Raw genomic sequence first — 144,179 nt, forward strand, 5'->3', positions numbered from 1 at the left:
TAGGCTGGTGGATGGTGTCTCATGGTGCTGCTGATTCAGCAGATTATCTTCTTTGGAAGAGGAACTGTGTGGGAAGTCCACAGTGGGATAGTGTCCGAGGAAAGCTCCCAACTACTCAGTTCAGAGGAGGTTACAAACTGCAGGATAATGACAGAAATCTTGTTGAAACAAGGTTTTTATCCCTTCAAAATGCAACTCCCATGGTTTGGTAATGCACATGTGCATATCTGATCAGAAATATCACATTTGGAAAGATAATAAAACTGCAAATAGAACCGAAACACTTCTGTAGGGCATGTTTTTTGGGCCATTTTTTGTGTGGTAGTGTGGCAGCTGTAGTTGTAGTTAATTGTTAACTAAGAACATATGTGTTTTTTTTTTTTTTTTTCTTTTTTTGTGGGCTCGTTGAAAATCTTATGCTTGTTTTTCCTGCTTTCTGCTATCCCCCAATCCTGTACCCACGAAGAGTAAACTCAGAAAGGCAGACTAATATTTTCCTGAAAGCTAACTTCACTTAAACCTTAGCTTCTGAAACCTATTGCAAGATGATATCAAGAATGCTGCAGCCTTGGAGTACTTAAAATGTCCTGTATAGCTGTGGCTGCAGGGTTTGACTGAGAGGCTTCTGAATGAAAGTAAGAACTACTAATGCCTAAACCTGTTGGAGGTACCTTGGGTAGAGAGCTGGACAGTTGCTGTTAGACACAAGCAAAAACCCATGGTACCAGGAAGGAAGTATGTGACCAAAATATGACCAAAAATAATCATTATGAAAGTTGTGTGGGTTCTTGCTGCTGTTTTGCTCTTCTAATGAGAACTTCTATATTTAAAAAAACATATATATCTAATTTGGGATAAACTGGGCTGAGTAACTGTTGCTTAGAGCTTACTTTAAGAAGATAGTAAACTGCTAGGTTGGAGAGAGAAGTTTTATTTTTTTTTTTCACCCCTTCCTCTCTGGTATGGCTATTGTATTTAAGAATAAGCAGTGAAATTTCAAAAAAATATTTCTTTTTTCCCCCGCTTTGTCCAGATCTCTATCACTTCTAGTTCCCTGGACAACTAAACAATGTGGTTGAAGGTTCCTGTCTAGTCTGTATATGAACCAAGGATTTTCAGATCACTTAATACCAAGGCTCCAAGATACCTGCTCAAAGGAAAATTCTCATTTAAAAAGTTGTCCATGGTGATGTACCTGACTGTTTTGTTTTGTCCCTTTTCTTTCCAGATACTTTGTAAGAGAGGGGAATTTATAATGTCTTCAGAGCATGGCACTAACAAACGACATCATAACCCAGTGGACAGTATATGCAGAAAGATCAAATCTATCCAAATGATGGACCAAGTCTCTAATCCCACTTTACAGATACCAAAATTTCAGTCACGGAACTTTGACAGTCCACAATGCAATATCAGAAAAAATCTAGAAGAAATACTTAAGAAAAGAACATTTAGAAGTCGTGATAGTACTAGTCCACGCTTCATCAGTCCCAGCAGTGAAAGTGTTTTCTCTGCAGACTTGCAGTTGCTGTCTCCTTGTTTTGGGGAGATCTCTGACAGCTGCTCTGCAAATACTACATACTCAGTCATTAAAAGTGAAGAGAGGACCAGCAACCCATGGATGCCAGTATGCTCCATGGAGAACAGTTCTCCATCCTACTTCACACCCAGAGAAGATGATGCCCAGAACCAATGGTGTGCTTTAGCAAGTACTGAGTCTAAAGATGCACATCATGAAAAGAAATACCTTACGTCAAGTCCACACTTACAGTTCTTCACATCTGATAAAAAGTCAGAAAGTGCTGTGATCCAGTCTCCTGCACCACAGAGATTATCTCTGAATGAAGGAGGTAAAAATTCTTGAAACAAATACCTTTTAATCCAAAAGCCTAAACGTATGAATATTAAGCCTATGTAGATGAATTTCTTTACCCCTTAACCTAGTAAAAATGTGTTAGAATCACTCCAACATAATAAGATTACAAATAGAACTAAGCAGAATCGCAGAATCTTAATTTTCCTCTAAAGAATATTAATCTAAATGTAAGAAGTGAGGAAGTAAGAAGGCTTTTTTTTTTTTTTTTTTTTTTGAACAACAACAAAAAACTTCAAATTTACTGATTCTCTTCTTGGGGACAGGTGTGTTTGGGTATCAGTGTAGTCTGCTTTTAATGTAAAAAGATATTATTTCAGATTATTTTTTTTGGTGTGTTTTAATGTAATTTGGCTATGATAATTTTTCCACAAAAAATCTTATTCTGGATGTGGAGGAGAAGAAAACACATTATGTAGCTTTTACCTCATGCAGAAGAAAAGCCAGAGCTCCCGAATGTGTGCATCATGATGTTATGTGTATGTTCATGCTATCACAAAAGTAACACTGCAGTTAGAAGCTATGGTGCATGACAATAACTATGAGCACATATAGATGGATGATAACAAACTTATCTTTCATAGGATGGAAGCAGTCACTGGGCTGCAAAACCGACAACATGTATGATGTGAGCTTGATCTGTGAAGAAGACTTGCTTACCACTATTTTCTGTGCATGCGACGTAGAGCATACAGGTTTGTCAGTGGCTATTGCTCTTCTGTAGTCTTCCCTAAAAAAAACCTTCAAAGCTGCTATGTTACATGTTGAGACGTGGTAACCTCTAGTATGTTTAGACTGCCTAGCTACCTTAGCTAGGTGGCTGTATGCATGGCAGATGCAAAACAAATCCCTGTGCCTCTTTCACATGTTACCTCTCTCTTGCCTTCCCACCCACAAGTTAATCTTTGCAGTACTTTAGTGCAGAAGAAGTAGAGCGGCAACATATTTCTACCAGTCAAATGAATTAGAAATGACTGCTAATTTCTTTTAGTTTGTTTCCTATTAGAAAAAGAAATTTAGGAAACTTCAGACTGAAAGGCTATTCTTCCAAGTTCTATTTCAAATATTCCAGAAGTGGTAAATAAAGGAGTCCAGCAGGGTAAAATAATGTCAGTCACTGGGTCTACTCAATTTGATGAGATATCTGAATGTAGTAACAGCAAATGAGGTGAGTCTGTTCTTTCTAAACCGAAGTCCACAGAACTAGTAACTCAGCTTTCACGCTTCTATATTAGGAGATGAAGGGGAAAAAAAAAAGCGTGAACTACTTCTTACAGCATCACGCTAGAACTGCAATGATCAGTTGCTTGCCTACAACAACTGAATGTGCACCAGTGCAGATCAGTAGGAGGCCCTTTGACAGCTCTTTACAGTGTCCTAATAGACTTTGGAATCTGGTACATGGTCACCTATATTTATTTTAGGAAAAGTAGCAGTTTCCAAGATAGTTGACTATCTGAGGCACACAACAAGTCGTGGATCAGAAGACAGTGGTCTTGAAGAGCTGTGTAACATGCTTGATCCAGAGCAGAAGGACATATCCATGGACCTTGAAACATATCATGCCATCATGAAGGAGTGGATTGAAGACTGCAAGAGGAAATGGTAATCGTTTTTTATCAATTTATCTCATAAAAGCTTCTGTGGAAACAGGAAAGTAGAAAGTTTTCCCATGGCTTATGTGTTTTGTACCTTGGAATTAGGGCATTGTGATCACAGGGTGGTTTTAGGATGAAAAGTTTCAAGTATTACAAAGTTGGTAAGTGATTATTTTTTTTTATACTCTTGTATGTGATTTTTAATGCTTTCTCTTTCAGGGAAGATGGTACAACTGAGGAACCAACAGCAAGCATAGAAGACCTGGAATTTAAAGTACATAAAAACACATTTGAAGGTGCAGACCATTTTATTCGGATTTTTATTCAGGAAACATTGCTTTCTTACTCCATAACCAAAACCAAATCTCTTTCAGTAAAAAGGACACCTGTTCGGATGAATGTTACATCAGGAAGCTTGGAAGCCTTTGGGGGTGATGTGTCTAAAGGAGACATGTAAGTTCATTTAAGCAATTCTTTCTGATAATTTAGTAGTCCTGCCTTTGGATTACCCAAGAAATTCCAGGAGCCACTAAAACTGATGGAAGCTCTGCCAAGACAGTTTTCTGAAGCTAATGCTGACCTCAGTCTGTGCAGAGTTTTGATGCTTTCACATTCTTCCATACAGATTGTGCTCAAACTGAAAAACGTTCTAGTAATTTTCCCTACTGGTTTCTTAGTCCTTTTGTGTTCATTTACCATGTGAATTCTCTGTGGTTGGAGTTTTACTGGGAGAGGAAGTTATGTTTTTTCTTTTTTAAGCTGTACCTCCTAAGTTAGCGTAACACTTCTAAGTTCTTAGATGTTTGACAATAGAAGGTATTTTCTCTTGAAAAATCTGATCCTTAGTTTTGCTTAGGTTATTTTTTAGTAATCATGACTCAGATTTGAATTTTGTTATTAAATGCTTTGCTATTAAGCACTAAGTTTCAAATACATATATATATATTTTCATTTTATGCATAGTCAAAATATTCAGATATACCTTCTGACGCTTTCCTCTCATTCCTCAGAACCTCAAAATGTGATCCCTGTTAAAGTTTCAGTTGAAAGTGTAGGTGCATGGTAGCTTAGGAGAAGTGAAAGGATCCAGAACTTAAGGAGTAAGTTAGAAGTATTAGCGATCACCTAAGAGGTGATTAGAAAAGGCTTAATTAAGATGCTGTCCTGCAGGCATGCAGAGGTGGCACTTGTCTGGTGGCATACTTCCATTGCAGGGAGGGGAAAAAAACAAAACAATGATTAAAGACAAAACATTTCCTGGTGTCCATAGAATTGCAGAACTTATATTTTCGTTTACAGCAAATGACTGTACAATGCAAAACTCCTGTGTGAGCTCTCCTCTTGCTTCTCTTATTGCTGTAGCACAATGTCCGGATTTAAAAAAAAAGTCTAAGTTAGAGACAGTGACTTATCTTGATCTTCCCTGGTTTGTTACTGAAACAGGGAGACTTCGGACTTGATAACCTGTGTCGCAGACCTGCAGTACAACAACCAGAAGCTTCAGGAAGAGAACAACAAACTGAGGCTTACACTGGAAGCTGTGGATGAGACCAACAATAAGTTATTGGCAGATAATGAGAATTTACGTCAACAAATAAAAAGGTAGGAGACCTGGGCTACTGTGTAATGGCTGTGGGTGGACATATCTTCTACCAAGTGGTCTAGCCTTGCTTTATGTTTGTGGCCTCATTCATGCTTCATGCTAGCAACTTTCTTGACTTAATGCTGTGTCTATAATATTTAACCCTCTTCCTCAATTGTCCTGCTCTATACCTCCTGGTTCTTATAAAAACAATCATTCATCTCATAGCCTGGTTCTTGCTTTGCATGTGTTATAGGCAAACTTTTAGGGTGAAGCAAAATCGTTGTGGGGTGGGTGGATGAAAAAGGGCTAATATTACCAAGGGAACAGCCCAGCACTGTAAGGTTTCCAGTCTTAGACCACTTTGCCAAGCAGAGAGGAAATGAGTGTGTAAGAGCTATTTTGATAGTCCCTTGAGGAGCCAGAGTGAGTTGTCTCACTAGATCAGTATTGCTGCATCTGGGGGAACCATCAATGCTGTGAGCATAAGCCTATTTATACAGTGAGTTCATAATGCTCATCTCACCCAGCTAATTCAAATGTGGCATAGTTATGTCAACTGCCAAACCGTTCCCAGAGTCTTTGGGGAGATTACGACAACAGTCCTGCAGCATAGCTGGTGTGGGACATGCACCCTTATACCAGACCACATGCTCCATGGTGTGCTGTACAGCCCATGGCTAGCCAGAAACAGGGCCTTGCCACACAGGTTAAATATACATAGATTGCGGTATCTGATCAGGAAAACAATGATGCAGAGCTTATGCTTGAAAACTGAACTGAAATGGCTTCCCTAACTGCTAACAATGAGGTACTGTAAAGATGATTTATGTGCTCAAGTTAATCAGATATATGACTGTAGCAAGCTAGGTGGTTAGGTGGATACAAACAAAAACCATGTTATCTTTGGTGCTATGCTTGCCTGGGTTTTCATCCCTTAATCTGAGTGTGGAAGGGGACTGATGAAATAGACAGTGAATCTGTAAGCCTTTAATTAACAGCACAGCCCATCATTTTTAAGTATCTGTGCCAAAGAGTAAGTCCCTGATGGCTTCTAAAAATGCTGTGTTCTTGGTGTTTCAAGCCTGACCAACAGCAACATGCTGTAGTTTAATTGGGTTTATTTCTGTACATGCAGCATCCAGCATTCTGTGCTGAAAGCCAAATCACTGGAAGAAGAACTAGAAGAAGCAAAAAACAACCTGAACCTGTTGGAAGAGAAGAGACAACAGATTTTCTGCCAGAATAAACAGCTAGTAGGTGTTCTTACTTCTTAGCTTATGTTGAATAAGTTCTCATGCTTTGCTGTAGCAGAGGCATGACCACTCAGACCATAAAAAATCAGCAGTATGACCACCTCTGTACTCATAGGTATTGGGGCTTGAAATATGATTTATTAGTGTTAGGAAAGTATCGTGAAGTTTTCGTATGGAACTATCATCTATTACAATGAAGAAAACAGCTAAAAGGGCCAGTCTACCATGGAAACTGATCTTGCTTTTTCGTTATGACAACAGCTCTCACACCACCATCATTGAGCTCTGTCTGATTTGAAGTTGGTAGTGTTCTGTCAGAAATTCAAGTGCTGCACATGACTGCTTTTTTAGAACCAGCAGGACAGAAAGCTTGGTTTAGATACCTGCACAAAGAAATTGTTTTCCAAAACCTCCCTAGGCTTACCGGAGTTATCCACATGGGCTGGCAGAAGTGACAAGGCTGTTCTAGGCTGACAGCCAGAAGTATGCTTGGCATCTCTCCTTTGAGGCATGAGGTGCCTACACAAGGGTATCTGAATTGCACCTCAGGTGTAGTAAAGGAGTAGTAAAGCCAATGTGACTGTAAGATTCATAAAGCAGCATGGTAACAATGCTGCTGCTGCTGCAGCTGTAGCAGGTGCTGTCAGATGTGAGAGCATATGCTGTCTGGAAAACATATGTTTGTGTTGCTGCCATGTGTGCTGTTCATGCTACAGTGGTATCTCTGTGTCTTGCTGTGTGGGCATAGGCTGTAAATGGGTGTTCCATTACTTGGTGTGCTGCTGATGTGGAGTACTTAGAAACCAGGAAAGCCTTTCATGCAGAGCAAGAACATAAGATTTATTTGATGCTACTTTTGATCCATTGTGTATACGTTTTTGATTGTTTTGATTTAATTTTGGGTTATACACCTAATTCCCCTTTTGTGAAGGAGATGGGAGGGAGAAATATTATGAGGAGTCTTGTAGTTCCGCTTACAAGTAACGTAGTAACTGTTCCCTGAGCTGTGGAGGCACTGAGTGGGATACTACTACTGTTCTTCCTTTGCAGTGGTGGTGGGCAGTACAAAGTACAGCGTGGCACGTAAGCTTTTCAGACTTATCTGAACTTACACATAATTAGCCTTGCTCACTCTGAGTCCGAATACATCCTTCCTATTGTCTAGTGGTCTGAGTTTTATTATAATATGAAATATTGGGGTCAAGCCCTGAATTTTGGAAGTGTGGGATCAGTGAGAGCTCATGAACTGCACCGGTTTCAACACGCCCCATTCAGCTTCACTCTCTGAAGCAAAGGAATGCAGCACAACAGCTTTGTACTGGGCCTTGTGTGTGTTTGTGCTCTGCTTTTTGTCTCAGTTTGGCTTTGAATGTTGAATCTGATGTGCTAAAAATGACTCTCTCTTTTTGTCTGTTTGTTTTCTATTAATAAACCTCATTAGGAAAAAGAAAATCAGTCTCTCATCATCAAAATGGCTTCTCTTCAGGAAGAGGTAAAATAAATTGTGGCTTTGCAAGTACATCTTCTTGTTCAGCTAAAAGCTTACCACTAAGAAATGAAGTGTTTCTCTGACTTTGAAGCCCGATATGCTTGTTAGGTTATCAAAATATCTGATGTTCAACAAGAATGGCTTACCATAATACACTCTATCTTGAAGTTGCACTGTGCTTTAGACTTTCCATTTGCTGGGCAAGCAAGGATATGAGGCTGAGGAAGTGTAGGGGACAGGATTAAAGCAGCTTTTAGTTTTCTCTCTTTCAAAGCTAGATAGATTAAACTCTTAACTATTTTTAGTTAACACAACTATGAATACAATAACTCTATAATGTTTCAATCTCTAGCTAACCCTTTCTCACTTGATACTCACTTCTGTTTCCCTCCGGTAAGATCCAAAGGAGAAGTTCTGCATTTCTAAAGAAATGCAGTGGCCAGGGGGCTCCACTCAGAGAGAGACCCATTATTGGCCAAGGACCTACAGCAGGCTAACAGAACTCTCTAAGCTTTCTGTTTGTTTGTGGCCCTTTTCGGGGGGAGCTGTTTGTTTTTACTTTCTCTTATTTATTTCAGTGAAGTAAGTATTCAATAAAAGTTATCATCAGATGATAAAATGTTTTAATACTAGCTTACAGCCTGCACTTTTACAGTATTTAAGATGAGAGTAGAGAAACAGATTAAATCACAAGAAGTAATGAAAAGAATCTTCTCGCGGATTCAGGAATCTATTGTCATATAACAATGTAGGAGCCATTGTTTGTTGCATGCTTACCATGTTCAGAATATTAGTCTTTCCCAAATACAACTATCTCAATAGCTATTGATTGACAGCCTAGTTCCAAAAACTAATATTCAAGTGGTGGGCCTGAAAGCTTTTCTTTTGCTTTGCAGTTCTAGTAGTGCTTTAAATCAAGTTCTGAGATTCTTCACTTTTAGTTCAAACAGTGCTCTGGAGAAATGGAAAGAAATGGAGGAGAAACTGTTTAGGTGGGGCAAACTTAGGTCACCTGGATGAGAAAAGGAATCCTTAGAAATGTATTGGAGATGCTGGTGTTACCAAATTAACCTCATCCTTACAATTTCACCTTTCAACCAAAAGCTTGTCTACAGTGCAGGCATGCTTTAAGATAGAGCTCATGTTATTCTTAAAAAAAAAAAAAAAAAAAAAGTTCCTTTGACTTGAAGGACTTGAGCTTTAATTCTTGTTCTTCTATGATGTGCGTTTTCATAATCCAAGTAAATCCTATTGTCCAACATGTTTGCAGCATGAAACCTTTATTTTGAAAGGTATAGAAACATGAGGGAAAGTAGGACAAGAAGGCTTTTATGTGAGTAAATGTCATCGCTGCTTTAGAGTAGGCAGTATCTTGGGGGTGGAGATGTCATTATTCCTAGTTTCATCAAGGAGAAGCTGTCAATCGATTCAGCTGTGCCTAAACATTCTGTATCTTGTTCAGAATATTAGGAGTAACATGGACACTGATGGACTTCAAAAGAAGATTTTGGAGCTGTCTAAAAACGCAGCAGAGCTTCAAGTAAGCACTCTAACTCCAGGAGACGTGCACAGGCTATAGCTTACTCAGGTTTAGTGGGGGAAATTTCTTCCACTGGAAGGTAGGCAATGCTGAACCAATCTGTGCTAAAGAACTGTAGTGCAGTCATAGCTGGGCCAGTATGACAACTTTGATAGAGAAAGTTTCAACCTGGAGATTAAAAACTGGGCCAATATAGGCAATCCACATTTTTCATTCTTCCCTTAAAGTTAAGCGTTTAGGAAACCCTTTCCCCACTGAGGAGATGTATTAGGAAACTGCGCTTTGGCTCATGTTGCTGTAACTATTAGCCTGGGCAGATGAGGGGAAAAGATGTGACTGATAGCTTAGGATGTTTTCACTTTTAACTGGGTGCAAGGTTTGAACTCTGAAACACTCCATGCAAAGTGTTCAAAAGAAGAATCTGATTTTTCTACACAGAGAATATTAATGTCATTTTTTTTATTTCCAAGTAGGAGATAGCAATAAAATTGTATTATACTGCATGCTGATAGCTACTTGTTGTTCTCTTCGTTCTTCAGATTCAAGCACATATCTATGAGAGCACTGTGGTGAATAAAGAGGCTAGCTTAATACAGGTTAGTTGCTTTTATTTCGTTGCTGTCATTACTTTCATGACTGAAAAATGTGGAGTATGTGGTGCTTTTATTTCTAATGTTCTCACATAACAGAACCTGATCCTATAAATGTTTTCAAAGTAGGCGAGATCTGCTTTAGGACCTGGTTATGAGTCAGCATAATTAACGGCTTCTAGAACTTGCTTTTGTTTTGAAAAAATAAAATAAAAATTTAGAACCCTTTAAAACAGAACAAACTTTAAAACCTCAGAAAAATGTACAAAAACTTCTGAAGACTACTTCCTTCACCAAATGGTAAAAGAATCTACCTGCAGATGATCCTTTCCCCCTCATGTATTTCACTTAAATTACTACATTTTTGTGTCAAAGTAAAAAATGGTGATCCTGAACCCAATGGAAAAGCAAATCTGTTCTCAGTATTGACATGTGTACTCTTCAGACCTAGATAACTACACTTCTGATGCTTTTTAAACTTGCATTTTGTACTAAAATACAAGAACACAAGACCACGTAAGGGTTTTGGCAGTTCTTGGACTCATGAACTGTGCAAACAGCCTTCTAGATTAATGAAGCTTCCATTTAGTAGAAGATGGCCTAAGTCAGCTGACAAAATATTTGACTGTCAGGCTTTCTGCAAAAATGAGTGCAGTTTGAAATTTAAATAGTGACAAAACAGAAAAATTTGCATGTGATCCAGACGATAATTTTATAGCTGATAAATTGGTCTTTTTTTTGTCCTTCCAGAATCAGATTTATAGCTTTTACTTCCTCCTCCTTGAATGATTCTGACATTTTGTGGCCCCTGTAGAATGCTGTTTTCCAATGCTTATTTAGTCTATTGACTGGAAGGGAATTTTTAATGTAGTCTACTGAAGTGCGTGTTCTTGTAGGTCAAGGTGACTGGCTTGCATAATCTTGAAGAAACTAGTGTGGAAAACTTCATTTTGATTGTTTGCATTAGGATCAGTGGGACTAGTGTTCACTTGTAAGCTTTAAATAAATACATTCTCATCGCTCTTCATCCAAAGAGACTAGATAGGATTGATGGCCACTAAAAACTAATGCAGTGACGTTTCTGGTTTTGGCCCAGGACTGCAGAAGGTATGTAAAGACAGAAAAAGCTTAATAAAGACAAAGGAAAAAATGAAGTTTGTGTTAAACTTCAGTACCACAGGTCAAGCATCTTTGCTAGGACTGGAAACTTGACTCTAACTTCATTTTTTCCCCTCTATATCCACTTAGTTTTCTGTCTGTTTCATCTCTTTCAAAAGTCTCAAATCTTTTTAAAGAGGAAGATTAGAAGGGGTGAGAAGATAGAGCTCGGTGGTCTTGTGAGGATCCAGGAGTTGGACTTGATGATCCTTGTGGGTCCCTTCCAACTCGGCCTCTTCTGTGATTCTGTTAAGTTGGTATTTTCTCTAAGAAATGCTCTGCTTGTCTGTTTAACAAATTCTATTGTAATAGAATAACATGACTGAAGCCCATTGCTAGTTCATAAAGCTAAGAAAGCTACTATTACCAATTCGTCTTGCCATGAGGTTGATATGTTCTCTATCAGCCCTTTCACTAGGTATAGTTTAATCTGATGTGCTACTCTATAAGCCTTTAATCATACAAGCTAACGAGAGTAAATTTGGAGAATACTGCAACTAGTTTTAGGATTAAAACTCATGCCAGGCATTTTACAGTTCAGGTTTTCAACTAAAAGTAGAATTTCTGTCTAGCCTGCTACAGCCAGTACAGAAACAAGATGGGGGGCTGGGGGGGAGAACAACAACAACAACAAAAAAAAGTAAATAAACTGAAAAGTAAATAAACTGAAATAAAAATAAATAAACTGAAACGCAGCACCTAGGAGTTTTCCTCCTTTCCCTTAAATTCTGTAAAAAAAAAAAAAAAAAAGAAAAAAAGAAAAAAAAGGTCTTCTGAGTGCTTTCTGCTAGACAGCATGTGAAGCAAATTTTTTCAGCCTGCTGCAGTCGTATAGGATTGAGTATAGTATTATGGCAGTTGCAAAGCATCTCAGTCACAAATATTACAAATGCAGTTCAATGTGTTAGTCTTCAGGTTGTATGCTTACAGTTTCTTTTCTCCACAATCTTTGCAGAAGGAGCAGGACATCAAAGAACTGAAATTAACCATTGTGGAGTGTTCCTCAATAATAGAGGTATGGGAACGGTCTTATTTTTTGACTGCCCGGGCAGTGGGTATATGCATATTCTGTACTTATTCTGCAGAACTGACTAACTCTCCAACTGGTTGTGATATATTTTAGACTCTGAGGGCAGAAAAAAATAACTTACTGGAGAATATGCGACACATGCAGCAAGAATTGATCTCGTGAGTATTGTGAGCATGTTCCAGGAAACATAGTTCATTAAAAAGTAAAAAGGACTGATTTTATTTTTTCCTGCTTTCTTTAGAAATGGTTTAAGCTTCCCAGTGATGTATAAATTTAATGGCAGTATTCCTGAAGGAATGAATTCGCTTCACTGTGAACTGGAACTTGCTCAGTCTTCTGAGGTACGAATCAAAAATCCTTTTGATTGTTATTCTAGTTGTCTTGCATCTGTAAATGAAAAACAAAGATTTTTCCCTGCAAATTGTTAGATAATCCCAGTGTTACGATTCATTAGTCCTAGCATGCAAGCACGTAACATGAGGCTTACGGTGTTGTTCCATGTGTATTGGAGAAAGTCCAGATAAAAACAAAGCAAGAACTTGCAGATCTAAATCTGAAAGAGCTAGGGTCAATTATTTAGATGAACAGAAGATGGCAGAAGAACAGAGAGGGGATAAATCTACAAATATGCAAGAGGCTATTATTACACTGAAAAAGATAATGGTCTGTTTCTTGTACTGCATACACTGGACACAAAAAATGGCTTTCAATTGCAGAAGGAGAGACTTTTTTCCTTGAAATCTATTGCGGCAAAAAAGAAAATAAGCACTGAGTAAACATCTGAGAAAGTTGTAGAGCCTTCATCTTATTTATTATTTAGAAACTCTGACAAACATCTATTTACAGGTACCATTCCCTTGTCCCCCAACAAGAACAATGGGCCTTAATCTCTGTCCGTGCTTTTTTTTTTTTTTTTTTTTTTTTTTTTTTTTTTTTGAGGTCTTTTGGTAGTTACTTAAAAGAGAGCAGGAGAGGCATTCTTCATAGAAGCCTGGCACAGGCTGACAGAATCTTAATGCTGCAGTTAAGCCTGTTGGTTTGGAGTTGTAGCGTCCCGTGTCCTCTGCAGTTCCTAGCTAGTAACTATACATTTGGTCAGAAACAATTCACGTGATGCTGGAAGTTTGGTCTCCCCTGCAGATACAAATTGTTCAGCAGAACCGATCAAAAATAAAATCACTGCAACAGCACACTTTTTTTTCTTCTTCTTAGATTTCCTCATACTGCTATATACTTTTGTGTTTGGTGCATTTGCAAAGAGGTAGCATCTGAAGAAGAAAATCCTTGGTGGGACCGAAAATGCAGGCCCAGAAATGAAAGGTCTATTTTGTGAGGCAGATTCTGTTTCAAAATTAATGTATTGTCACCTATTACAGATGCAGTGAGTCACTGTGTTTACCTCTCAAATACTGTAGGGAGACACAATTCCACTAAATCACCTGTAAAGCCAAGTTAGTGCTCTGTTTATTCTTCCCTTAGTAAAGCCTACTCCAAATAAGGATACCTAATTTTTGACTTCCTCTTGCCTGCTTTTGACATGAAAATTTGCATTGGATCACTCAGGAGCTTGGCTTGCCTTTAAAAAAATATATATATCTACATGACAAGATGGTTTTGAAAAGCTCTTACAAGCTAAAAGTTTCAGTAGCTCTGACCTTCTGGTAAATACAATGCAGGGATATTTTGGAAAAGTCTAAATGTCACTGATACCAGTCTGTAATAAGATGTCAAAATAAGCTAGCTGTCTCTTCTCTCTCTTGAAAGATTACCAAGGCTGAATGGATGTCCCTGGATGAAACACTGGACCGTGAAGTACTGTTCTTACTTCAGGGACCTGAATATGCGGGAGAAAAATTTAAGCTTGTTATGCAAAACCTGGTCAGTGGCATAGCTTACGTGAATAATGATGTAGTCTGTTGTCAGCCTGTTAATTAGGGCCTCCCCAAACACTAATAATTGGCTCGTGTTTACTCTTTTTAGGGGGGGGGAAAAAAAAAAAAAAAAAAAAAAACAGCTTCTTAGGTGGTGGAGGTGGGGCATATTTACCCTAACAGTATCAGTTGGCATCCCATCTACCACTGTGTATCAGATAGGTAATTCTGGGCAGCACTATTTCAGATTAGTGTTAGAAATGCCAGGGTTTGATTTTTAATTTTAATTTAATTTTATCTTATTTTGCAGCAAGAAGAAGCCTCTGAAGTGGAGGAACTTGTCATGACATCTTTACAATGGATAGACGATCCTGATGTGAACATGCAGCAGGCCTGGGAAAGAAAACTTGTAGTAAGTAACTCTTTCTCTGAAGCTATTTTCTGACGTACCTGCCTAAAATTTTTGCACAGTCCCAGTATCTTACTGTTGCGTGCTATGTATGTTACTTGAGGTCATAACAGTCCATCTGTGGGTTAGATATGGCTGTATAGAGAAGTATCTCTTGTTATAATTTATTTTTTTTTGGGGGGGGGAGGGGGGAGATAATAGCTCTTCGTTTAAGTGCTGTGCTTTTCCTGACTTATCTAGTGCAACTTAGCACTTTGATTAACTTATCGCTTTGATAAAGCTATGCTTGAAGGAAAGGGTAGATGAAGCAAGTAGATTTGAAAAAGAAAATGAGGTCAGATGACAATTAAGCTTTTCTGCCCACTGTATGAAACTTGTTTCTCAAGCACTAGTTTTTTTTCCCATGTTCTGTTTGACTACTGCAATGGATGGTTCCTCCAATAGGAGGAGCAGGAAGGAAGGGTTTTTAACCAGTTTCTCAAATCAGTCCTATCACTAGGTTTGCCTTTTTGAAAGACAAAATGTTTAGCTCTTGTTGGATATGCCTCAAGAAAGGTTATTACAAAAATATTTTATACTTCATCTTGCATAATGTATGCTTGTGCTCAAAGTAACTGTGGCAAGAATAACTTCCTCATGTAAGCAGCAGTCTGTGGATACTGCTTAACCGTCTTGCTCTTGTTTGCTCGCTGCACCTCACTCACACTCCCACCATTTTCCGTGTAATAGCAGTTTCTCAAATGGTCATCTTACTCATAGCTTTGTCTCTCTATTTTTTTCCTTTTTTTCTGGCTTTAAATCCTGAAAGCTTCCCCTGGGAGAAGGTGCCAGAGTCTCATTTTATTCACCCCAGCATGTCTCTAAGTCAAATCAAGGAAACTGCTGTCTTGTGCATTGTTATAACTTTTTTATATTTAATTAAAGACTTCCTCCTTCAAAACTTCACATCTGAAAGATACTGGTTACCTTATCATTCATGCCAAAGCTGTATTCCCATTAAACAAGTAAAGTTGAATTTTTTTGGTATAAATGTTGGCTGTGGGAAATCCCATTCTCTCGCCTAAAGTGATACAATTGGAAACTAAGCTAGCAAAGGTTCAAGAAAGAGAAAGATGCTTTAAAAATAAAAGGTCCTGTGATTCTTGAACATTGGGGTTGGGAATTGTCTTCATGTTAAGCATATTGTCTTCATCTACCTGGAAAAAGATGGATGTGGGGGAAATATGTTATAGGGAGTTAAACAACAAGGTAGCTTCTTGTAGTCTTACGGAAATTTTTTTTGTAGAAATATAAATGAAATCTTGGACTATGCAGTGGAACTTGAAGCCTAACACTTTTTTTCCCTCACCCTCTATATTCTGTAAAATATATTATGGGCATGTTTTGCTGGTTCATTTTAAATTATACCCAAAGTAAATTTTAATTGAGCCTGTGTTTTTCTATGTATATACATAAGCATATATGTAGATGGTAGCAGTAAAAACTCTTTGCCCCTTTCCTGCTGGAAGATAACTGTGCTACACTGTACATGTGCCCTGATAAGCCTGTGCCACTTGTGCGTCAAAACTATGGTATTTCTAACAGCAGCTGCTGACTGCCTTGGCTGAGAAACTTATCTTCAGGATGTGGGCATTTGCACGTGGTCACATCCCATGTCATTCCAGTAAACCTATCTAGTGAAGCAGTTCAGGCTCTTTTCTATGGTGTGATACTTGATGTGCTACACTTTTTTTTTTTTTTTTTGAAGCTCATGAACAATATTAAACTCTAATTTACAAAGAAATAACATGTCCTACATCTGTAGGATCATTTCTCCCCTTCGAATTAATATAACATCACAGAAATGGGATCTGTAGTTAAGCATTCTTTATAAGCTGAGGCCTCCATTTTGCACATTCAGTTGAATTACGTCAGAAAAAGGACTATTTTTATTTCACAATACTTTATATTGCAAATCACTGTTCAGAGAAATACAGACAATGCAACATCACTTAAAGTTTCATTTTTTATTTTTTTTTTGTAAATCATCTTCTCCTTCTTCCAATTTCACCTCTGATTTGGAAAAGGAAATCTTTGTCACAGGAGTCATTCCTTGGATAGACTTAACCTACTAGAGACGTATGACAAAATGAAATGGGAACTTTATTGTGGTGGGTTGTTCCCACACACACACACTTCAGCAGTAATATGCATTCAAATCAGTTCCAATGGACTTAACTGGATGTTGAAGAAGAGGTCATAGAAATTTAGATTTCTGCAAGATGGTCATTATTAAAACTTTTCCTTTACCAAGTACGTTTTTGTTGTTGGGCATCTTTCTAAAGGAAATTTTTACAACTTCCTTGTGAACCATGTAATTCTCTGCCACTCTTAGTGTCTGCTTACTATAAGTGCTAGTTAACCATATATTAATTTTGCTATCTGTACACCCTAGATTGGAAAAAAAGGCTGAGTGTGGTTTCTGTCTTAGAAGTAACTTTTTTTTTTTTTTTTTTTTTTGGAAAAAAAAAGTAGAAGCTGTTTGCCAAGTTGAACTGGGATACAGAATGCTTCAGATTTCTTGTTTAAAAAAAAATAATAATAAAAAAAATATTACTGCTCTGAAAGTACTAATGCTTGACAGGAGCCTAGCCTGTCTGTCCCCACATCCCATCAGTTCTAGAAGTGATAAAGCACAGGTCTGAAGGTTAGGTTTTGTCAATTCTCCTCTGCATTATTGCTGGCAGTGTTGGGTGATGATACGGTGAAGCAGGGAAATCAGTTCAGTGTGTAATTCAGGGCTCTGGTTTACCCTCTGTCTCTGCTCCTCATCTAACCAGGTGGCAACTCGATTTCAAAATTCCACAGGTTCTCAGGCAAGAGCTAGGGGAAAAAAGACATCTTTGGATCCAGAAACTTCACCTCTTGCAAAAATACAAAGAATCTGTAGATAAGGATTTTATTCGAATGGCAAGCAACCTGAGGCGAAACAGGACAGAGCAACTTCACCTAAGGAAAGAGCTCTCTGCCAGGTATCCCTTTAAAGCAGATGTGTTTCATTTGTTTGTTTAAATTGTGTTGTGGAACAAAATTTACTGAATTCTGAAGGCCACCCCCCCCTTTTTTTTTGCCATGGAGGAAATCTGCTGTTTTAGTGTAATGTTATGCTAAACCCAGATCCGTTCTCCATGTGGGAGTTAAGGCTTGTGTATGAATTAACATATGAGCTTGGAGATGTCTCTGAAAACACCAGGGAAGACCACAAACTGAACAGTTAAAAGTGGGTAAAAGGGGTAGGAATGCTGCCTACCTAGCAGATGCAACCATTAAATAAACTGCTGGTTGTGTGTGAAGCTGAAGATCTGTAAAATACGTACATCTGGGTATTGGTGTTTCTAGCATTACTGCAGCTATACCGTTGAGAAACTGAGGCAGTGAGTTACCTCATTACATATGAAAATATAACTGTAAATCTGAGTTTATTAGCCCATAGTTCCTGCTGGGAGCTTTGATGTTGCTGTCTTTTGCTGCCATATTTGTAGATGTAAACCCTTGTACTTCTTCCCTCCCACCTCTCCTAGACATTCAGGAAAGTAGCTAGTCAAGTTAAGGTTTTTGTTTGTTTTTCCAGAACAATTGATCTGGATTCATTGTCTTGTTTCAACATAGACTTACTCATAGTGTCAGCTTTCCACCATCCTACACTAAATTGTAAATTTTTGCATGCTTGCCCTTACTTGGGTTCAGGGTGCAAGTAGATTACTAGGGCTTTGCATCCCTGAGAGCTAACACAGAGCAGTCATACTGCTCTTTTACATTACTTATATTCAACTCACATTGTTAATGTAGACCTCCCACCTGCTTTTACTTCAGTCAGAAAAGAGCTGATAAAAATACTGACAGCTTGGTTTCTTGATTCTCACTGCATTACCACTCTTTGTGGTGATAGCAACAAGGAAAAATAAAAACATATAAAAGTTAGAGAATAAGAGGGCAAGGGTTGTTTTGCAGTGAAAAAGAAGAGGTTTCTCAAAAGCAATTGTGTTTAGCACTGGTCCTGTGGTATGGCATCTGCTCACTGTCAGGTGAAATACCATCTGAATCACTTGGAAACTAATTAGCTGTGTACCTGTAGTCATAACTCCATTTTTTATTTTGCCAGGACAATTGACTCAATATTCAGTTATTTTGACCAAACTGGAAAATTTTTTCACAACTTGGTCAACTAAGCTTTTTATCTAGTGTCTCTAGGTAATCTCCAAGCTTCCACTATGGTACCCAGCTGTCTGGGGATGGCACAGACCTTTCACTGCTTAGCTAGAAAGAAACCAGGGAAAACCTCCATTCCCTTCCTACTTTCAGGGCTGCTAGAGGGAGAAAACTTGTCTGACTACCAAGTTAAATTGTTCTTGCTTAGTGCAAACTCCCTGGTGCTGGATCGTGGGGAGCCATGATGTGTGATGGCTGAATATGGTCTTTAATGCACATCTCAACAGCTAGTGTGTGTCATCTCCCAGGCATGCCTGCTCTAAAATGTCAGTAACGGATTGTGGTTTGTGCTCTTGCAACCTGCAGACAACGTGAGATAGAAACTGTCAAACAGTTGCAAGAAGAAGCTGCTGGCCAGGCAGAAGCCCTTGGTTTAGAGCTGCAGAAAGCTACAAAGCAGCTTGAGGATGCTAGCAAACAGGTAAGAGAGGACCTAGTTTATTCTACACAGAAAACAAGCAAGCAAATGCAGAATGCTACATACAATGCATTGCTGCTCTTGAGAAAGGAAATCGTGTGTTCGGAATGGAGTGCCTCATTGCAAAAGTGGAACCAGCAGAGGAAGTAAAATTTGAGGGGGTGGTGACAACAGTTTGCTGATGAAAGAGGCAGCATTGCATATTTGTGGTGGCTTAAAAAAAAGAAAAGAGAAAAAAGCCAAAAATAGCTTCCATACACAGTCCACCCCAACTGTAAAAATGCAGAAGTTCAGAGGGAGCTTTATCACTTCCTGAGAGAGAACAGATGCAGTTCAGTTTCATTTACATGAAATGTAGTCTCCTTGTATTAACCAGGCTGATCTTTTTTATTTATTTTTCCTCCTTTTTTTTTTTTTCCCTAAATATTGTTTCTTGCTTAGGCAAAGGATCAAGTTGAAGCCTTTCACTCTGCTTGTGAGGAAGCCGCATCCTTAAAATGCAAGTTAGAGGAAGCCATTTCTGAGCAGCAAAATCTCAAGGATGTGAATGCAGCTTTAAAAAGCACTTGCCAGTTGCTTCAAGAAAAGGTGGAAGAGCAGAAAAGTGAGTAACTCTTGGCAATGTACCAGCATTCGCTCTTGCATGGGCAAATCCTTAGCTGATTATTTGTGATGAAGGGGAATAAGGCTGACCTGTGGGTCACCCGGTGGTAAAATGGTCTGTGAAAGTGTGTCAGGTGGGATTCCCATGAGTGGCTGTTGGGCTGTGCTGCAGCTGCAAACTCCTAAAACAATCTCCTGCCATATGAAGAAGGCTTAGTAACTCCATGGATAGCACTTCTTTACTGAAGGTGCTGTTCGCATACCTGAGTAGCCCACCTTACTCCTAACGGTCTAAGCTTTCTGTACCGAGGAGACTTGATTTTTATGCTCTACATTCCTCTTACTGTTTGGATTTGCTCTGTGTACCTAAATAACTGTGTGGTATGCAAAAGCTGCTTTCTTTGGTGGAAAGCAATAGTGTTATTGCATTGTGCATGTGCAACTTCTGCTGTGGAACCATGAAAACTTCATACTACATCTTCCTTGCTTGCACAAAAGGCTGGACACTTACATAAGGTAATGGCTTAATTCCATCACGTGGATTTTTTCTTCCAAATGCTGAAGAACCTATTGCTGCTGGGGAGAACAGCTGACTGCTTTTAAGCTCACTGAACATTTGGCATCAGGCATGCATTTCCAAATGCAATGCAAAATATAATTTATGATAGGCAAAAAGCTTAAGGGATGTGTGTGTTTTAAACACATTTCAGTGAAACTACAATTTGTCTTGTAGAAAAACTACACTGATTCCTATGCCTTAGCTCTATGGTACTGATGTGGCAACCAGAGCCCCAAGCTGTGCTTGCTGACTTGTGACCAATGTTTTGGCATTGTCTGCACGTGTATGTTCATGTTCCTTTCATGTCTACTGTTTTCTTCAAACTGTGGGGTGTTTTTTTAGCAAGAGTCATGGCAATGGAAATGTATTTTCTTCAGCTCTGAATTGATAAAGCACTTCTGCAAAGCAAGTTAGCATCAATAAAAAGAGAGAACCTCAGACACTGTGGAAGAGAGAGATTGGTGCCACTGACCCACAAAACCCAAACCAAAACAGCAAAGAAACAAAATCAAAAGCCCTACCAACTTTACAGCCAAAGTCTCATCCTTTCTTAAATGATTCTAGGTAGTTTGCAGAAGTGTTTTTGTAGATAGATAGAAGTAAACAGGTAGATCTGTAGAGAAGTTGGAAGATCTTATAAAGAACAGGACAGAAACAAGGATGGGGGGTAGGGGAAGGACAATGCTCTACACTGGTTCCTGCAGAAAGCCAGGTCTAGTGCCCCTTCTGACTAAAGAACTGTTTTTTTTGTTTGTTTGTTTGTTTTTGTTTTTTGTTTTTTTTTTTTTTTTCTCCCCCTTCCTCCCCATTCTGTTTCCCTACTTTCCCTACCTGCATGATAAGAGATAAGAAATTGGGTAATATGTTGGCTGAAGAAGCTTCTACTCAACCCATGTTGGCCAGGCCCACGTAACCATGACTTGCAGCTAATGGCTACAGCCACTATACAGTGAAAAAAGCCTGAAAGAGCCACTGAGAGTAGTGTTCAAATTTTGCTTGGGCACTGAGGTGACAGTGCTAATGAAGTATTTTCTTCCTCCTCTCCAGTCCCTCAATATTAGATGTGATATAAAAGCTACAGTAGACTTGTATCAAGGTGTAAAAAACAAAAAATAACAACAACAAAAAAACACACCAGGGGCTGCCTCTGTTTATTAAACTTGGAGAAAGAATGTTTCTAAGTATGAAATAAAGCCCATCTACTCTACTTTAAGGCCTTTTCTAGAAGTGTTCAGGATGCCCAAAGCCCCCATCCAACCCAACCTGGTCTTGGCCTAGTGGGAGGTGTCCCTGCCCATGGCAGTGGGGTTAGAACTGGATGGTCTTTAAGGTCCCTTCCGACCTAAACTACTCCATGATTGTCTGAAAACTTTTGTACAAATGCTTCTTCTGTAGAGCTGTAATGGAGTCATCCATTTCCACAGGGAACTGTAGCACATTAACACTGATGGCACTGGGAATTAACCCCTCGCTTTAGAGTAGAACAAGGGAAACATAAGCACGTGGAAAAAAGTGTCCAGGTCTTCTGTATGGTGGAACTTGCAAAACAAAAGGTAAAAACTCTTTCTGTGAAAACTGATGTAGATATGACTGGGCCAAAGTGAAATATAATGGGTTTGTGACAGGCAGCGGTTGGGTTACAGGCACTTTAATGCTGTACTGTTCCTTCTCAAATTATAAGGGACCCTCTAAGACTTGTAAATGTCTCTTCATAGCTACTGTTAATGCACTGAGAGGGGAACTGCTTAAAGGACGACTCTGTGAATGGCAGTGCCAGGTATGAAGCTTGTCTGGTAGGAGAAGAAAAGGTAGGTTTGCACACTACATGTGCTGGTGGAAGGACATCTATAGCTGAGGTGAACTGCAAGTAATTTGGCAGCAGCTTTCTTCTTTTTGGCTGTGGAGACAAAGTGAACTCTCTGTACTGATCTACAATACACATCATTTACCTTCAACCTTTTTGAAAAGATGGGCTCAAACTTACAGCAGTGGTGTGGTGTTGTAAACAGCTGTGTTGGCTGTAAACAGTTGTTCACAATCATGCTTAATGTAGGTGAGGGAAACCTTCCTTGATGGGATGGTGTGAGTTGTCCCCCACAATCAGCCCTCTCTTCTGCAGGCAGTCTTCCAAATAACTGCTTAAAATTTTGTTATAAAACACTTCCAATATCCAGGCATTGGAATATCCAGTAAAATAGTTATTACCTTCATGCCCCTCTGTGGAAATATGCTGGAAGTTATATAACTCTGGAATACTCTGCTTTGAATAAATATACTTTCTTCAACTTTAGGAGGGGGTGGAGGGGGAGTTATAGTGGGAAGATTTTTTTCCCAACTGGCTCTAGTAAAGAACGCTGTAGCTCAGCATCTGAGCAGTCTAGATTTAACACAGAATAACAAGGTATTTATGAAGACAAGCAGAAGATCCTAAAATGTATCTTAAGCGGTAACAGGGACATCAGAGGAGCAGAATCAGAACTGTGGACCAGCTGCACGAGAATAAAACATGTATTTGTGCATAATGGTCTGAAGAAATAAAGGCTGAAACTAGCATGGGGAAACAACTGCATATTTTTCCCGATAACTGAAAATAGTTCAGCTGGAAAGATAAAATTCCATTTTTGTTCACAATCAGTTGTAGTATTCCCTTTTTTTCCCCAAATCTCCTATGCCTACTTTCCTTACACTGTTTCTCTATTGCAACAGCACTGTGTAGATGAAGAATCTGATTACAGTCTACTGCCTACAACAGCTGAGCCAGTGAAGAGGAAGGTAAGTGTTTGTTCTGATCACTGCCAAGCCTGCTAAAATGTGGTACTTGCTTTGTTTGTATTTTCTTTCATGACCTGGAGGAAATAGGTCTCCTTGTGAGAGACTTTGCCAGGTCAAACAAACTACTTTTTTTTAATGTGTATATATAAAATGTGTAGATGCACACGCATGCACATATACAAAAGTATATTCAAAACTTTATTGCAAAGTTAGTTTCCTATTGATTTTGAGCAGTCTCTGTGACAAAATATAGGCACTTGTTAAATTGCCTTTTGAGAAGGATCAGAAGCTGAAAATGGAGATGCACTCTTTAATTTCTCTTCCATTACTTGTTGTTTATGCAACACTTAGTAAATTGCAGCTGTGTTAATGTTATTTCAGAAGTTTCTTCCAACAAATTTCACATGATACCTCTTCAGCACTAACCAGCAAATAGGTGGTGTATGTTTGTGAGGCAGGCAGGCAGCATCTTCTCTGCATGCACCAGGGCTCAAGTTGGAGTTGTCCTCATGCCTCTGCTAAAGGAAACACATTCTGCTTAGTAGGTGCCAGACATTGGGGAAGTGTTCTCTGTCTTGGCCTGCATGGTTGATTTGGCTTGTGAAGAGGTAGAGAAGGAAAGATTGGCTTTGGTTTGGTTTGGTTTCTTCCCTCTTCCACCCTGCTTGTCTTGCTTTTATCCCATCCGTTCATATTTCTTTTTACCTCTCCCAAACCTAGCTGAAACCAACACAGATGTCAAAAGTGTAAAGTTTCAACTTTTAATTATTCTGCCTTTTCTTGTATTCATTCTGTTCATAAAGGATATAAGCTTTTCTAGAAGAAGAAATATACACATATATATGTATAAATTAGAATTCTATTACACAGATGCATTTCTGTGTGTGTGGTGGCTGGGAGCTGTTGGCAGTTGTGTATTCAACATGACTGAAGATCAGCTCTTTCCACTTTTTCATTAGCAGCTCCATTGCCCTAAAAGACTGTGGAGTGAAGGACTCACCTTGCACGCTGAACTTCACAGGACCCTGCCCTCAGATATTTCAGACTGGTGTCTTACACCTCTGCTAGGTAAGACCTAGTGGTGTTGGCCAATCTTCTGTCTCTCTCCTGAAACACAAAAATAGTTAATAGGAGGAATGGAACAATCTCACTGGTGCTAAACATGCTAATAAGCTGTGGAAAGCCTACTGTTGGCTTTAGCTTATTTTGCATGTGATTGGATGCTGAATCATGCCTTTAATGCTTTCCATTAGAGGTTTGAAAAGATGACTGCCTGTGAGTCTACCAGGAGTCCTAAAAAGCCTAAGGAGGTATTGTAATAAATCATGTAGTCAGGTATACTCCTGACAAAGTACTTGCAAGTGTGAATTGACAGGGCTTGAGTTGTTTTCCCCATTCATCCTCTTGGCTGGAATACAATGTGGTGTAGTAACTGATGCCCTGCTACTGAGCTAGGGCCAATCCTGGTTTAAAAACCTGGGTGAGTAACAGCTTTTAAGAATTGTGTAATAGTATACACTTCTCCTGTGTATATTAGGCTATTTGTACTTCCCCACAATTCCACTGTGCTGCAGAGTTCATTTGGTATTTTATAAACAACGTGTTTCTTCCGCTGTGTACAACACAATGACTCTTCTTGTACAAGCTATAAAATACTCAGATGTAATCCTGTGCCATACTGGGGAGAAATGGAAGAAGAATTTGTTTGACTGCATGTGCTATCTCAGTGTAGTTACAGCTTGCAGTAATATTGTGATCCAGCCACAAATAAGGCAGGTATTTGCATCTTGCACCAATCAAATATTAATACAGAAAAGATCACAGTAAACAATCTATTTCCTGCTGTCCTCTGTCAGACAATGCTTCACTAGACCAGTACTGTCCTATGAAGAAGTTTCTATAACTTTTTTCTCCATGTACAAAAATATGTGAAGCCCACCTAGCCTCTTTCATAGCAAGATGAAAGGTGTCTTATTTTAAATCATTATTAAGTTGGTCTGCTAAATGACTATCTTAGTCATTTAAGGCAATATTTGACTCTTAGGTCTATGTCCAGCTTTTCCTATGACCACTGCTCTTCACACTTTTCTCTTTCAACAGATGCTCTGACCTTGGAGACCTCGGTACCAGATAACTCTCCTGTGCCCAGCTGGAATCCCCCGTGCAGACAGTGCTCTAGCAGCTGCACATTTGAAAGCTGTGATCTGGGTCACACGTCTGCTTCGGATGTGACATCAGTAGAGTGCAAGTAAGATGGCAAAAAACATCTCTTCATGGTGAAGGGTGGAAGAATCCATGGGATTTAGCAGGTCCTGGGGGATGATGTATCCCCAGAACATACTGAGTTCAATAGTAGGGCATCTCTTAAGAAACAGTGGACACTCAGTGCTCAGCTAATGGCATTTTGGGTGTAACACTTTGGACCTTTTCACAAGAGTAATATTAGAACTCTTCACTGAAACGCTGCTATGACCACCAGCTAAGCACAGTGATGGTGTTCCTGTTTGATATTTGGAAAACTGAGGTATGAGGTAGGTGTTCTTGTGTCTATTTTCAGTATTTAACTTATGATTGACACTCTCACTTAAGAGCCAAAATGCTGTTGGTTTTGAGGAGTCAATTTTTTGGCAGAGTTTAGAGCAGGAATTCTGAGATCTTGCCTATCAAGCTGCCTCCTTAGATGTTTCAAACAGATTGAACAGTGTAAGGCTATGAAAGTTAGCTAACTATTGTCAGTGAATATTTAAGAAGAAAGATAAGGATATTCCTGAAGATGCAGAGGCAGGCAGCCTGCAGCAAAAGGCTTAGTAGTTCTTGAAGCTTTTTGCCACTTTTTTTTTCCCCCTTTTTTCTAGAGAAGTGCAGTGTGGAGGAGGCTAGGAGAAGGACAGGTGGTGGTTCTTGCTGTCTGGGGGAGGAGGGGTTGATGTTTGTGATGAATCTCTCTCTGAGAGACCGGCTGTCTGTCTCTACAGATAGTGGTGGCTTTGGTTGTTATGTGCTTAAGGAAAACAGGCTATATATCTCACTGTTGTTTGGGCAATATGCAAATAAAATGTGTATTGCCAGGTGGAAAATATACTCTGCTGATAACTATACTGATGCAGACCTTCCTGTTTCCATTACAATGATGGACTCTTCACTTACTGAGGTGAGTGCTGTCTCTGACACCCCAGACATGGTTTTGAATGGGTTCAAGTAATTATGCCTTATAAATACCCTTAAGATCCAGACTGGGCAGCTGTAAACCAGTGTTGTAATCAAGCTGGCATCAGTCAGCAGGGTGCTGTGACAGCTTGTTTTCTGTGGGGCACTCCCTTCTACTTGGGCCCAACCCTGGAATATTGTAGGGATGGACCTAAATGTCTTGATGTTCATGTGCAGCTGGGTCATGCTTTTAGCTGGGGAGTATTTTTTTTATTTATTTTTTAATGGTTTCAAGGCTTAAGCAAGTGTTATTTCTGCAGTAATACTCAGTTTTGCTAGGGAAGTCTGAGTGACTTCACTTACCCACCTGTAATTAATCACGGGATGTTTTAGTTGTGAATGCTGCCTTTCTTTGCACTTTCTCCCACAGCTACCATGTAACAGCTGAAAAATAGCATCTTTGCAGTGCATGAGACCTTCCCTCAGCTGCGTGCTCAGATATGCCTTCATGGTTGTATTGAATCCAGCATCTATCAGAGCACTCCCTCCCACAGCTCAAGCTGTCAATCAGCTTTTTCATGGCAGCAGCCTGATGAGCCCCAGCTCAGTGCACTCAGCTGTGCTTTGTGCACGGCACTGTAATACTCGCTGCCGAAATCCAAACCTCAGCCCCACAGGCATGGTTTTATAACGAGCTTTACAAATGCCAGCGTTGGTGGTGGTGATGGAAGGATATTGGTCTGCTATTTTGATGAACCTGGGAACAAACCACGCAACACCAGTGAGCAACCCTACCCTGGGTGCTGTGCATCCCAGTGATGACTTGAGGCAGAAAGTGCAGTCAAGGTAGAAAGTTATGAGGGGTGGGGAATGCCCATGGTTTCAGCCTGCTTTTTGGCTGCAGTAGAGGAGGTGAGGAATTCCCTCACTTGTGCTGCTGCTACTTAAATTACCTTAAAGAGGATAATCCCAAGGGAGGCTCTTGCTTTATCCAGCCCTTCTTGGAAATGACAGCCTCTCAAAGTTGTTTGAAACATCTGTGCTTAATGAAGCACTAATGAAGCTCTGGAGCTTCCTGTGAATCCAGCTGGATTCACAAGTGTCACTTTCTTTGTTTTTATACACACACACACACACACACAAATATAAAAACTGAATATTCTAGAGGGGAAAAATGAAAACATTAAAGCTTTTCCCCAAAGAAAAAGGTAAAGGAATTGTATCCAGTATCTGTTCCTAAAAACTGTGACGTGCAGCAAAATTTGAATATCCTCGTTTAATAGGAAAAGTATCCCTAGGGTTTTTTATTTGCACAGTGGTTGCAGGTGTGTTTGATCAGAGTGAGCCCTTCAGCATGTAAGTAACTTGAGTTTTTCTGTTAGAGTTGTCATTGTAGGTGTTCAGGGGCTATTAAATAAAGGAGTTCTTGTGATGCCAGATGAATATTGGGCTTCTTATGCTTGTTTTGATTTTATGAAAGTCTTGTAGTTCAAAAACTAGAAGAAAGGTCTCCAAAATATTAATGCTTTTTCATGGAGTTTATATAAGATTGTGGTCAGAACTTACCTGCTGTGGTAGAGGATCTTTAGATTGTTTTGCTAATTCAAGGGATGGAGGTGGAAAGTGATCATGATTCTAATGCAGGATCTTCACCATTATAATCTTTTTATTAGGAAGAAGAACCATTCTCTAATGCTCTGCAAAATCCTATTTTATTAGGAAATGTAGCAAGTGTTTTATAGTTTTTCCTCTTTAAGTTTACCTGTGCAATCCTAATGTGAACAGCTAGTATGGATTTTTTTTAAATGGAATTGAGGATTTTGCTTCATTGCAAACAGGAAATCATTGGCCATGCGTCACCTGGGGAGGGAGGAGGCATGTAGAACAACGCATTGCTTTGGTCGCTTCCAGATGGCATATGTTTTCTGGGTAGGGTGGTGTGTGCATGTGTTTTAACTGTCCTCCAGGTTTCTTTTAGCTTCATTCCAACATACTACTCACCTTTCACCTTCTCATTCCCTGTTACTCCTGTAGACCTAATGTCCTGGACAAGACAAATACTATGTTTTACTTCCTTAAGCTTAAAAGAGAATTCAAATATGAATAAAAATAGCCTGGATTTGCTTTGGAGGAAACATTGGCTGGCTTGGGGCATAGACTCTGCAATGGCAGTCAAGCTCTGTGGAGGAAAAAGATCAAGTCCTTACTGATGCTGGGAGCAGCCAATGCTGTACAGAGCCCCCAGGGGCTTGGCCATCTGCTGTTCAGCAACAGCTTGTTCTCTACTGTGCAAGCACCCCTTTCTGGGGTCCTCCAAGGATGTTTAAGGGAAACAGGAAGATAACAGATACCTCTAGGTGATCACTTGCTGATGGGGTTTTTCTGTTCCCAACACCACTTGTGTAGTGCTCTTGGGATTTGTAGGGAGCTATCCAAAGCTGGATGGTTCCACACCTCCTCTGCCTGAAGAAAAGGTTATTTCTCATTCCTCTGTGCTACTTTCATGAAAAGGAGGCCTGAAGCCTTCTGAAAAGCCTAGGTAGTTGTTATATATCATCATGAAAACAAGCGTCACTCCAAAATGAGCTCTAGAATGCACAACAGAACAGGCAGGCTTCCACAGGCAGGTTTTCTGCATTCCAAATCATCTGCTCAGTAAAGTTGTTAAAAGTAATGCTTTTATCTACCTAAATGAGTCGGATGTCTATAGCTGAGTGAAGTTCTGTGCACTTTATGACCTCAGAAAATGGATGTAACCTGATGCACGGCATTAGGACAGCAAGGTGGTACAGTAATACCATCTTCAGTACTATACTTCAGTCATTTGAAAACAGGTTGGAAGCAAAACATGAAGTCAGGAACCAAAATATATCTCTAAATGTGATACTCCTGAGGTAAGACTTCTGCAGAAAGTTATCACTCTTAATGATGATATGGCAAGCTGCGTGTTATATGTACAGGTGGCTATAGACTAGCAGATGAATCTGCAGCCACTTATCATCCAGTTCTCTGCTAATTCAGGTACAGCTGCAGTAATTATTAAAAACTTTGACATAATTTTTTTTCTATGTGTGGGGCAACCCTTTTGTCTAACACTAACCTTTCTCTCTTTCTGTTAAGATGGACCGTGCAGAGCCATCAATACCAGTCAGCTCGATCCCGTCCAGGTCAGGTTTTGGGGGGAAAGGAGGATGATGTCTTTAATGTAGTTATATAATATGGATCAATATTTGAAAAATAATTTTCTGTTGACAGTGATCACTTAACTTCACCCCAAGAAGTTCCTACATCCTCTTCAGAAAGCACTGTGCCAGTAACAGGTAAGCCCTTAAACTGGAGTACAGACAGGTAAACTTCTTGTGCTGAAAGTCTCAAAACAGATGCGCTGAAGTCTGCATTTAATGAACAGTAAGTGCCCTGTCTTCTGTTGTCTGATGTTCTAGGCTGTCTTGTTATGGAGGAAAAGCCACCCAAGCACTCATGTGCAAAAGAGGAAGTTGTGCCAACTTCCGCAGCAATGGAGAAAAACAATAAGGATCCTGCTGGTTCTGTATCAGGTACGGTAACTGCTGCAGCCACGCTGGCATTCACGCAGTGAGGAAACAGCTTGCTTCCAGTGCATCTTTGATGTGAGGAAGCTGAGTAAGAAAAATAACTTGATGTTTGCAACAACAGACATTCACAACTTGCTTTCACCTGCAAGCGCTCTAAACTTTCCCCAGAACTAAGCAGGAATAAGGTCTATCTGGTTGTAGAAGGCAGGTGGCCTTATAGTGCTGCAAGAAGTAAACATGAAACAACTTAGTGACATCATGATGCTTGCTCAGCTGGCAGAACACTGTGTGGGTACTAAACCCCATGCAATTTTTAGGAGGAGAAAGATGATCTCTTTCATGGTTCTAAAAAGTTTGACACATAACTGGATTAAACAATGTTTTTCTCTTTCAAAACTGAAGCTCAGAGCACGAGAAGATGGGGTGGGTCAGGAGGAGAGATGGGGACAGGGCCTTTGTGTACAATCCTGCCTTAACTCTATAGTCACAAACATCCAGAAAAATTATTCTTACCAGATCTGATGGTGCTTATTTCACTTATAAACTAAAAGCAAAACAAAACTAAACTGTGTGTGTACAGTGTATTTAAGCTATTTTTTAAAAAGTTGATCTGAATAAGCAGCACAGAATACATGAGTGTGCTTGCTTGTAGTTATTTTTTAACCTTTACCTAAATACGATATCTCTTTTTGCTGTTGTCTTTTGGTTTTCTTTATTTAGTAGTCTTCCTGAAATCTAATTTAGTCCCCTCACTTAAATATATTTTCTTTCAACTGATTTGCCTCTGCAGTTAATTTTCATATCTGGTGTAGGTGCCTTTGACAAGGAGGAAACAGATATGCAAAACAGATCAAAAAGAGTCCAAATAGCTTTAGCTTTAAAGTCTGAGATCCTGCTGCTTGTTGTACATCACCTCCAAATAGAAAGCCTTTCTAGCATTAGAATGGAGACACTGATGAATCTCACCTGTGGTTTTTAATAATACCACACCATGTCTTCTGAAGGTGCTTGGGAGCCAAGTCAGATACTTAGGGCTGCTGCAAAAAGTCAGCAGGGACAAAAGGCAGACTAAGCAGAGGATGTTGTCAATGTGAAGGTTGAAAAGAGAAAGCACTTCAGATGTGAAACTTTTTTTTTTTACTTGTGCCGTTTCTTTGGCTTGCATCTGTGTGTATGTGTGCATGACTATGTAAATGGAAAGGAAAAAAACCTAGATATTTTAAAAGGTATAAATAGCTACCAGAGTTACTGCTGCACATAAAATTAATGTAATTCTGAGATTTTCATCAGTTTCTTAAAAAAAATAAAATAAAATAAAATTAATCCCTTTTTAATAGCTGTCATTCTGTAGTTTACTTTTTGAATGTTTTAAACTTCTGGATTGTGGTTGTTACAAGTTTGTGTTGTATTTGAGCTGGCATCATCAACTCTCAAACTTACCAATTCTGGCAAAGAGTTCGTTTGTTGGCTCTATCATCAGTCCGCTAGTTCATTTTTAGGTACGAAGGACAGTCCAAGTGTCAGGATGTTTGAAGTTTATGGGCTCCTGAAATACCACAACTGTGTGCATTTCATGATCTGGTTATGCTCAGGATACAGTAATAGTAGCTGATGTAGCATGTTGTGAAACATCAGATCAAGTCTGATCTTTTGCAAAGAGGAGAATTATAAACGATCATCCCATCTGCTATTAATTTGTGCATGTGATTTTTTTTTTTGCTACCTACCTTTTTGCTACCTTGCCAATAGACATCAAAATATTCATTATAATTGGTCTCTCTAAATAACAAATTCCTGCTGGTAGCAAATTGAGATTCACTTAGCTGAGAGAATATTACTGTTACTTTTGTGGCTTCACTTAGAACAACTACTATCAGAAGAATGTCTCACAAATGTGTAGCACTTCTTACTGTGACTTACTATTTTCAAGCCAAAGATAATGTACTATCACGTTCCTTCCTTAATACCTTTACAGCATGCTTTACCTGCCTCTCCTTAATGTCCTCTACTGGCATTTGCTACAGTTTTTCATTTGTTTTTGGTTTTTGACCTGTTGGTCAATGGCTAGTACTCTGAGTGTGTTGGAGGCTTGTTTTGCTTTTATTACACTTGTTTTCTGGAATGTTTCCTCCCAGGGCCTGATCTAATCAAGAAAGAATTCAGCCCTGTGGTAGAAGAACACAAAACCTCACTGCAAAATCTTTTAAAGAAAGACCCGGTAAGAATTCTAGTGACACTGAAATGTCAAACTGCTTTGACTGAGCAGTGACTACCAGAGGAGGGCGCGGGCCCCACTGCTGTTTTTGTGGCTGTTGCTTTACTGCAACTACTCTCTGACTTCCTTTTAGGAGATGGGCCTGGAAAAGGAAACTAATAAAGAGCAGAGTGAGGTAACACCAGCCATAGTTCCCAGCAGGAAAGGTAAGAGTTTGCTGTTGAATTAATCTGCATAACTTACTGGAGTGCAGACCTTGGTCACTTGTGCCAACAGCTGTGTAAACAGCTGTAGAGAGCTGCCTGGACTACACCAATTATTATGTGGGGTTTTTGTTTTAAGGGGTAGTAGCTGCGGTTAAAAAATCAGAATGGGCTAGCGGTGGACAAAAGGAAGATGTTATCAAGCAAAAACCTGCTTCTGATTTCTGCAGATACTGATCTAACTCAGTCTTCCTCTAGACAGAATTTCTTAGAAGTTGCAAAGCAGCTAGGCTATTTGAAACTGGCATGCATGTCCTCCCCAAAGATTTATAAAGCAGCACCCCTTACACTAACTGGAGTTTTGGGTAAAATGGTATAGATAAGCTGGACAATGTTTCTGCTAATCTGTGCTTAGACACCTCCACTTTTGTGGTCACCTGACCTTTTGCTTTTGGAGTTGAGTAAAAGCTAGTGATGTAAGTCATGTAACATCCTGGGGGATGAACCTATGGGCTGAGGACTTGCACCAAAGCCTAGAATTAACCATTCCCATACTAATAAGATACTAGTTGAAGCTGACTAAACAGCTAACTTCTGTGGCTCTGTGCAAGAGTGCTTTCCAGTCTCAGCTGGCATTCTAACCCCAATGTACTGAGGTACACAGTGCTTTTATCAGCAAGAGCTGGAAACCTTAGCCATGGCTGCTGTTAGAGCTTTAAATGCTTTCAGAAACCATTTTTGGTCTGAGAACTTTTTTTTTTCTTCTTCTCAGGGAGCTCACCCATTGCAGGTGGCATTAAAGGGGATAAAACAAAGCAAAATGAGCTGTAAGTGTTTTGTCTTTCAGTGATCACCTGCAGGTATGAATTTAGAGCTACAATCTGTTACATGGTTGTTTCTTCTTATCCTACAGTGATTCGCCTAATGAGAAAGAGGTGGAAGTAAGTCTCAACTGCTTGTATCCTTAGATATCATGGACAACAGCAAGATCTTGTAGATAGCCATCACTAATATTTTGTTCTATCTAAAAAGAATGCCAATGAGTAGCTCAAATTGGATGTATTTCTGTAAATTGGCTTTTGAAATCTTTCTAAACCCTCTTGGCATAAACAATATGTTTCCATATTCAACAAACTATTGAAGGGACAAGATAAGGTAGAAATCTGTAAAGCTGAACAAAACATTCGCTGCAAATTAAATGTTTGTAAGTGTTGAGGAACATAGCTGTGACCTCCTCCCAGGCAGAGTGTGCAGGTTTAAGACTTTTTTTTCTCTCCCAAAGGACACAGATAACATACTGCATGCTGCCAGGATATTACTTGTTCTGGTTGCAGGTTATTTCCCCCCACCACTACAGATGGGAGGACTGTCTTTAGGGAAAGGACTGTCTTTGGGGAAGCAAGCTATGTTTGCTTCTCTTCTGTATCTCTCCTGTAGCTTTGTTCATGGGGCATATTCCCAAATGTCACTTCAATATACAGATCTACTTAAAAAAAAAAAGTCTGCATCACTTGGATTATTCTGAAATCTGTTCTTCTCCACAACAGGCTGAATTTCTGAGACTGTCTCTAGGTTTTAAATGTGACTTGTTTACCTTGGACAAGAGGGTGAGGCTTGAAGAAAGATCCCGCGACTTGGCTGAAGAGAACTTGAAAAAGGAGATAACAAATGCTCTAAAGATGTTAGAGGTTAGTGTAAGCTGAGACTGTTGGATGCTAATCTTGAGACTGTGTGAGCCTGAACACAGCCCCTCAGTGCCATCACTTGAGTTTGCCCTTCTTACTAATAGATCATATTTGTTTTTCTTACCAATGTGCCTCTTTAGGCTTTAGTTCCTTTGTGTGAAGAAGATAACCAAGCACAAGAAATTATTAAGAAGCTGCAGAAAAGCTTGCAGTTCCTTAGCCAGTATGCAGCCCGAGTTGCCAGCAGAGCAGAGATGTTGGGAGCTATTAATCAGGTAACACTATGTACATGTGTCTTATACAAAAGCTTCTAGATGTTAAGGAATAGCACTACCTGTTTGCTAGGCTTCTGATTCCAGATCTAAATGTGTGAATGTCATGCATGTGAAGCAAACTGATACAGTTTAGTCCTAGCTCTCTCTTCTCACGTCTCTGCTTGCATTATCATTATGACAAATCCCAGGCATTGTAAGAGCAGCTACATTGCACTAGCACTGTGCAAAAACACAACCAAAAATGTGGTGCTGATTTAAAAAAAAAAAAAAAAAAAAAAGGCAGCGTAGGGCTGTATACAGTAGAGTGTACAAGAATAGGATGTGGTAATGATTGTCTTTATACTGTAATGGTAAATCCCTGCCTTATGGAAAGGATTTTAACAGGGCTTTGGACAAGGCTTATATGCTAAACCTATGCAAGTTGACAAATATCTACTCAAATGCTATGTGTAGTAGTATAATGCTGAAGAATAGTATGAATCTTTCTTGACAATAAGTACTAGTAAATGTGGGTGCCTGTTGAGGCTGTAGATCAGAGAAAGTTAATGAGGAGTTGTAACGATTCAGAAAATGTTCTGAACTATGTTAGGGTGAGGGGGATCACTGAAGAAATGAGACCTGCATAACTTGGGCATGGGATCATTGAATGGTTTGGGTTGGAAGGGACCTTACAGATCACCTAGTTCCAACCCCCCTGCCATGGGCATGGACACCTCCCACCAGACCAGGTTGCCCAAAGCCCTATCCAGCCTGGCCTTGAACACCTCCAGGGATGGGGCATCCACAGCTTCTCTGGGCAGCCCATGCCAATGCCTCACCACTCTCTCAGTGAATTGTTTTTCCTTATGTCTGACGTAAAACTACCCTTTTAGGGTAGATTTAAAACAATTTCCCCTTGTCCTAAGAGAGTTTAAACTATCACTACACCCCCTGACAAAGAGTCCCTCCCCAGCTTTCCTGTAGGCCCCCTTTAGGCACTGGAAGGCTGCTGTAAGGTCTCTCTGGAGCCTTCTCTTCTCCAGGCTGAACAATCCAAACTCCCTCAGCCTGTCTTCAGAGAAGAGGTGCTCCAGCCCCTTGATCATCTTTGTGGTCCTCCTCCGGACTTGTTCGAACAGGTCCATGCCCTTCTTGTGCTGGGGGCCCCAGAGCTGAACACAGGGCTCCAGCTGGGGTCTCAAAAGAGCAGAGCAGAGGGGAGGATCACCTCCCTTGCCCTGCTGGCCACACTGTTTTTGATGAGATGAGAGATGGTGAAACTTAGCAAGTATGATGCAAAATCCTTTCACTTTAATCCACAATGATGTAAGATGACAGTAGATGGTCAAGGGGAAAAAAACTGCATCATGTTTAGATTAAGATGTTCCTCAGACACTTTTTTTTTCCTACTGCTGCTCTCTTCCTTTTAGGAGAGCCGTGTCAGCAAGGCTGTGGAAGTAATGATTCAACATGTGGAAAACCTGAAGCGCATGTACACAAAAGAGCACGCAGAACTTGAGGAGCTGAAACAGGTCCTGCTCCAGAATGAGAGATCATTTAGCTCTCTTGGAGATCGAGGTAACCTAAGCAAAGCTGCTTAGCCTTTCCATGGCTGGCCAGGGGCCAGACAGACCCTTAGCTAATTAAAGGTCAACACTTTAGGTGGAGAGGTTATACAGCTGATGCACCTCCTTTCCTAAAATCAAAGGAAGAAATGGCAATATGCTAACAATATGGAAACAATTGTAAACTCTGTGTAAACTGCCAGGAATCTTGGGACAGGGTGAAAACATTACAAGTATGCAGCTTTCAGAAAAAGTGCGTTGCATTTGGTGGTGATGATCTTACTTCTTTCAAGTAGAATATTTGGGTGTTCACTCACACTGGAGCATTCCCAGTAGCTATTTCTAAGTAGCTGAATTTTGACTGTTCTTTACAGATGCTTTCTGCTCTTTTTCTGAGTATGAATCACAGACTCCGTAAGTGCAGGTGCTCTGAATTTCCCCCTTTACACAGATGGTACGGTGGTCAGGTTTTCAGACAGTGTTGTGCACTTACGGCTTTTCCAGGACAAGTATTAAAATCTAAAAAAAATAATAAAAAAAAAAATAAATAAAAAAATGGAGCATGTATTTTATAAGTGGAAAGGGCAGTCTTACTTGTGCACTAGTAAAATTTTCTCAGGAGCCTTCTAAATTACAGGCTGCTCTTTCCTTTTTGGCTACAAGCTGTTGACTGTAAGAGATTAACCTAAAACAGGACGTTTGACTTTGATCTTTGATAATGGTTGAATTTGATCCCTGTAGAGGATGTATGATGTGTGAATGTTAACAACTTATCTAATGAAATAGAGAGCTTTTATCCCCTTAAGTCTCATTTCTGCTTTCTGGGAGCAATTTGAGCTCTCTGCTGAACTAACGCAAAAAGTCAGACCTCTAGTTCCAACTAAAGCTCATTACATTCTTGTAAACCTTTCTGATGTTCAATCTCTTCACAGACGAATCTACAAATAAAAAGCTATCCAATTCCTTTAACTTCAAGGTATGGCCCTTAAAGGTTAATGTGAAATTTCAAATGTGTTAAGCGTCTGTGTGTGGTTTCCTTTGCCTTGTCATGTGCTGGTGCTCTGATGCATGCATGACTTAGTGGTTTTCTGTCTCAGATATTGGCTGATGTCATCAGACACGAGGATATATGTTCAATTGACCCTCCTCCCAGCCTGAGGGAACTGCATGTGGTCCCATTTATGGTAGATGAGGTGTTCACAGAAGCTGAAATGGCTCTGCGTTCTTGTAGTGGTTAAAAACTGTTGTTCACATGTGGTTCTTTCATTGGGCTTACAGAAGAAGGGTTTAGCAGAGAGATGAAAAAATAGATGGGAGAAATTCATATTGACTGTAGGAACTCCTGTGAGGGTCATTAGGAGAATTTAGACATATTCAGTTCTGGTATTTTGCTGGAAGCTGTGTATCCAGCTTCACTTTAGATGCCTGGGGAAGTAGGAGGACCAATTACTGTGGAAAGATGCTGCTTTTAAAAGTGTATGGTTTGGGCTGTGCTTATGATTCAACTCTTCTCTCTGTGTCACTTCAAGCTAAGCAACAACTTCTAGTTTCTATACAGTTCATACAACAACAGATGGTGTTTGTGTGCTCAGTGAGTAATCCAGTCATTCCCTGATAGAGCCAGTAATGCCTTTTATTTGTGTAGCCACCATCATCCCTACGAAGAGTTAGCATTGCAACAGTGCCTAGGAGTGCTGGAAATGCAGGTGTTGGGTTACCGCTGGTAAGTAAGGGTTCCCAGACATTGAGGTGCTTCACCCTTCTCATAACTGGCTGGGTTTTGGTGGGAAAAGGCAAATGCAGTAAAGTGGCTTAAACTTCTTCTCTAGGCCCAACTACAAGAAACTGATGGAGATGAATGGAGTGATAAACTCAACAGGAGATCAAGCAGCTGGTAAAGTTACTTGGCTTTTCTTTGAATAGGGTTAAACATTTTTCAGCTCAAACTGTGCCTGTATTGAGCATCTTGAGGCATAATATTATTAGGCTACATCTTTCATGTTAGTTCCCCGTGCTTCAATACAGAAACAAGCCTTTGTGACTAAACGTTACAGCTTCCCTTTTAATTAAGGGTTGAGAAACTAGAAGAAAAATTACCTTGACTGTCTTGCATTAGAAATCAAATCTAAAAACTAGGCAGCTGACACTGATGGATGTAGTTTAAAATAATAATAAAAAAAAAAATCAGGCGACTAATTTTGAAGCTTATTTATCTGTGTCCCAACCAAATGAGTAAGCTGTTGCAGAATTTCTAATTTCATGCTGGGTATCTGGGGGAAAAGTAAACCAAATGTGTTTCAAATATGACAGGGGCCGACTAGGAGCAAAGCAAAATGAGAAGCGTCCTTCACTACAGCGATTCATTAGCACGTATTCCTGGGCAGAGTATGAGAATGAACATTCGGAAACAAAGTAAGTTGAAGAGAAACATCCTCCAAGGTATGCGTGCAGGGTTTGTTTATTTTCAATGAACTCTTCACCTGTCACTAACCTGATCAGGGCTATAAAGTGAAGGCAGGGCGAGCTCTGTGAAATCAAATGCTTGATAGAAAAGCTTTCAAACTGTTGATGCTTGCTTACAGAAACGAGCAGTCAGAATTGCCTGCTGAAGTGCAAGAAGAAACATCAAGAAAGGAAAGCGTCTCTGAAACAGGAAACTGTCCATCAAAATGGAACCTGGAGACAGCGTAAGTATTCCCCAAAATGGTCATGAGGTAAAGTAGTGGTTGGACATGGGAAGAGGAACCAAAGCTGTAGCTTATGGCTTGGTTGTTAATCCTGACTTTTGAAACAAACCAGCCAGGAATGAGTAATATAAAGTGCCAGAGGCTCACCCCACCAGGGAGTCATAACTAACCTTAAGTAGTGAGTCCTGTGCAATGCTTAACAGCAGCTTTGACACAAACTGAGGGACAAGTAGTTATCAAGATTAACAGGGTCATTGCAGCTAACTTCTCTGGATCTCACAGGTCAAAAGAGTGCTGTCCTAAAGAAGCATCCCCTGCAAGCCCCTAAACTGCCCTACAGAAAAGGGGTTATACAATTTATCTGCAGAGAATGCATGTTCTGCATTGATACCCTATGCTAAACCTACACTTTAAGTATTCCCAATCAAAGGGGAGATGAGACAGTTACACGCTAGTATGTAAAACTGAAAAGATGGCAAGAAAAATATACTTTCTTCCTACTGTTTGACAAAGGATAGAGGTACCAATTTTGTGAGAGGTTTAAAGTTTGGCTATTAGGCAGAAGCCTTTCCTCACCTAACTTCACAGAAGGCACCAAAGCCCTAGAAAACAAAGCTTTAAGCCAGTACTTTTAGTGTTTTTCTATAAGCACGATGAATTCTTCACAATCTGCAAGGTAGTATTTGTGAATCCTCTTCAGACATATGGTGCGATATAGGGAGCGTGGCTGCTTGAACAGGGCTTATGGGTCAAGTCCATCACCTAAACAGCTTATCAAAAACTAGTTAACTGAAGTCTGTGAAATGCAAGCTATCACTGTACATAGCTCCCAATGCGTCAGCTACCTTGTCACTTCTGATCGTTGTTTGTTATAAGCTTTGGTTTGTTTTGTTTTTGGGGTAAGGGTGGGGAGAGGGGTTCCTATTTTTGAAGAAAGATGGAACTACTACATGACTTACTCTTTTCTACAGGTGCAACTTAGTGTCATCATGGGCATCCCATTTCAAGACTTCCTTTTCCAACGCTAACAAAACTCTCTGGGTTTCTGTTTCCATCCTGGTACTGCTTGCTGCTTTTACAAGCTTCCTCACTGGGTTGTCTCTTCAAAGACCAGCAGATGCAGCACCTGTCGGCACTGGGGACTCCTGGACTTCACTACAGCAACTGTTGTGGCCGTATACAGGACTTCAACACAATGGACCACCCCCAGTATAACAAAGGTTCTGAATTTTGTAAAGTTATCCTTCTGAGTTCTGGTTGACAGTATGAGAAGCTGAGATACTGTATTTAAGGTTACATGTTTAAGTTGGTTTGTTTGGGTTGTGGGTGTTAGCGGGGGATTTTTTTTAAGTGTGACTTGAAATTGAGAAAATATTTTTTCCTTATTCTGACAGAAGTTCTTTTCAAGTACCTAAGAGTGTCTTAATTCCATTCAGATATAGAATAAAACAGTTAGTGATTTTGAACATAGCTAACAGTAGGCATGACTAAATGGTCCAGCCACAAGAGAATAAATAACTTATTTTAACAGAAATAAGATGGTTACACTTTAGTCATTAAACCTGTTCCAATAATTTGAATAGAAAACGATTAAAGACTTAAAATGTAACTTTATTGAAAGCTTTTGATAATAAAGTTTTAAAGGAAAGCATGCAGTATTTATGAGTATGTTAAAACTCTTGTAGCAAGGAGCAGCTGAAATACAACATCAATAAACAGGAAGTTAGCTGTACTCACTCTATCAATTGCTTCTTTGCTGGCAAAGTCTTTAAGCATATGGTAGAGTGTGGAGTGAAATTCAGAATCTTCTTCTAGCTCTTTTGAAAACGCTTCACTGGTTTCTGTGATCTTGAGTTTCAGGGCTCTCTGACCATTAAACATGTAAAGAGACCAGTCTTTGACAAAATCATCTTTAAGATGCTCACCTACCTAGTGCAGAAAAAAAATGGGCTGTAAGATGAAGTCCATGACACTGACAAAGAACAAATTCTAGTATAAAATTCTAAGTTCTAGTGTACTTACGAGTGTAATACAGGGAAAAAAAAAAAAAAAAAAAAAAAAAAACAACAAAGCATTGCTTTGAACTGTTAAAATAGTATTACATTTTTAAGTAAATGTGTGTGTACCATGTATCAAAATCTTCATCTTGTTTGCCTCTATAAAATGCAAGGTTGGTCACTCTAGCTTTCTTGCTGTTCCTGACTCATATGAAAAGAATAGCTAGGTGCAACAGGCATCATACACTTTACTTCTTCCTGCTGGGATTAAGAACTGGGCTAAACATTTGCATTTGTGTTAAAGTCTTAGTCTAACTCAAGATCTCTCAAGATTTCAGCAGTATGGTATGTTCTATATCCACAGTCATAACTGGGAGTATTACAGTGTCTGGGAGAAGTTTTAACCACATTTTTAAGTTTACAGAGGGAAACTTATCAACTCAAGTTGCTTATTCCCTTCTTTACAGTACAGAACAACTGAAAACACACACAAAGCCAAGAAGAAACTTCTAGATGGTAATTGAGGTGGCTTTTGAGAGCCCCGTAGTAAGCTACTTGCTGAAAAATCAGCATCCACCTGTGTCATCCCAGCTTCAGCTAGAGCCTCAATATCTGACCTGTCAGCTATACATCTTAGCACATTAGCAAGTATCTTTGTTACTGAAACTTACATTTGTGAGGAATGGGCTTGAGGTGTGAAGCAGTGGAGAAGTAGGCACTGAAGTTTTGCTAAACAAAATACTATTATGTGAAACAGTCACCCCGAATCTTAACTGCTGCACTAAGCATTAGGTCAGAGCCTGAAGATTGTTTGAAATGAGCATAAATGAGGAAAGTTATTTGTCTTTTCTGTGATATCCTTCTGTACTGGTTGGTCTCTAGACATTTGGTCTAAAGCTACAAACCTTGAACACTACTTGATCTTGACCCGCTTCTAGATTCCATTTGCTCCAGCCAAAAGCAAAAGCGGATGCAACCAGGGCCATCTGTTGGTATGCCCTAACTTCTGTTAGGGGAGCCTGTAATGCAAAAGTACAGTTAGAAGATATGCATCCACTAAATCTCTGCTTTATATGAAGGTAAGAAAAAGCTTGTTTTAAGCAGAATCCACTGGCTAAGCTGCAAGGACACTCATCCTCATTCTGTACAATAGGTCCTCATACAAGAAAATGTTGCCTCCCTGAGAAAGTTTGGGGGGGGGGGAAGCCCACTCACCTTCTTGTTCACAGAGACGTATTTATATGAATACTCTCCTGGGAAAATATTCACACCAGCCTCCTTCAAAACTTTTCTTAAGGTGATGGGACATATCCATTTTCCTGTCAGGTGAGAAAGCACATCCTTCTCTTCCACTGTGACTGCAGCCACCATACACTGATTACCCTGTTGTATAAACCAATCAAAGCATCTTACTGATGACTAAAGCTATTTTTGGCTTCAGGTATCAATGACGTATTTGCTCCTTTTCTATTCTGGATATTACCTATATTAGCTATCATCCTCGTCTTTAAACATTCACAGATCTTGTAGGAAGCCATTTTACTGTTGTATTTCAGAACTGACACTGGTTTACTGGTCCACAATTATGATCACACTGTCGTTTTAGTAACAGATATTGATTTATATGACAAGGAAGATATGCACAATCACGCATAACTTGGTATTGGTTCTTTCTAACGGTTCAAAAAAGCAGGTTGCTTGAAATGCTCAGTTCTTTTTGTGCAGTTTTGCAGTAAGAGAGAGCAATACTTCTCACATGCCAGTGAAGCAGCTGACTAGCAAAGTAGTATCAATATCAAAGAACTTAACGGAATGTTGCAGAACAGATGCTTTCTTTTGACCAATTCACAGAAAAAATAAATCACCAATAATATTGGTGTTTACATTAGAGCTTGGAGTAGTTCCTTCCTTATTTTCAATAGCAAAGGAGTGAGATTCAAGTTGCTCTTGTGGAACCATCCCACGTTCTTAAGAAAGGACAGTGACAATTCTGTTTTTTAAAAAACAAACTACCAATGTTTTAAGAAAAAATAGTACCTTAATTTGTATCTGAACTTCTGCAAAGACTGTAGTAACTGTAAGTAGTGCTTCATTTATACCAATAGGCCGCAATTCCCATGCCTGATATGGCATGTTGAGATGAACGTTCTGGAGAAGTGCTATTGTATGAAAGGCACCCATCTCAAAAGTGATACTTTTCTGTGTTTCATATGTTATGTTGCTGATGCCATCAGTTCTCCACTGTTGGCCTTTACAAGAGATGCAAAAAGAAAAAACATATACATAAAGTTTCTGCCTGTAATATGTACTGGTGAAGAATTAGTAAAAGATATCCTAGGTAAACTGATATTCAGAGTTGGATAAGATAAAGCACAAAGTAAAGAGAATTCATTTAAGGCAAAAACCTTCTCTCCTTTAAGTACAAAATTAGACTAATTCTGATGTGAAAGCTCGCTAAGCTCAAAAGAAAGTTATGTTAGTATTTGTATCTTTTTTTAATGTAGGATATAGCACTCTTCAACCTTATTTCCAACAGTAACTTGAAACATTGAACTATCTTAAGTTCTATTACCTTTAATGACGTAACATCAGAGGTAATGTATACTTTTTTTTTTAACATTTAATATTTTGAGGTAATATGACTACATGTAGTTAGGGGGTAATTTAGCTCAAAGTGTACTTCATAGGACTTTGCTGTATCAAAATGTCATTTGTGGTATACAGTTCACTACTACACCCATTAATATGAAAGAAAAAAAAGTTAGTGAAAATCCTCGAGCAGTCCCTGATTACATATGATGCAGAATCAAACCAGAAAACAAAACAAAAAACACACAAATTAGTTAAGGGAGTTTTGTGTAAACTATTTCTTGGCTGTGAATTGGCTCTTTTCTTAACTGATAACTTTCTGAAATATTTGAAATTATGTATCAAGTCCATTAGTCAAACGAAATACATTTATCTTAAGTTGGTACCTGCAGGATCCCATCGGGCTATCACAGGTTCCTCGCAATAGATCACGTTGTCAGAAAGCCTAAGCGTTATCTGTATTGGTGGATATGGGGTATCGTCAGACTCTTCTGGGGGATATCTGTATGCCTCTAAGCCACTGTCAAGTAACTTTAGCAAAATGCAAAAGGGACGAACAAAAACACTTATTAGAAAATGCAGTAGCCTGAATTTGTTTTTTAAATCCACCTAGTTACCTGTGGAGTTTCCTAACATACAATTTAAAATTTACTAGTTGAAATTGTTGGCTAACATGGCCCACTTCCAAAAAAGATTTTTCTTACATCTTCCTGCTAAAGTATTTTGCTTTACTTTTAACAAGCATTAACGTGAAACCCCCTAATATAGAAATCAGCACAAGGTCTGCTGCAGTAAACGTTTCCCTTCATGGGAACTATACCACTGAAGACAGTATTCAAGGTAAGTACCAATGGGCAGTTGAACCCTTTGCATGCTGTCTGTGGCACTTTTCAGGCAGCACCACAAAGTTAAGTGGAATCATTCCTTAATAGATTCACGGTACTCAAAGTAAACAAGAGCACTTCACAGGCAAGAAGAGATACAGCTCCAATTTGCTTGCACAGTGTCAAAGATAATGAAAGAAGTCAAACTCAATTGGTAAGGCAGGTCTCTGCATGTGGCTAGAAAGGAAGATCCCATACTTCTTAATCTGCTCACAGTCCTGCTTTCTTAGTCTGTATGTGAATTTCACTTATTAATGGTTTTCAATCTCACAATAAAAACTGTGACATAGGTTAATGCTGCATAAGGCACCACAAGTAGGAGAACTATGATGTGTTTTCTATAGACCATCTATACCTTGCAGAGCCCAGAACTGAGTGGGCAATAATTTTGTTACCATACTTCCTTAAATGTACTTTTCATAGACCAAAAAAAAAAAAAAAAAAAGAATGTCGGGCTTTGCTTTTATTTCACCCTAGAGCATTTACAGCACAACAATTTAATGTATCCATGCTAGCTGCGCTGATGAACGCTGATCAAATGCGTGCTTCAGTAAATGCTGCTCCAAAAATTGGCTATGTCTAACTGAAAACACGATTTCATAACTTGGTCCTTTAGTTCATTGCTCAAGAAACCAACATATATATAAACTGCATACATACTATGGTGAAACAACTCCAGAACAGCTCTTCAGGGATGAAGACTCCATGAGGTGTAATACATTTTTTCACTCACCTCCACCATATTCCAGTTCTTGACTTGTTTGACCTGAGGTGGAAGCTGCAGTGCATCGATATGGTACACACCACCCACTGGTACAAACTGTTGCAAATCAACAATATTTTCATCAGTTATCTCATCTTCTTTTTCATTGGTCTCTTCTTGCATCTGTGGACTCAGAACTACAAAACAAATAAGAAAGAAGTGTTAATTTGGTGCTTGAACTAAGCCATTGTAATTTCATACTACTTTTTTTTTTTTTTTTTTTTTTTTTTTTTTACATCTCCACAAGAAGTCTGTGTACTTGAAATGCTTTACGTTCTGTGGTATTTCAGCTCCATCTGCTGGTATGCTACACATATTTGAACAATTAATGGAAACAGTTGGACAATGAAAAAAAGCTTTTTTTTTTTTTTTTTTTTGGTACTGAGCTTTCTAGCAGATTAATCTCTACTCTTGCTTTGTAGTCAACTCACACTGTTTCATATAGTAATAAGGTTTTACTGACAAAAAAAAATCAGTTGCATCAGTAATCAGAAAAATTTTACAAGTATACGAGACAGTAGATTCTGGCCAGGTTTGGTAAGATCTTATTGGCATGGAAACAAGGCAAATCAAAAGGTATAAGGCAGCTATAGACTACAGGTGAAAGCTATTTACAAAGAGCATAAGGCGTTTAACATGTTAAACAAAATTTTTAGAAAACAAAAGACAATTCATAATGTTTTTTTTCTATGTATAACTGTGTATGTATGAATTCAACTTTTACTCAATTGAAAAAAGTTATTAGAAGGCAACAAGGTAATGAACTAAAATGACTAGAATCACTTTCTTCAAAAAAAAAATCACAAAACATTGTATCAGATGTTACAGAAGGAGAAAGTTATTGTTAATGGGGATCAAGGAAGTGTTCATAATGTCAAAACAGTTACTGTGTTATAAAAAAATACACTTTTAGAGAGTGAGATAATCTTAAAAAAAAAAAAAAAAAAAGACAAATATCTGTATAAACTGCCTTCAAGCTTTTTACAAAACAAGTGAAAGTTCTGTTAATTTTGTAACACCAGCTTTAGTTGCATAGTTTATGTAGAGCTTTTACTCTACTGTACTCAGACTAGAAGATGCAATTCAAAGATCCTTTTGCAGTTATTCTGAGCAAAAAAATTACAAAAACTAAAAACCATTTTAATACCAGTCACAATATAGCTTGCACTTTAATGTGCTTTCTAAAGTAATAATACAATAATATTTAAATGTCTTCTAAACAAAACTATTAATTCTGTTAAGATAAATTCTTAACACTAGTACAACTTAAATCCAGAGAACAACCTGCACTAGTTCTTGCTCTTTTCTGTGTTGCACACTCCTGATTTTCTACTGTTTTACCTTAGCTGCCTGTTTTCACTGAATTTGTGGTAACTTACTATCCTTTCAAACCCCATTCCCAAAAATGGTTGAATGGGTTTGCAAATCATTAGCATGTCAGCAAAGGCATGATTTTAAAAGCCTTCTCTCCTTATTAAAGCAAATAGTAGCTTCAAAGTCATTCAGATATAAGTAGTACATTTCTGGGTACATATATTCAATCTAATAATAGGGATTTTCAACGCCTTACAGAAATAAAATATAACTCCCCCTCTGACTGAAGTACAAAGTCCTTTATACTCTCTTGAAAACCACCTTGTTTGGGTGATCCATAAGGTACAGTCTGACAACGTGCTTGCTGCAACTCTGTTTAGCAGAAAGTTGTTTTTTTTTCAAATGAGCAAAAGGCTGCAAAGCTCAGCTGAACTCTGATGAACAGTTTGCATTTTACTTAAGACAGTACTACCAGAAAACTCACTTTTACTAAACCAAAGGACACTACAGCACCACAGAAACTTATAACTTATGTTGGACAGTTTTAGTTCCTGGATTAGACCCTCTTTTAGTAAAGCACATCAGTCTATATCCTACTCTAAGTAGATGTTTAAGTAGTACTTTGTAATACCTATGCTGCCTAAGTACATACTAGTGTAAGTACTGGATTTATTTTCTTCTGGAGAAGTTAATCTCACCAAGCAAACTGGCAGATTCATAAATATTGTTTGCCTCGCTCATAAACATACACATACATAAACATATACATAATTACTATGTTTATGTACATTTATGAATTAACACATACATGGGCATAAAAAAAAGTGTAGGGACAAGATCAATCTCCCTATCTCATTTTTTCCTCTGCATTTAACAATCATTAACAGAAGCGTCAACAAAACTCATGTTATAAAGTCAGCAATGTATTTATAAACTTTGTTCCATTTGCATAGAGATCTATATCACCATGCTTCCATATACAAAACAAGACATTTAAAATCAGTAATTCTGTAGTGCTGCAAATAAAAACTAACCAAATACCTTGTGATGGTATGTCTAAGATTTCTGATTTCTTCTCAGTTGCCTCCTCTGTCTTCTCATTTATGTCAGTTACGCTATTGTATTTTTCTTTGAATGAAATAGCACTCTATAGAAAAAACAAAAGACATCTTTTATTAGGCAAACAATAAAAAGAGCATATCACCTCCTCTAAAACAATGGTCTAAGGAGAAAGAGTGCAGTTCTACTCTTGTAGCCATATTTGTACCAATCTTGCTACAGGGTCAAGGTTTTTGGAGAAATCATTTTTACCTATATAGGAAAAATATTTTTTATTAAAGGCATGCTCCAATGGAAGTTTGAACATGTAAATAGAGAAAAACATAAAATATTTACTTCATTTCCACAGCAAATTCGACCCCAAACCCCACAGATACCATACAAGCATTTAATCATATTAGCAATGTGTGCACTCAAATATTATGCTTTTGCTGCCTTTACAGCTGAAAAAATGACACAAAGAAAACTTAACCCAATGTTGAAACCAAACCCATGCTGATACTCTGTCAGCTTCCCCACTTCCAGTCTTAGACTGTGCCTTGCCTGTAACGTTTATTCCCTTTCCCATAATGTTTCAAAACGTTTTTCAAATTTTCAAAATGTTACCCTAGACTTCTAGGCAAAATTCCAACCCAGATATGAATTCATCACTGTCATAGTAGACTTCTGGAAGCGCAATGGTAGACAAATGGCAGTTCAACACACAAACCAGGCATTCAGAGGCACGGGCACCTCCTGTGTCCTGTGGCGTGCCTGACATTGTGCTGGATGAACAAACACCTCAACTAGGACAGAATGGGAGGGCACTAAGGTGTTTACCCACGTAAATGTGGAGGAGATCAAGGCAGAGCCAGACAGGAGTGACCACAATATCTGAGAGAAGTGGAAGCTACAGAGAGAACAGGAAAATTCATGAAACTGCATTCAGAGAAGGAGAATAAGGCCTGTAAAAGAAAAAGAGAAGCAATGGAATGAGAAGCCTGGAGAAAGCCTGAAAAACGCATGTGAAAACTGCAGAAGGATGAGACTTATCATGCAAAATAAGAAAAAAGGAACCAAGAAAAATGTGATTTCAGGCACTGATTCACTACAGAGGATTTCAGGGACCAAAAAGGCAAGAATCATTGATCCAGGTATTAAGAAGGTATGAAACATGATGGCTTACAGCTTTTTATGCAGAAATTTTAGATAGAGAACCCGAGTCGTTTATCTGCAGGTCACAGGTGCGACCAAGTGAAAAACTCAAGCCCAGTAACAAGAATACAAAAACAACCGATCCCTCAACACCCAGAGCCAACATACTCCATTGAAGTTTGCAGAGGGTTCAGCTGCCAGAAACAGGTTTTGAAAGCTCTCTAGTGGCAAAAGCTTCAACATACAGGAACTGAGCAACTATGTAACTGCACAACCAAGACCTATTGAACTCTGAATCCTATTTTGCACTCTTCTGATGTCCCTAATACTGCATTCCTGTAGTGATTTTAGTGAGCTGTAAGTTTCTCCGAAGCAGAATATATCCATCTTGACTTATGTCACAGACACCTGGATATATCTTACAAGAGATACAACCTTGCATTCTTCATGGCATGATCCGACTCATAAAATGACAATCAAATGCCAACCCATGCAGCATGCCAATACCCTGCAACTGTCACAGCCTGTCAAAACTTTCCTTTCTACCATTTTTATGACAATCTTCAGTCGTTCATCTTTCCACACCCTCAGAAGATCTATGACAATCTTAACACAAGTTGTCTTTTTCCACAAAAGTTTAAGAACTTTGTTCTCTCAGGCACAGGGCACATGAAGAAGCTATTACACAGCAATTAGGCCTCAAGTAACAACAGCACCATAAAATATCCTCTTGTGAGATTTTATGCCTACCTTTCTCTCATCAGAATGTGCTTCTTCCTCAGTGGGCACATTGGGCTCTTCTGCAGCTTTCTTTTCTTCTTCTAGTTCTTCTACATTGTCCTTTGAATGATGAGTTGACTCTTTGCTTTCTAAGACTTCCAATTTCGGCACACTCTGGCACTGCAGCCAAAGTGGAGATACGTGGTCATAATGAGTGTGCAATATGCGAACAGCAACATTACTCACAGCCAGGGACTTTGGAAGATCGAATCCATGATGTGTATCACAAAACACATGATTCTTGAACCTGTAAATAAATTAAAGAAATAAAAAAGTTCCCTAAGTAGGATCGGCAGCACTTATTTTCACAGTTATTCATGAGTATTCAAATTGATGTTCTACACTAAAAGTCACCTAAATCCTCTTTTGTCACATGGCACAGTGTAAGAATTAGATTTGGATGTTGCAATACTCTTCCTGCCCTGCATTAACAGCTGTCTGTAAGCTCCTCCAGAAAACCTGCAACTGCATGAAGGGCATCAGGAGCTGCAAAAACGTAATGGTCCTGATAGGAAGACAAGGCGACATAATCAGATGGCAGCTGTTCTACACAGTACATTTCTGATAAAACAGATTAATTTAATGGGCAAAGTCCTACACAGGTAAAATCACTATTTGTCTGTGTTACAACAATCTCAGCATGTTCCACGTAAAACACAAAGGGATACAAAAGCAATTCTGATAATCAACAGCATTACACACCCACCAATCCTTTTGACAGCATAGGAATCAGGCTAAGAGCAGCACAGGAGGCCAGCCTGCATCAGACCACTTATCTAACTTTTGAGTCAGGATTCTTGCATCTGTCAGAGTAGACGTTTAAGTTTCTTACTCATTGCAATTCCAGCCCAGCCAAATGCAAAACAATTTAAATAATACTGATTTTCTGCCTAACAATAGAAAAACATCTTCTAGTAAAGCACTATTTAATTTTTAATATGATTTTTTTTTTTTAATTATATGTGCTTCTTGTACACCAAAAGGCTTTAACTCGAATGGGCACTTGCCAGAGGTCAGTCTAACATTGCTCAGGATCAGCCTTCTAGATACCCTAGCAAAACTTACAACAGCAGGTCCTCAGTCAAGGCAAAGTCACTTTATTCCTCATATTTGCAGATAGGGAGTAGGAAGGCTGCTCAAAAAATTGTTTTGGAACTTGTTCTGAAAAATGTATCTACTAAAAACTCTGATTCAGAATGAACCATTGATGATATTTACATTCCAAGCTCTATAATCATTTATCTAACAGAGCACTGAGCACAAAGCATCATTCACCACTTTGCAAGGAACTGTGAAGGCTTAGAAATTATTTTAAGGCATCAGCAAAAAAACATTAATTCCAAAGGAATTTCAATTCTCTGCATGAGTTTTATTGTTTTTATTTTAAAATTGTTCTGTCAGAAACAGGGTTCTACTCCAGCATTTTAAGAAAAATATATATTATATATATATGTGTGTGTGTGTGTGTGTATGTGTATCTAAAGATACACATATAAAAACACTCCAGTTGTTCAATAAAAAGCTGATGTAACCGGGATCTTCCTTAGCAACAGGATGGTATGAAATTCATCAGCTGGGAGTCTGTAGAATAAATGCTATTCACCATAAAGGGATCACAAGAAACCAGTTCTTTGTGTTTACTTGATTTGATTAGACAAAGCCAGGCTTCACTTCAATTAAGAATTTCAGTATGTTGTACCTTACTTTCTTCTTCAGATTGGCCCAAATACAGAAAGTAACATTTTTGTCCTTTATGACTGCCTGCATATTTCCAGTGTCAGAATCTTCATACATACTAGCTGTCTACAAAGAAGCAGATTAAATCACTTTTTCTTCTTATTTATTTGTTTTTCTTAAATTTATACTGGAATAAATAAATTTAAAAGAAAAGACATGTAAGAACAAAAACACACTGGACAAAGCACATAAGTTGCATCCCTTGGTAAAACTTGAACTATGTTATTTTTTCTTCCTCTGACATCATCAATTCTGTCAGTCAAAATACTGCCAAATATGGGGTCTTACGTTATCCCCTTCGATGGTTCTGCCAATCTCTCTTAATTATTTGCCTTCAAAAATACTTCTCAGTACAAATTTAAAACAAAAAATTTTTAAAAAAGCATTTCTTGAATAATAAACACTCCTACACCACAGTCACTACAAAAAGTATTTTTTATTTTTGTTAATATAAAACCTGTAAAATTATAATTACATGAGGAGTTCAATCCTAAACTCAGGAAAAATGATCAAGAATTCACAGAAAGTTTTGACTCTCAGCAAACACACAACTGTTTCACTATTTCTTTTATTTCCTTTATTCCTTTTTTTTTGTTGTTGTTGTTGTTTTTTTTTTTGTTTCCTCTATCAATACTCTTTTACTAACCATACTTACACATATGATTAATATGCTTAGAATAGCATATGCTATGGTGGTTTAACATGGGTAGATAGCAAAGCACCACCATGCTGCTCTCACTCCACTCACCGCCAAAGTCCCGCAGCTGCCAAAGCCTTGCCACATAAACCCAATACAAGCAAGATCACCATCTGTACCTATGTACATGCAACCCAGAAAAAGGATTCATAAATACGTTTTCATTTTCTTGTTTAAATGCCTTTTACGCTTCCTAATATTTTCACTTAGTCACATGGTCTAAGATTTTGGGTAGATGTGTGGTGCCAGGAGTTGGACTTGATGATCCTTATAGGTCCCTTCCAACTTGGGATATTCTATGATAATATTTTAGTCATATCTACTTGTATTAAAAAGGTATATAAGCTAATCATATGATCTACTTTTCACATTTGCAATTTTTTTGTAGAGTCAGCTAACTTCTAATTTAAAACAGCGACAAAATAGGAAACAAACTTCACACTGAGTCCCTTGTTTCCAACATCTCCAACTATCACAAAAGTTCAAAGTAATTGAATATCAAACACCTTAATGGTAATGGTAGTTTCCACTGTAAAACTAAGATCTTAAGAGGTTATGAAAAAATAGTCTGGTATCTACTCTACATGTGATTTGTGTAACAATATAAGAAAAAACATCACAGCAAAACACTTGTAGCAAAAACTTTTATGCACTGTGTATATTACAACTTTGAAGTAGTAAATCTTACTTACTTTAAGCAGGTGTTCTGTTGCTTCATTGTACTTCTGATGAAGTAAATTCTGCAATTCCAAAATAGTTTCCTGGTACTGGACTATTTCTTTTTCTGTTATCTCACTTGGTGGTGTGTCCAAGAGGAAAAACTGCAACTTCTCAATTAACTAGAAGACATTATATGCAGGTAAAGTGCCTCTGTTTTGACACCAACCCCAGCATAATGTGTGTTCATTCCCTAACCTGTGGGCTGTATAGAATTTTAGCTTATAAAATTTATTGAACCAGTTTGTCACATGAATAAATCTGTTGGTCAAAAATTAGTTTTCATGAAAAGCTTACAGCCTTGTTGAAACATATCTTCTATAGCAAAAATCGCAACTGCTAAATCTAAAAAAATATGTAATAGTGAAACACATAGCAATTAAATTTTAATTCTCAGAACAATCCTTAGTGTGAAGTTTGGAACTCTGTGATAACATTGTTATCTTCCATTATATGCTAGTATCTTGACATCTAAGCACATGTACAAGACTAAAAAATATTCCTAGTTGGCTGAAGTTTTAAAGACACTGATCTATCACAGGGGAAAAAAACAGTATTTCATTGGCATTGTATTTATTAGCATACTGTCTAGTAAAACTGAATTTCAAATCTGTTGATAAAATTTGTATTACTATTCACTTCCTATCTACAAATTATAGCCATTAATGTTAATAAATGCTGCACAGAATCAGGAATAATTTGTTTCACTTTATCTGTATGACTTGCTTATTTCTCAAGAAAAAAAGGTGAGTTTGGGGCTCTGTATGGCGAAGGTTGTAACTTCAAAGTAGATGAATGACAACAGTAAAATGACTGTAAATATTAGCATTTTAAAACAAACTTCAAAATGAAGATTACAGGAGAAAAAAAGAAAAAAAAAAAAGTAGTACATAAAGCTTATGAAGCTGCTGTTTCATGCTGACCACCTGACTATTACGGAAAACTTCACAATGCTATATTTGGAATACCTTCTAGCTATCATTAGAATTACAAAATAAAGACATTAACTGGAGGGAGGATGTTAAATAAAAATCAACCTTCACAGAAGCGAAGAAATGATCAGAATAATTATAATAGCTTAAGACCAGATGATCTTGGAGGTCTTTTCCAACCTTAATGAATCTATGATAGAAGAGCTTACCACAGTGGGCTATGGACAATCTGTGGTCTATGAAGCCCCAGTAAACTGTTTACAGAACAAAATTAAATAGGGTTTTTTAAATGGGGTCTATCAGTGCATATGATAAACCATGAAAAAAAAATGAATTTTAACAGTAATGTATTGATGCAAAAACCTTGTGGATCATTGCCAGTGATGGTATCTTCTCAGTCAGACTATAGTCAAAAGTCACAAGTTACAAGTAGATGTTAAATTCATTCAGGGGCTCCCATCCTTTTAGACTACTGTCCCAAATGCCATCTTCTTTTCCTCTGTGCCTTGGCATCTTTGCTTCCTGTCCCTCCTCCCCTGGGCCTGACTCCTGCCACTTCACAGGCATCTGCATCCTCAGAAGCCTCCCTTTCTCTTTTCTTGCACCCTGCTTCACTCTGAGGGACTTGCACCACTGCCTCTATCTCTCTACTTGTGTCATTCCTGCAGTGATGCCTCTCTTCACAGCTCTGGGCCACAGGTCCGCAGTAAGAGGATGAGAAGCATTAAACATCATCCATCTGCGGTCCCCCTTGAATAACACCTCTCCTGTCATCTCTGCATGCCTCACCTGTAATGGGAAGCAGCACCACTTATCTGGCAGAGAGGAGAAACACTGTTGTTATGCAGACAGAAGAAGAGCTATCACTGCAAAGACATATTATGTACCTCTTCTCTTCCCTGTGCTCTCCCAGGCCTGCAGTGCTGAGACAAAGGGAAAATTGGATTACATTTTATACCTCCCTTCCAGACTCACTGGACTGTTTTTCTCTTAGCCTGTGAAATCGCAGCACTACTGCTTTTTAAAGGAATAGCAAAGCAGCAGCAGATGTATAACAATATTACTGTCTTTTTATATTTAACTTTAACACAGTCTGCCTTGATAGTGAGGTGACCCCTATCAACTAGGATCTACAAGATCTCACAGTCCTGAGTGGTTAAAATTTTTCTCCAGATACATGAACAGAGCAGGAAAGAAATGCTTAGATGTTCAGGACCAAGAGAAGATAACCACTATTTTAGCACTCTTTGACATCACCTCGCATTTCCAACAGGAGCGAAATAAAAATGCCTATGTCATAGTATCACATAATACTCTACTGATCATACAGTGCAAGGGAGCACACATCTGCAGGACCTAGAGTAGCTGTAACTGTTTCGGTGTTGGATGGGAAACATGGAGGAGTGGGAAAGAAATGTGTTTGGCAGAAAGAGTTGACAGCAGGGAGTCTAGTGGAGAGAAGGAACGGAAGTGGGCAATCGTCATGCTTTTTGCTTGGTCTGCAGCGTAGAAGAGAAATGGGAGAAGTAACCTGTTGAAATTCTTGGAAAGGACTAGCATATTCCCCACTGGCTCAGAACAAGACAGTATGTGGCAGGTGAAAATTGCAGCACTCCGGAAGCATTGCAAGATGGGAAGTCTAACACAGAACCAAACTAGCCCAGTGAAAGATGTATTACGTATGCAACTTTCATCCCCATTTCTGTAAGACACCTTCTAACTTGCAGAATGCTATAAAATTAACATAAATGAAAAGAAAATCCTAAAATTTGATATCAGACACAAATTGCTTTGAATTGCCTCAGAAACCATCAATGATTGGCTGTGCATTTTGGGAACCCCTGCTATTACACAACACTTTACTGACCACAAACATTATGTAGTAAGACTTTTGTCCACTGAAGAATCTAAGTGTGACATGAGCTGATACATTCTGGCTCAAGGCTTTTAAAATGTAGATAGCAGGGGAGATGGAGGTTGGAATACTAGAGCTCAGCATAGAAATACTACACAGAAGTCCCTCAAAGGCACAGCATGTTTAAAGTCAATAGTCTTCTCCTTTAGACCTAACAATAAATCTGTAATAAAAAAAATAAAAACTGAGGAAAGATTACTGGCTGACAAAGGTTATAGCCAATTTCAGTCACTTGACTGTTAAAAAGAAAAGTAGGTGGGGGGAGCAGTAAAAAGGACATACTTTAGTGACCTTAAACCAAAGGATACCATTTTAACATTTACATTTAGTACTTGTTGTCCCTTCTCCACAACAAGTTGAATGTCCTTATTTCGATCTTCACGCCATAAGCTCATGAAAGTATTTATTTCCTGTGGTATAGTTGGGTCAGGACTTCCATCACAAGCAATATAATGCTCCCACTATAGAAAACAATCAAAAGAAAAGTAGATATGGGCATGTGGTGCAAATCATTATTAGAAGAAAAAGGAGGATTCTGAAAGACAAATACATTTAGTGATACATTCACAAGTGCCTCTAAACAGGACTGTAATACTACCTGGACTACCAGTGATCACTATGCCAGAAAAGAAATGGTTTACTTCCGTACTAATGCATTGAGATACTTCTGCCTACCTAATACTTACTGTTTATTCTGTTCATTTGTTAGTGGGTTCTGTTCTCCTCAATAAAACTTGCATGTCTACAAAAGCAATGAATTCAGTACTTGACACAGAATGAGGGGGTGAAAGAATAAATGGCTGAGAATGTAACTGAGGAACCAGGGCAGGTGGAAGGGGCAGATGGTTCTCAAAACAGATATGGCCAATAAAATTGAGTTCTTACACTGGCAATAAAGCTCCTTAAGAGATTTCTACTCCAACATGTTTATTCTTCCTTTCTCAGCCCCTGAAGATTTCCTTCTCCTTTCTAGCACCCACTCAGGTATCATAGAAAGCTCCAGTGGGAATCTCAGAAGGATAGAATGATGTTTTTAAAAAAATGATGTAATTTTCAAATAAATTATTGGTCATTTTTATAAGTGAAAATTAATCAACAATCACAATCCACTTAACTCTATGAATAAGCCTAACTTTGGCTCATAGGATCAATCTACAACCTATAATGTGTGTTGTTTTTTTTAATCCATACAGTAAGGTATTTAGGAAACCCTGCCTCTTTGTATACTGTGACGGTCAGTAATGCAATGTTACTGAAGTTTGTGTTAAAATCTAAAATGGATCTTCTAAAGCAAAGGTGCTTGCATTCCCAACTGCTTGCATAACAATTTACACTGACTTCAAAAGCAGTAACAACAGTGCACTGTTACTCAGTGCACTGAAACTCCTGTATAAAGATTGATCAGTCTCCAGGAATAAAAGCATCTGGTAATTTTTTTTTTTACACCTTTGTACTTAAGACTGAGCTTCATTTTCATCATTAAGAAAGCACATTCTCATAAATGAGAACACTTGCTCTTTAAGGAAAAGGATACTTTTCATAAAAATAAATAAATATGCCTTATTCTGATTTGAAATTGCTTAGAAATAGAAACGTAGCAGTTGGTATTATGTATTTCTTTTGCCCTAAGTATTCACAGCAATAGACCAATGCAAACTCTGGTATTTCCCATAATTTACCAATATTGTATTTGAAGATTTATTTTTTAAAATAATAGGCATATTTTGCCATTATTTTTCACAATAGAAAATGTTTCTCTTTTCAGAAAATGTTTTTCTTTTCAGAAAAATCCATAAAAAAACTGTGCTCTTTCAAAATGACTGCCAGATCCTGTTGTTCACAAATATAATAAAGTCAGAGTTTGATGTCTACTGGAAAAGGTACTAAATAGCACCCAAATGCGTCAAGACATAACTGTGCAGTTATCATACTATGCCTGTGCAGCCACAAAAGGCTAAAGCCACAGTGGTCTACAATAAGAGTGTACCAGCATCGCTAGGACTGTTCCCTCCATAGTGCTTGTGAGGCCGCATCTGGAGTACTGTAACTTGAGTATATATTAAGAAATATACAAGACAAAGAGAAAACCCTTGTCAACAAGTCTATTTAACATTAACTGGAACCAAACTGACCAAATATGATAGCTACTGAGTGATGTTTCTGTAAGATGGGTTCACAAGAGTGAAACATTCTATGAGTCTACTTACATATCTTATTATTTTAAATTTAACTTTACAGATATATAGTAATATTGGGTAATAATTCAGCCTCCAGGTATGTCACCCTAAATTACAGACATTAACTACATTTTCATGTGTTTCTGGCTCTGATATGTGTCCCAGATTTGTGTTTGTTTTAGCCAACCTGTCTCCAAATGGTGACTTGGAGTGGTGGTGATGGCGGTGGAATGTTTAAGAGTAGAACAATTTAAATAAAAAAGAAACAACAAATACCAGAACATCTGAAACTACAACTGTCCTCCACTGCTGGGGTAAGCTGTGGGGTCCTAATACCTTGATAACCCATACAGTCTCCTCCTTGCCATTTTTCTTTTACATGTGAAACAAGGTACATAAAGGAAAGTAAGCATGGCCAATTCTTACCCTGAGACAGAACTTGAGAGGTAGTCATAGTACATATCTAAATTCAAGAAATTGAAGCATTCCTAGATTTTGTAATGGAGAAGTAGCCTAAAGCTTCTTTGTTGTCTGAACTCTGCCACACTGGGCAGATTTTGGAAAGAAACCTTACCTTTGCATGGGCTCTGTATTTTGTTTTCCACAACTGAGCAGACACAAACTTTTCTTCCAGTGAATGAAGTTCTGCTAGTTCATACTCCCTTCGCTCTTGATCCTGTTAAAATATTTGTGTAACAAGCAGAGAAATTAAATATTTGTTTTCCTTCTTACAATTATTTTATATCAAAGAAAATAATTTGGAATATTTGAATAAGTTATAATTTGAACAAATCCAAATGCTGATTAACTTTTTTTTAATGAAACATTTAATTCAGAACGTTGCAGTAGTTAGCAATATGCCAGTGTCATCACATTAGTTGCTGAGCCATATGATAAACATTGGTGTGTCATATGACTTTTATCCTCAGGCTACAAAAGGGTGCAAGAAATTTGTAAATTTTTAAATTATAATTTCAGCTATTTTTTATTATAATTTCTGCTATTTAAAATTCTTCTTGTGTGTAAGGGAAAAAATACTCTGTGAAGGACAAGATGCACAGGCAAGAGTGGTTTTTCTTCTGAAAAACAAAAAAAATACAAAAGATAGAAAAAAGCAAAAGGTAAAAATTGGTCTCACAAAAATATTTGGATGTTACTGATCATGTCTTTTTCTGAATTTCACTCTTCTCAAGTTCATAAACATACATATTCAAATACACCTATATACATGTATATATACATATGCATATCCGTATGTCTGCTTTAACATGTAATCACTTCTAAAATTTATACCAAAATTTTCTTGCTCCAGCTGTACTACATATAATTCCGAGGAAGACAAAAAAAATATAAGCAATTCAAAGTCAGTGGAAATGAGTAAGTATTTATTCCAACTGGAATATGACATACCCCAAAAGTTAACATATCTAACCACAACATCTTCACGTAACAAAACCAGGCAAGACTATCTTGTCTCGGGGAATTTTTCTGAAAGCAATGCTAAGTCAAATATTGGCTTAGAGAAAGAACAGAATACATTACAATTTCAGCACCATTTATCTCGATTGTATGTGTATTGTGCTTTATTTAAACACTAATCTAGATTGCTACCTTCTCAACTTTCAGTGGCTTGGCTAAATTTTTCATGCTTAACTTTAATGTAGCGATGCTTGAAAATCTCCTCTACTTTGTTCCCAACACTAAGGACATAATGAAATCCTTTTTCATTCTCACACTAAATTAGTAATGCTTTACAGACCCTGTCACAAGTTTAGAAGTGGAGTTAGAATTTTTCAGTAACTGTTGCATATAAACTAACTTTTGCCTCAAGCTTTTCCATCAGCTCTCGTTCAATCCTCTCCTTTTCAAGTCTTGCTGCTTCTTCTTGTTCAGCTTGCAACCGGGCTTCCTCTGAAGATTGGGAAATATAACAACAGCATAATTACATTTTATTAAAACAAGACAAATTATTTTGTTACTAGCTGCAGTGACAAAGCAAGTATAATAGTAAACAACATAAGTAGGCATCTGCTATTGCCCAGAAATCTTCCAAATGATAAGAATTTGAAACATAGTACTAAAACCCACTACCTGTGGTGCTCCTCAACCAGCCCATGACAACACAAGTGGAGAAAGGGATCAGCAAGCCCTTGTTTCACCCTCAAACAGTAGCAGGAGCACCCTCTTCCTTTACCTACAGCTTGAACAAGTTCTTAATCCAATGGTGAAACTGCCTGATCGGTTCAGTTTTAAGCTTCTCCTCCTTTTCTACATCTTTTGGTGGGAAACTCAATCTTAGATTTATTTCTTTACTAAAATAGATGAAGTTTTAGGCATGTCTCATTGGCTGTCAATCCCCTTCAGGATCAGTTACTCCTGATCACGGGTTTAGCTTTTCTTTGCTGCCACAGGGACAGCAAAGGGATAGCAGACACCAGCCACCTCCTGACAATTGATGTACCCTGTGTGTCTTCTCTGGAAAAAGTCCTCTTCAGAGAATTTCTCTTACCTATCGATATATAGGCTTGAGAGAAGAAAACCACAGAACACTGCACTTCTAACTCACTGAGAGTGTTTCAAAATGTAGTGATAAGAGAGGAAGAAAATCTAATTCTTCCTGCTATTCTCACTCCCAGGTTCCTAATCACGGTAAAAATAACTAAAGGAAAAAGTGTGGCTGTAATAGGAAAGTGAGATGTGGGCAGCAGTAACAAGTAACACAGAATTCGTCCCACAGAAGAGAAGAGAGATGAATAATTTGTATTTGTGAAATACATTGATAACAGTGCCCATACAGTTAGGCGGACTACTTTTTGTCTAATTAAAATAAATGATTTGTACCATCACTTCCCCTGTAAATGAAGTACATAGTACCTTCCTCTTTCAGCCTCCTTTCTTCCTCTTCTTTCTGTAATCTCAGTTTTTCAGCCTTTTCTTTGCCACTGGACTTTTTCTTTGCAACAAATTAAAAGAAAACAAATGTCAGTATTACTTTCATATATCTGGGGAGGTGTTCACCCTCTGTAACCTGAGCTCTTTTAATGTGATCCTTGAATCCAAATTAAGATTTTAGACTGCCATTGATGCCCTAAAATGGCAATATACATCCCACTCTCCATTTTTCTTTACATTTCATGATGTAATATATGCTCTTATACGTAATGGATCATTCTGTGCTAGGCATTCCTGAACACAGGAATATTATTTTGAATGTGGAAATGGAATAACAAGTAGATCTGGTAAGAAAGGAGATGTCACAACTTCAAACATCTTAAGATACTTCTAGGAAATGCATTTTGGGACATTGGCAAGTCTTGTATTTAGAAGCATCTAAACCACAAAACAACAGAGCTCTCTCTACTGTTATAAAATCTAAACTGCAACTCAAAACAGTTAACTGCTCCAACTAGCACTAACCTCTAGGCTAATCCTAAAATAATAATATACTAAGTTTGTGTTTCTCAGAAATTATCAAATCTTTGCATGAAGAACATTTCAATAATAAAAGGTAAACACCACATATAACCTACAGTCATGTAACCAAAAGGGAACACTTATTTTTGCCCTGTAATTCATAGGTCTCATTGATACCTCACTGATTTATAAATATATATGAAACTGTAATAATATGCACAAAGCCAAGCTGTCTTCTAGACACTTGAACAGCTATATGTAAAGCATAATTCTCCCTCAGCATGAAGATATTAATGGCCCCTCACTTTTTTTTCCCTCTCCAGCAAAAATGCAGATTCTTGGATGATTTTTTAAAGTACTTTATGTTGACACAGTCTTATAGTGTTCAATCAAACGTGTAGGATCAGCAACGTCACTATAAAACTGCACTTAAAGACACACAAGGAAAATACTGATTTCCTATTGATGCAGTAGCAAATGCAGCCTAGAGTTATAACCCTCAACAAGTGCATATTTAGTAAAAATCCAATTATATTTATTCAGTTTTACTCAGGGTGTACACAGGCAAATGCTGCCATTGCATATAATATATTGCAGTTAGTGTGGCTTGATTCCAGCTGGGGTTGATGGAATGATACCATGGAGGAGGGCTGCTCCTGAAGGCAGATGCTGCAAAGACAAGGCCTGAAAACAACACAATTAACAAACAAACAAGAACCAAACACACACACAAAACAAAAATAAAAAAAATAATAAAAAAACAACAACAACAACAACAAAGAGACTACTATCAGAGATGAAAGAGAAAGATGGACCAAGAAGTAAATCAAAGCAAGTACATGGAGCTTGTGAAAACAAGGAAGCTGACCTCGTAGTGAACTGCAATATGAATTCACAGCCAACAGTATTGCTTTAGTGGAGCAGATTTTTTTTTTTTGCATACGTGAGAAAAAAAACAGTATTCTGCATAGTGTCCAATGTATGGAGAAAACAAGGAGTGACAGCAGGCTAAACAAAGGTTGAAAGCAAAGCTACAGATGACAAAATACAAGATAGCAAGGAAGACAAATGACTTGTGTTTTGTGTACTGGCTGAACAATGGCATTCTGCTGCTGAAACGCCACTGAAAAGAAATTAAATGAAATCATGCATTTAATTTTTCAAAGCAGAGAAAATATGGAATGTAAATCAGTTCAGTAGATGTGGTAACGTGAAAAAGGAGACACATCATCTATTTAGACATCTGACCTCGATGTATTTTAGAGAGCTGAAATTAGGATCCTAAATCCTCATACTCACTGGTGAGATACAAGGGCTTACAAGGATTCAATCTGGGAAGGTAAAATGCCTAAACCAGTATGACTGTCATCCAAAGCATCAGCAAGTGAATACACTTGGATGGTATCACAATGTACAGGAGACCTAAGGACCAAAGGTATCTATTAGGAATGCAATTCTCCTTTTCAGCTGAGAAGTGGGTGCAGAATTGTACCAGATCAGCACAGTGCCCTTCTTGCAGAGGTGTAAACACAGAAATAGAGAAAGAGATCCAACACCACTGACAGGGAGAAAGACCAAATGAAAACTTAAGTCCAAACACCTGCAAATGAACCCGATGGCACATGAACTCTTTCCACCCATTCCACCTGAGTATTCTTTTAGTATGGTAAATATTGTTAAAAGTAAACCAATTTATTTAAGACATAAACAAGAAACACCTTTGTCATTCAGCACACAGAAAGTGTGTCCTCAGTACTGTAATGTCACGCTTTGATTTTGACAAGTATATTTTCAGAAACAAATAACTGCTTAGAAAGCTACTCACTTTATATTACTTTGCACAGCAATAAATAAATGCACAAATGTAGTATTGAACACAAAGTTTACCATAAAGCTTGAACAAAAACAATGGTGAAAGTTTAGTTCCAACAACAAACATACAGTCAGCAGTTAGCATCACATCTTGCCATATTTGTTACCAAAACATTTATTTGCAAAAACTCTTCTACAACAGTCAACAAAAAATTCTACCTTTTGCAATTTCATAGAAGGGTCAGTTCCTTCCAACTGAAATAAAATAAAACAAAATAAAACAAAACAAAACAAAACAAAACAAAATAAAATAAAATAAAATCCAAGTATCTTTCCTTCCAGTGAAAATGAAAAGATCATCTTGCTTCAATTACTTATAATCGCTTTTAGTCAACTTGCTTTCACAATCTTATGACTTAATGTAGTACTGACAAATGTGAGATGTACAATTCCCCAAAGAACACATTTGAACGTGTTCTTTCTGGGGGTGGGGATAGTTTCATTTTCATTGCAACTGAGAATGAGCCATGGACACGAACTAACAAAATCCCACCTCCTGTGGACTTCTGCCTGTTGTCCATCCCCCCTATGCATCAAGCTCAGCGGCCTGAAAGCCAGGACACCGGCTTGCTGTCCCGCCATCCAGTACCAAGCCAAATGCTGTACCTGGGCCAAATTTGCCCCCTCTTCCCTAGCAGTTCTGCAGGTCTGCTACGCAGCCTCCTTGTGCAATGTGCACACGCGGAGTGTCACGGAGGCACCTGCCGCTCTTTCCATCTAACCAACTGGCCAGGAAATATGGTTCAAAAAAGAAATAAATCGATTTTAAAGAGCATACTATTGTCACAGCACCTTTATTATTGCAGAACAGCTTAAAAATATTTTGTTGATGTAAAGTCCAAAAATATCCAATGTTTACTTTAATTTCAGCATGAAACACTTAGACGTTTTACTCACTGAATTTACAAAACAACAGGAAATAACAGCACACCACTGAAATGAGCACTGCAAGGTCCAAAGTGTTTTATATGAAATAGAGCATAACTTTACCTACCCACCTTTTTATTCTTTTTTGGACCCTAGAAGTTGAGGGAAGAAAAAAAAAAAAAAAAAAGCATCAGAGAACAGGGTATAGAACATCACAAATCATTAGAAAAGCCAGCTACTCCGTAAAGCACGCTGAGACTGCCTGCCAAGAATGGATGATAATTTCAGTATCAGGGACAATTCGCTGCTAACACGATTCCAGCCCAGCATAATTAACACTCGGGCTACAGCTGTATATTCCTGTTAGACACGCACCAAGCAGACAGCTCAGCCCAGAGCACTATTTTAGTCCAAAAGCAAGAGGCTTTCAGCGGTTTCTGAGCCGGCCACCTGGCGCTGCCGAAAGCCCCAACGATAACCCGCGCCGCGCCGCGCCCACCACGGCCTGACCCCCTTCCCTCACGGGGACACCCCGCGGCAGCCGAGGCTGCTCAGGGCCGTCCGCAGTCGGCGACAGGCGGAGAGATGGCGCGACAGGGGGCGACACGAAGAGCAGGCCGCCCGCCCTCACCATGTCGCCGCCGCGTTGCCGGGGTGACGGCGGCGCCCAGCGGCGGGGCGGTGCCGCGCCGTGCGGCCCTGCCGTGAAGCGGCGCGCTGTTACGACAGGGCGCGCGGCCGGGGAGCCCCTGACCTTCCCCTCCGCACCGGGGGACCCAGTAAGTGCCCCAACAAATAGCCCCGTCTGGGTAAAAACTGTAAACGGCCAAACCGTAATTGCTTACAGGAGGCTGGACCGGGATTTACGGACTTCCACAGAAGGCTAACAGCAAACCGATTAATCTTCAGGTAAATTAAAGACGCAAGCAATCGCGCAGGGCTGCAGAGTTCGGGGAAATGGGAGAATGGCCAGTTCGTTACGAGGGGAAGTGCTGAATCTTTACAAAAACGTAAGTGCTTTACGTGCGTCGAGCTTAACCGGACAAAGCCCTTTTAACTGGAAGCCTGTCTAAAAGGAGTTTTTTCTTCTTCCCTCAAGCTGCTGTACCTCGGAAGGGAGTACCCCAAGGGAGCAGACTACTTTAGAAGCCGTTTGAAAGCAGCTTTTCTAAAAAATAAAGATGTGAAAGATCCCGAAAAAATTAAACAACTAATTGCCCGAGGAGAATTTGTGATAAAAGAGTTGGAGGCTTTGTACTTCCTCAGAAAATACAGAGCAATGAAACAGCGCTACTATGATGACAAGGAGTAACCGGTATTAATGACTATGTAATGCTACAAATCCATAAAAGCAATCAATAAAAGAACTGTAACCTCAAAAGAAATGTAGATCCTTCCAACCCGTTTGAAGTACAAATTATGACTTTGCTTACCCTTAAGTAGGTGCTTGAAAGATCTGGGGGTTGTATTGTGTGGGTAGCAGGTTCTTCTTGACTAGCTTTGACCTCCTTGATCTGAAACTTCACGTATGAAAATAATTCTGCAGGGAGCAGCGGCAGTGTGCTTCTGTTATATTTCAATGTATGTGCTGAACAGTTAGCTGGTGATCAGCTGAGTGTTTATTTGAGATGCTGCATGCCTCTTGTTACTTAGAGGATTAATATGCTTTTTCAAGGCTTGTACATTTAAAGCATCATTCCCACCATAACTGAGCACCTGCTTGAAAATGAGGAAGTTCTCAAAAGTTTTAGCTACATCTGCTTCACGTGCAAGACTCCCAACGGCAGGCTGACAGAGGTAGTGTTACAGAGAACACTCTGGGAAGGGGATGGAGTAGAACAACAACGGTTTAAGTACTTAGATCCTACAGACAATTCCTGCACCTACTGCTGATTTCTGAGGTTGCGTAACTCCTGTAGCAGGAGTTTAGAACTTGATCCTCTCCTCTGGAAGAGAAGTTTGACCCTGGCTGTTTGCTCCACAGCCAATTCTTTGTAGACTTTGGCTCAGCTAGCACAAACTTGTGCCATAACTGTTACTCTGTATATACTGTGGTGTTTTTTTTTTTCCCCACAGAACTAAATTACACTGGAGATGGAACAGAAATAATCTTTGAAATATAGGTAAGTACTCACTGCAGTAGAACTGCTGACAACAGCAACAGTCTATACCTGCATAAAATCCAGAAAAGTAAAAAAAGAAAAAAAGTAAATAAAAAAATTAAGGCCAATTAGAAGGTATGCTACCTTAAGATAAAGTATGTGCTTCAGTTTGTAGCACCATGTTGATGTGAAGAAGTATTCCCATATAATTTACTAACTCCTTTACATGTTGCACTTAAAACTACCCTGAACAAATAACCTCTACATGCAACATTCAACTTACCCTTCTTGGTAACTGGTAAAAGATTATCCAGATGGGATAACTAAGAAGGGTGAATGTGCAAGTTATAGAACAGTAGCAATTCTACACTTTGTTCCCCCCATAGGACACAGGAGTGTCTTTTGTATTTTCTCCTAAGTTTACAAAAGGCATTTGATAGAAGAAAGCATGCACAGCTGGGAATGAGCACAGCTCATATTTTAGACTTGTAGACAAATTTGAATCGAGTCTGCTGTTATGACTAACAAAAGCAAGGTCTCTGGGCATGGCTGGGAGTTAATAGCCCTTTAATTCCAGAAAAAGGAACAAGATGTGCAACCTCACAAGGCTCTGCTCAGAGAACAGGATGCAAAAATAGCACAGACCGCTAGAGGGATCAGTATTACAAAGCATTTTGTCAGAGTGCTGCAGCCCCTCTCAAGAGGAAGGGAACACCACTGGGCAAAGACAACCACTTTATGACAGGTAATGAGAAGTACAAGAAATAAACTGAAAACAATCGTCGAACACATGCAATTCATGGGTTACCCCATTACAAAGATGATGAACTGAAATTCTTCGAGAGAAAAGCAAACGGGGACAGAAATTCACAATACCTATTATTTTTTTTTTTATTACATTACAATAAATAGGAGCAGTACAGTTTGACAAAAAAAATGACAAATTCCAGATCACTTCACAGCACATACTCCTAAAAACATTAAAAATTTTAAAACAAACAGTGGTCTTTTTTTTTTTTTTTTTTTTTAAACTTAGTATATGGTACGACCAACATTCCGGTCACACAACCAAATGATGGAAAAACTGGATCACACTGCATATGTTCCACATCAAATAAAGCACAATGTACAAAATGTGCATGTTTCAGTTTACACTATACAAAAATAGTTAAAATACATTCCAGGTAAACATATTACATTAAGAAGTCATTCTAGTAAGAAGTTGGCACTCAAGAGGAAAAAGCAGAAGTATTTTCAACATGAAAACACGAGACAGTGGAATAAAGAAATGTTAGGAAAGATTTACCATCTATGTAGCTTTATGTAAACTTCAGACAAAATGATTTGTATACAGTTTGATGGTCTTTGAAGGTAATAATTGTATTGCTTTATAAAGCAACGAGTAGAAGATTGTGTGTCAGGATTTACCCATGACAGAGATCCTGTTATTGTAACAAATTCTATGCAGTGTAACTTTTTTTTTTCTTAAGTTAGGGAAAAAATATAGGGCAATGAGACTGGTTAAAATAATTTTCAGTTCTGAGAAAACCAATGATAAAGTTTTTTACTGGTGTTACATAAAGCTACCATAAGGTGTTACTCCCTGACACATGGCAATTTAATGTATTAACATGGTAAGTGATTCACATGTTTATTTAGCAGTTACTATCAGAAATGATAGTACATCCAGGTATGTTTTTTGAAAGCATTTCAAATAGGGAAAAGACGGAATAATTATGAGATCAACGTGTGCAAGCTGCAATCCAACATGCTTCACACCAAATCTTTACAAATATTAAGACAAAACTGCACAACCGTGGCAAGGATGAGCTTTTTTTTTTTTTTTTTTTATGTCTATAAGGGCAAACGTAAATAGACTGTAATAATTTGATTGGTAGCTACAGATCACACTTACTGAAAAAAGTACTTACATATAGCTTTGTGTTAGAGCTATATTGATCTGCATTTGATGATTAAGACGTTTCTGCTAAATTTATTTCTCCTACCATTTTTAATTAAATTAATATGAGAATTTTAGACCAGCCCTAATTTTACATGCAGTGTGACTCAGTTACCAAAAATCGTAAGTCATCTTAGGATTGCTTTTGTTTGCTCAAGATATACTATCCAGTTTTGCTGTGTTCTTCATATATAATCAAGAGCATCTAAAATGTGCAAATAACCAGTTGTCTCCAATACATCTTTTAACATTGGATGCTGTAAAATGTTTTGTAACATTAAGAATTTGTCTGTATTCCTTACTGGCCCTTAAAATGTAGTGCTAGTCTCTCCTATTACTATTTTTCACAATCTTTCATAATCTGAAGTATATTTCGTATCAAAGCTGAAAGGGGAGAGACTGGGTTTTGGTGGGGGCCTAGGGGAACAAGCAGTGCAGGCATGGAAAGGCATTCGTTTGTTAAATTCTCAGCCACATTAGTTAAAGAACATGCAGCAATCCAGACAGTACACTTCCCCTAGCAGCTCTGCAGCTCTCCACCTAACAGTTACTGCTGTGTTTTTCTTTTTTGTAGAAAGAAAAATATTACATTTATGCAGTTGCACCTTTGACATCATATAAAAGGTCTAAGTTACACTGGTATATTAGAATTCTACTGTGTAAAATTTCCATGTAATGGTTTAGCTATACTTTAGGTTACGGAAATGGTGCTCTTCCCTGTTCCAAACTTCCAGGATTTACCAGTCCAGTGTCCTGAATTACCCTACGTCAACGTCATGTTTAAATTTTTAGGGTACACCAAAGTCACACTTTTAAATTTTACTCTGCAGCTGACTTAGGGACTAGTGTACCTTCTGGAACTGAGGCCACACTAAAAGCATCTAACAAGGCAACATTTGCAGTAAGATGACAGGAACTGGTAGCACTGCAATTACTGGCTCTTACTTTGGTGCAGAATAGCTGGACTACTTGAGTACCAAAATGGAAAGCTTCTGCAAAAATTCTGCATTAATTCTGATCAGAAAATAAAAAAGGAAAAAAAAAATCACAAGAAAATATAACCACAGAAAAAGACAACATTAAAATCTTGGTCTAGTTTCATGACAGTCTAGACACTGGAATGCCACTCACCAACCATATAATCTGTGCAACAAAACCAGCACTTCACAAACATCACACAAACATTGAGTATGGGAACAATGTTCTACGCTGAAGATTTGTGCAAATTCCACACCATTTTATGGCATTGTGGATTTCCAAATTATTTGTATGAAGCAGCTAAATTCAAGCTCATTAATTCATTGATTTGAGGTTACTAGAATTTAAAAATCCCTCCCCTATTTTTACATAAAATAGGCATCTGGAAATATTTCATGCCACCCTTGGGGAAAAAAACAAATGGTTTTAATTTGCTATGTAATTTAGGAGTCATTCTGATTTAATTCTTATGATAAATTCTGGATCCATGTATGAATTAACCTAAGAATTTGAATCAACTTATCTATTAAGGCTTTCTAGTTTTTCCTACAGACACTAAGGGTGAAATCTTGTACCTACTGAACAAAGCTACTTAAAGATAATTTACTGCTATGGGGTCAGGAGAGCTAAGATTTCACCTTGGTGTCTTCAGACACAAGAAGTTAAGTGAAAGTCTTAAAGCAATGCATTAACAACAGCAAATCAATCTAATTAGAACTTTTACTTTTTCCATTGCCAGATGTGCATTATTGTCTTTTTTTAATTTTTCTTTTTTTTTTTTTATAGAAAAAATATAGTATTTAAGGAGTGACCGTGACAAATTGCAGTGAAAAATTTTTTGTGAAAGTTTTATCTTTACATTCATTAGAGTTGATCTGAAATGCTACAAGACTAGATGCCTAAAAGCAAAATCTACAGGAAGACTATAAAGGCTTCTGGTCTCTCTATATTGCAGTCAGTCTAAATTAAAAGGAAGTCTGAAATGAAAGTCTCTTTTGCTAACTAATCTGTTTTCCCAACCAGATTTAAAAAAAAAAAAAAAAAGAAAAAAAAAAAAAAGGAAAGGGGATGTTAGAATGTGTAGAGCATCATTTCATTGTTTTGTTTGCACACAGAACAAAAGTTCACAATCAGTAAGAAAAATAGGAAGTTAGCGACTGCATGCACCAAAGAGTCCTAAGACAGGGTTTTTTTTGTGTGTGTTTGTTGGTTGTTTTTTTTGTTTGTTATTGTTTGTTTTTTTTTGTTTGTTTTCTTCACAGGCATTGCTAGTTCAAGAACCAACACTCAAAGAATACTGGCACTTTAAGAGGAATGAAGTTTCCACTGTCATTTAAAACAAGCATTCAGGTAAAGCTAACAGGATCATGAAGCAGAAAGTAAAGTAATGCTAAAACAAATGCTAATAATTTAGTGTAATGTACAAAAATTACTTAAGTATGTCTTAAGAATAAGGATAAATTGTATTTACATAATTATACACTTTGTCTTTGTCTTCTTTTTCTTCTTTTTACCATCTTTGCTCATCTTCTCTTTGTGTTTTCTGATTTCTCGAACTAATGTATAGAAGGCATCATCAACACCCTGAAAAAACACAGAGTTGCACACATTAAGATCACATTAACAGACTTAATTGTCTAGGTAAGTACAGTCTGTTTTCATCTGACCAGATGAAGTGACTTCAGGTGAAGTGTGTTCAATCAGCACTCTTGCTGCCTGCCAGGAGAGCAGACACTGTCTTCTTGCCGAAGCCTTTACAACATCCCTAAATCAAGCTGTGCATTGGAGGAATTGCTGGGGCACCAACACCCTCTCGAGCATTTCTAGATTTTGGGAATGGGCACCTTGGGAAAAATGGATTGAGATGGATGGGGGACTACAGTTGTCTCCTGTCATATGAGATGCATGTCTAACTGCATCACTGTACATGGGCAGCAGGGCCCACAGGAGAGCAGCTCTAGGCAGCAGCCAGCCAGTCAAGCATTTGAACAAGTCCTGGCTACAGGCTGTTCCTCTCCAGAGGTCTGAGGAACACTTACTTAGACACCCAAATGAACTATTCTGACACCAGCAACAGCTAGCATCATCTGCCTGCCCTTTCTCTACTATTCCCAAGCTGGACTTAAGAGCAGCCTGCGGGTGAGTTACTGCCCAGGAGCTGACCACAGACATCTGCAGATACAACTCTGTTAATAATGTGACTCGGGAACATGTACTGCTCTCCTGTCCACATAGGTGGGGCATATGTTATCCCACCTCAGACTAGAAAAGCACAGGCACCGCATCTTTAGATTCCAAGTATATTACTACTACTAAATTTCAGAATAAAACTCTGAAGCATTAGCTAGCTTTGCTTATGCCTTAATAATCTACATGGCTTTTAAAAGTAAGTATAACTATTTGCAGCAAGAATTTGGTACCAAAGAGATAGTTATGATTAATCTACATTTAGTGTCATTTGTCGTGCACACTAATACAGTAATCACACTATAGTGTTGTTTTGTTGTTTTTTCTTAATCGTCAGATAAGCAAGACAATCAAATCAATCCCGCATTGCAATGATAGATTAGTATTTGATAAATCATTCCATTCAACCTATATGAAGACACATGAAACACATTAGCTGTGTATTCTATCACGTACAGTCATTTAAAATCTCCACAGCTCCAACAGTTAAGCTACAGACACAAATGCTAATGTTTCTTCACACTAAGTAACTTCTCCACTTTGGGGGGGGGGGGGGGAGGGGGGGGATAATTATGACTGAGGAAAATTAGCTGTTTTGACCAGAGATCTGTATGCCTGATGTGAACCATAATCGAGTAGAGTGTTATACAGTATACTTGTATATATACTTGAAATGACCTATTTATGTGATACAGTTTATTTATATTATTGCCTACCTTTCAAGTTGCCCCAAATCCCAACTGAGTATCTGTGTTCTCAGTAAGCCCGTTACATTTAATACTGATAGTTATAAAAATATTAAGAAGAACTTAATTTTTCACTGCCTTACTCCTTGCATTATCTTTTAGATATGTCAGAAATAGTCGTGTAATGTTGATGCATCACAGTAGCCAACTGCACCACTATAGAAACTGATCTAGAAATTTGGCCCTACAACTGACAGGCAGCTTTCTACCACTTCTCAGCTAGTTTGCCTTCAAGCTGACAATTAAAATCAAGTCTTAGTTTATTCCTGTATACCTACTTCAGCGGAAGAGCATAAAGTGAACTCCGAAAAAAGGGCAAAAATAAAATGTCAAAAATCAGCTTATTCATTGCTGTTTCAGTCAACTACCAAATGGTGATGAAACTATTATATGTTAAGTCCAAATGACAGCGAGGTGTTAACTAGCTACACCTAGAAAGCAATGCTTCCAGTATAACAAATTTATTAAAAGCTTTCATGTGTCAAGTTTATAAACATGTTTACAAATAACTAATGTTAGATCAAAGTCCTTAGTAGCCCTACCACCAAAACTAATAGTACACTATGCAAGATCTCATGACCTATAAAATACTCTTGCAATTAAGTTTCTCTTATTTTTAAAGTGCTATTTGTCAAAATAAAATTGATGTACCACACCTAGTAAAAGTACCCACAGTTCTGGAAAAGGTTATGTCTTTTGAAAGTTAGAAAAGCTAGGTATTATTTCATAGACAGCTACTGTATTTTACTTATAACTTCAGCATTAATGCACAAAGTATATTTGGCAGTGTTCATGTAGGGAAGTGATCTACAAATAGCGATGGTTCAAAGCATATCTTCTGCAGTTCTCATCTCAGACAGCCAACCAGGAGGAAAGTAGTAATAATCAGTCACAATAGAGAACAGTTTCATTCTTACAACAACAAGAAAAACTTCTGTACAATATTAATCTACAGGACTATTCATATTTCCTTACAAAATTACTTTAGCACTTTTTACTGTGCTAGAAAAGCATTCACTACAAGGACAGTTGTTAGCCTTAAGTGGCATCTTCTAAGACAAACTAAACAGAAATTGCAATTGAAGTCTTCAAGTGAGCAGTCTACCTTCCTTAAACTATATTTTGAGTAAATACAGAGAAAGCAACTCATACAAAGTAATACTGTGGGCCTTTAATCACAGGACTTCACAACTAAGGTTGAAATCTTATTCTACCTAGTAAGGTGATGATCTTTTAAATACAGTGCATGTTGCAAAATACTTGTGAAGAACAACTTTCATCCTTGCATTTACACCTTTGTAACGCAAGCTTTTAAAGTTATTAATGACATATATACTAGTTTCTGTATTTGAACAGAAATTCCTTTTAAAGTTAGGTAATATAACATACAAAGCGTTTAGAATATTTGTGTTAGGACTGAGGGATTCAAAATAAGCTGATCTTTGTCTGTGGAATAAGTGTTAAAAATTAAATTAGAACACAAGTGGAAACTGTTTAGAGAAGTTCCCTAAAGGCATCAATACTACAAAATCAAATGTGGTCAGCTTCCCCAGTTACTTTTTTCAGTAGCAATGGACAGCATGCAGCTGACTTTTCTCCCTCTAACAATGGAGTTACTGTGCACAAACTTTTCAGGAAGCATAAGATGTACTGAATGAATGAGTGCTTTAAATCCAGGCTTAGGATTAGAAACTCAAAATATATGATGTATGCTCCAAGCTATACCACACAGCCACAATAAATGTATATTTGCTCTGAAAAACAGAGGCTGAGAGTAGGTTGCTGTATACAGTACAGAGCTTGCTCTTTACTCTTGTTTTTCCAAAGTGCATCTAAGAAACATGAAAGGAACAGAAAAATCCCACTGTTCCTGCAGAAACAACTTGATCCTGGCTACAGCTTCTCTTTGGGGCACCACAGTTCTATCATCCTGTGGCCATACAGAAATCTGGATGTCTAGTTATGTGGTTACAGGCATGTGTGCAACTTTGCAAGTAAGCTGGATCTATCAATAAGAAACCATAAAATCATAAGAAATGGGGATTCCTAAAGTACTGCAGCCTCAAATAGATCTTTACAAAAGTTTAAAATTGTGGAAGAGTCTTTTAAATGTATTTAATAAATACTACAATACACACACAAAAGTTGTGAGAACGTTAACATTTATCTCTCTGTAGTTCCATGGAAAAATCATTAAATTAGTTTTAAGCAAAAATGTAGAAGTTAATGAACTTTCATAATTTAAGTATTTTTACTAACACAGCTCAATCTGAATTGCTTGTCTAGATGCTTAATTTATACCACAGAGTAGCTTTTCATTATAGTATTTTTTTTAAATGTAAAAACTTCTTAATGCTTTCAAGAGAGAAATCGTTTGAGGATCTTACACTGAGTTTCAGAATTTTCTCCTTGCTTGTTGAAAATGAAAAAAAGGTTTTGTGTACTTTCTGCTTTGTGTAACAACCAAAGGAATTAAAATCTTGGAAAGTGTCAGCAGTTAATAATAATCTGGGTAGTACAAGGTTGCTCAAAACTTTGACAAGATCGAAGTAACTAAAAAGGCACCTTGTAAGCGGCAATAAGATAACTGAATATTCCTAGAGGTACCAAAATGCTCTGAACCATCAAATTTGACTACCAACAGACACGAAAGGAAAATAAATACTGTGCATCACTTCAAAGCATGCTATAGTGAGTATTTCTGAAGTTTTGAATACCAGCTGAAAAACTTGCATCATTAGGTGCTGCTCTCCTTAGCTTTTCTACTATACAGCAGACTGAAATAAAATACATATGTCATGGAATGGGAATTAATACAAGCCAGAGTGTTTTAAATGCTGGACTTCTTATGCCACTAGAATCACTACTGAATTACAGCTGTACCACAAGAATTTTGGAGTATGCTTCCTCCAGCTTAACCTCCTGCATATGAAGTTGCTGAAATGACTATCAGTATTTTGAAGATTTTTAAAGGAATTCATTTGAATATGAAGATGAATGTCTTCTCTCCTGAGCAGGCACTCTGCAAGTTCTACAGTCTTGTACCCAAGACTATTTTTGAAATAGGATATGGAAAAAAGAAACAATATCCATTGCTGACAGAAGAGATTTCCCCTGATATGGGGAAAAAATAAGATGACATACTTCTTTTGGAAGCAGGCAGAAAGAAAATAAGAAGCAGGTAAAAAGAAAGCATACATTCCCTGAGCTATATTAAAAAAAAAAAAAAAAAAAAAAAAAAAGGAGAGAATCCCAGAATCTGAAAAACAAATAAAACCACAATTCCCAACATCCTATTCTCCTCCCAAGGAAGTCTAAGAAAAGGAAAAGCAGAAAAGTCAAGATCTAGTATAAAAAAAGAAATTTTACTTCAGGGATTACAAATGAATGCTTTCTTTACTAGACTAATTCTGGTAATGGGGATCAAGTGGGAAATTATTTACTGAGTGAAAAGGAACAAACCTTCCCATAGGAAGAGGAGCTCAAGGAACAAGGTCAAACCATTACCAAGGTGGAGGGCAAGGGTTTAGTAGAAACACTTAAAAACATCTTACATGGAAACAAAGGCACTTCACATCATGGCTATATTAGTAATACAGCAAAAAATGGCATAGTTGGCTTTCAGAAGACTACAGGAAGGAGGCCTAGACAATTTTAATTCCTATTTCACTTATCAAAAGCAATCTTTATCAAAAGCAAATATCTGAAGTTGCATCTTAGAGCAGTCATTCACTCTTAGCTTTTCAGTGATATAATAATCCTGAGATCTAGTAAAAAAAAAAAAAAAAAAAGTTACATAATAAAATCTCTCCCTCCTCCTTCTAAGGATTCAATTGTCTTATCTAATGAAATCTTCCTACAGGTACAAGAGTCTTTTTAAGACGGAATTTGAACTCCACTACCTTTCTGCAAAGCGTTTCTAAAGTGTGAAAAACACTTCTTGAAAAACAGACACTATCTTTTAAACAACAGGAAACACCATATCATCCTCCTGCTTGCAGAGTATATAAGGAGTAATAACCCACTTTCTGATTTGTTGCAGAAAGAGGTAAAAAAAAATAATGGGTTAGTAATATATGCAAGGAGCTATTTTGACGGTTTATCCAGACATCACTGGAAGTGATTGAGACTAGCACTTTTTCCACATCACAGACTCTTCTCTCCTCCTTCTTCCTATTCTTCTTAGAGTGCATCATTAACAAATTATTTGCAACAATTCTGGATGTTTTTTTTTTCTCCAGTTTTACTTCACTGTTGCCTTCCCACCCCCCCCCCCCCTTTCTTTTTAAAGACTCAGGAGAAAAAAAAAAGTGAGAAACTCCTCTTTCTGCACCTCAGAAGGCCTATAAATGTTATCTTCTCCCCTCAGCTCATCAGCTAAAGGTTCACTCAAATGTCCAACTTCAGCAGTATCTGCAACTGATCTGTATTAAAATATTTTCCTCTCAATTTCCTGACACACAAAATTATATCTGCACTTTACAGATGGAGACCCTGACATGCAGGAAAGACCTCCTCTTACTCTATTTATCAAAAACCTTTAAAACAAAGCAAATCCACGTGTTTGCTAGGAATATTATTCAGGACTACTATACTGCAATCTGATTGGTTTTATATCGTAAATTATGTAATTAATCATAAAATGTCTGATTTGCAAGATATTCTCAATCAGCTTTATTTGGCAAATGATTTGTAAAACTTACCCTGTTACATTACAAGACTTACCCTGTTACATTACAAGACTTACCCTGTTACATTACAAGGCATTTTTTAATTTTCACGCACCCTGGAGTCTTTTCTTCTTTGCTGATTTTTTTCACTCTGTACTGTCGAATCTCTCGCACCAATGTATAAAAAGCATCCTCCACTCTCTGCATTGTAAAACACAACTCCTTAAAAACTGCTTTATTATCAATTGACATATTGGAACACCCATGGCAGAGGAAAAAAACACCGAAATTATGAGCTTTACTTGAGAAAAGTATATGGATCTCCAAATGGTCCACAGAAAAGCTGTGTTCATATTACGTCCAGAGATAAATATCAAAGATTCTGTCCATCAGAACAGCACAATGGAATAAAACTCTCAAAGATGTCACAGAATAAGCCACAGGACCTGCCTTCCTAGCTGACAAAATTTCTTTCTTACATAAGATCAGCCTTGCATTTAAGGTACAGTTTAAGATTTAGCCCAGTACCCAACTTCGTCAAGCAAACTTTTTTCTCCTCAATATATTTAAAATGCTGGGTCTGCGTATTTGTTGCTTGATAAGTACTTTTTAATGCAAGGAACTGAGACATGCCAAAGAATTTACTGCTGACCAATTACCATGAAATCTGTTCTTTGAGACTTTTCTTTTCCTGTGCCAGGTAGCACTGGGACAAAACAGAATAAGAACAATTTTCTTCCATTTCTTCCAGTGCTGAAAATAACCGAGCTTGTATTTCTGAATCTTTTCACACATTTTTGTGGGCATGAATGTATTTAGCAGGCACAAAACCCTGTTAGATTGGTAACTAGGGGGTACTTGCACACAGTTAGCCAACTATTTGCACTTCTTAGCCAAAGTGAGAACCTGTTACTCTTTGGGCTGGCAAAGCAAGCTTGTTTCTTCTGTTCTTGAAGTACTTGAGTTGCAAAGATCTGTGCCACAAGCTAACAAAGTATAGAAAAATTCTAAATCAGGCAATTTCGTAACAGGTTACAAATAAATTCCCCTAAGAATACTAAATTTCATTATTGTTTTTTAAAGCTACTTATAGAGCAAACACGATGCTTCCAGGTTTAGGAGAGTGAATATTTGAGTCACAGCAAAGTGCTTTTTAAGAAGCATCTAAAGTATATCTATTTCAGAATAACTTTCAAAGTAAATACTTATTGTAATTACAGAGGTTATTCTTCCATGCAGACGTAGCAACAAGTTCATTACTGATAATGTTTAAGGGCTTAGTTCACATCCACACGAAAGGCTCAACCACTCTGCTCTTTCTGGGCTACTTCAGCACCTGTCAGGGTAGATAACAACACTACGCACAAACAGCCTGTGATGTTCTGCTGCTTGCATCTTCCTTTGGTTAATGGGAGCTCTTCAGGCATGCCAGAGCAGTGTTTCATTCTCCCTGGTCTCATGCCTTACCTTTCTGCAGCTATATGTTTATATCACTCAGAGATGCTGAGGACTGAAGAATGGTGTTAGCAAATACAAGATGAAAAGGTACAGCGCCAGCTTCAAGTTGGTGTTAAGGTTTAGCTGTGGCTTTTAAAGGGGATAGTAAATCTTTCATTTGCCTTCCTGTCAGTTTCATCACTTGTCTCCTCAGTCACATTGACTGTTGTTAATTTACTGTAAAGGTCAATATTTGGAATAACAGTGGAAGAGACTAAAGATCAAGAAATACAGTACAACCATGTAAGCCCCCAAGACATCAGGATTATCCAAACACAATCCAGGCAGTTTTTCCTTAAGTTCTCTCTCCAACCCACCTTTGTATTATACAACCCTTAACAAATATTATTAACATCTACTACTGCAGTTACTGGGTCATTTTGCTTGACCTGTACCATCGGTTATCGTATTTCAGACTCATTCTTAACACACAGCTGTTTATCTGAGGGTACGTCTGACCTACAGCCATACCAATTTTTAATATTAAATGGATTTTATTCAAATTCTTGGATTGTATCTGTTATACAAAACATGTCCTGTTAGCATGTTAGAGAAATTCCCAAGTTGTCCTATATTTCGGGCCTCAAAGTTCGCAAAATTTAAAAGAGCCATCAAAAACAGAAAAAAAAAAAAAAAGAAAAAAAAAGAAGTAAAGCTCATACTTTCATGTTTTCCTAGAAGGCATGGAAACTTATTCCATTAAAAAGAGGAAAGAGTAAACATTGATCTGCTGCTATTCGCCAAAGTACAGGCTGTACAAGAATCAACGTTTTTGCAAATCTACTGTTTTGCAGTAGAAATACGTAATTTGATTATGGAGCTTACACATGAATAATTTGATAATTCTTCACTTAAAGTTTATTGCCAATTTCCCCATCACCATCAGGAGCTGTGATTTGCTTTAGCAATGCAGAGAGAGGAGAGAGAGACAGAGTGAGAGAAGAAATTGCTACTACTGCCACCATCAAGAACAGTCTTATGAACTCTATTGAGAGAAACTATTCTGAAAGAAAACTTTATACAAAGAAAGACATTTGCTAATTTCATCATTACAAGGTGACATTTTTAAAGAGCCAGGTGCCAGTTTTAAAAATAAGTCATCTTAACAGCAATTTATTTTAATAGCTCTCAGTATTTTTTCCTTAAATGAACCTGCCTCACACATCTGGAATATAATCAACCAGTCCTTTTAGCTGACATAAATGGAATTAAAAATATCCTTTGGCAAATATTAAAAACATAAAAGCAGTTTAGATGTGAACAGCCTGAAGAACCCATGAACTCTAGGACAATGTTGCCATAGATGCTTTTGACTTAGAAGATAATCTTTCTTTGCAAGTAAGCGTATTTTAAAATGAATGTTTGGCTACTTCAATAAGGACCAAAGCATAACCAGGAATTTTCACCTGTTCTGCTTCTGTAAATAGTGCTTAAAAGAGACTAATGAAGGTTAACCTTGAACCTCAAAAGCATTCCGTTCACCTTTATACACTTTATAAGAGTTGGTATCCTAAAACCAATATAAACAAAAGTATTCCTGTGGACATGGACAAAAAGAATTATCCTCACTTGCACAACAGTACACCTGACAGAACTTTGCAGATGGAAAGTCAGTTCAGCCAATACCAGATGGTGTATAAACCTGCAAAAACCTACTAGCTCCTGCTACATGAGGTTAAGGCTCTTCTTGTTTTTGCTGTCTATAAATACAATGCTTCAAAGGACTATTTGGAAACTGTTACTGCAACTCAGCCACATGCAGAAGTAACTTTCACTGGTTGGGATGGTAGCATTTATTTAGTTTCAAGTTGTGTTATCTTATAAAGGTTAAATATCAGACGTACATCACCACACTCACATAAAATTCTGCACAAAATCAGAATTGCAATTACGAATTTAACCACTCGAAAGTTAAGAAATGCCAGAATTACAGCTGTCTGTCCTACCTGAAACTTCACAATTGCTATACACATGTACCCCTTTTTTGGCTGCCTCTATTTATGTTGTTAGGTAAACAGCAAAACTGTTTTCCTCAGCATCCTGGAGTCATTCAGCACAGATGTTGGATGCCAAAGTTCTGTTCCAACATTATCAAAACGTTTTCTTTTTCCTGAGGCCTTGTCCTTGGGAAGGACCAAACTTTTCTGGAAAAGTTTTACCTTACAAACAACTGGCACAAAACAAAAGCTCAAAAAAAAAAAAAATACAACTCAGCCTGCACTGTGAAGTCAAGTTATAAATTACCGAAAACAAGATTTTAAAAATGGAAAGCGTTGCACAGCTATACACATAACAGCAGCTTTGAGTGAAACATAATATTTTTAAACAGATACAACAAATCCCTAAAAAATTACAAGTCAGTCCAAGCAAATTGTCTAAATTATCAGTTATTTGTGCATCTTACCAGAGGCACAGGAATAAATGTCTGTAAACGCTGCACCAGTTACACACAGGTTCTCAACAACTAAAGCATACAGTAACTCCTACATACCTGCTTTTCCTTTGAGTCTAATACTAGTAGGACAGTGGCACATTAAAGGATACCCCCTAATCCACACCTTCATTGCCAGTCAGAACCAAGTAAAAACAAATACACTAGCTTTCATAACAACTTATTAGTGCGCTTCATTTCAGTGTTATTCCGTTTCCTATTTTTGACCTAGTCTATCATTTTTTTAAGATCTTAAATAACAACTGAATTAGTTGGAACAGACGTGAGATTTTGCCTGAGCATGAAATGCTTTCATTTTTAAAGATATGCCTTGGCAATCAAAACAGAGTAGACTGACAACTCCTTTGCATTTCTACCTCTCTTACTTCCCTAGAAAGCCCCTCTGGTTTTAACTCCAGCAAAGGTGGGGTGCAGAGAAGACCTAAAGCAGCTACGCAGCAGGGAGCCCTTCAGCAGTGCATTAGTACCAACATTTGCGTGATGGCAGGTATAGGAAAGGAGGAGAAAAAAGGTTCCTACTACTGAATAATGATGTCAGGCCTTCTGCACATTCCAGGAGTTATTGGACCATCAACTACACTTGTTCATAGACAGACGTTCTGCATGTGGCCAAAGAGTATCAGATTTTTATTTTTATTTTTTATGACAAGGGCTGAATTCTGCCCAATAAAAATATAGTCCACAGACCACATCCAGCTCACAAAATGGCTTGACCCTCCCCCCCAATTTAAAGAGTTACTTTTGAAGAAGTGGTTTTGAAGTGGTGTTATGAACACCACTATGAAAGAACCAGCAAACACATAATGATTCAACTTTCAGAATGCAACATTCTCAGCAGAGACTAGTATGTTTCTTCACTTTAAAATCTGAGACCTTTAGGGACCCCTTATCTGCAGAGGGTGTACAGCTTGACTTTGAAAAACAAAGGCCAGCCAGACCCCTTCTATTATATTTCAATTGGCATTACCAAAAACACGAAGTCACAGATTAGATTAGAAGACAAATTGTAGCAGTAACAGTTCATATGAGACATTTTTTGTCCTGTGAAACAAGTACAAACCTCTGCCAGACCTCTTGAAAGATGTATCTGGATGAAAGAAAAAAAGCTGATAGTACTTCAGGTAAAAGAGGACTAGAAGAGTGGACAGGTGTGTTGATTTTTGAGCATGCAGTTTTGTATTAGGCTAGGCATGGCAGGATGCTTGTGGGAGTAATCTGCAGTTTGTGGGTGAGGGAACCTTCTTCGAAGATACACCCAATTTCATTAAAACTGTGTAAGAGTATTTCCTAAACAATGTCTGACACTTTATACAGCAGGCAGAACAAATTAAGATCTATATGTTAGTATAGAATTTGTATTTCAAACCTCAAATGTAATTTCAGAGTTGTTCCTTTTTATCCTAGCATCTCAATGACAGCCACTAATGCAGGAGCTTCCAAACACTCTAATTATTCAGACCACTTATACGCCACACTCTTCAGAACCCTCTTATGGCCTCGTTTATTGTCAGCCACTGAAGTTCTGTAGTTCTGTTTTCCTTATCCTACCTGACAGAGGTTTACAGGCTCTCTTATTGCCAGAAGTTAGAATCCCTTTGATTCCTCAGTGAAGTTTTACTTATCAGCCCAGGTTTCAACTTGTCAGAAACTTGGGTGGGTGTAGCAAATTTGCACTAATGAAATATTCACTTCTTTTATCCAAAAATAACTTGCATACTGTCCATGATGAAGTTCTGCCAAATGATGCAGCAGTTACACAGCGTTACTTGAATTGCAGCATTCTGCCCTTATTTGCCTTTTTCTGCTACACCTACTTCCCAATTCATAGCTTGCATGCAACACTTCTGATTATGCAGAGTACAAGTTATTTGGCTGCTCAGGCCTGGTAAAATTCTGTAGTGAGAGCCTTTACTCTTACAAAAAGAAAAATCAAAATCAACTTTTTTTTTTTTTTTTTTAAGAATACATTCTCAGGCACAGAAAACAGTTTCACCTATAGCTTCCAGCTTATCTTCTCCCGAATATACCACCGTGTGTAGCTTTGTTCCAGATGAGTGACAGAACACTGAGAGGGCCCTAGTGCTGCCTCTTCCACCTATAGCAGTGGAGTACAATAAACAAGTGTTTGCTCTAAAAATGTCAGGAGTACAAGTTTACATCAGCAATTAATCCTGTAGAACCACATTATGGTTTGGTTTGGAAGGGACCTTTAAAGATCATCTGGCTCCAACCCCCCTGCCATGGGCAGGGACACCTCCCACCACACCAGGCCACCCAAAGCCCCATCCAGCCTGGCCTTGAACACTTGCAGGGATGGGGCATCCACAGTTTCTCTGGGCAGCCTGTGCCAGTGCCTCACCACCCTCCAAGTGAAGAATAGCAAGAAACTCACTCCTAGTATCTAATCTAAATGACCTGTAATTTCAAAGATGACTTATGGTCAATTGCTTAGCTATAAAATAGGTTTATCAAGTATGATCCACTAATGCTAAATCAATACCTGAAAGAAAAATTATGTTGGTTACTAATTAAGCATACAAACAACTCATCTTCTAGCCTTATGTTAAAAATTCTGCAACTGTCTGACAGTGGAGTGCAATAGCATTGAGGGTCTCATTCTTTAAGTTTGTGCAACTGAAGCAAATCACACATTAATAAACTACCAGTTGTCAGTGAGATGACAGAAAAGACACCACAAGAATTTCTACTCTGCAGAAAAACATCCATTGATATGACCAAACAACTGTCAATACCCAGAATGATTAACTTTATGATAATTAAGATGGGAGTTCCATACTTTTATCTGGTAAGTTTTGAGCTTTACCTGTCTTGTTTTTGCTGATGTTTCAATGAATGGAATTCCATAACTTCTTGCTAAATCCTGAGCTTGTTTTGTATCTACTGTTCTGGAAGGCAAATCACATTTGTTTCCTACTAGCACCATGGGGACATCTTCAGAGTCTTTAACTCTTTTTATTTGTTCCCTAAAGAAAAAGACAGATTTAATAGATATTAATAGTTTATACAGTAGATTTAAAACCACTGAAACAAAATGAAAATAAAGTATTCCAATGTCATCAGTTATACTGATCTACCACACATACGCTATAAAAAAAACGCCAAAAAGTAAATTGACTAATCCTATCACCATCAAGTATATTACCCTATTTTAAAAAAGCTGACATTTTTCAGTAAGTTTATCCATCAACAATGCTCATAAGGCTGAACTGCCACAGCTTCTGGCATCATTACACAAGAATTCCTTCCTCTTCTACAGCCATAGGAGGCCCTTTTGTAGAATCACAGAACGGTTTGAGTTGGAAGGGATCCTAAAGACCACCTGGTTCCAACCCCCTGCCATGAGCAGCGACACCTTCCACCCAACCAAAGCCCCATCCAGCCTGGCCTTGAACACCTCTAGGGACAGGGCATCCACAGGTTCTCTGGGCAACCTCTGCCAGTGCCTTGCTACCCTTTGAGTAAAGAATTTCTTCTTTGTATCTAATACAAATCTACTCTCTTTCAGTTTAAAGCCATTACTCCTTGTCATATTACTACACACCCTGACAAAGAGTCCCTCCCCAGCTTTCCTGGAGCCCCCTTTTAGGTACTAGAAGTCACTAGAAGGACTTCATAACAGTCTGGTTAGATGAGCAAGAGTTTAGTGGTCTTTTTTGTTGTTGTTTGTTTGTTTTCTGAAACCAAGAGATATTTTGTATTTGTCATCCCTGCTGTAAGAACTCTTAAGTGTTTCATTTTTTAAGTCACCAGTACCAATACATTCTTTAATTACAACATTTTATATTTAATGACATTTACACAAAAGCTGGCTAACCCAATTTAAATTTAGAAAAGGAACTGTCCTGGAGCAGAAAGCCCACAGTACTCTCCTAATCGCACAGTTGCTCCAGAAAGATAAGCCAGTAGTAAACTATTTTTGTGGCTAGGAATCTACCAGTTCAGCTACTCAAATCAACACACAACAGAGTCAAATGAGCTGAGCTGCCAGCATACAGGAGAAAGTGAAGCTGTATGATCAGGACAGTTACAGCTCCTGACTTTGATTACTTTGAACTGTCATTGTATCCCACCTTAAATGAAGAGCAGCAACTTCTACCTGGTACAAGCTGAAGTTGCATGTTTTTGGAAGCAGATGTTGAGTTTATGCTTATTACTTACATAGATTTGTCAACACTTAAATATCTAACCAGGAACAGCTTAATATTTGTTTGGGATTGACTTTAAATTGAAGCTGCTAAACTCAGTGATCTTTAGTGGGATTTGCATTGCCTTCTAACAGAAGGTAAGTAGAATTCAGTAATATTAAATATTAATTAAATATTAATATTATTTAATATTAAATATTAAATATTGATTAAAATTCAGTATAACGTTAACCTACAAAATTACAAGTGGTACGGTAATCACCAGGAGAGACTGGCTTCTATTTCCATTTTACTGTAGCTGATGTCAAGAAAGCATGAGTTGAAATTTTATCTAAGTCAGCCATCATCCTGGAACTGAGATTTCATAAGTATCTCTTTCTAAAGGTGTTAGAGCTCACATCTTACTCTAGCAACACTGCACAGATATTTTTCTTCCCTTCCCCCCAAAGAACAAAGGCTAACAATTTATATTATCGCCTATGAAGTTTCAACTGTGTAAGTTTTCCCATCTTAACACACAATTTTATTTATGGAATGAGCAATTTACCTTTAGATAATTTTTCACTATAATAAATAAGATCCACTGAGGCAGAAACATTAAGTCACATTAATTTGTAACAGAAGAGCTTTTAGATATGTTGTCTGCCTAACTCCCAAATGAAGCAGCAGACTTTCAGATTACCCGAAATTACAGACCTATAAATGCATACATAAATTGAAGCGTTGCTAACTTGTGTTTTAAATGCTGTTTCACAAGAGATCAATTGTTATGCAGCGTAAGAGCAAACAACCTATCCACCTAATACAAGAGTTAGTCAATTATCTTTCTATATACACACCTATAATGGTGAATATCTTCAAAAGATTTTGTATTGTTTATAGCAAATACACACAGGAAACCTTCTCCTGTTCTCATGTATTGGTCCCTCATTGCACTATATTCTTCTTGACCTGCTGTATCAAGAATATCCAAGAGACAGGTTTCCCCATCGATTACTACTTGCTTCCTGTAGGAATCCTAAAGAAGAGAAAAAACATAAGCCTTGGTTAAGTACAAACAAGCAAGATTTTGAGCACCCATAGCTCAAAAAAAAATCTAAAATTGCTTACTAGTATTTGAGCATAACTGAAAACACTTAAGAGTTAAAATCCAAATTTAAAGATGTGCAAATGACACAAAAAAAAACATTGGTAGCCCATATTTATACTAATACAGCAATCCAGAGAAGGAAAGAGCACTTAGAGGACATGCTCTGATCTGTATTCTGCATCTTCAGCAAGTAACCCTGCATGTGTGTGCATGTGTACATATACAGAGGACAGTTCTTATTCCCCACAAAGGGACACAAAGTACAAATTGGACCCAGATCAAAAGCCTCTCCCTTTGTTAATATAAGAATTGAAGAAACCTGTAACAATGATTTTTAAAAGTTTAAGTTTACTTAATTTACCAACAAAGAGTAAAACTTGACTTTATTCTATGGATGTTTATGAAAGCACTGTGCCACAACGTACAACAAAATTAAAAGGGTTCACAAGTAAGAGAACTATTCCAAGAAAGTATGCCTCTGAAAAAGAAATTATGTATAAAAACCCTCCAGTGTTTGGGACAGGAAATCTGTTTTGTACTCCTAAGCAGGTACATACAATAATAGTTATTAAATTATCCAAGTTTACTAGATATAACTGAAGTTCAATCTTCTCAGCCAAGACAGACCAACACAAAGCACAGAGTCTGATAAAAGCCCTGATGGGTTAAGAGAACAAACGTTGGAACGAATTATTTCAACTCTATCAATTCAAAGTTTTTAGGTCACTGATTCAAATAGCTGAAATCTGTACAAAGTCTCAAACAGCTAAATGTTAATGCATATTTATGGGCTTTTTGGTGCTAGGTTTCTGTTGAGTACATAGTTTTAGCAGTAACAAGAAGATGAACATTACTTTTCCATACAAATATGAATTTGCTGTAAGCACCTATATATTCTAAATAAACCAATGTCAATAAGCTTTAACAATGTCACTGAGTATTATTCTCAGTAAACTGTACTTGTAACACATAAAAGGTGTCAAGACGAAACCATGGCATTACCTTTCCGATCCTTTAGGTAGAGCTTCACATAATATTGCTTCTGTTCTTATTATATAAACAGGATATTTTTAAAACTCTGCAAAAGTGAGCCTAAGCTACGGAGAAGCAAGTTAAAATTGCAATTATAACTAACTTGAAGATTAATTCAAAGTGATCTTGCTTCCTTTGTACGCATTTTAAGGCACTATACATCTATTTCTATGCACTTCGTCAATTTGGTGGGGTTTTTTGTTTGTTTTTTAAATAAGTTTCTGTTCTTTCTTGTTGCTCATCCTACAAACAAGTAGTTGTATAGAATGAAAATCTTGAAGTAAACAGACTCTCTACTCTCCTATTTATCTTTAGCCTGGCTATCATTCAGCAATATCAGATAGAACAATATTGACCACTTACCCTTTAAGATAAAAGTTAAATTTCCAAAATCACGTTGGAGTTTATTTCACAGAAGTGCAAACTCAGTGTTCGTAGTAAATACTAGGTAATTTTAGAAAAATATAAGCAATGTTTAAACATTGACGCAGATGGGACAAATACACAAGCTCCACTAAGTTTTAAAATAAGGTTAATGTTCCATGACAATGCTTAAAGGAGAAGAATAAGAAAACCTACACATCTCTATTCCAATTTACTCAAATTCAACAAGACATCACACATGTCCTATGATTAACTTTATCACAGTTAGTGACATACTAGTAGAACTTCTTGCATTATACTAGGCATGTTTAAAAAGCCTATTTTCACCCCTTAAAATTTGACTGGTACTTTAAAAATATAAAAAAAAAACATTTCTTGGAAAGCCTGTATTACTCCTTTGCACCTTATCACTTCAGAGGAAAAGAAACTCACCACAAATGAGTCCTAAACAAAAATTTTACGTAACTTTCATCAGAGAAAATAATTTTTGAAAAATTCTTCCTGCAGTAAGTGCTAGCTTTATTATGTCATGCTAGCAACAGTAGCAAAGATGCACCAGCATAAAGCGCAACATAGCTACAAAAGCAAGGAATGCCTTAAGACATTCGTTTTGCTCAGTTCTGGAAGGAAAAGTTTGTCACTAACTAGAAAGACCTGAGATGAAAGGAAAAGACAAAGGATGCGGGAGAGAGGATTCAAGTTTGAGATTTTCTTAGTTACTGAAAAAAATACACATTTTGCTTATTTGGTAGTTTTTGGTTTCCTCTCTGCCAAGAAGCCAAACATTGAATCACATTTGTAGGTAAGAAAACTGAACCACCATATTAATAGCTCAGGTTACTGAGACCCCAACATCACTGCAGTGAACACCAGCCTACACATATTACAGATAAAATTTAAATGTTACCATGCTGTGAAAGTTATCAAGTCCAGCAAAAAACGAACACAGTACGTACTGAAAAGCTCAGCGCCAGTGATGCCACTATGGTACTCGTAATACTCTTACTTCAATATGCAATAGCAGAACCCAGCACGGCCAGATTCCCCTTTAACAATGAAAGACCCCTTCTTGTGAATTTTTAAAAACTCAGTAGCTTCACTGCACACTGGAAGATATTGCAATAAAGAAACACCTAATTTAAGGCTATCAAGTAAAACCAAAATGCAAACTAGAAATGAATCTCAGAATAGTACATGACCCCAAATATGAATTTGCCATTTTTCCCAGTATGCAGACACTACCTACATCAAAAAGTTTTAATTTAATTAATCACATAGCCTGCTGTTGTTGGCCTTTCAAGCCATAAAAATCACACAAATTATGCAAAAGGAGCAATAATTCCATCTGTTCACAACTAGCACTGATAGCAAAACATGATAGGAGGTCTCAGCTATGCACTACATATGGAATTTATCTGAAACAATCTACTGCTTAATAAATCCCATCTCTGAGAATAACTTGTTTTAAGAATCCACTATACCAATGATTTAATATTAGAATATCACAGCTACTAAGACTAAGCTATTACTAAATGTTGGAAGTTTCACAGGTGCGCAGGTTATTTAAGAACATACAGACTTAAATATCAGTATTTCTAAATCACTCAAGGGATTTTGCTAATCCGATTAAAAAAAAAAAAAAAAGCCTTTATCAGCCAACTAGGAAGGCTGTTCTTTCTCTAAGACATTTAAAATATGACCCACAGGTTAGTACTAAATATGCTGATGCAGTGAAAATAACTATTGAAAAAAATTTTTTTAAGTCATCACACAAGATACTGCAATTAAAGTCTTAACAAATCTCGACCAGTAGAGGGCACTAGTCCAACTGCTCTCCGTGTTAGGCCAGATTTCCAAGGGATAGCATACACAGTCTTAGAAAAAAACACTTGAAATTGCTTGGCTATAAACATGTGTTTGGACATCCATTTCAAGTGATATGAAATTGCGATAAACATATAAAGCATGCATTTCTGAGAAATGGTAGCCAATCAAATATGCACTCATTTTAATTCTTTCCCCCCTTATCACCTGGTCAGACAGAAATCTATAGAATCTAAATTCTATATTTATACCCAAACAGGTCATGAGATTTGAAGCTTCCCAAGCAGGTAAGCCAGTTATTGATTCACTCATTCTAATCCACTGAAAAAAGCAATAATATTGCAGAATGTATCAGTGGTTAAGTAACCTTTTTTTTTTTTCTCTCCTCTTCAGCTGCACTGTCTTAGCAATACAGGAATTTTGGAAGCGTTGAATTTCACCTTGTTAATCATGAAAGATTTAAAATCACTATATAACCACACAGGTATAGAACCCGCTGTATATAACAAACACAGCTCTTTTCTCTGTTTTCTCCAAAATACTTACTTAGTTTGATTATTTGCCTGTAAGGAAAAGTTAGTATTTTGGTAACAGCTACACGCCAATAAAAGGAACAGTAGTAAGTGAAAAATAATAGTTGTGACACTACCAAGTCACCTTACTAGTTACTTGTCAAAACAACTTTAGCCTTGTTTCCTCATACTGCATGAAAAGACAGCCTCTATGGCTATTGTTCTTTAATCAACCCCTCGCACCACAACTGCATCTGTACGGGAAGCACAACCTCACAACCCCTCTCAACAGAATGGGATTCTGCCCTGGTGAGGACTGAAGCATTTATACCCCATTACAAGCCCATTCGCTGGAACGTGTTTGTCACCCCGGAATGACAGACCACCCCTGTTACAACAGTACTATTTCTTCCCTAGAAGCTTAACTATGTGATTATTCTACAGTGCTGTAAGCAAACCAGGTGATTTACCACGTGAGTAGGAACATCCAGTCTCCACTTTCAAGGTCTCAGGATTTACAAGACAAAAATGGTAACTAGCGCTCAGACAACCTGCAGGAGTTACAGAAGACCAACACCGTTGCATGCAACAGGCTGTTGACGCAGGTAACATACATTAAGTTGTTTCTTTCTTTCAGAAGATATTGATTACGGACCACAGCATTACAGTCATCCTGCCCATTACTAAGTAAGAACCACTGTTCTCAGATTTTATGTCCTTTCTACAAGTGCTGTGTTTTAATTGTATTGTCTTACAATAAAAATTATTTGGCATGTCTCAAAATACTCAGCTTGTTGATTAGCAAAAATCCATCAAGTGATTTAGGGATACTGACATTTAAGTTTTTGTGTTCCTAAACTGTTTACACAGGTCTGTCCTTATATGACATTTTCTATTACAGAACCTCCACAGTACTTTGTGGTGTTTAAATACACTTCTAACCTAGGAAGCCCAGATGATTACGAGCATGTATTACAAATACCAACAAGTTCCTTCTGCAAGCCCATTTTGTCTGTTCCTCTCAAGGAGATGTGTGTACCCTGTTTTTTAAGCATATTTTGAGTTGTCATTGTTTTTGTTTTCAGCTTTCACATCGTCATAATTGGAAGGGCTGCCTTCCTAGTGCTAGTCATTCTTCCTTTCTCCTTTTCACAGTCTTCAACAAGCATACATGAGGTTACTTGGCCATTTAGCAGACAGACAAAACACACGTGAAGATTAAGATAATCCCAAGCTTGAGCCAACACATCATTCTTTGGGGAATATTACCTCAGGTCTGTACATCACTAAAGATAGCCTCCTGCCATCTCAGGGCACTGGCTCCTTTCACTCACGTCCACGTGAAAATGACTACATAGCCATTTTCCGAGTCACCATTTTAAGCCCAGATTTAAACCTTTGTGATTCCTTGAAGTGAGCTTGGAAGCGCTCCGTTGTATAAACATATAAATGAAGTCATAAGCTAAAGAGCTTCAGTGCGGGGAACATAAAAATCTTGGGTAAATTATAGTGTCATTTCTCCTTTTATACAGTCTGAGGTTATTAAATCCAATGATCCACAGGAGATTTCAGACAACACGAGTATTTTTCTTATATTTATAAGCCAAGGCTTGCCTGCTCATTAAAAACCTTTAAAATACTGTAACTTTTAAAGCTTAGATATAATTTTAGATTTTGAAGGCCTATGCCATGTATTCCAAAGAATTCACTATAGCAGCTACTTTACACCTTTTTCTAGACACACAGAAACACGCATTGACCTGTTAAAAAAAAAAAAAGAAATAGGGTTCCAAATTTTTGCCTCGTTCAGCATAGCATCCCAGAATACATCACTCACCATGTGAAACAGATCACAATGATAAGAGCTGAGAAAGCTTGACATGTGCATGTCAGAAGTAAAATTGCTCCTTACACATGACTTTCCTTTTTGATGTTAAGAGACGGATGCAAAGCCAAAGTTTTAGGAGGCATTTTCAAATGACTTTGGGGAATACTTTCTTACCAAGATCCTAAAAACTTGCATTCAAACTGTCCAACAAAACATGGCAACCAATGCCATACTTTAATTGATCAAAATTGTGAATGTTTTAACTGTATCCGTTGTCCCACAGTCAGACCAAGAATTACAGTGATTGGCTCATACTGGTGTGCTGCAGACCTTTACTTCTGAGCCCTTTTAATACAAAGTCTTGCTCTATGATGTTTGTTTTTTTTGTGGTAAGCATCCAAATGCAAGCAACTACCATTACCGCTGATAATCCTCATCACAAGAAGCACAAGATGAAGTTGTTTACCTCTATTGTAGGGTCATATTCATCCACAAAGTGATTCTGAATTAGCTGTATTGTCAAGGCACTCTTGCCTACACCACCAGCTCCAACGACAACAAGCTTATATTCTGTCATTTTTTAGCAGACCTGATGACAAAGAAACCAACGTTAAGCAGGAGAGAGTCAGGCACCAACTAACAAGGATGCTGTCAGCGCGTTTTCATTCACCGCCGCGTTCCTCTACTAGCACCGGAAAGCGATCCCCTCCCGGAAAGGCAGGACAAAAAGGAACGAGGGGAAAAAAAAAAAAAAAAAAAAAAAAGCGATTTCCCAGCCAAAATCACACCTCCGGAGCGCGGCGCGGGGCTGCGTGCTCCGACCGCGAAGAGGCTGAAACTCAAGGGGCCGGAACGCACAAATCCAGGCAGCACCCCGCGAAGAGGACAGACCAGGGCAGACCCTCCCCACTGCCTGCTCCCCAAGTTCCCGGGAGGCCGCCCAGCTTTCCCCGGGGCCGGGGCTGCCCCCCGAGCCGAGGAAGAGCCCCAGGGTCGCGGCCCTTCCCCGGCCCCTCCTGGCCCCGGCCCCGGCCCCGCACCTCCCGGGGCCCGGCCCCGCGCCCGCCCCGCCCCGGCTCCCCTCAGCGCCCGGCCGGGGCCGCGGCCGCCCCGGCCAAACTTTCCGTGCCGGCCCGGCGGCCGGGCTTTACACTGAATAGAAAGAAGGGGAGAAGGGGGGCGAGAGACCGAAGGGTTGACTCAGCACAAGGGTGCCGGGCTCCCGGAGGGCGTTGGCCACCTGTCCCGCCGCCCCCTGCCGCCGGCGACGGCTCCGGCTGAGGGCAGCCGGCAGCGCGGCTGCTGCCCCCGGTACGGGGCGGCGAGGCGAGGCGAGGCGAGGCGAGGGGCGCCCGGCTGCGGGCAGCCGCTTCCCCTTCAGCGGGGGACGAGGGAGGGAGAGCGGGCGAGGGGTGCGGGAGGAGGGCGGCTACCTGCGTGGCGCCGCGCTGCGCCGAGCCGAGCCGCGGGGCGACGCCGGCGTCTCCGTGCCTGTCTCCGTGCCTGCCTGCCTCGGAGGGCCGCCCCGGCGCGGCGGGCGCTGCGCCTCGCTGCCCGTCCCGGTGCGAAATGGCGGGGGACGGGGAGGGCCGGGGCTGCCGAGGGAGCCGAGCGCCGAGCGGGCGGGCGGCCGGATGGAGGCAGGGAGGGAGGGCGGCGATCGATGCGCTCCGCGCTCCCCGGGCCCGCCCCTCGCCGCGGCCGCGACGAGGGAAGGGCAGGGAGGGCGGCGGGGCGGGGGAGGGCGGTCTTGCAGCGGCGCTGGCCGCAGGGGGTCTCCTCGCCGCCCCCGCACGCCGCCACCGGCGGGCAGAAAGAGGCTAAAAGGAGCCTTAGCCGTCCCGGCACGGCTTCGCCCTGAGGGGGAGACGTCGGCTGCTCGGCCGAGGAGCGCGGGGGAAGCTGGCTCGGTGCACATAAGAAAGCGTTTTTATCCCTAGCCGGTCACAAAAATGTCAAACGGGCCTGGCTGAATCGCCGTGGAGCTTAGGCGCCCGTTAACCTTTCACTAATCTCAACGTAAAATGTGAGGCTTTGTTGGTAGTTGCCAGGGTGCTCTGTACAAAAGTTAATAAACAGAGCTGATGGTTTGGAAGCACGCTAACAATTGCACGATGAAGCCTGTTTTCTTACTAAAAGGCCAGAAGTGTAATTGAACTGTAATTGCAAAGATCCAGCGTGCAGGTCCTTTACACGCCCGTGCTGCACCCAAAGAGGTGAGATTTTTTGAAACGTGTCGCCAGGTCCCAGATAGTGCAGCTTGTTCCTAATGAAGGTTTTTCTGAGGGTAGCTGCGCTGATGTCGACCAGCTTACACCAGGGATTAATTTGTGCGATTTTGCTTTCCCTCTTGAAATTGGAAGGTCAAAAATAAACATGTCATGCCTACACATCTGGTGATCAAGGGTTTTAATTTAAGAGGCTGGAGCTTTGTTCTCCGCAACTGCGTGCGACAAAACTTTCAGCCTCTTTCATTCCCAGTGTGAATCTAAGGCGCTCTGACTCTGGGCCATACCCATCTGAGAAGCAAAGGCATTAACCCTTTGGGACTAAGCCATCTAATTTACAAAATGTGTTCCTGTGATTAATTTGTGTAAATAAGCCAAAGACCCCGTGCCGCTGTTCAATCCTACTCCCTCACGTGGAAGGTGTTAAGACTTGGGCAGAAAACAAACACATCTTTGAGCTGTTGTGTGAAAAATCCTGTCGCTTCAGACAGAGCCTGGAAAAGATCAGACGAGCTGCTTTCCTTGTGTTCTTGAAACCAGTCTTTTCTGCCATTGAAACCGGTGACAAAAGTCCTATGGGAGCCTGTGTAAGGATTCTTACAGCGCACTTCTATGCAGTGGGAGGGTATATGTTGTCATGAAATGCGGGGAAAATGAAGTGGGGAAGTACCTTACGATTCCCATTTCTCCTCTCCCAGTGACTTAAGTTTAGCAACCTGGTAATTTTTGTGTTAGATGTCTGTATTAGATTGTTTCTCAACAGCCTCAATTAAAAATACTCACAAAAATACATCTGACAGAGCAACAGATAAGATCATCTCACAAATCAGAGTTAAAACTGTGTGATTCGGTATGCTTATTAAGTAGGCTATCTCGCCTGAGCAGATGTAAAACCCGAAAGAAAAACCTGCTTTCAAAGAACAAGTAGCCTGGTGGTAAAACCACAAGCTTGGGATGTGGGAAACCCACATTCCCGTCTGTGGTGTGAAAGAGGCAAAGAAAGGATTTGAATGCAGATGTTCAGTGACTGAGGTAAATGCCCTGATCAGCTCTTTTAGGACAGCAGGATCTCACTTTCATATTTTGCCCCCCCTAGGAAAACTATGTGAGTGTTGTGGTTCTTCCTAATGCAGTGGGAAAATGACTGTGTCACAGGAAAACTTGCCCAGTCCTGCACATAATGCTGATATTCCACAAACAACTTGTATGGTTTGTTCTCATCTACAGAGCTTTGTATGGGGAGAAGCTGTTCGTCTTTAAACCCACACAGTCACAGCTGGGATCAGAAGAGTATCCGGAGAGAGCCTCCGCTGTGGAAACTTCAGGCCCCGATGACAGCTTGAATCTCCGTGTCTCCATATGATGATCTCAATGAAACGTGCAAACAATCATTGTACATATAGTTGGAAGGCAAAATGAATTTTTGGGATTCTGGAAAAGCAGGATACAAAGCTTCATTTGTTGTTGTGCACATATTTGTTTATAAATGTCCATGTCCAAACTTGTTGTTTGCTTTAATTAATTTTAGAAATACCTTCTCAGGCTTTTGGATGAAGTGGTTTGAAAACAAGCTGAAATAAATGAACTGAGCAAAAATATTGAGTTGCATACCATGCATTGATATGAAAGCTGTTGATAAGTCAGCAGAAGTGATGCAAAGCCTCCTAGATTTTGCAGAAGTGTTGTTCAATGAGATACCAACTTTATATTAGTGATTGTTTCTTTAGTGCAATTTTCACAGAGAATTCCAGACACAGGCAAAGAAGATGAATGTCCTTCAGTGTGCTGGAGCTAAATGATTTTGTTAAGTTAAAGCATATTTATGAATTGAAAGGCTTCCTCATGTTTGCATTAAAATATTTCAGTCCCAGTCTCCTGGATCCTCCATAGATATGGATCTTTGATGGCTCTCAGGAGAAACCATCAGCCACAGCTCCCTCATTAATATCAAGCACTAGGCCTGAATGTGGGTATAATCCTTTCAGCCACACATTTACCCTATTCAAATTTGCCCAATCCCAAGCAATATAAAATAAATTCATTGAAATTTTAACATTGATAATAGATTAGCTTTCACGACCTGACTGTCAGCAATTGTGAAGCAGGGGAGAGGAAATGTAAAATACAGCTCCAGCCTTAAGATAAATAATAAGCTTTCTCTGCTAACATAGATCGTCAGACAAGCTGAGACAAGAGTTAATTTTCTTGTGGCTTTTCCTGGCATTTAACTGTATGCAAAGCAGATGCAAAGCCAATGGAGAGTGACTATGGGAAGACAGGTGGGTTTGTGCAACTTAAAAGTTTGCCTGCCGTGAATTAAAAATACAAGTAATGCGAACTTGTATGTCACACAGACAAGGTCGAGGGTCCATGGCCATTACAACCAGCAGAAAGGCATATTCGTCGTTGGAGAGTTCTGGCCAGGCACAAGCACATGATGGTACTCGAGTTTGTTTCGCCAGAGGCCACAATGCTAAAGTTAGTGGTGGTTACATGCTTTTAGGCTACCATTACAGTCCTTTGTGCAAGGACAGACACTGCCTGAATCAGCCTGCACAGGTAGAGTGTTTGCATTTGACCCGGCTGTGTGGGTTTGTATTGGCTGTTCATTTTGTTTCATGCAGGCATGTTATTTTGATCTGTTATAAGAGCATGTGTCATGCAGGAGCAGCACTGCAGACATCCCTGCCATTTAGGATGTACCAACCTTTAGTTTTTAGCTTTTTGGCTTCTCCTTCCAGGAAAACGAAGACTTTAAAGGAAGTCCTGCCAACTTTGTTATGCTGCCCTTTTGTTGATAAGACCACCTACAAAAGATTTTACATCCAATCTAGTGCAGTAGGAATGTTAAAATGTAGGAATTTTTCTCACCTGACACGGCAGAATACAATCAGACTCCCCCAAATTTTTACTCACTAATTTTACTCAAGACAGCATCTGCAAAAGGTACACAGTAAAAGAGTTATGTAAGGAAGCATATGATGAACTTACATACAGAAATATTTATATCCATATATAAATATATAGATATATCCATATATCCATATATAAATATGCAATTTTAAATGTGCTATTTTATATTCAAAAGGCTGTAGTTCTCATGTGGTATTACTTTTTTGCCCTATCAAATTTCTTTAGTAATTTGACATGTATAGAGTGAAGTTTAGCATGTATAAACTCACACTGCATGTGAATGTATTTTTCCATGTTACAGCAAATTCTTTTCAAAATAGCTGGTGGACCCCAAGAAATGCACAAACCTTAAACTGAAAATTACCTTTCAAATGCTCAGCTATGTGAAGGACAAGTCTGGGTTCTGCTCCTTCAGCTTCAGTGGCAGCTTATTTGTCCACTGAATGAAACTCTTCAAATCTTCCTTCCTTTCTGTATGTAGGCTCTAAGGAAACATGGTTAATGTATTTTTTTTCAATAACATTAGATTTGGCTTGAAAGCTATGTGCTGAGATACACGTTACTGGTATTTGTAAATGGTTTTACTTTTGGTTTAATTCAGCTGTCTCTGACATTTTATTTTGAGTATGTTTCTGTGCTAAAAATGGGGTGGGGAGAGAGGAACAGTTCAACTGTGAAATATTCTTTAGAAAACTGAATGCTTTTGCCATTCTACCATTGTCATCTGGCATTAATTAACATAGCATCTCGCTAATTATATTGTCAGCATATAGCCACTAAATTCAAATACAAAGAGAATTGTTAAAATTTGGCGATTTAACTTTGGTATTCCTTTTAAAGCATCGTTCTTCAAGTTTTGTGTATATAGGAAATCATCCAAAGCCCACTGAAGTTAATGGGCTTCCTTCAGATTAGGACCAGAAACGTTTGGAAAAAATCAGTGGGGTGTCCAAACCGCCTCTCTAAATCAAGCAATTAGGTACTTAACTCCTGTTATTGGTATCCACAGCACAGCACCCAAAACTCCCTGACTATGCACACTGCAGACCTGATGTGCCACCCAAGGGAACAAAGACCACATTGAAAGGGGAAAGACAGTGCTGGACACAGTGTGAGTTCACTATCCTGTTGTGCCCATGCCTTCAGGGTGACAAAAAGAAACACTGTCTGGTGGGAGAAATCAGGCAGTGCAGGGAGAATGGCAGTGCTGCATGGCAGCTGTGTGGGGCACTGCTTCCTCACACCAGCAGCAGAAACTTGTCAGAGTTAAAATACCTGTGCTAACTCAGGTGGGTGGCACCTGAACCGAGCTGTGAATTGCCATGTGAAAGCCATGGCCTTGTTTCCAAGTCCTCTGTGCATGCTGCTGGTGCTTCTTGTGTATTGCTGTATCCTGTGCTTTTTGCATTGTGTGAGAGTCAGCTGCTCACTGATACCCTCCTTATGAATTTTGCATTTCTTTTCTTCAACTAGGGAGAACTGAGGGAAGGACAAGTGTCTGAGTAGTGCCTGTGCTTTGCCTGGAGCAAAACTTTCCACAAAGTCCCTCTTGCTTAAAAGCATCCTACCAGCAGTGAGGGGATTCCGCATGTGTGGCTGAGCCAGTCTGGGAGCCACATCAGAGCCAAACACTGGATTAATTTTGCCTTTGGACAAAATCTAGAGCTTAGTCCTGCTCTCAGTGAATGGTGGTCCTGTGACCTGCTCGTATCTGGCTCTACATGTTAGTTTTGCCTTCTCTTCAGCATCACTGGCCTCCACTCATGTCCCTTGGTATTACTGAAATCTTTGAGATCTATTTGATTTCTAGCTCACCAAGGGTTTTATTTCTCTGGAGCATGGTAAAACTATACATCTTCCTGAGATGATCAGAAACACATGGAAAAATATTAAAATGTTGCATAAACAGAAAAAGAATTAAATATTTTCTTTCCAAGACAGCTACTCTTTTGCTGCAGACTTTTTACTTCAGGACAAAAAATAAAAAAAGTGTTGTCAGCACTTTGAAAACTACATCCCTTTCTCCACTCCAATGGACTTTTGCCTATTTTGCATGGACCTGTAAGCTGGGCATGTTGCTACAGCTCAGGAAGATGCACGAGAACCTAATGTGTCTTTTTTAGAGAAGTAGACAGTATTCCAGCAGCTGTAGCCATTCACATATGTCTTGGACAGGATGCATTTCCCCAGCTCCCTTGGGAAACTGCAATCAGAATCCCAGGGCAACCCTCATCACAAACTGCTGTGCTTGGGAGGCGGCTGAGTTGGGGACATGAACGAGCCCAGGAGACCAAGTTGCTGGAGAAGCCAGAAAACTCGCACACAGCTGGAGGTCCTGCGGGCCCTTATGGTCTGTGTGTGCAGTTCTGGGTTGGGATGGAAGATCTCACTGCTCCACATACCTCTCAGGCAGCAGAAGAGCTCAGAGCCTGAAAAGCCAGGGCACCCAGGCAGGTTTGGAGTCCAAGATGACAGGCAAGGGACAGAAGGCCAGAAAGCTTCACTTGAAATCAGTAGTTCCTCACAGACGGTTCTGGCTGGCAAATCCCTGATTCTCAGTCAGGGCTGCTGTCTGGTTACAGCTGCTTGCCAGCTGAAGCTGGGTCAGCACTGGGCTGTGTCAGCTCCCGCTGGGACATCCCAAATGCAGACGGCAAGGAACGTGCTGGCCTTGTCTTACACAGCCTCTCCCTGGGAAGAGCTGGTGCTGCCCCTTTGATGAAGAAACACGTGTGTGTTGCTACAGTACCTTCATGACATGTCAGTGATTTTCATTCACTGCTGTCCTGACAGGGATATGGTGTGAGCGGGGTGACAGCCGGGTGCCCTGTCACTGCAAGCTCTTCCTCAGCGCCGCAGCCAGCTCGAATAAATTATGTATATGTATTGCACAGACACCTGCAAAACAATTCTTCGATCCCAGTGTAGGCCTTTGGTTGTTATTACAATACAAGCAATATTGCATAAATAAACACAGGAAGAAGTAATATGTATCTGCAGCAGCTTGGGTATCTATTTCTTCACACATGCCCACACTCCAGTGCTAGGACTGTGTTTCCAGGAAAGGTCACCATCATGAAGATCACAGGTCCTGCTTTGCTGTACTGTAACTGAGTGTTCACTCCATTTCATTTCAGGAGATTCCACTGTACATTTCTCAGCTCATAGACTCAGAACTGGTTGGGAACAGCTACATTTACTCCAGGCTTGAACTGGAATAAGCAAAATTTTTCTGATGACAGTTAGTGGAGCCCAAAAGCAGTGTACCTAGGAAACCTAGTGTACCTAGGCACAGCAGTGTGCCTAGGAAAGGCACCTATAACCACCACAAGAATGTGAACACGTGCTGAAGGATAGCACATATACTCAGAGATGGCTCTAAAAATAAAGAAAACTTATGTTTAATCACGACTGTGTGATTTTTAGGATCACTTGCTCTTGCAGAGGCAGTTAAATAGATCCTGACATAGAGTACCAAGGAAGGAAATGTACATGTTTATTTTGGAGTTTTTGGGTCACTGGATAGAAAGCTTATAGGAAAATGGAAAACATGCAGTAGTAATTTATTTCTAAAGGGAAGGGGGAGAAAAGTCAAGGAAATTCCCTTGCAGTCTGTTTGGAGCCAGGTTTTCAGCTGGTGTAAATCTGCATGCTAGGTTAAAATTATTGGAACCATTTCACGTCCTGTGTCAAGAGAAAGCAACACTACAGTGCTGAGTTCCATTAGCTGGTGATGTGAGGCCCTAAGGAGGGCCAACATTACCAGCCCTCCACTACAGGCCAGTGTCCTGTGTCAAGAGTAAGACCATGGCATCACCCTAGGGTCGGATCCAGGTCAGATCTGTGGTAGAGCTGTGCAGCCTCCATCACTTGTTACGTGCCAGTGAGTGTGAGCCTCATCCTCTCTTCCCACCATTCTGGTAAGTCCCTCCCTGACTGCATTAAAATAAAATTTTAGCTTTTGCTTGGCCTTAGATCCAAACTCTCAACAGCTTTGCAGACAGAAAGTGTATTCTCCATGACCTCCCCAATATGTTTGCATTATCAGCTGTTGAATTTTTTATTACATGTCATTGAATTTGATGCATCAAGACTTTTATGCAGCTTGCTCCTACTCTCTAGGAATTTCACAAATAAATCACTGGCATGCACTGCAAATTGTCAGTCCCGGACACACTACTCAGTAGAAAGGCACTGGCTAACCTTTTCCACTAGAATGCTATTTTTAAGTGCTTTAACAAAGAAGACTATCGTTTTTTGAAAATATATTGCTATGGTGAAAGGAGTTAATGGCTTGTACATGATGTATCACACCCATGATAAAATTCTTAACAGAAAAGTTAAAAATCCCAAGCAGTAACCGCGCACACAAAATTGTTAAGGGTACTGTGTGGGTTGAAGTCTCAGCTTTGTCTGAGCATTTAGACCCTTCTGAGCTTCCTTTGTGTAACAGAGCAGAAGTACAAAAGCCGGGCTTAATGATCCAGGCACTTTTCCACACCACAGGGTCAGAGCCTTGGGCAAAGGCTTTCCCCAGTCAAAGGCAGCGATGGAGGTGAGAAAGGAGTGCTGAATGTGTCTAAATGGCTGCCTCTGGGTTTTGTGAGCACCCTGAAAAGAAAGGATACCAAAGCATCTGATATTTGGGGCAAGGCCATGGTGTTTCTACAAAGGGGAATTGACTGTGTGCTGTTTATAACCACTCTTGTGGTAATCAGCAAGTGTCTGTACGGGCTTTAAATAGACACATTACCCTAAGGAAATACCCAAGTCAGCACCTCTGTATCCTGCTCTCGGAGAGGAAACCTGACCTACAAGGCACCAAAATTTGCTGCTGCGTGATGAAGGGGCCAAAATATCTCAGACAAGACTGCTGCTTGCTTTTCTTGGAGAGGTAGCTCCATCATGCTTTGTTCAGCTCTTACGTACATCAGTTTTACAGTGGGGTGACTCCAGTTACTTAGAGGAGTTGCTCCACAATTACATGAGTGGTGATGAGAGAAGAACCAACCCTTACAAAACTGCATCCTAAGCGAAGCATGAATGAAGGTTATGATCGAGTAATTGATTAGCAAATACATTCCTCATTTTATCTAATTTCTGTTAAACATTGCAATATATATTTCCAAATATTTATCTAATGAAATTACTGCTCATTTTTTCTGATACTTAATTCTTATCATATGAATCATTTAGAACTAGACAAGGCAAACCACCAGAGACCGTGTTAAGCAAAATGAAGATAAAGTTGCAGCTGATCAGAAAACCAGACAAGATAGTCTTTCCCCTTTCTCACTGCCTACAGAGGACAGTTTTGTGCTGGAGGTTTTAAACTGTAATGGTGTTTGGGACAGTAATTCTAAAAAGAACTTCAGCGAAATACTTCTCTATAAAGAGTTCTTCATAACCAGGTGACACATGAAAATATGTGACTTCCACAATAGTGTGTAAGTATACATTTAGAAGAAAGAAGAAAAAAAAGTCACTAAAAGACATTGTGAACTGTAGCATTAGATGCATCTATTAAAATGGAGTCGCTATCTCAGTGCAATCAGAAACTTCACAATTATGATCTGCTGTTTGCAGACAACTTAGAATGCTAGATTTTTCACTGTGTATTTTACATCAGAATCTGGCTGTATAAACAAAATTAAGGAGGTTGAAATGAATGAAACTACTCAGGAATGACTATTTTAAGTGAGATCAGAACAAAGTGTAATAATACACTGTTAAAATTTAATTAACACCAGAATAAGTGGAGGAATTGTTTTGTGTTTTTTGTTTTGTTTTGTTTTGTTTTGTTTTTTTAAATACATTTCTCTTATTACTTGTCAGATTTTGTTCAGATTTCCCTGGAAAAAAAAATCTGCCATTTATAGAAATACATATTTTGGAGGAAATGCAATGAATATGCCAATTTAATTTTCCAGGTACACAAATACACTTAGAGTTTTCACAAGACTTAGTCCAGGGGAATTGACTTTACAAACATACACTTCAGCCTGTCAAATGTTAATGTAACAATTTCTTACATTGCTCTCCTGCCATAAGGCCCATCACTATCCCAAGTCCCCCCTTTGAACTGTTAATTCACATTCTCACTTTTCAAAGGTGTCTTAAGTAACTCCTTGTGAACAGCTAACATCTCACTTCATTCATGTAGCCCCATATGAGAGACAACATGCATCGCTGGAGCAGTTCCTTGTCATTGGACCTTCCATGAGTAGGTCGAAGGATGAAATGTATGGTGGTTAAGGAAGAACCGTGAATCACTGCATTTGTCACCCTGTCAACTCTTAAATTGCTGCATTCACACTCATATGTAGCATGAGACTGAGCATGACCAAGCTGTGGCCAAGCCGTCCTTCTGGCCTTGTTTTATGTCTGTCCAGATGGCAGACATCCCTGCTCCTCACAGAGGCAAGATCTTGCTTCAGTGACAGGCCAGGGCTTCTGACTCATGCAGCTCCTGCTGAGCTCTGAGCACAGCCACAGCCAGGAGGAGTTGCCAGGCACAGAGATGGGAGCATGTGCCAGGGACAGGGGCAGGGACAATGCCTGATAAAGTGACATACCTGTAGTCTGCACCTTGCTTTGCAGGAAGCGTGCACCAAGACCTTACAAGAAGTGGGGAGCAGCAAGGCACTTACCCTCGGGCCACCACTGGCCCTGCGGGAGCTTAGCAGCAGGAGATTGATGCTGGGCACCCCAAGTCCTGGCTGTGTCCACAGGCAAGGGCGTAGGGCTGCTGGTGGAGAGATACGCTGGCTTAGTGAACACCATCACACACAATGTGGGGCTTCTTTCCATACAGGGGCAGGCAGGGACTGAACTGGAGAACCAAAAAACTGTGTAGACATATCATATGTTTCTGACATGAATTTCACTGTGCAAGTTTCTGCTTTGCTTGGTCTGACTGGAAGATGTAGTCTACGGCTGCCAATGTTACCTGATGTTTAAAGAGCAGAGACTGCACAATTTTATGGAGGACATAGCTAAAGAGTTAATTAAATCCTCAAAATGTTTTCTTTTGCTTAGTGGAACCACTCCACTCTCAACTGGGATGAGCTTTCTCCTGCTTATTGCAGGCACCGTGTATGTGTTGGAAAGCCTTGTTCACAACAGCTGAGAAGTCACACAGGATGAGTGCTCCTAAGCACACTGTCAGCATGGGACTCTGAGGCTCCCTACAGCCTTATTTCCTTATCTGTTTAAAGAGGGAAGGCAATTTCAGCTATGCTCTACACATGTGAATTTTGGTGGACAGGGAGCAGCCACTTACATTCAGAGATCAGCCCAAAAGGGATGATCAGGATTCATTTACGCTCTCTGTTCCTGGTAGGTCGTGTGTGGGGGTTAGCAGCCCTCTATAATCAGTAATCCCATAAGCCGTTGATAGGCACAAGCAACATGACCACCGCGGAGGGGACTCTGCATTTGCAGAGGGAGGCCAGCCTGACCCCTCGCACAGCGCTGAACAAAGCTCGGCCAGGCATTTCTGCAGCGAGCCCAGAGCTCATTTGGGAGGTTTTACACGCCTGTAAAGCCATCACCTACAAGTGCTACTAAATCTTTCTTTGTGCCATGTACCGACCTAAGCTTTGCGGTGTAAAAGGGTAAATCTGCTGAGGCAAATACATCTCTGTAGCTGATGTTATTTCTTCCATTCTTCCCCCAGCACACTTGCCAGCAAGGGTGCACCCACCACCACTGCTGCCAATGTGAAGGGCAAGAGGAGAATGATCAGCTTTACCAGGGCACATAGATGGGGCAAGGGGAAGAGAGAAAGTCTGATGACATGAAAGGCAAGGACAGCAAGGGATCGGTGGAAGCATATGAGCTGACAGATATATTTTCTATCAGGAAGACAAACACAGAAGCACAGCTTTGCTTTTTGTCAAGAACAGTTCTTCACAAACAAGGAATGTCACTTACTGACTTTTGAAGAATTCCTCTGCAATGCCTATAGAGCATCACTACTGGTAAAGCTTATAAATCTGCTTGAGACCCAGGAATGAAAGATAGGACTGCAAAATGTCATTGTTCAAATGGTGTAGTTCACCAAAAATAAGACCTTGGAGACTGTTACTCCTGTTCTTACCCTACAATTATGGGGAGGGAGTGACTGTGGAGCATGGCATTTAGGACACCATGGAATATATTTGGCCTCCAGGCAGTTCTCAGAGCACCTTGACATACATAATTAGTGAGGATGCTGATGTTTATTTAGGGCTTGTGGTTGTGAAAAATAGAACAAAGAGATTTTTTGGGGGTGGGCAATAATCAAGGCAGTAAAATCATTTCTTTCCTCTCTTTTGCTTTTTCTTTTATATTTTCTATCTTAGAAACTAATCAAACGCCACCCCTATTCCAGTTAGTTCACTTAACTAACACTCTTGACAGGTAAAACATGTAATGCAAGATTTCTTATATTCCTTTTTACCATCTACCCTTCCATTCCTTTCTTGCTGTATCATCTTAAAGCTAGAAGATCTTACCATTTCAAACAGCCTCTGAGAGCCTACAGTCAGACTGACAGAAGGCAGCGGGGAATGAGCTTAGCTTGCTATTTTTCTCAATAGCTCTTTTTGAGATGAAAATTCTCCCTTGCCACATAGAGACCTAAATGAAAGAGTAATTTCTGACTTGCTTTCATGAGTCTTTTGATTTTCTTCTTCTTTAGTCTGCATGTATCCTGATATTTTTCCAACTCTTGCTCCTTACGGACCAGCATCATCTTACATCACTCTTACAGTTTCATCAAAGCTTTCCTTGTAACAGAGACATGCTCCTTAGAAAAAGCTCATATCTAAGTTTCCTTGAGCTTTGAGAGTGAAATCAGTCTGAAATTTCATTTTTTTCTGATGCTAAAATAATTGTTTTTCTGAGATTTTGTTTTGTTTTGTTTTGTTTGTTTGTTTGTTTGTTTTTAGAAAATGTGGTTGTGTTAACATTACTTTTTGAAAATATGCACTCATATTAACAACTGAACTTTGTAGCTTATGCCCATCCATTGCTTTAAACTTTCATTAGAAAAATACCCATTGAAAGAATTAATATCACAGTACAACCAGAAATAGAGGTTGTTTTTATATATACGTGATCTAACACTATAGGTAGAATGCATTACAGAAATCTAACTCAGCTGACTTTATGTGAGTCTTTTCTGTTCTACAGTTTCTTTGTTTTAAGGATCAGCAAGATAAAGGCTGACTAGGTGAGTAATAAACTTGTATCACATACATTAACATGCAATAATCAGATAGTAAAATCTTATTGAAAAGCCCTATTGTGCAAGATGCTGTACAAAGACAAATATAATTCCTGCATAGTGACACTTAAATGAAAAAGGGAAGAAAAATCAATTTTTACAGAAGTAAACCTTAACATAAAGCACAGCAAAGTCTGTGCTGCTCTTTCCATCGACTTCCCTTGATTTCAGATCCTATCTGTCCATATACACGTGTGTGCACATACACACAAAAACTTGTTCCACCTATGTTTAGAGATACACATATTTTGCTGAGATGCTGGTCTTGGAGTGATGGTGTATGTCCCCAGCAGTGTACGCCATCATGCTGAAATAAGAATTCAGGCTTTACTTGGCAATGAAATCAATTCCTGCTTTTTTTAACTGCTGCCACTCTCCTCCAATGTGTGTGTAACAGTTGTAGTATGACAGAAGCAGGTATTGAGGGAAGATGTGTCTTGATCAGAAGGAGAGGATTAGATTGTAGAAGTAAAGCATTTTTATAGAGTATAGCAAACATATTTTAATTCAAACAAGTTGCTGTATGAAAAGGAGAAGGAATTTTTATCACTTGTATTTTCTATATTTAAGTGTAGCTGAGGTACAAAAATCAGACGCTGACTGCGAGCTACAAAGGTTAAACCTAGCAAAGCAGCATGGTAGCAATGTGGGGGCAGGGTAAGAATGTATCTTTTCTTTAGCAGCATTTCAAGAACTACGTCTCACAAATTTTTGACATATTTTGTGTGGCATTTAATGAAGTCACATCACAACTCCCTCCTCAGCCCTTAACAGATGCTATTGTCTTTTTCAAATCTTCTTTTTCAAAGCATACTTCTTCACTGGTGAACTTGTTGTGATGAAAACAAGCATGACAGACAGCGAAAACTTTAGATTAATTGAACATTCAATTTGTGTAGCAAACATGTCGCTCAAAAGCTTTCTGGAAGAAACTGATGTTGCAAAGTCTGGAGGACAATTTTCAAAATTATGTTCAACAAAGTTTTGGGCCATATCCCCCTACACAAAGGTTGACCAAAAACACTATGAAATGCTTGTGTCAATGAACTTCCAGGTGCCAAATTTGATGCTTAAATTTAGCTCTCGCTTGTGAGTGGTTACTCCCTGTTTGTCCTCTAGCCTGTTACAAGGGAGGCTGGCTCCTACAAAAAAAGCATTGCACCTTTTACCTAAATCCGATTGCCTAGCCTATTCAGAGCCTTTCCTAGCCTAACAGGAGTAATGTTAATCTCAAAATCCTGCCCAAACATCTGCTAACAAATGCACTCTGCCTACTTAGTTTTCCTAGTTAATTTAAATTATTGAAAAATAAAAGCAAGCACAACTCCACAACTGTTTCTACATTGCAGTATTTTACAGTCTGTAAAACAAAAATGTATAGAGTCTGTTAAAATGTGCTCTACTTCATACACAGCCACAAAAGGGAGTAAAAATTTACTTAGTTCATAGTGTACATTGATGGTATTGAAATCCCTTCATGTGAAGGGATTTCTATAAATAACTTCTAAAACTGCTTTTTGTTCATTTTTTCTTTTGGTTTACTGTCTTAGCCTAATGTAGGTGGTTATGCCGCTATTGTTCATTTACAAATTGGGCTATGAATAAATAACAATTAGCGTGCTTATGCTTTCATTTTCAATTTTTATGTTCTACTTGCACCGAGAAAGTAAAACTTGAAGGTTGAATCCACAACAGAGGAATCACTATAAAGGAAGGATGCACATGGCTAACTGGTCCTGGTCTCAAAACATCTTACTTGCAGATATTTCCTTTTGCAAACTCTAATGGGAGATGAGGCTTGATCCATGTTTCAGTTTATCTGAACTACCAAAGTTTACAAAGAAGGAAAAGAGTGGGTGGGAAGAGAGGAAAAGGGAGGGGTGGCTGGGGGAAAAAAAAAAAAAAAAAAACAACATTTCAGCTGTTGTCTATCTATGTTCTAAATACAGGATTCTCTGATCTACTGATATGTAATTCATACCAACAATTTGATACCTTGAAAATATTTTGAACAGACCTGATGATGCTACGCTTATTTTTTCTCTACATCCTCTAATAAACAGTGCCATCAGTTGATTTTCCTTTCTTAGCCTGAGTCATTTCCTCTTCCGTTGCTTCAAGCTCTTTTAGCCTACAAGTGACAGTAACCACCTCTCCACCATAGGACTCCTTCAAGTCTCTGTCCTCAGCTGCAGTAAGCTTGCAACAATTACATGTCACTGTTCGGGGAAGCTATTGTAACACTTGCCAGGGTGTGAATTTAGTTACTGTGGTCTAAGTGCCCACGTGGACACTCTTACTCTGTACTAAAAGGGCCTTTTTGTGGTTAAGTTGATCCATTTCCAAAGTGGCCTTTGCTAAAACCACATGGACATATCTACATGGAAAAATAGTTTGGAATAGCTGTTCCTTACTACCTATGTGGAGATAGTTATTCCAGCCCTACACTCTTGAATAAAATCTTGGGTAGTTTTACATCAAAAAAAACTATTTTCTATTGTCTCTTCTATGCTATGAAATGCCAGCAACTTTTTTTTTTTCACCTAAATAACATGATCTTTAATTTTTAAAACAAGCATTTTAAGCATTTTTAATCTGATTTTTAAACAAGCATTTTAAAACATCTTCTATGAGTGATATCTTATAGACTTTACTGTAATACCACAGATAAAGCACAGCTTTTAAGCAAAATTAATGCTGACAAGATGTTGCTATGGAAATGCTTAAAATATAAACAGCTTTAATCTGCAGCCATTGTGATGGGGGAAAAATTGACAAATACTGTTTTTGCAGCTCCCAAAAGCTGCTCCCAACCAACAAACAAGGCTGTTGAAGAGAGCTACCACAGACCCAGTTTTTCCTCTGATGTGTTCTTCTGTTCTTCCAGAGTCCCATCTGGGCACACTTGTAGGAAGTGCAAGCTGAGCCAAGTTTTCTGTAGTTCCCACGAGAGCAGGACTGTGGTTTTTGCATTTATGGCTGGCAGGCAGCAGTATGAGAGCAGCAGGTAGGAGGCAAGGAGAGCCAATGCATGAGGCAACAGTGTTTCATCAGGCAGAGCTGGAGGAGTCAAGCAGACAGAGGTAGTGCATAGTCAGGGAGAGGAAGGAGCTTCTGGGGTGTACCCAGAGGATGGGGGTTTGAGCTGTAGCAGAAATGGAGCATGTTGGTGGGAAATGAGCTTTGGAGGAAGGACAATCCTGGCAGGAGGGTGGGGGAAGTGGGCACTGTAAGGGCTGAAGGGCTCTGCAGTGGTACAGCGAGGACAGACCTTGTTGTGACAGGCAGCAGTAGCCATACTGAAATAGAAGTGTTGGTGGATGGGAGCTCTGGTTGGGAAGTGCAAAGAGCTCTGAGACAAGATGGACAGATAGCTGGGATGCCTGGGGGTCAGGCAAAGTTGGATTTTCCTGGGATGAACTCACTTCCAGGCGTTCCCAGTTAGGCCTGTGCTCTAGTGGGTGGGCTGCCCATGGTTACTTAATGCTACTACCCTGGCATCTACCTTCAGCTTCTCATCCTCATTTTTACAGTTAGAAGTATGGTAGCTCAGTTCAGAGCTCTGTGCTTACTGCTGGTGGAGCCTCTCTGAACTCCGGGGAGCTCACCAGTTTCAAAGGAGAAGCAAGCAGCAGGATGCAGGGAGTGGCTGCAGTGGTGCTGGGGCTCCCCAAGGGCTGCAACAGCCACCAACCCTGCACAAGGCAACTCGCTGACTTCACTGGCCTTTGAATTGAGAGCTGAACAAGAGCTAGGCTGGGACATGAAGGATATGAGGTATGGGAAGGATAGCTTTATGTACTGGCAAACCATCATAGTCCAAGGGGGTTCAGACTGTGGCCAGGACCCACCCAAGGAGCAGGTTGAGGGCGTGACGTTGATGTTCCTGCCAGGAGTCCCACAGACCTAGAGAGTGAAATCTTGGTCCCATGGGACTGGAATTTTATTTGCAGTAACTAAAAAGTAACTAAATGGGCTCCTGAACAAGTTAAATGCTGCTTCTGCTGCTATTGCTCAGGAGTCCACTTATTCACTGCTGTATTTGGCAATGTCATGACTTAGTTTTCATTATTTTGTTTAAATCATGGAAGACCTTTGGAGAAAAGAACTGAATGATAAGTTGTTTTGAGTTGTTTTTATGTTGTAGAGCTTTATCTTTTAACAACTTGAGTTATGACCTATTTTTAAAAAGCATTTGTTTCTATACCTGGCTTTTATAGACAGCATTTACAAGAGTTGGGAGGGAGAAGGAAAAACAACAGACATTTTATCCTAAAGTATAAAGGAATCATGTGGATCTTGGCTTAGGGATGTTCAAGTTAATTTCTACTTAGACGATAAATCTATTTTTCGTGGATTTGTAACTTGGCTATAAAAGCATGCTTGAAGACTTGAATCTTGGCAGCCAAAGCTTTCAGGTCAGAAGAATATTTTTAGCAATATTTTATTTAAGAAAAAAAAAAAAGAAAAAAAAAAGAAAAAAAAAAAGAAGGAAGAACATAGAAGGTTGTTTTTAAGTTTAGAAAGAGAGAGTTTTTAAAAGCATGGGTTGGGTCATATTTTGTCACCCATGTATTTTTTTTTCCTTTAAAGAAAAACAACAAAATCCCCATCCAACCTGCTTCCAGTCTGACAGATAATGACAGATATTTCAGATTTATCTTTTCCAATTTGCCCACATCCCTGTTTTGTATTCAAGAGTAAATAATCCATCTCAGCTAATAATCATTAAATACTGAACACAGAACACTGTTGTGAATATTAATGGTTATGCTTAATGAGCAGATACTCAGCTCATAAAGAAGTCATCGTAAATCCAGGAATGGCAATAGAGCTACACCAATTAGCACTTGCTGAAGATGTGGACAGTAACCATACACTACACTATCTCCCTTAAAACACATGACTAATTCAGTAAAACTGAGGCAGTAAAGTAATTAAAATATTTAATACATTAGAAGTGAAGAACCAATGACAGGACACCAATAGGCTCAGCATGCCACGTACAAAAAGCATTAGGACAATTTTGGTCAAGCATACCAGGGCAAGCACTTCACCACAAAATCTTTGGTTTTACAGTTTTGTTCAACCTCAAAATTACAGAGGGGCTGAATCAATCCTGCCAGGATTTGAATTAGTGGTTCCAAGGAGACTAGGAGCTAAGCCGCAGGTATAGCTAAGGACAGGGGCCAGAAAAGGTGTGGAGCAGGCAGAGCAAACAGGACGGTACATTTTTGGTCTTTAACTTACACCCTCTTGTTTGCTTCTGCTGCACAATCTCCTTTCTGTGATTTAGACTCCCTTTAACATAGTGGGCCAAAGTCAGTTCTGGCTCCTAGCGCTAACTTCTTTTTGTTGTACCAGCAAGGCAAAGACCTGTCCTAAAATTGTAGTTAGTGTTTTCTTGACAAGAGAAATCCAGTTGTGGCGTAAAGGTGGTTCACGCCACCTGCTCTCAATGCAGACCAGGAAACTTTATAGGGCACTGCCTGGGCCAGGCCTGAGGCACCCCTGCAACAGAACCACCTGTACAAGAATATTTTAAAGCAGCTTTTGGATTAAAATACCCTGGAGCCAAATTAATCCCAGCCCTGCAAGGTTTTAATGGAAAGGAAATACTGATTTTGAAAGATGTACCTCTCACCACAGGTTCTGCATTCAGTTCATCTCCTTTGTGCCTGAAGACCTAGCACTACTAAGGTGAGGACATCAGCAGTTAAATGCAACACTCATCCTCTTGGGCACCTCAGAGGATGACTTTGAGTTTATTTTCATGCATTTAACAGCCAGCAGTGACTTTTGTAGGCCCAATTGTTGCCACTAAATTAAATCTATCATCACTGAATCATTTATTATCATTGACCAAATTTCACTTACACATTAACTCTGTAGTAACCATCTCTTTTCTTCATTCCAATAAGCTTGGATCAGATTACTAAAGTCTGTGGAGAGTACTATTTCACGTCAAGGCTGCACCAAACCAACAGCCCAAAGAGGGAAGTCTTACTCCCTGTCCCTCCACCCCTGCTCCTTCTACCGTCACCCTTTCTTGCTCTCCCCTTCCTGGCTTTTTCCTCCCGTGGCTGTGTTTCCCCCTCTGTGCTGTACACACCCTACTAATGATTTCTACACATCAAACCTTCCAAGCACACATCCTTCCCACGACGTGTCCCATAACACACCTCCCGTTCTGAACAACAGGCCTTTTCTTCTAGCTTCTGTACAATGAAACATCTTAGTCCCTACACCTAGCCACAGCCCAAAATAGAGTACAGAGAGGAACGACTGGGCAAGGTTTGGGCAATGTTTTAATACACTGGGTTTCATGCACAACAAAGCTGTGGGAGAGCAGTTAGGATATTTGTAGCCTGCTAGAAATTCACAGGGTAGCTATGCTCAAGAAGGTTCAATTTAAAGCAGAAGGTACAGTTCTGCTAACATCATTTAGACTGACAATTTCACCACTCAGCTATTTCAGAGAGTGTGGCTGTTGGAGTTCCTTCAGACTGAGCCTAGGTATTATATAGTCCCCCTAGCTGTAGTATTGGAGCACCTCCCAAGTATTTAAAAATAGAAGTCACAGTAACAATCTCCCTTTCTTACTTGGCAGCCAGGAGAATAAATAGTTGGCTTAACCTATACATTTGTCTGCATATTTGTGGGTGGGATCAAGTTGTTTGTTGATGTGTATATGGGAAGAATTAAGTTTGCCTCAGCAAATTAAAATGATTTTAGCACAAAAAATGATGACTTCAGTGGCAGTTTTACACATATGCATTCAGCAGCTTAATGAACTGCCTTGTGTCCCTTGGATTCCCTAGGCTTTGCCTAGAGGGCTAAGGTGTAGTCAAGGCCACAATTTGGAGCACATCATTCTAGTTAATTAGCTGCTGGGGTCTCCACAACATGAAGAACTTTCTGTCATCTCATTTCTGCTTCTGGGCAAAGCACACCACTGCTTCTGAAACACTTCAATCCACTGGAAAGCCTTTTAAAACACTCAAGCAGCCCACCCATGTGGCACGAACACCAACTGTTTATTTGTAGAAGTCTCTGTCTCATAGGAAGATGGGCTTCTTCCCCCCACACCCTTTGTCACCCAGAGTGGCTGACGGCCACAGGGTATAGTGTCCGTCAGGAGCTGGGTGCATGGATCCCAGATGTGTGTGCATGAAGTATGGTCTGCAGGTCACACATCTATACATTCAGGAAGGACACACTTCAGACTGAGGTCAGCACATCACTGAGGAGGCAGAGAGCATTTTAAATTTTCATGGGTTACCAATTTATCAGGGATTGAGCCCAGAAGGTGACTAAGCCTGGCTAATCAGTGGGAAATGATTAAATTGCTCTCTGGATAAAATAAAGATCAATATTTAACGGAGATGAGAAGAATAGAGAACAGAAATGGAAGACTTCAATCCTGCCTCCAAATATAAATTGGAGGTAAATATAGGGTACATAAATAAATGTGGGGATAAATATGAAAGCCAGAATACCTTCCCAAACTGAGATTTTCTGATTTTCCTGTCTGAACATAATCTGAAGACATAGGACATACACTAAGTCTGAATGTCCAAATGTGTTTATTATGAAATTTTTATGGCTTGTCAGCTAGATGCAGGGAGGGCAGAAAGAGCAAGGGGCTTTTGTTCTCTGGGTGTGCTGTTAAAGAAAGCAGATAACCTTAGATTTACTTCTTTTTTGTTCCCTATTCAAGGAAAAAAATGTTTCTCACTGTTCTCTTGTTATTAGCTAAGTTCTTTGCATAGCTACAACATTTAACATATACTTCCACTATACTTGCACGTTTTTACTTCTTGAAGCTCCAGATTTTCTGGTGAAGTGTCCCTGGAACAGCACAAAACTTTGGCAAAAGGAGCTTCTCTAAGTGATATTCATTATGGACTCAAAGGGCTAAAAACAGCCAGAGTTGCTTTTTTTCCCTGGGAAAGTAATGCAGGTAACATGGAGCCTTGCAGAGCCTTTTGAAAGATGCAAGTTATCACCCTGACAGGAGCCTCCCTTATAATGCTGTCATGTATCTGTCCCCTATGGATAGATGATGCAACAGGTGAGCTGCTGCTGATGAGATGCTGGATGCTAATTTGCTTCTGTTGCAACGTGTCCTACTCTGTCTGGCTCCTTGTCCCTGCTCCCACAGTTCCACTCATCTCAAAGCTCTTGTCTGAGGATTCTTGGTGAGTGTCTGCTCTTCTCACCCCTGGTTTAAAATAGTTTAAGCCTCCCATTTTGCCTACTTTGATTCCAGTCCCTTCTGCCACACAACCTGCCAGGTAAGCTAAAGCTGCTTTTGTCTATCCCAAATTGTGGCTGACCAACCAGGAACAAACTTGACCCAACGGCTTCTGTATGGTCATGTGCAATTAGCAATACACTGAGTTAACTCTGGCTTTTCCTCACACCATCAACGCCTCTTTAAATGGCTTTGTAAAATTTTTGGAGTCTCATTCATTGACTCCACTCATGTTCCAGCAGGGTACATCATGATTTGTCTAGTTGTGAATCATTTCTCTTTTCACTGTCCTCCAGTAGCATTTCCTGGACAAAATCACAGCATACTTATGGTTGGAAAGCCCCTCTGGAATTCATCCACACTTCTGCTCTCAAAGTAGGGTCATCTAGACCAGGTCATTCAGGTCCATTCCAGGTTGGGTTTTGAATATCTCCAACTTCTCTAGTGCAATCTGTTCCAGTGTTTGATCACCCTTACAGTGAAAAAGCTTTTCCTTTTTTAAGGTGGAAAGTTTGGGCCCATTGCCTCTTGTCCTGTCACTGGGCACTACAGGGAAAAGCCTGCCTCTGTTTTCCTTATACCCTTTTGTCAGATATTTATACACATTGATAAAATCCACTGAGCCTCCTCAGCCCAGCTCAGTCTCTCCTTTTATGACAGATGTTCTAATTCTTTAATCATCCTAGTGGCTTTTTGCTGCACTCACTGTGCTATTTCCATGTGTTGCCTATGCTGAGGATTCTAGTACCTGACCCAGCACTCCAGATGTGTTTCAACAGTGCTGAACAAAAAAGATGGATCAATTTTACCTTCATCCTGCTGGTAATACTCTTCCTAATGCAGTCATGGAGGTTCTTTCATTCTTTACTTCAAGGACATATTGCAGGCAGATAGTCAGCTTTACTTGCCTAGTTGATAGTCAGTAAAGCTGCAGGTCCTTTTTTTGCAAAGCTACTTTCCAGCTGGTTGGCCCCCAACCTGTAGTGGTGCATAGGGTCATTCCTCCCCAGTTAAAATAGCTTTCATGACACATGGGAGATGCAAGATGATATCTTCTGTTCCTTGAAAAAACAAAACAAACAAACACATCCTAGGATAAGCAGAAGCATACACTCTCTGTTACCTTCCTCTGCAACTGTGCCCTATCTCCCTGGAAGAATGCTGCTTCTTGAAATGTTGTTTTATGCTAGCAAATGTGTATACCCAAAATACACAGGAAAAACAAAACACCTGTAATGTGCCACTCATGTAAGTAAGGAATATGTTGATGTTAGACCCTTACCTTGCAATTGTCATTAACATGAATCATAGCAAGGTAAAAGCAAGTAAGAGCATTTATGTAAACCATACAAAATGTGTTGTAAAGGTTTATAAAGGTAGAAGTGTCAAAAGAAGACAGAAAGAGAACCATTTATCCCGAGATCAAATCCTTAAATCCTCCTTTCCCTACTCCCATAAACTGATAAGCTGAAGATCCACTCTTAACCCACATGGTTAGGACTCCATCACTCTGTGCACACCAGCTCTTTAGCTTTGCTTTTGTTTAGGGTTTGTCTGGGGCCAGCTCAGGTTTATGTTTTGCGTTTCTCCCGTCTTGGTCCTGCTTACAGTCATTACTGATCTCATCTTAAAGAACCGGTCTCAAACTTCACCTCCTCAGACTGTAAAGTTTTTGGAAATGCTAATACACGTGCTTGGCCTGTTGTGTCACAAATGTCCCTGAAAAGGTGTAAAATGCCTTTTCGCACCTGACAGGACCAAGTGCAACATTCAGTGAGAAACATTTCCCTACACTTAAATAGACTCGGACTGAGCTGTCATGCAACACTAATGACTTACTTCAGGCAATAATATACAGTGGAAAGCTGAGCCACCAAATCTGTGTTTGGTGGGGTATTATTTTCAGGTGTACATCATAAATTTACTAGGGTAAATCAGAGCTAGCTTTATGTACATACATTTAAAGCTTGGCACCTCCTTGTTGACAATTGTAGAGTGATGCCTTGATTCTCCTCCCCTCCACATACCTGCGGTTGTATGGCTCGAAAACATGCAGAACATTTTGGTCACTTGAGTACTTTTTTTTTCCCTTGAGAATAATAGCAATATCAAACACTTAAGTAGCACTTTTCATCCACAAGGTGCCTCACTAGTGTTAATACTAATAGCTAACTTAATTCTCCCTCCTCCTTCCCCTGAAAGTGCATAAAACAGGCAAAAAGTTGCCAAAGGAAGTGCTAGAGTCACTGGCACCCAGTCTGAATGCCGCTCCCTCTATGAAGCAAGTGATACAAGACACCCCCCACTAAGTTCCATTATTGCAGCTGCAATTTTGCAAGCACCTTTTTATAACAGCTTTTGTTCTTTATCATCCAACACACTGAGCAAATAGCTTCTGGGAAGGAACACACTCATGTTTACCTTTGCTCTAGGTGCCACCATCAGCGCTATCCGAAATCCAGACAGACATGAAACAGGTGCCAGAGTTGCATATTTGAGTCACCATCAGTAAAGACTGACTCATAATTACAGTGAACACATAGTCTGTTTTCAGGTCTTTGGGTAGAGATGTAAAAACCAAATGTCACATTAAAGAGAGGCTGTCAGCCCTTCAGGTCCCTAAGGAAGCAAGGTTTGGCAGTAAAATGGGTAATGATATTATTTCTGGAACATTCTTGTATCTATTTTTTTTTTTTTTTTAGGGTTTATGACTCCTAGACTTTACACAAATCAATTAAGCTTCTCTCTGCACCCCCTACATCTGGAAAAAGCAGATTTATGGAGGCAGTCTCACAGCTGTCTCCAGAAAAATAAATAAATAAATAAATAAAATCCATTTATGCAAGAGGAAGTTAAAGTGGAACAAAGACCAACCATGTCAGACTAGACTGAAGAAAGAGACGATCCAAGGCTATATCAGGCATAGGTGGGTCTTCAGTCCAGGAAAGTTGGTTCACATTCAGGCACTTCAGTGCAGTTCAGTTTGTTACAGAGGGTGGTCTCTCTCTTTTCCAGGATACCTGCATGTTTAGAAAGGGCTCTTCCTTCCCTTGGGAACAAGGAGGAAAATGAAGTACAATGGGCTTCTTGGGAGGCAAATGAGCACAGAGCCCTTTAATTTCTCCAGTGCAGATTCTTCCCCACCTTTGGACTAGCACCACTTCTCCCCACCCCCTTCCCTTCTTCATGCAGCTGTCAGCTGGGACCAGCAGCTGGGCTCCAGCTGCAAAGGTCATTCCCACATTAACCCCTGCAGGTCTGCCTTCCTACTCTGCACACCACGAGGATCCCGGACTGGGGAGATCTGACTGCACCCCTGTGAATGACTTGGCCAAAAATGCAGTGGAGTTTATGTCCTGTCACAAGGGAGCACACAAAGTACTTCAAACACATTGCCCGAGGACTACTGCTCACTATTTTTGAATAAAGGAAATGCTATTATCCCCATTGTATAGAAATGTAAGGCACAGGAAGCTGTATGTCAATTTCTTAAATGGACATAGAAATCAGTAGCTGAGCTGGAAACAAAATCCAGGTCACCTGCTCTGACCTGCTGTTGCCTCTACAGTCCCTGCTTATCTCTGCTGGGTGTATTACATCAGACATTTCATAGGTTAGACTTTGTAGAAGTTGCAGGAGAAAGCCCTGATTACTCAAAAGACAGGAGCAAAAATATAGACATGGATGCCATCTTCATTTGTTCATTCCCTCATCAGAAACATAGTTGAAGTGTAATACCTACTCAACAACCAGTTACCTACAAGCTAAGTTCCATTCACTTAACGCTTGAATGCTGATCAAAAAGTCCTGCCACTGAGCAGAGCTTCAGCAGAACAATATTGTTTCAGTGAAGCAAGAACCACTTCCATTCACTACAATTATTATACAATCTTATCAAGTGATCAGTTTGATCAAAGAGGTTTCCATTAACATTCTATATGGTTCAGTCCAGCAAGAATAGGATATTGCCAGCCAACTTCTGGCATGTTTGAAACATTGAGAAATAACAGATTCCAAGAGTAGCAATTCAGAAGAATTTTTGGCAGCTAAGGCACAGATCTTGCAGTCAAAAGGTAAGCAAGTAAGCTCCTACACCTACAAGCCACCAGTGACTGAAGATTTGTAGTGACCATAGTTCTTGCCCATGTGTTCTTAGTTGTATGCTGGAGCTGAAGACTGCTCCTCCTAGCCAGGTGCAGGCTAGGAGGAAGCAGAAAGGCTACAGAGGCAGTGCTCACACCACGCACAGGCACTCCAACTGCATTGCAGTCCCACCTAAGTCTTGTCTGGAAACAGGCCAGCTCTTGGCAGAACAGAAGGCAGATTTCTCATACTTCCTGATAATATCTTCCTCAAGAATGACTCTTCCCTCTTCCTTTTCTTTATTTTCCAAAGTTTTGTGCATTTATCTAATTGTCTCACTGAAACCCCTCGTTGCTAGCTTTCATACAGTCTCCTGTTGCGTCTACTTCTGCTTCCAATTCAGAGACTATCCAAAGACCACATCAGTCTCCTGCTGTGTATCAACATCCTCACCTTCATTAGTACTGCACCAAATAACACCATTAGTACTACACCAAATAACAGTATTTCTCCTGTCATGGAATATAACACAGACACAGAATCCAATATTTCATCACCTAGGTTTAAACTTATTGTCCTGTTTTGTTCTCTACTTTTTGCCATTGATGGTGATGGGCCGACACCATTGATCGCATTAATGCACATTAATGTGAACTCAAAAAAAATGGGGAAGTTTAAATCTAGAACTCCAGCTGAGCTTCTCTCTAACAGGCAACAATAACAGCAAGATTTAGAAAGCAACTAGACTTAACAGACATATCCAACATGGTCAACATCCAAAGAACTGGCAAGAGTTTGTCTCGAAGTCAAGGCTACAGAGCTTACCTATTTCACCATTAGTGTTGTCCAAATCTCCGCAGCTTTAGCAGCTACTTTCTAGGACAGGAGAGTCAATGCAGTACGGAGCATCCACTGCAGCTGCACCAGGCTATCTTGCAAACATCAGCAGCTTCAGCTTCAGTCCTCTGAGGACTCGGGCATATCCTGTTGAAGTCTCAGTGAAGAGGCTCAGACTCTCATTCCAAAAGAGGAGCAGGGAGAAAATTTACCTTCTGGCATGTCTTTTATAAAGCATATGCTTATTTACTTTCTTATCCTATACGTGCAATTACACAGGCAATTACCTATGTAAATTGGGCATCAAATAGAACTTTATGGGAGTAAAAGTCATTCTGTACATCATGTCTATTTACACTGCTAATTGTGAAAGTGCTAAGTCTTTGCTCTGGTCTGCAATTAAAAATGAAGCCAGTATAGTTACAAGAGAGCAGGAGTTCCACTGTATCCACAGTTCCCATGTGGATACATGGGAATAAATCTCCCATTTCTTTCCAGCACAGCTCTCCCAGAAAAGGCACTTTCAGCTACATCGCCAAAAGGAGAGTCTATCAGTTGTTACAAATGGCATAATATATGCTCTCAAAAATATTTCTGTGACCACAAATTGGTTCTGCATTAACTGGGAAACCTAGTTGTACAATATATCTATCCTGACAAGCCTCTTCGGACAGGTAAGTGTCTGTATGTTCTGTGTGGCAGTGGAAACACACACGGTACTCAGTTCTAATGATCCTATGACGATTTTGGTGGAGTAATGTGGTGTAATTCAAGGTCAGTGCTCCCTGAATCAATTTTCCATGGTCTACAATATTTGCTGTAAACAGCCTGCTCTGTAACTAAGAAAGCAGAAAGGGTTTTAATGCCATCACTTTCACCCTTAATACCTCCATATTAAGCTCAAAGAGGTGAAAGGATTTCATATGATTTGTTCCAGGCTCGTATCAGACTTCATCAAGGTGTCTCCCTTTTTGTAGACCAGAACGGTGCCCTCTAATGTTTGTCTCTTCACTGGACTGGCCCAGTGTTCAGCATAAATTAGAAGAGCAGGAGGATTAAATCCAAAAGAGTAGGCAAACACTCTCCATGTAACCTCTGCCCTGTTCATCTGCTCCATGTTTGGCAGGTTCCCATGTTGGGAGCAAGGCAGAAGGTCTGCAGGCAGCTGGTGACTGCTTTGCTTCTCTCTTGCAACATGGGACTCCAAAGAAAACCATTTCTACCGTGTGACGTCCCCTTTGAACAGCACTGCAGACATAAAGGGGGTCACAGTACTGGGGAGGACTGAACTGGTTTCTTTGTTCCTCATTTTTACCCTGGAGTCAAACATTCATTACCTTTTTAGTGATCAAAACTGTAAAAGTCTCCAAAGGCATTTTCCCAATGTTCTCCCCCAAATAAACCACACTCAGGAACGCCACAGGGTGCTAGAAAGACTTTGAAGTTCCTGTGAGAGAACTTTTCTGTGATGCTCTTTCCCTTATCATGTCTAAATTATTCTTTAAAATTACAACAAAAGAAAGATAGGCCATTACCCTCTATTTATTACTGTCTCAATTTAAAACTGGAACACATGAAAAGCTGCAGATAAGATCTGCAATAAATAAAAACATAGACTAGGCTATCTATATAATGACAAGATAATATGATAAGTAAAATATTTAATAAAAGAAAACCATCCCTGCAATAGTCCAAAACCTCAGTGATTCAGTAGGTTTCGCCCAACTGAGTTAAAACAGTGATGTTTTCAGTATCCTAGTAGAACACTCTGAAACAATGACTGCATAAATAACAATAATTAATCAAAAGCTCCTCCTACTGGTATTTCCCAAAGTCAGGGTGGTAATGTGTCCTGGTGCAGGCCATGTCAAAGCATGTTGTATGACCTCCAGTACATCCACACCAAGCAGACACTGACCACTAACAGCCCAGCAGAAGACAGTCGTGCTGAGTGTCAGAGGAGATTTTGTGACAGAATGGGTCCCCCATTTTTTCATTTCTGTAGAAATTTGGTTTGGAAGGACATTTGGAAGAAAGAGACTAAGTAAATGGACACTAAAACTACTGAAAAAGAGTTAGACAACAAAAGATGAAAGGCTGAAGAACAGAGAGAGAAACGTTCAAAAACAATCTTACTTTTTGACATTTCATATGGTTTTGCTTTATTTTTTAAGACTGCAGTACCAATGTTTGGATTTCAGAAGTCCTCAAAAGCATTCAGTGTTTGGATCTCAGGTTCTGGTTTGAATTAACTCTTATTTTCAGACTCTGTTTTCCCTTAACATAGGCATAAGTACATTTTTACTTTATAATGTCTCACAACGATTAGTATGCCTTTTTTGATATTTGTATTTATTGTCTGTATGGATATGAAAAAAAAATCTTTTTCAATTTAGATAAAACAAACTTAAAAAAAAAACCTCAAATGGACAGCCTTTTGCTTCCAGAGTCCTAAATCTTGCTATTATGTTATTTCAGTAATTCCCAAAACAAACAAACAAAAAACAAGTTATTCTTTTTATTGTTTATTATTCAGTTAACTTCACAATTAACTGAAATGGAAAAGAAGGGAAGGGAAGGGAAGGGAAGGGAAGGGAAGGGAAGGGAAGGGAAGGGAAGGGAAGGGAAGGGAAGGGAAGGGAAGGGAAGGGAAGGGAAGGGAAGGGAAGGGAAGGGAAGGGAAGGGAAGGGAAGGGAAGGGAAGGGAAGGGAAGGGAAGGGAAGGGAAGGGAAGGGAAGGGAAGGGAAGGGAAGGGAAGGGAAGGGAAGGGAAGGGAAGGGAAGGGAAGGGAAGGGAAGGGAAGGGAAGGGAAAATCTCCACTTATCCTGTGACACAAATTGAATCAAGAAGAAGACACAACGGAAGTACACAGTGTGCTTTACGCTACAGATGTGCGAGCCTGTGTGCTAATGAACTAGCTGTTAACAGGCATGACTGTACTGACAATGCGGTAGCAGACACGTTTTTGGCAACAACTCACATGCAACATTCTGTATTTTACAGAGAATGCCCGGGACCTCGAGCTCACATCCTGGTACTAAGAAACAAGACTTCTTGTTCATTACTATCTTTTATGTGCAACCTGAAAATAACATTTTGCAATCTTCTAGATGGGCTATTTCAACTAAAACCCTCAATTTGCTTTTGCAAGCTTTTTTCCAAGGCCAAATCACCTTTGTGTGGTAGGCGTTGCCTCCATTTTGCAGCAGGGGAAACTGAGGCACCACAGGTTCAAATCACTTGCCCAAGATGACACGGTAAATCTGCAACAGCCCAGCAATAAAGCCCAAGAGAGTTACAAGATAATGATAGGAACTGTCAGCATATCATTTTCTCATTACTTCATAGTTTGATGAGGGATAACACATTACAGAACAGCAGCTGTCCATGTGAAATTGCTAGCCTTAACTTCTTGTATGTGTGAACTGTTTACTGAAGCAGACAGTAACTGACTTTGCTCAGTCTTGTGCTTTTGTTTCTGTATTTCTTGTCTGCTCATTTGTCATCCAAGTGCCAGCTACAAGGTATTGTTATAGTAGGGGTTGAGTGGAAAATACAAATACGGTAATATATTCAGTCTTTACGGCTTTTTTTTTTTTTTTTTTCAGATTTCTGCAAGCACTTGAGATGCCTGGGCAAAAATATTCAGGCAGTGCACTTCCTCTGCTGTACATTGGCAGAAAATGAATTTCAGATTTGACCGTGCAATAATTCTTGCTCAAAGGGTGTGCACACAGCCCAGACAGGCAAGTGAAGCGAGACCTATGCATTCAGTCTCGCAAATTAGACACTATTTTAGAAATAACACTTCTTTGCTCTCTAAAAGGTGTTCTTTTTTCTCAGTGTGCCATTCCATGCAGGTAGCTTAATGTGGCTTTTGTCTGCTCTGCAAAAGTACCTTTCCCCTGCCTATTGACAGAAGCTCTCCATACTAATATAAGGGTTTTTACTGGTGGCATTTTGCTGTCGGTTGTGAGGTTTACTGAGAATACTTGGCCAAATTAATTCCTGGCAAAACTCTGACTTGCTTTGCAATTGAGCAATTACCAAAATAAATAAATAAATAAATAAATAAATAAATAAAAATAACATTAGTAGCAGTTGTGATACCAGTTTAAGGAATCATGTGTTTGATCATTTAATATCCAAAATCAACCCTGTGGCTCCATTTTGGGGTTCTCCGGGAACCACGGGCCACTAATATATTCAGGGCTGTACCAAGGGTGGGGCAGAAAGTCAGACAGCCCTGGATGTTCCTCCAACAGAGGCACAAAATGGGGAAATGAACAAAACACAGCAGCTCCTTGTGAGTTTGGAGACCAGTAGGAGCCCCAGCAGGCAGCCCCCATGGAGCTGGAGGGAGATGGGGCAGCCGCATTACTTTCCTGCTCCAGAAAGGAGCGTGCCTTGCTGCAGTACCCTGAAAACAGCAGACTGAAATTTCTTGCTTACCTGATCAATAGGAAAATGACGTTAGCCTTATCTGATGAAGCAGGAACCTGACTGCATAACACCACAAGCAAGCTATCAGGCTCAGGCTTCGGAGCTGCTGGTTTCCTCTGAGCAACAGTGATTCACCTTTAAGACATCAAATGAAAACGTGTAGAGGTGGGTCCAATGAAAGCCTCAGATACCTCGTCTTCAGGGGCCTGTTTCCTAGAATGGGCTAACAACTGCAAGCCGGACAGCTGAGCTACCTACCTGGCTGCAAAAAGGGAACACTGGGAAACCTTTGGAGTAGAAACAAACAAGCCATCAAACTCACCAAAACATTTGAGGGCCTTCAAAATAGGAGGAAATGAGGGCTCTTACTCAGAATACCTGGTATGGTGGTGGCATTCCTGCGAAGAGGAGATGTATGGTTTTGAGCCTCCTTTGGCTGAGGGGACTTCAGACCTCCTCACGTCTCCTCTCTGCGCAGCACCCTAAGCACTGGGTGTGACCTCTGTCCTGCAGAGCTGAAGGAGGTGACTGAGCCACGACCCTCTCGCCACATGCTGGCTGGGAGCTGAGGTTGCCTCCCAGCGCAGCCCAGGTGCACTCCAGGTGACAGACGTTCTTGTGCCATCACCGTGCTCAGCTCTGTCCCCCAAGGGGTCACCCCAGGAATCGATCCTCCGGTTCTCACTCTCAGCCCTTAGCGTAACTCCAAGCCTCCAGCACAAAAGCCCATCAGGGTAACTCAGCACCACCCTCTTCATGCAGGGGTTACAAGCAGGGTGTCCCTTGACGCCGGAGAAAAAGAATAGCTTTGACCCAGACATCTGATAATGCAGTTTTGTACTAATCTACAAGATTCATCAAGCTGGAGAAATTAAAAACTTCTGCCCTCTTGCAGATAACATGCTTGCAGGTAAATGCTGATGCCACTGGCAAAGGAGTGTAAATTACTGCAGTTTGAAGTGTGGTAACCTACACCCTAACTTACCTAACAGGTTTTATTTAACTGTAAAATAAACGAGTCCTAGCTTTAAAAACATATTAAACAACACTGCTGTTCATTTACTTGAGAAACCTTTTGTTTACTGATAGTGAAAGCATGCACAGAAAACTTATTACAACTGCTGAGTAAATGCCATACCACAGTCACAGCAAAAAGCTCTCTCTAAATGCCATCACTAGTGCTTGCTGCCTGTGCTGATCCATATTCTGCTGCTCCGGTGCATGCTTAGAGGTCCTTCAGCCTTTGGAGTAAAAAAAAAAAAAAACTCACCAAAATGTTCACGGACCTTTAACAGAATCTGTGAGCTTTCCCCTGAGTCACGTTAACATCAGATCCCCAATAAGCTACTTAGTCTTAGAAGGAACAAAGAAGAAAGGACAAACAAAGCTGTTTGTAAATAGCACACGTCAATGGGCCGGAATATGTTTACAAATTTCTCACCAGATTTCATGCAAATTTCATCCCAATAAGTATTATCAACTTTATCAATGTGGGATCTCTCACTAAGGGTGTATAAACCCAGCTGTACCACTAATGCAGGAGAGGGCAGAGAATGAGTGCCTTTGAACCATATGCTTGGTTCTGCTGCAGGTTAACTGGGTAATTTTGGGACAGCTCTCAAAAGTGATCTGTAACTCCGAGGGCTGCAATTTTGGGGAAACCCGTGTGTTATAACAGCTGCTTTCCTTGCTTAGTGCTGAAAAATGTGAACCACTAGCTTGAGGCCACTTTCAGCCAAACTTCTCAGCTTTCCCATCTATAAAACAGGCACAGAACTACCCTGCATTGGGTTTTATCCTGCAGTCCCTTTTTTAGGGGAAGAAATTAAAATATGCCAGGAGAACTATTTTGAGTCTACTCGAAGGAGAAACGGTTTGCAGAACACAGTTGTGAGATTACTGCATAGCACATGCTATAGACAGAGACGCAATGTCGGAGGAAACTAAATATGAGCTCTTTAATCCCAGGACATTATTTACACAAATGTGTTCTATTTCAAAACTGCCTCTAAATTATTTCAAGAAAGCAGAGAATGCTCATTCCCCAAAGTGTTAAATTATGCACAGGAATTGCAATTCAGTTCCAGTAAAATACTTGTTCTGATGCTAGATTTATTTGTCCCCCCTGATTAATTGCATGTGCTGAAAAGACCACAAAGTCCACAGTAACCTGAGGCCATTTTACTGAATGCTGCAGGGGTCATTTAGGAATGCACCATAATGGATAAGCAAGGCATTTCTCACATTATAACGTGCCACAAGGCCTGAATGACACACCTTCTGTACATTCTGCTGCCTGGGTTTCTTTCCAGAGCAGAGTGTTTTATGAAGGAGCAATTTCAGTCCGCAGACTAATAATGCAAGACAAGTTGCCCAGGTTGGAAACATGGGAGGAGTCACTCAGAAGAATGTTGCTCTCAACACACTGGATTAATAATTAACAACACAGAAAGAAGAAAAGTCTGTACAGATACACATTTAGGGCTACCATCAGAAGACCAATATCCATGCTTTCAATGCTCCTTTGGAGTATACTTTATTCAGATTAAAACAAACAAACAACTGTTTGACTTTCCATTGTAAGTGAAAAATACAACCACCTTCCTCAACCACGCCACTGGGTTTATCTTTCCTCTGGGCCCTTTCTCCTTCACTTCCTTTAGCCTGTTGGGCAGATGGCAAGCCAAACTCACAATTCAAAGTCCCTTTTCTGCACTCTGACTCCTTTTCACATGCTCAAATGCCCTCAGACCCATGACTGATAGACATGACTCAAGTCGGTGTAAGGACTGAAACACTGGTGTAACTTAAAGGCTGAAAAAAGCACATTAAAGTAGTCCAAGTGCTACCCGAAAGAAGGCTTAAATACTCCTTTTTGTAAGGGTATGATGTATTTTGGATCTAGAGATGATTTTTTTTGGCTGTGAACACACGTCATCTTCTGAGTCTGGCTGTGCTGGTAAAATCTGTTACCACCCTGTGCCCCTCTGCTGGTTGTTGGCCTCATCTAACTGCCTGTGGAGCAGTTCCAGCGAGCGCTCCTCCTTTCACTTCAGACAAGCTCAGGCCAGTTATTGCTACCATGCAGACCAGCCTGCCTGATTTCTGCCTGGCAAGGAATTAGGACGTGCTCCCACAGACTAAGCAGCTTGATAGGAACAGCAGTCTTCCTCCAGGAGACAATTACAAATGGCCAACAAGCTGCATGTGGAACGTGACATCTTTCTACAGCCTTACTGAAATAACTACACTGAGACAGCAAATGCAGCAATTCCAGTACCAAAAATGTCTTAGTTGCACCATCCCACCTCATCCTGCACCCACCTAGCAGCTTGTGGCCTCCAAAAGAGGCACTGCTTCCACTTCTCCCTCCCTGGGCTGCCCTGCATGGCCCTTTGAGCTCTCTATTGCTCATCGAAACAGAAAGGAAATAATTCAGCCCATTCATCTAGCAGAGAACTTGCCACTTTTCTCAATCATTACCACTGGTACTAGTCTTCTGCTGTGTGAGTGAATTGGGCCAGTTTCAAGCAGTAGACAGCAAGAGTCAGGGCTGGAGCAAGGTCCCCCACCATCATGACTGGTAGCAAAAGGCAGCAATGGGTAGGATCCCTCCTGGCACCAAAAAGCCATTGCAGCCACAGTCCCTGCCACATAGCCACCAACTGCAAAGAGTTGGGTTTATTTTGTGTTGATCTATGAAAGTAACTATGAATAGGAAACACCGGCGTAACAGTAACTGTGCCACAGGCTCCGCACTGCTTTAATCCTGCCAACGAAGCCCAAGACAGACCACTTCCACACTGAGAGAATCCCTAACTCAGGCCTTTGAGAAACATTTGCAAGGAAGCGAAACACAAGTAGTTATGATTGCTGTAATTACTTAATTCATATTCAGTATCTCCATCAAAGAGGTTCATTGGCACAAGTGCCAGTGCGAACACAATTATGGTAACCGGCTGTATTCTGTTCGCAAAGCTCCGGGGGATTTTGTACCCATGGGGCTGTTGCACGCCTGGTGACAGGACGCTGATAGCCCGAGGCTACATTGATGATATTCAGCTTTCAGGGGTAGTGATAAAAAAAAAAATATATATATAAAAATCCCCAAAATTGAATCAGAGCTGATAACTAGATTGAGTCTTTAGTATAACAACAGGCAGACAAATAAACACAGGTAAGTAGGCGTAAGAGAGAGGGATTTCAGCACTGCTCCCCAGCTCAGGCTGCTCAGTGACAAGCGTGAGCCCCTGACAGCACACGCTGGGGGTTGCTGGATTGAAATGTACGAACCTTCCAGCAAGACAGGAACTCTTCACAGGCTACACGGTACAGATGGTGCTTGTTTTCCTCTCCTCTGCCAGCTCACGCCCTGCCTCTCCACCTGATCCTGCCCCTCAGGATGAGCCTTCTGCTCAGCAGCCACAGGGGACTGCTAAGCGCGGCTGTCCCTGCTCCCCAGCCCCATCACGTGAAAGCTTCTGCGCTCACAAAAGCCTCCATCCTCCCACCCGCCTCCGGTATCTGATCATTTTAAATCTGGAAGTGGTTCGTTTCTTTGTACGTACAGAGTCGAGGGGTGGGGGCTGAGAATCCTTTGTATTAGTGACCAAGACGTTGACTGCTAGGCAGATGGTGCTTGCCAGTGACACTCCACAAGTTTAACTTTTTGGATCTGGCTGGTTTGTGCTTTCATTTATTGTGAAATGCAATTCAGAGCAGGAAGAAGCCACAGCACTACTGGCTGAGGCAATGTCATACACTGAAACGGTCAAGAAGTTCACTACATAAATTTCCATAAATTCACTTAAACTGCAGAGTGTATTAAAAGCCACAGCTTTAAAACTGAATGTAGACATCACAGTCATTTTCAAGTGGATGCCAACAACAGTGCAAGTAGCAGGGTTAGAATAAACAGAAAAAAGCCACAACCCAAGTGAAACTGCTCACTTGAAGCACATTCCATCTATGAAATATGTTTCGTCTTCTCTCCCACTGTGGCAGTGATGAGATCCTTAACAAAAAAGGAAATTGGCAGCCTGAGCATTTCAAAAAGCCTTGTAAGACGTACTTACCCACCACAGCATTTTAGCATACAGGTTCTGCAAGGGCCTGACCCAAAGACTGCTAAAATCAGCAAGTCTTTGCGCTGATTGAATGGATTGAATGATTTAGTTTTAAGAGCACAAGAATAAGAAATCTGTTGCTCTTTTTACTGATTTACTCACAGCGTCTTTCCCTTTCCCAGATCCACTTACGCTTTATCCTGGAAACTACTGCCATGCGCTGATAAACAGGGGTCAAGTCAATCTGCACACTCACAGTACTATTGAGGTAAATTGTTTGTTGGGAACTAGCAGCACAAATTTCAGGCTATTGGGAGCCCTGCAGTCAGTCAGCTCTACACAGAGGTAGGCTCAGTGTGTGTGTGCGTGCGCTATTTACTTATTTATTTTAATGCCTTTTTATTTGTTTATTTGTTTTGTTTCCTTCTTCCTTTCCTGGTTGCTTGAAGAAATCCTAATAAAAGCCAGAGGGAAACCTATCCGTCTGCCTCTGGTGGGAAGTGTGCCTAACCTTAAGAGCTAGAGCATCTCCTCTCAAACCCACTAGCAGTGAGCGTGCTGCCTGGCCAAAAGGCACGTTGCTGAGGCTTTTTTTAAAGCACGAGAAGAGACATTTGCAATTCTTATTACAGTCAGTGCTCAGCGGTATCGTGAGGCAAGCAGCCATGTGCGGTGGGTCTGCATGAAAACACGCACAGCTACAGAGGGCTGGGTCTCTGAGCAAAGGGGTAAACGCTACAGATTTCAACAGCGCTGGATGCTGTGAATCCAACACTGCACAAGGGGGAAATTGTACTGGAAAGAGCAGCAGCTCGGTGACTCTCAGCAAGCCTGTGCATTCTGACAGGGGACTCCTCGGGTCCCATTTCCTCAGAGAGGACTCATGTAAGGGCAGGCTTGCGAGACGGGCTCAGAGTCACCGCCGCCTTACCTCACCGCTTATGTCAGCGCGAGGCGGTTACAAAACCCTGCCGCTTCGTTACCGCCTGGAGCAGACGCACGCACCAGCCCCGGGACCTCAGGCACTCCTAAGGCGCCACACCTGGGCGCAAAGTTCCAATAAAACAACAACAAAAAATAGAACGGAAAAGCAACCCGGACCCACAAGCCAGCCCTGACAGAAGCGACTTTATTTTTTGAACTGAGAGCGCCCGGACTGTTTCAGCCTCGGCACCTCGCGCTGTGGGGCGGCCGGGCGCACCTCAGCGGCTGTAACGGCCGTAACGGCTTCAACGGCTCGCGGGCCCCCCCCCCGCCCCCTCCCGATCGCACGTGCCCCGCCGCCACCACCGCCGCCACCGCCCAGCGCTGTGCGGCGCCTCCCAGGGGCTCTTTAAATAGCGTCTATAAATACAACGGCACAAGCCGCCTCCCCATTGGCCGCCGCCGCCCGGCTGATTTGCATATGCCGGAGGCGGGGCCTCCGGGTCACGTGGGGGCGGGGCGCGAGTTGTGCAAGCGCGCGCTGACCCATTTCCCGCCGGGGCGGCGGCGCCTGGCGCTTGGCTCGCTGAACTGCACGGGACTGCTCGGCACTGCTCGGCACGGCTCGGCACGGCACGGCACGGCACGGCACGGCATCACATTGCATTCTATTGTGGTGCACTGCACTGCAGTGCCTTGCCTTGTCGTGCCTTGCTTTGCCCAGCACTGCTCTGTGCAGCTTCACGTAGCATTGTGCTACCCTGCATGGCTCATTGCATTTTATCACTTTTGCACATTACCAGCAAATGCTCAAGCGGTGTCAGTGTGTCTGAGGCTGCTTGAGTCCCTGGCTCTGCGTGGGGTGTGCAGCTGGCCGCGAGAGGAGGCCAGAAAGCACCACCCTGCCTCCTCCAGCAAACAGCGTGCAGAGGGTTCAGAGCCGGGCTGAAAAGAGCACGTTTCACACTCCCGCTGGTGTATTTCTGGAATTAGGTGGGGTGGGAAAGACAAACAAGGCCCTTGAAACTGTGGACGTCAGTAGTGTGTCATGCTAGGGTCAGTGGCTGACAACGAGGGGACGGAGTGTGGAGCTAGAAGTGCCGGAGGCAGTGGGGCGAGAGGGGAAGCCCAGGACATCCGTGCAGGATGCTGCCAGCACCCGCTTCCCGCAGCACGGAGCTGCTTCATGCAGCACTGGGTGCTGGGCCTTCACGGGGGCAGCCCCATCACCCCTGACAAAGCAGCCCCACTCTGGAAGCAGTAGCTGTGTGAAAGATCATGAGGGTGCTTTGCAGGAGCAAAATGCGGTCCCTGTGTGAGGAGTGCTGCTCCTGTGAGAAATAATGTAAGAAAACGCTGAGATTCCTTTGCACAAAGGTCTGGAATCTCGACAACTCCCAGAATTTCCACCGCTGCCCCTGTTTCTCTGCTGGGCACAGGCCCTCCCTCCGTCACCCACTGAAGGAGCACTCCCTGTGCTGCTGAATTCCTCAGGCCAAAGCAGGCGGGGTGCAGATGCTTGCCTTTTATTTTCATCTTCTTAGCACTTAGCAAAGTGACTGGGAGTTGTCAGAATGTGGGAATTCATCTCAGGGCTCGGATATCCAGTGTTTTCCTCAGACCTATGGCACCTACCTCGTGTGCTTGTAAGAGCATCTCGGCTTTCCCTGAAGGCAAAGGGGACACTTCTGGATCTTGTGTCCAGGCAGGAAGACGAACGAGGGCAGCTAAAAGGGAAGAGGGGCAGGGAGAAAACAATCAAATTCTGGTGCAAAACATGCCAGAACGTTGCTGCACAAACAGTGGAGCTCAGGATTTCTGCACTCTCGGTGTCGGCAGCATTGCCGCACCAAAGGAGTCAGCACGTTCCCCACTTGCGTGCTGCACTTCCCGGCAATTTCACTCCAGCTGTGCTGACCCAGATCTGCCTGAGGAGCTGATGTGGTTTTGAGCATGATCTTAAATACACTTTTAATTTTTGAGCAGCTGTAATTAAACACAACTTTATTTAAACACATCCAGACATGCGCAGCACCGTGTAGCAGCCGAGCAGCTGCTGCTGCCGCAACCTGGACACACCACAGCCAAACTGGATGGGCCATCGGAGGGCTTGTTCAGTGAGAGAAGGAAGAAAGCAGAGTGAAAAGAAAAAGGAAACAAAAAGAGAGTTGACAACTGCAGGCCACAGGTCAGAGTTGTACTGCTGGGTGACATGGTATGGCTCTGAAAAAAGGCAGAAAATGGGTGCACCACTGTGTGTGTGCAACTTCTGGCAGCAGCTAGCGTCTTCTGCCTGCACTTTTTTCCCTGCCCTGGCTTTGCCATTTCGGCTGGTGGGGAGAGAAGCCAATACACTATAGTTTTTGTCTGCCAAAGCAAGCCATTGCTGCATCCTAAAGAAGCAGTTTTGATTCGCAAGAGGCCATCGATGACGGAGGTGACGGTGCAAGCAGCACTCAGCGAAGGGCTGTAGCTCCCACCTTGCCCTGCTCTGCCAATGTGCGACAGCCCCAGCAAGGCTGCAGTGTGCCACCGGGGCTGTTTGCCCTTCCCACTGCAGCATCGGCTTGGTGGTGTGGCGAGGTGTGTTTGCACAAGTAGTGCAGTCATCACATCTCCAGTTTTCCTCCAGAAGGCACATATAGCTGGAGCCCGACGTTGAGAAAACACAGAACACTAAGGCAGGAAGATTTTGTTGTGATAGTAGATTTAAAGGAACGACAGATAGCATGGCTCTACAGTAATTTATTCTGGTGTAAATTTGCTGCAAAGTACTTCTAAATCTGCCTGCTAACACTTAGACCCGTTTTATACTATAATAAATAACCGCACAAGATGCAGATCCATAAAGGTCCAGGCTTGTGATCTGGGAGCAGTCACACCATGAAGCCAGCCAAGTCCTATCAAACCCTATATTACTTCTGGCATTTCTGTACTGCTCTATGCTCTTGCGGGTGCCAGGTTATCCCGAACTTTATTAAACACCGCTTTGCAAATTACTTTGAACCAAATCCTGCTGAGACAATAAATAACCAGTCCTACCCAGGTGCACCTCTGGCAAATGAAAACTGCACCAATGCAGAAAAAGTGCTGGAGCAGCGGGACGGGCAGACAGGCCAGCCAAACACCGAAGCTGGCAGTGGGAAGGACGGGGCTGCCTAAGCAGGGATGCCTGATGCTATTTTGGGCAGGCGTGTGGATCCCTCTCAGCCCTTCCCTGCCAGTCCAGAAGGGCGTGGGTCTCTTATGGGTTGCGTGTCAGACGTGCCTGTCTTGTATGGATGTTTTGGGTATTCTAGGATGGGTAAAGCAGCCATTCAGGGGCTGGGCAGGGTAAACTAAGGCACTTAAAATAGCATTGCGTGACTGCATTTAGGCAAATGAGCATGGCCGTGGCATGTCTGAAACCATGCCCAGTTATGTCATTTTGATACCTGGCTCACTGCAGAAGGTAGACTTGGATGGCAGAACTACAGATTACTCAAGATGCAGTGCTTAGAAAAAAAAATAAGGTCAAAAATTAGTGTTGCTGCCTTTGGAGGTAGGTGGAAACAGAAAGGGTCTTTTCTGGGGGGCTGAGGGTCACAATCTTCAGAGTTCTGGTTCCCTCTCGGTCAAGCCTCAGACTGCTCACACATGAGCAGACCTTGTCCTCAGCCTGACTCCTGCAGCCAAGACTCTGCCTTGGACACTTGGTGCAGACTGAGAGCGCAAACAAGTGCATCAGGCATGCGTGGCTCCCTGCTAACTCCATGGATTGCAAATCGTCTGACTGCATCCTGCAAAGAAAAGGAGAAGTGAGGCTCTTCAGAGGAAGAGCTTGCTGGAGGAACTCGTGAGGCTTCTCCCTGCTCAGAGTGTCTGCAGCAGCCAGGGAGGGGAACAGAATTGTCTTTTGTATACAGTCTTTATGGACACACAGGATACACCAAGCTTGCATCTGACTCACACCTTTCTTTGTCACCCAAGTGAGGCAGCTCTGTGTGGCCTGCACGCCGTCTGGCTGCACAGCCGGTAGGATGGCACTGGGACGCAGCTCCACAGGAGGAGCCAGATCCAGCCAAGCCATGCAGCAAAAACCCCTGTGTCAGTGCAAGCTCATCCCTAAACAGCACTGAACTGTAAGGTTGCCACGTTTCATGGGCTTGGAGAGCAGAGCCATGGCCTGTTTGCCACTGTGTGGGTGGTGCACAAAGAAACAGTGAGGTTGGCCCCGGGGGACGTGAGCTGGGCTGCGGGTGCTTGGCCTCAGGGCCAGAGAATGGGCCCAGGGCAATGTGTTTGCTCATACATGTGTTAATCACCATCAGTGACCCCTTGGACTGTTTTGCTGGGAAGGACGTAAGTGCAAGAATTAATTGTCTGGTACCACTGTTTTGGCTGCTGATGTGATCTTAGGGGCTGTCACTCAGTTTGGAGGCTTTCTACAGAAAAAAAAAAAAAAAAAAAAAAAAAAAAAAAAAAGAGAAACTTCGACCCCTGCCTTGGCAGATGTTTGGTGCGGAAACTTCAGTGGAGTACCACCCTGTCCTTCTGAGGTCCTCCTTGCACTATGCTTGCACGTCAGGATGCTTCTGAGGGTGAGTTATACAGCCAGAAATACCCAGATGATGGAGACAGCTGGTATCCATTGCTTGGCACAGCATGGTCCAGTCCTCTCCTATATCTCACACAACATTTGGGCTCCACTTTTGTCCTCCCCTAGTCCTATTTTAAGGCCCAGGCATGAGTTTCTGTGGGCTGGGAACTTTCCTGCCCCAAACAGTCACCTTTGGAGGTGGGACATGCGGCTCTGACTCCATCCGAGAGGTGTTTACTGCCCCCAGCTGCTCACTGCCAGCGAGCGTCCGTCTGCAGCCCGAGCGCAGGATTCCGCGGCCGCCTGCAACCCTAGCGATCTTGTGTCACATCCCATTGCAAGCTTGCTTTTTCGCTGGCACTACGGACCTGTGCTTCAGGCCATTTTAAGGCTTTTGGAAGACGCAGACACCCGGCTGTGAAAGATCACGGGATGCGTTTGCAAAGAGTTATGCTTGCAGCCGTGAAACAAAAGCAGCAGCCTAAACAGCTATTCAGGGCTCAAGAAGCTACTTGGTATTCAGAAGTCTGCTTCTATCAACGTCACCACCTCCTGTGGAGCCTCATGTCGGTGTTCATGTTCTATGTTGTCATTTTTTCTCCAGCGCAACCCCTGCTTATCAGTGGGGATGTCACAAAATGCTTTCTGGAGGCTGGAGGGAAAGCGAAGAAGGGTGGGGAGCCGGGGAAAGTCACCTGTGACATGTCAACAGCCACCTCCCAGAGTCTTATCATGAGCCTCCCATGCCTTCAAAGGGTTCTCAAAGCATCCAGGTGAAAATGAATCCAGCCACACACCTGAGGAGCCAGCATGAGATACAGGGCAAGTGGGAGGAGGGTGTTTGGAAGTTTCTGGGACACTGCACAAGTCTCATCTGTTTTCACCGGAATTCAGATCATTTGTAATGTGCTAGCAATTGTTTTGTGCCTCACCTAACAGGTGGTCTATTACAGTCTCTCAGCTGCAGTTGCAGGATTAATACTTACAGGCTTTACAAGCACCATTCGTCTTGGCTGGCAAGGTAATTTGTGTGTGTCTTAAATACTTAAAATTAGAATGTTCCTCACTGGAACAAAACAGACTTCAGTAACACATGAATAATTCAAAGTGTATTCCGAGGAGAGGAGAGGAGAGGAGAGGAGAGGAGAGGAGAGGAGAGGAGAGGAGAGGAGAGGAGAGGAGAAAAAGAAAGAGAGAAGAGAAGAGAAGAGAAGAGAAGAGAAGAGAAGAGAAGAGAAGAGAAGAGAAGAGAAGAGAAGAGAAGAGAAGAGAAGAGAAGAGAAGAGAAGAGAAGAGAAGAGAAGAGAAGAGAAGAGAAGAGAAGAGAAGAGAAGAGAAGAGAAGAGAAGAGAAGAGAAGAGAAGAGAAGAGAAGAGAAGAGAAGAGAAGAGAAGAGAGGAAAAGTTGTTTTTCTGCCTCTCCTCACTGTTACTCCGTGTTCCCAGACTGGGAAGTGGGGCCCCGGTCTGCATGCAGGTCGCACAGCTGCCCCTCCCGGGGAACTGGGAAGTTCAGAGAAAACCAAAGCATTCAGCAGGGAAAGGAGTTCTGTAACATCAGTTTCCCTAATCTGGATGCACTCGCTCGTGCTGCTGCCTCTCCAATAGGTACTCCACCCAGCCCTCAGATAATAATCACAAGCTATTTCGCCGTCTCTGTTTCCTTCCACATTTTTGTTGTTAACTCCATCAGCTGAACCGATAGCATTCGGCTTAGGAGCGTGCGCCTCAGAACAGCTTGGTATTTCACAAAGCAAAAAGCAAACAACAACAACCCTGTGATCTGGGCTCCAGGCTATGAAAATATTGACCCTTGCCTTGCAAAATACACAAGCACATGCTCAACTTTTTTTTCAAGGAGGCTGTGTGTAAGCATGAAGTTGAGTGCGAGTCTTGAGGAATGAGGGACAAAAATGCACACAGTGCATCGCCAGGGTGAGCCCATCTGACAAATGGATGTGGACATTCGTGGTGTCACGTTCTTAGCAAAATCACTGCCGTACCCTACCGTAGTCCAGGCACTCCCTGGGGGAGGAACAGCTTTGCTGTCAGAAGGCCCAGTACTCCTGTTTTCACTCAGACAAAAATTCCACTGAGAGCACGAGCTGATATGGCCGAGTGGAAATTACAAAACTGGATTCAGATTGGCACACAGTAGAGAGTCAGAAATACTCAGTGATAAAGCTTTTTTTTTTTTTTTTTAAAAAAAAGCATATATCAGTTTCTGAAACAGATTTTATTTTTTAGAAGTGTTATTTCCTCCCTCAGTTGCTCATAGTTTCCTTCTTACACAGAATTATTTTAGCAGCCCAAAATACATATCTCCCTATGTAAACTTCAGCAGCACATTAAAGAGACGCTGCCCAAAACATTTCAGTCCTCATGAAGTGAAATGCATAGTGCCTGATATGGAAAGTTTGTCTTACTTTAAGCCTGAATAATTCAATCCATCTGTTGTGGAGACCTTATAACGTTCCTTTTGCTGGACTGGTTTTCTCTAAGGCTTCCCTTCCTCTGAGTGGGTCCCCAGGATGCCTCTTTGTGGCTTCCCTGACACATTTTCAGTGTACAAGCAGCATTTGTAGGCAGGACATGGCACTTTCTAGCAAAGCAACCTTCATAAAACCCAGGATGCTTTTCTTCCCCAACTAGTCATACGATGTGGCTTCAGACCATCATTTCTGGGAGCACCCTGACATACAACCCTCCTTTTCAGGGACACATGGAGCTGAAATGAAGAGATGCACTCATTTTTCTAAGGGATAAAAAATTATTCAGCCAGAAAGAAAACAGCTCCAAGAGAATAATAGTGCAGATATACTTGCACAGGCGTCTTCCCACTGTGATGAGGGCTTCTCTCAAAGTCCAGGAATGAGCTTGGTGCCCACCATCACTTGCAAGATTTTATTTGGTGTTGCAGTTGCCCAGGCAGGGCAAAAATGTGCCATGCCCTGGTATAAGTATCCTGCCCAGCTGGCCAACCTGGCTCTGCAGTAGAGACTCTTCCTTTTAAAAGCACCAGTGGCCTTCACTGGCTGGTCCAAATTCTCCATTCATTGATGGCTTTGTCCCTTCCCCAATGCTCAGTCCTGAGGAAAATAATTCAGCCTGGGCAGCAGACATCTCCTCATCCAAGGGCCCTCCAGCTGGGTGGAAAATCATCCACACTTGAGAGCTTTCCATCAGTGTCCCTGTGCCAAGTGCAGGAATTTTTCCCCTCTTCTCTGGAGAGCTGCAGCTCAATGCGGCAGGGAAGGAGGGATGAGGAGGTGAACCAGCCCTTGAGATGAAGCTGTTGTTCTGCCAGAAGTGTGCTGAGAGAGGCCCCAGGACCAAACTGGCTTCAAGGGGGCAAGCTTGCCTATGCAGCCGAAATCTTCACATCAATACCCAGCAAATTAATGCTCATTATGGACACGATTCAACTCTTCAAAAGCATGTGCCTAATTCGGCATAATTCAGCATTTCAATACAGCCTTTATATAGACTCTTTAAACCCACAAACTATATTTTAGTGGCGTAACTGGATTCCAGGTGCAAAGAGGAGGAGGAGGCAGACCCTCAGCAGAGTGCAATTGGGGGTGGCAGAACATCTGCCTGCTTGCATTGCTTGGTTAGTCCAGTGCTTTCCAAAAGCTACCCTCAAGACCAGGGTTTCCCAATGGGAAAACCCTGGTTACAATAAAATCAGCAGCATTTTTGCCATTAGTTTCATGGCAGTAGGATTTGACTAGAGTAAATTTATAGAAGTCAGTGAGCATTTTGATTCTGTGAAGAGCACGCAACTGGAAAAACAAAATAAAACAAAACAACAACAAAAAAACTTTACTCAAGAAAAATGTATATAAACAAAGGAAGCTTAAAATGTGAAGCCTGAACTAACAGAGAACAGCCCACGTCTGCCACTCTGATTTGTAGGCATGGAGCTCCAAGACAACTGTTGTCTGGACAAGAACCAGAAGTTTGGTCTTCATTTATGAGCTAGATAATCAATATGGGCTGAGGCCAAAACCCGCAATTTTTATAAGGCTGGGCTATTTCTTGCTTCATATTATTAGGCACAAGAGACAGAGCTGACTTAGATTTACAAAATCTTGGCTTGGATGCAAAAAGCTTCAGCATGACTACTGAGGATGAGTGCATTCTCAGTTTAGGGCCCCTCCAAGAATTGGGACATTTTACTGAGCTTTTAAAGCTCAGCTCCAGTGCAAATGCAGGATTAATTTCTAAGACAGCATCACTTGTGTGTTATATGAAGCAGTATAATATTACAGACAGGGCATTTCTGGGTTTTAGCCTTTTCCTTTTATTCAAACCTAGAGAACAGTGCAATGCAGACAAATCCTGGAACCACTGGCATGCTTTTTCTCAAGTCAGACTTTCAGTCACTGGGAGTTATGTACACAAGCCATAGCGGCTTTCATCAGGCACCCACGTTTCTTTGAAAAGTCTCATTCAAAGTGTTTTTCTCTATGATACACCACTGAAAAGCAGTTGACTGAAGTGGGACAGCACTGTTGGATGCTGTACAGACACGATGCAGGGCAATTCTGAGTTTAAAGGAAAGAATAATTTTCCTGGCAAAAACTTCAAGGGTAATTGAGACAGAGATTTTGGTGAGAACAAGAAGAAACATCCTTTTTAATCTGTGAGGTTTGCCCTGTGAATTTTTCGATGGCATCAGGAAGTCAGCACAGTTTTCCACCTTATCCAAAAGATGGCACTATTAACATTGCAGACGCGCTGCATCCCTGCTGCGACACTCCCGCAGCTCTGAAGGCCTTGTGCTGGAACATCCAGCAAGCTCAGCCCTGCTCAGCTCCTGATGCCTCATCTCCCAGCCCACCCAGGTACGGCAACAGTCATCAAAGGCAAAAGCAAAGCATCTCAGAAGCTCCACTGAAGTCCAGTTTCAAATATTCTGGAAGAGTTTTGTGTGTTTGAGAGACAGATAGAGGGGAGATGCAGGGGTGAGGGGAAGAGCAGATGAGAAGCTGTGATAAGACAAGGAGCAGATGAGGGGGCTGGGGTAGGAAGCAGGACATGCTGCAGCAGTGGGAAAGGAAAGGAAAAAGGAGCGAGAGAAGAGCAAAGAGATTCACGACCCAAGAAGAAGAAGCAGGGCTAAGATGCTAGGATGGAAAATGCTAAACTTGCTTTGCTCACTTTGCTCATATTTCTCCTCACCCATCCTGCCCAGAACATGCAACTAGTCTGCAGTCCTGAAGAAATGAGAGAAATTTCTAGCAGTACTTTCTAGCAGTGAGAGCTGTGGCCCAGCTGTAGACACTCATGGTAAATAACAAAATGCCTTATCCTGGGCCTTGTGACCACTCTGTGCTGAGCCCCATGATGCTTTGTGGACCAGAGCCTGTTATGGAGGGGTGTCACAGAGTAGCGAGGCTTTGCACAGCTGCAGCATGGTGGTGGCTAGCAGGGCCCCCCAGCAGCTTGGTGCAGTCCCATGTGGGAAGCAGGGACAGGACACGGAGGACCCTGGTATGATCCATGGGACATTCCCATGAGACAGCTCTGAAACAGAGAGGTCTACCTGCAACCTAGAGCAGGAGAGGGACTCTCACTTGGTGAGTCCAGCCTTGTACTCACTATGTTGAAGCCCAGCTAGAGAATACCTTTGTGGATAGAGATGGAAAATATATCAGTTTTTCAGGAGAGCACGGGAACTTTACACAGGAGTGTAGTATAGGCAGTGAGAAATTCCATGTTAGCTTTAAGTTTAATTATACTTCCATCCCTTTCAATCCAATTTTTACTTTGAAGAAGACCCAGGAGGTTGTCAGTTGAGGTTTAATTGACCTATTTGCAATTGATCCAGCTCATTCCTATGTCTGGGGACTCATTTTCCTAGATTTCAATTCATTGATTCAAGATTTTAAGGCCAAAAGGGACCATTAGATCATTTAGCCTAGTCTCTTGTGTGAAAGACACTTTTCACCTGGACGCTTTTCCCTGAGCTCCACAACATGTACCTGGAGAAAGGCTGTGTCCCACCAAGGTGCTCAGCTTGGAGCTGGTGCTTCCCAGAGGTGGGCAATGAATGCCCTGTTTCCCTTGATTGCTGGCTCCAGCAGATCATCAGTCATCCAGAGATTAAAATGTAAGCATAATCACGATGGTGGTGATCCTGAATACTGCCTGATCCAAAAACATTTAATGAACAGTGCCTGACAGACAGACTTAATTTTTTAGATAAAATGCTTAAAATATAAATTGGATTATAAAGTACTTATGAAATGTTAATTTTGCCAAGGGGGCTGATGAGCTCCAGATACAGATAGAGCAGACAAAACAGTGAGAGTCATCATTTGTTCTCTCAACTTTAGCTTACATTTTTGTTAAAACTCAAGCCATTTTGGGCGATGGCTTACGTTTTACAGAACTCAGTTTTTAGTTACGCTTTGGAAGCTATGACCGGGAAATGCCCCCGTAAGACATTGCAGATGGCTCTTTCCATGTACTGCTTGGCAGATGTGCAGGAAAATTACACTGGAAAGTTGGCTCTCATCTGGGCTTTGTACTGAGGCGCTAATGCATGTGTTGTAATGCTTTGTAACTACATGATTTTTTGGTGCTTTTTTTTTTTTTTTTTCTTTTTTGAGTTTCTGTGCCAAATTATAAATCCAGTTGCAAGTGGAAGCGTGAAATCTCACATCTTCACAAGAAGGTAAGCAATGACCTGAATATCTGCAGCCCATCCTGGAGCACCGTACTGCCTGCTGGTGAGGGCCTGGGTGCCAGAGCAATGCTGGAGGCCTCTAGGGACAGGGATGGGGCAGGAACTGGGCACCGGGCTGTCACCTCCCCGCTAGCAGCGCTGCCCAGAGGCCCTCAGCATCACAGGCTCCCTTGCCTTTTCTTCATCAGGTTCTTCTGTCCATTTAATTCCTCTCCTGCTTTCTGCCCACTTTGCCCTGCCTCACTCTTTTTCCCACTCCTTTCCCCCTTATTTTGTCACCAGAGCTTTAGTGTTGAACAGGGTCGCCTTGCTGGCTCCTGGCTCTTTCTTTCCTTCTCCCATTGTCCTCTTCCCCAGTCCCTTCATGCTCCCTTTATCCTCATTTCTCTTGGTTGCCTTCCCCTGGCCTCCTTTCCCCTCTACCTGTCTCCAGACACCTTTGCCTCTCCTGCATTGCCTTTCTCTGCAGCTCACTGGGACAGCCCCTTCCCTCCCACCCACTGGCTGAGGAGATGAGTCTTTTTTTCCTCACTAACGCCAGTCCTGGTACACAACTGTCTGGGGACTAAATAATGTGAAATAACTTTTGATAAGGAAAAGCACCCACCTGTTGATCAGAGTCATGGTGATAGCTGCAGAGGCTCACCAGGGCCAGACATTGGGCTTCCTTCTTCCCTTCGTGATTGTGGTCCAATTCCCTGCAACAGTATTGCCACCTTCATGTAAAATGTTCTGAGGGCCCAAAGGTTGCCCTGAGAACTGAGGAACTCTCCCTTTCCCAAAACTGAAGCCTGGAGTGAGGTGCTGCCTGCTTCTGGGTTATAGGTCCTGCAGAACCTGCTGCCGTGGATGACACCAAGCTAAAACAGCTCTGCAGGAGTCTGAGGCAACTCTGAAGCCTGTCCTGTCCTGCTTTTGTGCTTGAGGAGGATTATTTCCACCCCAGTCCCATTGCTCAGCCCTATCCACGGTAGTTGGCCAGGGAGCCAGGCATGGGGATGTCAGGACAATGCCTGTGCTTAAGGCCTTCACCCTGCAGCCAGCTCAATAGGTTTTGTGTGGTCCCCGCCTCCTCACACCGCATGGGCAGGGTGTAGTGAAGGCCACAGGTGGCCAGGCAAGCCTCTGCTTCGCAGCATATCCTTGGCTCCAGGAGACAAATCTTGAGTTTCTACCTCCCTTGTGTGTTTCACCTGCTCCAGGAGCAGCGCTCCTTGCCCCTGCATCTCCTTGCCCCAGCACCCAGCGGGAATGTCCTGCTCCTGCGGTGGAGATGCGGGACCTGCTCTGTTACCCCCAGAAACACGCTCAAGGGGTCCTTGGCAGAGCATTGCAAGGACATGTTGGTGAGAAGCAAGCTTTGTTTTCACTGCAGTTTGTCTGAGCCTCGAAGCCACCACCAACACTTCTCCACAGGCAAGAGGATTCATTTTCATCCTGGTTCCACTCCCTTCCCAGCACTGCAGTGTGCTGCTGCTTTCCAGGGATTTGGGCAATGTGGTGAGCGTTACCTAATGTTTAATGTTACTGATTCTTACTACAGTCGTTTAAAGTACAGGAGTGAGAAACTGGGATCAGAGAAAAATCCGAGGCAAGGCATATCATGCCTGCTGGCAAGAAGACACCAAAATCCTATGAACCTTGATGTGCTGGTGTCAGGGAAATGTAAGGGCTCAACTCTTTGGAGCAGGAATAAGGAACTCCATGACAAAAGCAACTGCAAAGGGAATTTTAAATTAAGTAGGGATTTTAAATTTTAATAGCATTTAAATTTTAAATAGTCTATCTCTCTGTAAAATGAAAGCAATATTTCTGTTCCAATACAAAATGGACCAGATCCTCTGCAGCTGTAAGTTGGTGGCCCTCTGCACTGGAATTGAGGGAACTTAATTGATTTGTAGCAGCTGACAATCTGCCAGTTTATGCTCTCTCCTGGAAATACACTCCTCCAATCATCTGTCTGGTAGTGCAGCCTTGATGTTTCATTAATTTGCAAGAAAGCTGCTGCCAGGATTGACACACGCTCTGGCAATGCAGCTGAACAGAAAAAAAAATGCTCTAAAACTTGTTATCGTCTGTCATGTTATTGAAGCTAATTTAAAAAGCATTTCCCAGGCTCCCAATCTCAAAGGATCACTTAGGGATGTTGTTTTTCTTTCTGTGTGTATGTTAGGAAACCACTGCTAGCATTGTGTTTTCCAGGCTCTGTTTCTTTTAGAAGAGAGAGGGCAAGGAGTCATCGTGGAGGAATGGGAAAGACCCTTCATGCCCTGCCAACACATGACTATCCTCTACACTCAGAGCTTTGTCCTTCACAGTGTGAAATGACTCATTGATAAAGGTTTTCACTACTTCCTTTGGGAGATCATTAAACAGCCTTTCAGGCTTCAATGTTAGGATGTTTTTCTTGATAGTCAGCCTAGACATTGCTCTGCTGTTTCCTCCCATTGCCCCTAGTTACACTTCGTCCCACCCTAAACAACTCCTTTTCCCTCCTTGTGCTGATATGTGTATCCTCAGCATATCAGAAAAGGCTGGGGAACCAACACGGAAATAACACATAAGCTGTCTTGTCTGCAGAAAAAACTTGCACTAGAGGTCCTGCCATGATGCTGTAACCAGGAGAGTGAGGAGAAAGGAAGGTATTTGCTGCTATGTTGGTTGTGCCTCACCCAGTGTGATGCCTATGAAAATTAATGGGTTCAAGGGTCCTTAGGAACTTCACAAAGCTCTCTGTTAGGCAACTGGACCTTACAAAGGTGTGCACTCATGTCCAGCTCCCTTTCACCAAACAGTGCCCTCAACACAGCCAGTTTTTGAGGTAAGGGGATGCAGCAGGTTTAAACGACAAGGCTACTGTGGAATCCACCATCCTTTGGAAAAAGAATGAGCACAGGGTTGTAAAATGGCATCAGGGGCTGTCTTGAGGGAGTTAACTGGATCATCTTCCACCACTAGCTTTCCCACTGGAACCTCACAGATCTTGTTTGTCATAGTGATAATGTGGGTTACTGCAAAAATACCAAGTCCAACAGAAGCAAAAAGATCCCTCTGGATGAACCGCTAATATGAAAAAACAAACAAACAAACAAACCATAATAATTAATGGCAACATTTTGTCATGATCACAAAATGAAAAGTACTTGAAATTTGTGTTTATTGACTTCTACGCAGCAGTAAACAGCCTAGCAAAACAAAAGGGAAGAAAAGCTGACAAATGTGAGGCTACAAATGCAGTGTAAAGGAGAGCACAGAGCAAACAGGCATGGCTTTAGTGGTCAGAGATGTTCTTTGTCTCCTGTCTTAGTGGGAATTTTGCAGCTCCCTCTACACTATTAAGTGCAACAGAAGTCTTTTTGGCTTTGACTGTCTTCCAAATCTGTGCTTTAAATATCTACCTCAGTTTTGGGAAAAAGCTCACTGCTGCCAGATCTTTTCCTTTTCTCAGCTACACACATATATTAGACTTATGATTTAAAGGCACTTCTCAACATCCAGACAAAAATGTTGATTTTTGTTTTTGTAAATAAACAGCAATGAGATGTTTAGCTCAAAACTGCTGCACTACAATATTAACTGTAGGAAGCATTGCCTCTGCAGAGCTGGAATTAATAGATGTTTGGCAATGAAGAGGGAGCTCACGTAGTGCCTTGGTGCGATCCACACAAGCAGATTCTGGAGGAAAAACTCCAGTATTGTCTACTCACACTTATTTCTCCACATTATGCCTTAAAGAATCAGAGCAGGACACCTGAACAGCACTGCAGGGGTTAATGTTGCAGAAAGATTCAAATGCAAGTGGCCAACAAAACCCCTTAACTTCAGAGACAGGAAATGGGAATTGTTTTGCCTCCTCCTATATGACTTCAGCTGACTTTTTCCTCACCTTTTTGGGATCATCAGTTGAAAGCTTTGAGCTTCTTTGGCTTTGTTGCTGCTATAAGGGTCATTAACTCGAATGTAAAAATCAGTGAGGTCAACAATATGTCTCTAGGGATGCAGACTGGAAGCCCACAAAAACTGTCTTTGTCCTTCACCAGAAGCACAAGCATTTCTGTGGCTGGCAGGAGAAACACACCTCTGTAGTCTCCTGTGGGGTGTTTGCTCGCTGTCATTCAGGTAAGGGGACAATTTCAAAATCCAGAAAAGATGCTCAAAGCTTAGAGACTAGTTTAATAAAGCCTGTGAAAAAATTTCTGTGAAGATCTGCAGAAAGAACAGGAGGGCACTGTTTTTCTTGCTGACAGCAGGACTGAGGCTGAACTGCAGCTTTCCATGTCTGGAAGACGATTAGGAAA

At 40.5% G+C, this 144,179-nt stretch overlaps 3 protein-coding genes across 6 annotated transcripts; 2 read left to right on the forward strand and 1 right to left on the reverse strand.

Annotated features, from left to right (window-relative positions):
* Positions 1–1,255: 1,255 nt before the first annotated feature.
* On the forward strand, positions 1,256–39,692 carry IRAG2 (inositol 1,4,5-triphosphate receptor associated 2; the record flags this gene model as incomplete). Its single annotated transcript, XM_084302209.1, has 39 exons — positions 1,256–1,850; positions 2,458–2,568; positions 3,298–3,478; positions 3,691–3,767; positions 3,846–3,924; positions 4,915–5,073; positions 6,192–6,309; positions 7,751–7,801; positions 9,261–9,338; positions 9,878–9,934; positions 12,042–12,101; positions 12,210–12,274; positions 12,358–12,457; positions 13,881–13,994; positions 14,298–14,399; positions 17,244–17,407; positions 18,951–19,065; positions 19,504–19,666; positions 21,940–22,001; positions 22,931–22,996; positions 23,956–24,064; positions 25,097–25,244; positions 26,066–26,147; positions 29,264–29,310; positions 29,399–29,463; positions 29,587–29,700; positions 31,833–31,915; positions 32,046–32,118; positions 32,888–32,942; positions 33,029–33,056; positions 33,663–33,803; positions 33,941–34,075; positions 35,485–35,632; positions 36,552–36,595; positions 37,265–37,342; positions 37,449–37,513; positions 37,930–38,031; positions 38,202–38,306; positions 39,278–39,692. 39 exons carry the CDS (start codon positions 1,256–1,258, stop codon positions 39,519–39,521), a joined length of 4,383 nt encoding a protein of 1,460 aa, XP_084158335.1. The 3' UTR covers positions 39,522–39,692.
* A 273-nt stretch (positions 39,693–39,965) lies between these two features.
* Positions 39,966–92,139, reverse strand: DNAI7 (dynein axonemal intermediate chain 7; the record flags this gene model as incomplete). The annotated part of the gene is made up of 18 exons (XM_084303537.1): positions 92,016–92,139; positions 91,049–91,171; positions 84,752–84,930; positions 82,571–82,730; positions 59,876–59,948; positions 58,821–58,912; positions 57,576–57,677; positions 55,148–55,285; positions 51,953–52,099; positions 50,526–50,629; positions 48,797–49,073; positions 46,895–47,000; positions 44,510–44,676; positions 43,279–43,423; positions 42,341–42,552; positions 41,519–41,686; positions 41,205–41,322; positions 39,966–40,231 (listed from the first exon to the last, which is right to left on the reverse strand). Exons 2-18 carry the CDS (start codon positions 91,157–91,159, stop codon positions 39,966–39,968), a joined length of 2,565 nt encoding a protein of 854 aa, XP_084159663.1. The 5' UTR covers positions 91,160–91,171; positions 92,016–92,139.
* Positions 63,876–69,674, forward strand: ETFRF1 (electron transfer flavoprotein regulatory factor 1). 4 transcript variants are annotated; one of them, XM_084303552.1, is made up of 5 exons: positions 63,876–63,933; positions 64,002–64,164; positions 64,254–64,469; positions 65,231–65,277; positions 69,457–69,674. In XM_084303552.1, exons 2-3 carry the CDS (start codon positions 64,120–64,122, stop codon positions 64,464–64,466), a joined length of 258 nt encoding a protein of 85 aa, XP_084159678.1. In that variant the 5' UTR covers positions 63,876–63,933; positions 64,002–64,119; the 3' UTR covers positions 64,467–64,469; positions 65,231–65,277; positions 69,457–69,674. The 4 variants fall into 4 exon arrangements, with proteins under 4 accessions (XP_084159678.1, XP_084159677.1, XP_084159679.1 ...); XM_084303551.1 differs by adding an exon at positions 65,834–66,001 and having other exon boundaries at positions 63,883–64,164; XM_084303554.1 differs by having other exon boundaries at positions 63,884–63,933; positions 64,064–64,164.
* Positions 92,140–144,179: the final 52,040 nt, after the last annotated feature.

The sequence above is a fragment of the Netta rufina genome (assembly GCF_964035555.1).
Source record: "Netta rufina genome assembly, chromosome: 1".
Taxonomy (NCBI): Eukaryota; Metazoa; Chordata; class Aves; order Anseriformes; family Anatidae; genus Netta; species Netta rufina.

Bases quoted from the DNA above. Each gene is read 5' to 3' on its own strand.
- ETFRF1 (XM_084303552.1), top strand. From the start codon at position 64,120: ATGGCCAGTTCGTTACGAGGGGAAGTGCTGAATCTTTACAAAAAC. The intron at 64,165-64,253 runs GTAAGTGCTTTA...TCTTCCCTCAAG, and splicing joins TGCTGAATCTTTACAAAAAC to CTGCTGTACCTCGGAAGGGA.